Source organism: Theropithecus gelada, chromosome 18 (assembly GCF_003255815.1).
Source record: "Theropithecus gelada isolate Dixy chromosome 18, Tgel_1.0, whole genome shotgun sequence".
In the NCBI taxonomy this organism is placed as follows: domain Eukaryota; kingdom Metazoa; phylum Chordata; class Mammalia; order Primates; family Cercopithecidae; genus Theropithecus; species Theropithecus gelada.
This window is the reverse complement of record NC_037686.1, coordinates 15018888-15163066: the sequence shown is the minus strand read 5'-3', so window position 1 is coordinate 15163066 and position 144179 is coordinate 15018888. Positions and strand designations below refer to the sequence as shown.

General features: G+C 40.3%; 1 protein-coding gene across 3 annotated transcripts; it reads right to left on the bottom strand.

Moving 5' to 3' along the window:
* Positions 1–46158: 46158 nt before the first annotated feature.
* On the bottom strand, positions 46159–143573 carry RBBP8 (RB binding protein 8, endonuclease). 3 transcript variants are annotated; one of them, XM_025365483.1, is made up of 19 exons: positions 143328–143573; positions 139837–140043; positions 130653–130695; positions 122030–122125; positions 103275–103387; positions 96950–97016; positions 89856–90031; positions 87007–87111; positions 82671–82768; positions 80964–81076; positions 78378–79272; positions 78170–78296; positions 75030–75118; positions 73414–73528; positions 69404–69547; positions 64612–64681; positions 56148–56244; positions 50384–50525; positions 46159–46506 (listed from the first exon to the last, which is right to left on the bottom strand). In XM_025365483.1, the coding sequence occupies exons 2-19, from the start codon at positions 139943–139945 to the stop codon at positions 46409–46411; spliced, it is 2697 nt and encodes an 898-aa protein (XP_025221268.1). In that variant the 5' UTR covers positions 139946–140043; positions 143328–143573; the 3' UTR covers positions 46159–46408. The 3 variants fall into 3 exon arrangements, with proteins under 3 accessions (XP_025221268.1, XP_025221269.1, XP_025221270.1); XM_025365484.1 differs by lacking the exon at positions 143328–143573 and adding an exon at positions 142817–143065; XM_025365485.1 differs by lacking the exons at positions 56148–56244; positions 143328–143573 and adding an exon at positions 142724–143042.
* Positions 143574–144179: the final 606 nt, after the last annotated feature.

The window sequence follows — 144179 nt, the reverse complement described above, 5'->3', positions numbered from 1 at the left end:
TTCACCTTGGCAGCAACCAGAAACTGATTCCAGTAGCCAGAAGTTCCAGTTTCCAGTTTCTCCTACACTGGCCAACCTCAGAGACACCAGCCCCAACCCGGCACCTCCTCCAGCTCCAGGTTCTAATAACCCAGCCTCCTCTGTTCCGCCAGCCCCAGGGGTGGTAGCCGCCTCCTACAGTTACTCTCCTTTCTGCCTTACTGCATGTTCTCTCCTCACCTTTTCAGTACTCCAAAACCTCTTTACCTGATTGCTATTGTATGTGATCTCTGTTAAACTTACACAAAATAGCATGGCTTCTCTCTCTCTCTCTTTTTTTTTTTTTTTTTTTTTTTTTAGGCAGTTTCACTCTTGTTGCCCAGGCTCACGCAATGGCATGATCTTAGCTCACTGCAACCTCCACTTCCCGAGTTCAAATTATTCTCCTGCCTCAACCTCCCGAGTAGCTGGGATTACAGGTGCCCACCACCGTGCCCAGCTAATTTTTTGTATTTTTAGTAGAGATGGGGTTTCACCATGTTGACCAGGCTGGTCTTGAACTCCTGACCTCAGGTGATCCGCCCACCTCGGCCTCCCAAAGTGCTGGGATTACAGGCGTGAGCCACCTCATCCAGCCCAGCCCAGTTTTGTGTTTTGTTTTTGTTTTTTTTTTACACGGAGTCTTGCTCTGTTGCCCAGGCTGGAGTGCAGTGGTGTGATCTCGGCTGACTGCAACCTCTGCCTCCTGGGTTGAAGCGATTCTCCTGCCTCAGCCTCCTGAGTAGTTGGGACTACAGGCACGCACCACCATGCCCAGTTAATTTTTGTATTTTTAGTAGAGATGGGGTTTCACCATTTTGGCCAGGCTGGTCTCGAACTCCTGACCTCGTGATCTGCCCACCTTGGCCTCCCAAAGTGCTGGGTTTACAGGAGTGAGCCACTGTGCCCAGCCTTAGTTTGGTTTTTAATAGTGACAAATATGGGAGAATATAAGAAAGAGGAATACTTCCTTGTTTTACTCCCTAATGTTTTTGTGGTTGTGAGGAGTTGGTGGGGAGTAGGGAGAGCAGAGATGCCATGATTTGTCATCTACTTCCACCAATGAACAAGACAAGATTTATTTGTTTATTGATTAATCAGTTACTTTTTTCAACAAACCAACTATTTAATCCAACAGCAGTAATGTGTTTTTAAGAACATTATTCATCACATTAAATTAATGTTCTTCATTAAAATGTTATTGGTTTTCATGGTTTTGTTTATATTTTATAATTATGTGGAGGTTATAAACATATGGGCTTCATGCCTAGTTTATGTTTGTACTCTCTTTTGTTTTGAGACAGAGTTTCACTTTTGTTGCCCAGGCTAGAGTGCAATGGCACGATCTCGGCTCACTGCAACCTCCGTGTCCCGGGTTCAGGTGATTCTCCTGCCTCAGCCTCCTGAGTAGCTGAGATTACAGGCGCCCACCACCACGCCCAGCTAATTTTTTGTATTTTTAGTAGAGACAGGGTTTCACCACGTTGAGCAGGCTGGTCTTGAACTCCTGACCTCAGGTAATCTGCCTGCCTCGGGCTCCCAAAGTGCTGGGATTACAGGCATGAGCCACCGTGCCTGGCCCTATGTTTGTACTCTTTAAATATAATAAAAATAATTTAAGGCAACACTTAGGGTCCACAGGAAAATGTTTTCTTCTTTAAAAAGGGTCTATAGACCGGGCACGGTGGCTCACACCTGTAATCCCAGCACTTTGGGAGGCTGAGGTGGGCAGATCACCTGAGGTCAGGAGTTCGAGAACAGCCTGACTACCATGGAGAAACCTCATCTTTTTTGTAAAAATATTTTGTAAAAATACAAAATTAGTCAGGTGTGGTGGTGCATGCCTGTAATCCCAGTTACTCGTGAGACTGAGGCAGGAGAATCGCTTGACACTGGGAGGCGGAGGTTGTGGTGAACTGAGATCGTGCCATTGCACCCCAGCCTGGGTAATGAGAGGGAAACTCTGTCTCAAAAAAAAAAAAAAAAAAAAAGGCGAGGGGAATCTGTGACAATTTTTTCTCTTTTAAAGGGTCCTTGGGTTGTTAAATATTTGATGACCAAATTATTGAGGTTTTTTTAAAACATATTTTCTTAATCAGCTCCCTAGAAATTTGCATTGTTATTGCCTCATTTTATCATAAGGTTTATTAACTTTTCCCACCACTTCTATGCTGTTTTCCTCATTAATGAAAAGTCATTTATTGGGCAGCCACCCCAAAATCCAACTGAAGATAATCTTGTAGAGTTTCCTTCTTTTTTCTGATCATTCAGTTCATGAAAAGGCAACACTGAGCATCAGAAAACTAGAAAGAAAAGGCCCCAGAAGGCTGAGCCTGCTGTGGATTTCCCCTTAATCCTCTTGATAGAGGGATTCCCGTGGCCCCATTTTCCACTTAAGCCCCTGCTATGCCAGAAAAGGGAAAGAGGAGCTGGGCGCAGTGGCTCACACCTGTAATCCCAGCACCTGGGGAGGCCGACGTGGGCGGATCGACTGAGCTCAGGAGTTGGAGACCAGCCTGGGCAATACTGCAAAGTCTCTGTCTCTATAAAAATAAATTTTAAAAACTTTAAAAAAGAAGAGAGGGAGGATTGAAGAAAATCATGGAAAATGGTGACTGAAAAGTTGAGCGTCACCAGAACAAGTGGGAGGAGAGCCAAGACTGCAATGGGAGTAGAAGAAACGGGAAAAAGAAGCGTGAATGACAACAATGCCAAGGGGAGCCACGGGGCAGCACTAAGAAGAACCGGAGAATAAGATCCATGGAAGCGGGAAGATAATACAGAAGGAAGAAAAGTCTAGAGCAGTGTCGTGAGCCCAGTGTGATGGCACCCTCCCATTTTCCTTTTCCTTCTATTTTTGGATTTTTTTTTCCTTCTCATTCCATGACTTTGGTAAGGGACACCCCTCCACACCCCCCCAATGTCTGTGCTTCCTGGGATAGCTTTGGAGGTAGAGAGCTCTTCCACAGTTCTTACAAAGAGATAAGTGTTTCATGGTTTGCCAAACCTGTTGTACTGGCTTATGAGAGTCAATTGTTAATTTTTTGAGAATTTTGTGAGCCAGATGTGAAACATGATTATTTTAAAAATTAAACTGTGGCCGGGTGTGGTGGCTCACGCCTGTAACCCCAGCACTTTGGGAGGCCGAGGTGGGCGGATCATGAGGTCAGATCAAGACCATCCCGGCTGACACGGTGAAACCCCGTCTCTACTAAAAAAATACAAAAAACTAGCCGGGCGAGGTGGCGGGCGTCTGTAGTCCCAGCTACTCGGGAGGCTGAGGCAGGAGAATGGCGTGAACCCGGGAGGCGGGTGAACCCGGGAGGCTCAGCTTGCAGTGAGCTGAGATCCGGCCACTGCGCTCCAGCCTGGGAGACAGAGCGAGACTCCCTCTCAAAAAAAAAAAAAAAAAAATTAAATTGTAAGAACTTACAACAGAATAAATGGTATTAAAAAACACAAAATAAATACTAACACCTCGTCATTCCCTAATGATGTTAGCATATGTTACTCTCTGTGTATGGATGTTTGGAAGGTTACTCAGGTCTTCTGCATGCAAACGCGACATGGTCGTGCCTCACTACGCGTCTCTTCTTGACTTCATCTTGAGGTGAATTCACACTGACAGGCTGAAATCAGCCATGGTGGGAGTATTTACACCACAGAAGTCAGCAAACACTATAAATCAGGGCTTAAAATATTGTTTTATTGTCTAAATGTAACAACATGGCAGAGAGAATATTAATAATGCAGATTAAACTTGAAAATGTGTTGAGTCAGTAGCTGTTACCTTGTGAATAACACAAGAAATTGAGAACAGGGGAGTAGAAATAAAGAGAAATTAGGGAAGTATTTTTCCAGTATTCAAAAACTACGTTTAAAAACTATAATCCAACTCATCAAAAATATTGCTTATGGCATTGTAGGATGAGTGACCTTCTGACATATGCCCTTGTTTCACTTTTGTCTTACTTTTTTTTTCTTTTTTCTTTTCTTTTTTTTAAAATTGAGACGGAGTCTCACTCTGTCGCCCAGGCTGGAGTGAGTGGCGCGGTCTTGGCTCACTGCAAGCTCCACCTCCCGGGTTCGCGCCATTCTCCTGACTCAGCCTCCCGAGTAGCTGGGACTACAGGTGCCGCCACCACGCCTGGCTAATTTTTTTGTATTTTTAGTAGAGATGGGCTTTCACGGTGTTAGCCAGGATGGTCTTGATCTCCTGACCTCGTGATCTGCCCACCTCAGCCTCCCAAAGTGCTGGGTGTGAACCCCCGCACTTGGCCACTTTTGTGTTATTAGACAAAAATATCAATCAGCATTCATGTCAGAACTTTATTTGTTCATCAGTTATAACCATTGTTGCTGCAGGTACAAGAGTTTAGCAAAAGTCAATTAAATCGTTTCATGAATATCAATTGGCTGTGTGGAATTTTTAAACAGTGTCGTGTATTTTATCATTTTCTGCAAATTGTGTGACTCACATCCTTTTTATTGATAAAATGTATAATAAACTTGTGTACCAATATTTCCTTGCAGTTGTTTTTTGTTTTTGTTGGAGAGCCAGTTGTTAAGCATTTACCAGCACATCAGTGGGTAGTTTGGTTACTAAGCATTGCCTCACTCAGCCACCCCAAAGTGAGACCCAGAAGGTGACACCCAGAAGACTTCCTTTAGGAAAGGACCTGGGGCCAGTGAAAAGCACAAGCACATTTTCCCTCCCCTTAAAAAAATTGTGGCAAAATGTACTTAACATAAAACTTACCATTTTAACCTGTTTTTGCTGCTGTTGAGACAGGGTCTCACTCTTTCACCCAGGTTGGAGTTTAGTGGCACGATCTCGGCTCACTGCAACCTCTGCCTCCCAGAGGCAGTGATCCCCCAACCTCAGCCTCCTGAGTAGCTGGGACCACGGGTGCATGCCACCACACCTGGCTACTTTTTTTGTGTGTTTTTGGTAGACATAGGGTTTCATCATGTTGTCCAGGTTGTCTTGAACTTCTGAGTTTGGGCGACCCACCTGCCTTGGCCTCCCAAAGTGCTGGGATTACAGGCATGAGCCACTGCACTCAGCCCATTTTAACCATTCTTAGGTGTACAGTTTCAGCGGCATTAAGTACCTTCACATTTTTGTGCAACCATCACTACCATCCACCTCCAAAACTTTTTGATCATCTCTGACTGAAGCTCTGTACTCATGAAACAGTAACTCCCTATTACCCCCATATTAGTCAATTTTCATACTGCTATATAAGAAATTCCTGAGACTGAGTAATTTATAAAGAGGTTTAATGGACTCACAGTTCTATATGACAGGGGAGGCCTCACAATCATGGTGGAATGCAAAGGAGGAGCAAGGGCATGTCTTACATGGTGGCAGGTAAGAGTGTGTGCAGGGGAACTGCCCTTTATGAAACCATCAGATCTCATGAGACTCACTCACAATTGCGAGAACAGCATGGGAAAAAACCACCCTCCATGATTCACTTACCTCCCACTGGGTCCCTCCCATGACACGTGGGGATTATCAGACCAACAATTCAAGATGAGATTTGGGTGGGGACACAGCAAACCATATCACCCCTTTCCTTAGCCCCTGGTAATTACCTCTGTTCTACTTTTTGTATCTATGAATTTGCCTTTTCTAGGTATCTCATATAAGTGGAATCACACAACATTTGTCCTTTTGTGTCTGGCTTATTTCACTCAGCATGGTGTCCTCCTCAAGGTTTATCCATGTTGTAGCATGTGTTAGAATTTTCTTTTCTTTTTCTTTTTTTGGGACAGAGTCTTGCTTTGTAGCCCAGGCTGGAGTGCCGTAGCAGGAGGGATCTCTGCTCACTGCAAGCTCCGCCTCCTGGGTTCACGCCATTCTCCTGCCTCAGCCTCTTGAATAGTTGGGACTACAGGCACCTGCCACCACGCCTGACTAATTTTTTTTTTTTTTTTTCATAGAGACGGGGTTTCACCGTGTTAGCCAGGATGGTCTCGATCTCCTGACCTTGTGATCTAACGCTGCGGCCTCCCAAAGTGCTAGGATTACAGGCGTGAGCCACCGCACCCAGCCTGATTTTTCTTCCTTTTTAAGGCTGAATAATATTCTGTTGTGTGGAGGCACCCGCATATTGTTTACCCATTCATCTGTCAATGGACATTTAGTTGTTTCTTCCTTTTGGCTATTGTGAATAATGCTGCTATGAACATGGGCGAGCAAACATTTTTTCTCTCTTTCCCTTTCATGAAGCCCTTTAATTCAGGAGCTCCCATAGGTCAGATGAGAGCTGGATGGATCAAAATGTGGTCCCAGAACTAACCCAAACCTTGCTTTGCCTAAATACTTGATGTCTCTTTCTGCTCCTGTTTCTCAAATAAGAGGCTGTGTGCTACAGGAACAGCACCCAGAGAAGCCAACTTCAGTGACTGATCCATGACACTGCCTGATGCTTCTGCCAATGGCTGGAGTGAAGTACAGTGTGAACTAGTGCCACAACGTGACCCACAGTAGTCCCAGAAACTGGATGACAGAAACTACAGCAGGTGTCTGGTGAGCAAAAGGGCTTTGACATTTTGAGAGACCATTTGGCCTTAAGGCATAAGGGACGGGGTCGAGGGCTTAGCCCTCTTCAGGACCAGGAAATGCCACTGACCCTGAGCAGCTAGTGTGATTGAATCTAAATAAGCTTTTTAAAAAAATGCTGGAAATAATCCATCCTGATTTGTGCCTAGTTGCTGAAAATGTGATCAGCTTTTCCCAGATGAAGCAAATTATTTGCTATTAAAAATTCATTTAAAAATAACATGCCAATCATATTTTCATTGTCAGTTTATCTTCTACCCCAAAAAGCTGAGAATAAAACAAAACATGGAAACATTTTCTGTTTTTTGAAGAAAACAGACATTTTTGGCTCCTCTGAGCAAATGGTAGAGACGTGTTCAACAAGACAAGGTCAGTGTGATGAATGTTTTTGTATGAGATCAAAAGATGTGCAGATGGTGGAATCAAAGCTTGTGGTAAAGAGCACTTCCAAATGTAATTTTTAAATCTTTTGTCAGGCTTAGAAAGGCTTCCTAGGTTGTGGAGTGCTGGCCTTTGCTGATATTAAGAACCCTGGGCCGGGCGCGGTGGCTCAAGCCTGTAATCCTAGCACTTTGGGAGGCCGAGACGGGTGGATCACGAGGTCAGGAGATCGAGACCATCCTGGCTAACACAGTGAAACCCCGTCTCTACTAAAAAATACAAAAAAAAAAAACTAGCCGGGCGAGGTGGTGGGCGCCTGTAGCCCCAGCAGCTGGGGAGGCTGAGGCAGGAGAATGGCGTGAACCCGGGAGGTTGAGCTTGCAGTGAACTGAGATCTGGCCACTGGGTGACAGAGCGAGACTCCGTCTCAAAAAAAAAAAAAAAAAAAAAAAAAAAAAAAAAATCAGGGGTTCCCACAATCGCCTCCTCAGATTTGATGATTTACTATAATTTCATGGAATTCAAGGAAACACTTTACTTTCTATTGTTGACTTAAAACCATGAGAGCTATAAATTTGGAAAGGTCTTTATTTCTGGAGAAGGGTTGCTACGTGCGGGAGAGTGGAGCCTCTGGTTGACACCAGAAGCAGGCACTTCAAGGGAGGAAGGGAGGGACAGGAATTTTATGTCAAATGAGTTGGATAAACATATATATATTTAACAGGTCATAGGGGGAGGTATGAATATTCATTAAAGGGGTCACGCACATTTGCAATGAGCAAACATACATGTTAAACATGTCCCATGTTCACTTTGGAATGGAGACTTAGCATTAAAATGCAGTAGGCCGGGCGCGGTGGCTCAAGCCTGTAATCCCAGCACTTTGGGAGGCCGAGACGGGCGGATCACAAGGTCAGGAGATCGAGACCATCCTGGCTAACCCGGTGAAACCCCGTCTCTACTAAAAAATACAAAAAACTAGCCGGGCGAGGTGGCGGGCGCCTGTAGTCCTAGCTACTCTGGAGGCTGAGGCAGGAGAATGGCGTGAACCCGGGAGGCGGAGCTTGCAGTGAGCTGAGATTCGGCCACTGCACTCCAGCCTGGGCGACAGAGCGAGACTCCGTCTCAAAAAAAAAAAATAAATAAAAAAAATAAAATGCAGTAAAATTAGGCTCTGTGTGTCAAAAGATGAAACTTAGAACACAGAGGCCCCTCTGTGGGCAGCCTCTCAACTGGCCAGAGCCGGCCCATGGTCAGTGGTGTTTTTAATCAGGCAGGAGTGCTTTGTGAAAGTGGTCTGCTGCCGGCCAGGCACAGTGGCTCACGCCTGTAATCCCAGCACTTTGGGAGGCTGAGGCGGGCGGATCACGAGGTCAGGAGATCGAGACCACTCTGGCCAACATGGTGAAACCCTGTCTCTGCTAAAATACAGAAAAAGAAATTAGCTGGGCGTGGTGGTGGGCACCTGTAGTCTCAGCTACTCAGAAGGCCGAGGCAGGGGAATCACTTGAACCTAGGAGACGGAGGTTGCAGTGAGCCAAGATTGGGCCATTGCACTCCAGCCTGGCTACAGAGCGAGACTCCATTAAAAAAAAAAAAAAAGTGGTCAGCTGCCATGTTGAAGCTACAAAAAAAGAGGAGAGTCTAACCATGGCATCAGATGGTTGCTTGAAGTCAATGAAGGCATGAGTTTTCCATTCTTTGTTTCTCCAGGGCTGGTTTCTGTGTAACTCGGGAGAAAAGGCCTGGCAACAGTTAGTGAGGAGGGGGTGTACTGAGGTGTGTCCCACCTCCCATCTCATCTTGAAGGGGAAACTTAGTTTTGTTTTTGTTTTTTGTTTTTGTTTTTTGTTTGTTTTGAGACCGTGTCTTGCTCTGTCACCCAGGTTGGAGTGCAGTGGCATGATCTCAGCTCACTGTAAGCTCCACTTCCCAGGTTCACGCCATTCTCCTGCCTCAGCCTCCTGAGTAGATGGGACTACAGGCGCCCACCACCACGCCCAGCTAATTTTTTGTATTTTTAGTAGAGATGGGGTTTCACCATGTTAGTCAGGATGGTCTCCATATCCTGACCTCGTGATCCGCCCACCTCGGCCTCCCAAAGTGCTGGGATTACAGGTGTGAGCCACTGCGCCCGGCCAGGAAACTTAGTTTTCAAAGTTTTTCTGGGATCGCCTTGGTTAAGAGGAGTCCATTCAGTCAGTCTGGGGACTTAGGATTTTATTTTCATTTCACACTTAGATGTTTATTATAAGGGATACAAATGAACAGCTCATGAAGAGGTACATAGGGCAAGGTTCAGAAGGTCCCTAGCGCCTGAGCTTCTGTCCCCATGGGCTATGGTGCTTGGATGCTTCACCAGCCTGGAGGTGTTCTGAGCCCTATAGTTCAGGGTTTTTATGGAGGCTCCATTATGTAGGCATGATAGACAAAATCATTAGTCATTGATGATTAACTCAATTTCCAGCCCCTCTCCTCAGAATTGGAGGTGGCGGAGAGGGTTGGAACTTTCAGCCAGACCCTCTAATCCTGCTGTGGTCTTTCTGGTAACCTGTCTCCACCCTGAAGTGATCTAGGCTCCCCAGCCAACAGTCATCTCATTAACTAGAAAGAGACACTCATCACTTCGGAGATTCCAAGGGTCTTAGAAGTCCAGTGTCAGGAACTGGAGAGTACGACCAAATATTATGACAAAAGATGCTTCCATCATTCCTATCATTTGGGAAATTACAAGGGTTAGGAACACTGTATATCTTATATGACAGGGGGATATCCTAAAGATCTAGGGGATCAACTTGCTTTATTTCCCTTATTTTTTTCTGACCCTGTCTTAAAAACTGGCTCTCACCAGATGGCCATAAACAACCTTTAGCACCTTTGAAATTGCTGTGGGGTAAAACTAACGTTCATTTAAAATAAATTTTGGAAGAATACAGATGGGCTTTCTACTGACAAAAGTGAGCAGATTTTCTCTTGAATATAAACCGTTTTCAATAGTTAAAAAAAACTCAAGCAATCCAGTTAGAAAATGGGTAAAAGGCAAGGAGAGACATCTCACTGAAGAAAATAAAGAGATGGCAAATAAACACATGAGATGATTTTCAACATAATTACCACCAGGAAAATACAAATTAAAACCACAATGAGAAGGAGGGGTAGAGCAAGATGGCTGAATAGAAGCCTCCACTGTTCATCCCCCTGAGCAGGAACACCAAATTTAACAACTATCTACCCAGAAAAACCCACCTACATAAGAACCAAAAATCAGGTGAGCAATCACCATTCCTTGTTTTTTTTGTTTGTTTGTTTTTGTTTTTTTGTTTTTTTTTTGAGATGGAGTCTCACTCTGTCACTCAGGCTGGAGTGTAGTGGCGTCATTTCGGCTCACTGCAAGCTCTGCCTCCCCGATTCAAGTGGTTCTCCTTCTGCAGCCTCCTGAGTAGCTGAGATTACAGGCGTGCACCACTGCACCCAGTTAATTTTTGTATTTTTAGTATACATGACAGGGTTTCGTCATGTTGGCCAGGCTGGTCTTGCCCGCCTCCGCCTCCCAAAGTGCTGGAATTACAGGCGTGAGCCACCACGCTTGGCCATCAGTTCCTTGTTTTAACCTTATATTGCTGAAAGAGGCACTGAAAAGGATAGGAAAAACAGTCTTGAATTGCCAATGCCCTTCCTCCCCCATCCTCCAGCAGTGACCACATGGCACGTGGAGAGAATCTGTGTTCTTGGGCAAGGGAGAGTGCACTGATTATGGGACTTTGCATTGAACTCAGTGCTGCCCTGTCACAGTGGAAAGCAAAACCAGGCTGAATTCAGCTTATGCCCCCAACAGAGGGAGCATTCAGATGAGCCCAGCAGTTGGAACCTGAGTTCTGACAAGCCTTGCCACTGCAGGCTAAAGTGCTCTGGGGCTCCAAATAAACTTGAAAGGCAGTCCAGGCTACAAAGACTATAACTCCTAGACAAGTGCTAGTGCTGTGCTGGACTTGGAGCCAGTGGACTTGAGGGGCACACAACCTACTGAGACAATAGGTTGTTAGGGAGTGTTTGTGCTACCCCTCCCCTAACCGCAGGCAGTGCAGCTTGCAGCAATGAAGCTTGCTCCTTCCTTCTGCTTGAGGAGAGGAGAGGGAAGAGCAGAGAAGACTTTGTCTTGGATCTTGGCTACTAGCCCAGCCACAGTTGGACAGGGCATTGGGCAGACTCATGTGATCCCCATTCCAGGCCCCTAGCTCCTGGATAATATTTCTAGACATACCCTGGGCCAGAGGGGAACCTACTGCCTTGAAGAGAAGAACCCAACCCAGGCAGGATTCCTCACCTGCAGACTAAAGATCCCTTGGGCCCTGAATAACCAGAAACAATATCTAGGTAGTAAAACCGTGGGCCTTGGGTGAGACTCTGAGATGTGCTTGCTTTAAGTAAGACCCAGCACATTCTCAGCTGTGGTGGTAGAGGTGAGAGATTCCTTCTGCTTGAGAGAAGCAGAGGGAAAAGTAAAGGGGATTTTGTTTGGCACCTTAGGTACCAGCTCAGCCACAGTGGGGTAGAACACCAAGTGGGCTCTTGGAGTGCCTGATTCCAGGCCTTGGCTCTTGGATGGAATTTTTGGACCTTCCCTGGGCCAACGAGGAGTCCACTGCCCTAAAGGTTGAGTCCCAGGCCAAGCAGCATTCACCACAAGCTAACTGACCAGCCAGTGGGCCTGAATTGAACGTCAGTGGTAGTAGTCTGGCAGTACTCCCCGTGGGCCTGAGGTGGCAGTGGTCATGAGGTGAGGCTCCTTTGCCTTTGAAAAGGGGAGGGAAGAGTGGGGAAAACAGTGTCCTGTGGTTTGAGTGCCTGCTGTTCAGTATGCCAGGTAGACTCCTAAGGTTTTTGACTGTAGTCTCTGGCTCCTGGATGGTGTCTCTGGGGGTGCCCAGAGCCCAGGGGATTTGCTACCCTGAAGGGAAGGACACAGACCTGGCTGACTTTGCCATCTGCTGCTTGTACAGCCCTAGGGCCTTGAGCAAACATAGGCAGTAGCCAGGGAGTGGTTACACTGGGCCTTGGGTGAGACCCAGTGCTGTGCTGGCTTCAGGTCTGACCCAGTGCAGTCCTAGTGGTGATGGCCCCAGGGATGCTTGTGTCACCCCACCCCCAGCTCCAGGTGGCTCAGCACAGAGAGAGAGAGACTCCATTTGTTTAGAAGAAAGTAAGAAAAGAGAACAAGCATCTCTCCCTGGTATTCCAGAGGATTCTTCCAGATCTTATTCAAGACTACCAAGTCAGTACCTCTACGAGTCTGCAAGAACCACAGTATTACTGGGATTAGGGTGCCCCTGATGCAGATATAGCTTAGATCACAATATCCAAGTGCTTTTGAATACCTAGAAAGTCTTCCCAAGGATGGGTACAAACAAGCCCAGACTGTGAAGACTACAATAAATACCTAACTCTTCAATAGACTGATGAACATAAGCATCAAGACCATCCAGGGGCCAGACAGACTCATGCCTGTAATCCTAGCACTTTGGGAGGCCGAGGTGGGCAGATTGCTTGACGTCAGGAGTTCAAGGCCAGCCTGGCAAACATGGTGAAACCTTGTCTCTACTAAAAAATAAAAAAATTAGCCAGGTGTGTTGGCAGGAGCTTGTAGTCTCTGCTGTTCAGGAAGCTGAGGCAGGAGAATGACTGGAACCCGGGAGGCAGAGGTTGCAGTGAGCTGAGATCATGCCACTGCACTCCAGCCTGGGCGACAGAGTCAAACTCCATGTCAAACAAAACAAAACAAAAACAAACCATCCGGGAAAACATAACCTCACCAAACAAACTACATAGGACACCAGGGACCAATCCTGGAGAAACAGAGATATGTGAACTTTAAGACAGAGAATAGAAAATAGCTGTTTTGAGGAAACTCAAATTCAAGATAACGCAGAGAAGGAATTCAGAATTCTATCAGATGAATTTAACAAAGAGATTGAAATAACTAAAGAGACAAGCAGAAATTCTGGAGTTGAAAAATGCAGTTGAGAAACTGAAGAATGCATCAGAGTCTCTTAAGAGCAGAATTGATCAAGTAGAAGAAATAATTAGTGAGCTTGAAGACAGGCTATTTGAAAATACCCAGTAAGAGAAGACAAAAGAAAAAAGAATAAAAAAGAATAAAGCATACCTACAAGATGTAGAAATTAGCCTCAAAAGGGCAAATATAACAGTTGTTTTCCTTAAAGAGGAGGTAGAGAAAGAGGGGTAGAAAGATAGTTCAAAAGAATAGTAACATGACAAGGATGCTCACTTTTACTGCTATTATTCAACATAGTACTAGAAGTCCTGGCTAGAGCAATCAGACAAGATAAAGAAATAAAGAACATCAAAATTGGAAAGGAAGAAGTTAAATCATCTTTGTTTGCAGATAATATAATTGTATATTTGGAAAAACCTAAAGAATCCACCAAAACCATTAGTACTGATAAACAAATTCAGTAAAGTTGCCGGATACAAAATCAACACACACAGATTAGTAGCATTTCTGTACACCAATGGCCAACAATCTGAAAAGGAATCAAGAAAGTAATTCAGGGCAGGCGTGGTGGCTCACACCTGTAATCACAGAACTTTGGGAGGCCAAGGCAGGTGGATCACCTGAGGTCAGGAGTTGGAGACCAGGCTGACCAACATGGAGAAACCCTGTCTCTACTAAAAATACAAAATTAGCTGGGCGTGGTGGTGCATGTCTGTAATCCCAGCTTCTTGGGAGGCTGAGGTAGGAGAATTGCTTGAACCCGGGAGGCAGAGGTTGCGGTGAGAGAGATCACGCCATTGCACTCCAGCACTCCAGCCTGGGCAACAAGAGCAAAACTCCATCTCAAAAAAAAAAAAAAAAAGGAAAGTAATTCCAATTTATAATAGCTACAAATAAAATAAAATGCCTGGGAATTAACCAAAGAAGTGAAAGATTACTATGATGAGAACTATAACATTGAAGCCAGAAATTGAAGACATAAAAAAATGGAAAGAGGTCAGGAATGGTGGCTCATGTCTATAATCCTAACACTTTGGCCAAACCAGGCCAATCACTTGAGGCCAGGAGTTTGAGACCAGCCTGGCCAACATGGCAAAACTCCTTCTCTACTAAAATTAAAAAAATTAATTGGCAGGGTGTAGTGGCTTACGCCTGTAATCCCAGTACTTTGGGAAGCCAAGGCAGGCAGATCACAAGGTCAGGAGTTCAAGACCAACCTGACCAACATGGCGAAACTCTCTCTCTACTAAAAATACAAAAATTAGCTGGGCGTGGTGGTGCATGCCTGTAATCCCAGCTACTCAGGAGGCTGAGGCAGGAGAATCACTTGAACCCAGGAGGTAGAGGTTGCAGTGAGCCAAAGTTGCACCACTGCATGCCAGCCTGGGCAATGGAGTGAGAACTCTGTCTCAAAAAAAAAAATCACAAAAATTAGCCAGGCATGGTGGTGTGCATCTGTAATCCCAGCTACTTGGGTGGCTAAGGCACAAGAATTACTTGAATCCATGAGATGGAGGTTGCAGTGAGCCGACATCACATCACTGCACTCCAGCCTGGGCAACAGAGTGAGACTCTGTCTCAAAAAAATGAATAAATAAAAAAGGAAGGAGGATATTCCATGTTTATAGATTAGAAGAATCAATATTATTAAAATGTCTGTACTACCCAAAGTAATGTAGAGATTCAGTGCAGTGACATTCTTCACTGAAATAGAAAATACAATCTTAAAATGTATATGGAACCACAAAAGACCTAGAATAGCCAAAGGTAGCCTGAGCAAAAAGAATAAAACTAGAAAAATCACATTACCTGACTTGAAATTATACTACGGGACTATAGTAACCAAAACGGCATGGTACTGGCATAAAAACAGACGCATAAACCAATGGAACAGAACAGAGAACCAGAAACAAATCCACACACCTACAGTGAACTCATTTTTGACAAAGGTGCCAAGAATATACACCAAGGAAAAGACAGTCTCTTCAATAAATGATGCTCAGCAAACTGGATATCCATATGCAGAAGAATAAAACTAGACCCCTATCTCTCACCATATTCAAAAATCAAGTCAAAATAGATTAACGACTTAAATACAAGACTTCAAACTGTGAAATTACTAAAAGAAAACATTGGGGAAACTCTCCAGGACATTGGGGTGGGCAAAGATTTCTTGAGTAATACACCATAAGCACAGGCAACCAAAGCAAAAATGGATAAATGGGATCACATCAAGTTAAAAAGTTTCTGCACAGCAAAGGAAACAATCAACAAAGTGAAGAGACAACCCACAGAATAGGAGAAAATATTTGCAAACTACCCCATCTGACAAGGAATTAATGATCAGAATATATAAGGAGCTCAAACAATTCTATAGGAAAAAAATCTAATATTCTGTTTAAAGATGGGCAAAAGATCTGAACAGACATTTCTCAAAAGACATACAAATGGCAAACAAGTATATGAAAAGGTACTAAACATCATTGATTATCAGAGAAATGCAAATCAAAACTACAAAGAGATGTCTTTTCACCTCAGTTAAAATGGATTTTATCCAAAAGACAGGCAATAACAAATGCTGGTGAGATGTAGAAGACAGGAAACCCTCACACACTGTTGGTGGGAATGTAAATTAGTGTGACACTGTGGAGAACAGTTTGGAGGTTCCTCAAAAAGCTAAAAATATAGAGCTACCATATGACCCAGCAATCTCACTGCTAGGAATATACCTGAAAGAAAGGAAATCCATATATTGCAGAGATATCTGCACTCTCATGTTTATTGCAGTACTATTCACAATAGCCGAGATTTGGAAGCAACCTAAGCATCCAACAACAGATGAACGGATAAAGGAAATGTGGTACATGTACACAATGGGATACTATTCAGCCATGAAAAAGAATGAGATCCTGTAATTTGCAACGGCATGGTTGGAACTGGAGATCAATATGTTAAAGGAAATAAGCCAGGCACAGAAAGACAAACATCACATGTTCTCACTTATTTGTGGTATCTAAAAATCAAAACAATGGAATTCATGGAGATAGAGAGCAGAAGGATGGTTACTAGAGGCTGGGAAGGGTAGTGGAGGCGGCGGGGGTGGGAGGGGGGTTGCTGCTGGAGGGGAAGTGGGGATGGTTAATTGGTACAAAAAATAGTTAGAGAGAATGAATAAGACCTAGTATTTGATGGCACAACAGGGAGACTATAGTCCATAATAATTTAATTGCAAATTTAAAAATAACTAAAAGAGTATAATTGGATTGTTTGTAACACAAAGGATAAATGCTTGAAGAGATGGATACCCCATTTACCCTGATGTGATTGTTATGCATTGCATGCCTGTATCAAAATATCTCATGTACCCCATAAATATATACACCTCCTATGTAGCCACAAAAATTAAAAATAAATTACAAAATATGTATTTAAAAAATACCCAACCCATGATGAGATAACACTACACCCCTATCAGAATGGCTAAAATAAAAAGTAGTGATAACACAAAATGCTGGAAAGGATGTGGAGAAATTGATCACTCAAACACTGTTGGTAGGAATGTGAAATTGTCAAACCACTGTAGAAGAGTTTGGCAGTTTCTTATAAAACTAAACATGCCATTACTGTATGACCAGACAATTACATTCTTGGACAATTATCTGGGACAGATTATAATTTGTGTTCTTACAAAACTTGTACACGAATGTTCATAGCAATTTTATTTTATTTTTTGTTTGTTTTTTGTTTTTGTTTTCTTTTTTTGAGACAGGGTCTCACTCTGCTGCCCAGACTGGAGTGCAGTGGAGCAGTCATAGCTTACTGCAACCTTGACCTCCTGTGTTCAAGCAATCCTCCCACCTCAGCTTCCAGGTAGCTAGAGCTATAGGCATGAGTCACCATACCTGGCTAATTAAAAAAAAAAAATTGTATAGATGGGGTCTCAGTATGTTATCCAGGCTGATCTCCAACTCCTGGGCTCAAGGGATCCTCCCTCCTTCACCTCCCAGAGTGCTACAATTACAGGCATGAGCCACTGTGCCCAGCCTGCAACTTTATTTGTAATAACTCCCCAAACTGGAAAGAAATCAGACATCCTTCAACAGGTGAAGAGCTAAACAAAGTGTGGTACATCTGGCAAAAAAACAGACGCATTCAGATGAATCTCTAGGAATTATGCTGACTGGAAAAGGCCAACCCCAAAAGGTTATATACATCATGGAGTACTACTCAGCTATTAAAAAGATGAATTATTTGGCTGGGAGCTTTGGCTCACACCTGTAATCCCAGCACTTTGGGAGGCTGAGGTGATCAGATCACCTGAGGTCAGGAGTTTGAGACCAGCCTGGCCAACATGGCAAAACCCCATCTCTACTAAAAATACAAAAATTAGCTGGGCGCGGCAGCAGGCGCCTGTACTCCCAGCTATTCAGGAGGTGAGGCAGGAGAATGGCTTGAACCCAGGAGGCAGAAGTTGCAGTGAGCTGAGATTGTGCCACTGCACTCTAGCCTGGGCAATGGCGCAAGACTCTGTCTCAAAAAAAAAAAAAAAAAAAAAAAAGGCTGAGCGCGGTCGCTCACACCTGTAATCCTAGCACCTTGGGAGGCCGAGGCAGGCAAATCACAAGGTCAGGAGTTCGAGACTAGCCTGGCCAGCATGGTGAAACCCCGTCTCTACTAAAAATACAAAAATTAGCCGGGCATGGTGGCGCACACCTGTAGTCCCAGCTACTCAGGAGGCTGAGGCAGGAGAATCGCTTGAACCCAGGAGGCAGAGGTTGCAGTGAACCAAGATCTCACCACTGCACTCCAGCCTGGGTGACAGAGCAAGACTCCATCTCAAAAAAAAAAAAAAAAAAAAAAAAAAAGAATAAATTATTAATACATGCAATAGTTCAGATGAATCTCTAGGAACTATGCTGACTGGAAAAAGCCAACCCCAAAAGGTTATATATTGTATAATTCAATCTATGTAACTCTTCTCAAATGGCAACATTTTAGCAATGGACAACAGATTGTTGGTTGCTAGGTGACCTTGGTGAATACCTAACATATGATACAATTGTGTAGAATTAAATACATACGTTACACAAATGTGTAAAAATAAAAGGAGATTTCTGAGTAATATTGTATCAAAGTTGATATCCTGGTTGTGATTTTGTGCTATAGTTTTGGAAGATGTTACCACTGGAGGAAATGGGTAAATGTTTCATAGAATCTCTTTGCATTATTTCTTATAACTGCATGTGAATTAAAATTATCTCATTAAAATTTTCAGTTAAAAAAAAAATTAATCAGGGCCAGATGTGGTGGCTCATGCCTATAATCCCAGCACTTTGGGAGGCCAAGGCAGGTGGATCACTTGAGGTCAGGAGTTTGAGACCAGCCTGGCCAACATAGTGAAACCCCTTCTCTGCCAAAAAAATACAAAAGTTAGCTGAGTGTGGTGGCAGATGCCTGTAGTCCCAGCTACTCAAGAGGCTGAGGTGGGAGAATCACTTGAATCCAGGAGGCAGCGGTTACAGTGAGCTGAGATGGCACCACTGCACTCCAGCCTGGGGGACAGAGTGAAACCCTGTCTCAAAACAAAAACAAAACATTAACCATAAACACAACATTTTCCTTAAAAAGCATCAGGCCAAGAAAACTCCAGGCCAAACTTTCAGTTCTATTCTGGAATGCCACAGGTTTTTCTCAGAACCTCATGTGACTTCAGATCGTTGTTCTTACTATACATCTGTTCAGATACACTCACTCACATAATATATATATCTTTTTTTTTTTTTAAATTTATTTATTATTATTATACTGTAAGTTGTAGGGTACATGTGCATAATGTGCAGGTTTGTTACATATGTATACTTGTGCCATGTTGGTCTGCTGCACCCATCAACTCGTCATTTGCATCAGGTATAACTCCCAATGCAATCCCTCCCCCCTCTCCCCTCCCCATGATAGGCCCCGGTGTGTGATGTTCCCCTTCCTGAGTCCAAGTGATCTCATTGTTCAGTTCCCACCTATGAGTGAGAACATGCGGTGTTTGGTTTTCTGTTCTTGTGATAGTTTGCTAAGAATGATGGTTTCCAGCTGCATCCATGTCCCTACAAAGGACGCAAACTCATCCTTTTTTATGGCTGCATAGTATTCCATGGTGTATATGTGCCACAATATATATATCTTTTCCTTAATACGATTATTTAAAAGACAGGGTCTTACTACATTGTCCAGGCTGGACTTGAACTCCTGGGTTCAAGCAATCCTCCTGCCTCAGCCTCTTGAGTAGCTGGGATTACAGGCACATGCCATAGCTCCCAGCTTCCACATCTGTTTCTTTACAGTCTTTCCTCATCCATCATTCTATTGAATAGACATTAAGCCATGTCTATTATTTTTAATAATAGACATTAAGTACTTTGTAGGTTGATGAATTAATCTCTTGCTAATGTGGCCCTGAGACTCACAGCCCTTAATTGCTCTCTAGTGCCTGGAGTCTCATATGAGATTGATTTCCTTCCTTCCTTCCCTCCCTCCCTCCCTCCCTTCCTTCCTTCCAGATTTCCTTCTTTCTTTCCTTCCTTCATTCCTTCCCTCCCTCCCTCCCTCTTTCCCTCCCTCCCTCCCCCTCTCCCTGTCCCACCCTCCCTCCCTTTCTTTCTCTCTCTGTCTCTTTTTTTTTTCTATGAGACAAGGTTTCACTCCGTCACCTAGGCTGGAGTGCAGTGGCATGACCACTGCTCACTGCAGCCTCAACAGCCCAGGCTCTGGTGATTTTCCCACCTCAGCCTCCTGAGTAGCTGGGACTACAGGCAGGCATCCACCACAACAAGCAGCTAATTTTTTGGTATTTTTTGGTGGAGATGGGGTTTTGCCATGTTGGCCATGCTGATCTTGAACTCCTGGACTCAAGTGATCCACCTGCCTTGGGCTCCCAGAGTGCTGGGATTATAGGTGTGAGCCACCGTGGCTGGCCAAGATTTCCTTTCTATGAAACTTGACAATGTCTGATAGATGACCTTATAGCATTGAAAAGATTATGCCTTTAGATCTACTAATACTGAATTCTTTATTTTATTTATTTTTATATATATTTTTGAGACGGAGTCTCGCTCTGTCACCTAGCCTGGAGTGCAGTGGTGCATAGCGGATCTCGGCTCACTGCAAGCTCCACCTCCTGGGTTGACGCCATTCTCCTGCCTCAGCCTCCTGAGTAGCTGGGACTACAGGTGCCCACTACCACGCCCGGCTAATTTTTTGTGTTTTTTAGTAGAGACGGGGTTTCACCATGTTAGCCAGGATGGTCTCGATCTCCTGACCTCATGATCCACCCTCCTTGGCCCCCCAAAGTGCTGGGATTACCAGTGTGAGCCACCATGCCCAGCCACCAAATTCTTATATTCTGGAAACACAAATCTTTTTATAGAGAAGAGACTAAATCTCCTTTTCCTCCTCCTTCTTCCTCCTCCTCTTCTTCATTCTCTTCCTCATCTTTTTCTTCTCCATTTTCACCACATACAGACACTAGACATAGTCCTTTGCTTTGTCTCATGCTCACAACAAGCCTATGAAGGAAGTATTATTTCTGCTACCTTATACATATAAGAAAAAAACTGAGGCCCAGCCACTTACCCATGGTCACGTGGCGGATTGCTGGAGGCCGAAAGAGTGAGGGTCGTGATCAACTCGGTATACCACTGGAGGCTGTATGAGTAAGCAGCAAACTGTTTCTCATAATACAGAATGTTGGCAAACTGACAAACTGCGAATGCCACCCAGGACTGCTGAGGGCAGTCACGATCCAGGCACAAATGTTTCTTATTATTAGGCATAATTAAAGCCTATCAGTAACAATATGAACCTGTGATCAATTAAGCAGCGGACCAGTTGTTACCTCCTCCTCCTTGCCCTTGTTACCCAATAAATACAAACGGCTGTAGAAGCTCAGGGGCTGCCTTTGCTCACTAGAAGCAGGGAGCCCTTTTCATCTTGTCTTCTTCTCGTTTCTTCTTCCCCATGTTAGTCTTTCCTTAAAATAGTTATTTTTGTTTTTTGTTATCATTTCTATGTTCCTCCCTTCCTTTAGTCTCATAATGACAGTCTCAGGCAGAAACAGTAGTAACTGCTGTAATGATGGTCTCAAGTAGTAACAGTAGTAACTGTTATAGTGACTGTCTCAAGTAGTAACTGTGGCAGTCTGCCACAGCTGATAAGTAGCAGAGCCAGGAATAAAGCATGGGTCAAATGTGCATTCTCACAACACCACACCTGCGGTTCTGTTACCGTACCAGGTTCCTTGCCCAATGCATGACAAGTCAATACACTGAGACACCAAGTTGCAACAGAGAAAGAGGTTTAATCATCAGGCAGCCAAGTGAGGAGATGGGAGGAAGCCTCAAATCCCAAGGAGTTTGGGGCTAGGGATTTTAAGGGGTTTGGATGAGTAGGGGGCTGAGGTGTGGGGATTGTTGATTGGTTGAAGAGGACTGGGTGAGGTCATGGACAGGGACGTGAAGAATCTGTATTCTTCTGCTGATTCAGTTCCTCTGAGGGGGGTCTTCAAACTGGTTGGCATCAGCCATTCCAATTGAATTCAGGATCTGGAAAACATCTGACACAACCTTTTTTTTTTTTTTTTTTTCCTGAGAGTCTTGCTGTGTTGCCCAGGCTGAAGTGCAGGAGTGCAGTGGTGCAATCTCAGCTCACTGTAACCTCCACCTCCCGGGTTCAAGAGATTCTCCTATCTCAACCTTCCAAGTAGCTGGAATTGATTTTTATATTTTTAGTAAAGACCAGGTTTCACCATGTTGGTGAGGCTGGTATTGAACTTCTGACCTCAAGCAATCCACCCACCTTGGCCTCCCAAAGTGCTGAGATTACAGGCATGAGCTACCGTTCCTGGCCTTAAGCAATTCTTTTTTTTTTTTTTTTTTTTTTTTTTTTGAGACGGAGTCTCGCGCTGTCGCCCAGGCTGGAGTGCAGTGGCGCGATCTCGGCTCACTGCAAGCTCCGCCTCCCGGGTTCACGCCATTCTCCTGCCTCAGCCTCCTGAGTAGCTGGGACTACAGGCGCCCACCACCGCGCCCGGCTAATTTTTTGTATTTTTAGTAGAGACGGGGTTTCACTGTGGTCTCGATCTCCTGACCTTGTGATCCGCCCGCCTCGGCCTCCCAAAGTGCTGGGATTACAGGCGTGAGCCACCGCGCCCGGCCCTTAAGCAATTCTTAAAAGCAATTCTAATGAGTCTAACATTAGAGATCCTATCTACAGGAACAGTGGGGATGCAAATAGTATCTAGTGCTAGGAGATTTTGAGTCAGCAAGCAGCTACGGGAAGCTTACCAAAGTGTGGCTTGATTAACATTTAATTATACCTAATTTTCCATCCAGAATCTGGCATGTAATTCTTGTTAACCTTGTTGTCAGAGGTATTTGAACCAGAGCAATTCCTTTTTGAATAGGGGTTGGGTAAAATAAGGCTGAGACCTACTGGGCTGCATTCCCTGGAGGTTAGGCGTCCTTAGCCACAGGATGAGATTGGAGGTCAGCACAAGATACAGGTCACAAAGACCTTGTTGATAAAACAGCATACGCAGTAAAGAAGGCGGCCACATCCCACAAATCCAAGACTGCGATGAAAGTGACCTCTGGTTGTCCTCACTGCTCATGATACGCACATTGTAATGTATTAGCATACTAAAAGACACTCCCATCAGCACCATGACAGTTTACAAATGCCATGGCAATGTCAGGAAGTTATCCTATGGGGTCTAAAAAGAAGAGGAACCCTCAGTTCCAAGGATTGCCCACCCCTTTCCTGGAAAACACATAAATAACTCACTCCTTGTTTAGCATATAAACAGGAAGTAATTGGAAGTATCGTCAGTCCAGCACCCATGCTGCTGCTCTGCCTGTGGAGTAGCCATTCCTTTATTCCTTTCCTTTCCTTCTTTTTTTTTTTTTTTTTGAGACGGAGTCTCGCTGTGTCGCCCAGGCTGGAGTGCAGTGGCGCGATCTCGGCTCACTGCAAGCTCCGCCTCCCGGGTTCACGCCATTCTCCCGCCTCAGCCTCCGAGTAGCTGGGACTACAGGCGCCCGCCACCACGCCCGGCTAGTTTTTTTTTTTGTATTTTTAGTAGAGACGGGGTTTCACCATGTTAGCCAGGATGGTATCGATCTCCTGACCTCGTGATCCACCCGCCTCGGCCTCCCAAAGTGCTGGGATTACAGGCTTGAGCCACCGCGCCCGGCCTCCTTTCCTTCTTTTTTTGAGACAGTCTCACTCTGTCACCCAGCTGGAGTTCAGTAGTGTGATCCCGGCTCACTGCAACCTCCACCTCCCAGGTTCAAGTAATTCTCCTGCCTCAGCCTCCTGAGTGGCTGGGACTACAGGCATGTGCCACCATGCCTGGCTATTTTTTTTTTTCATATTTTTGTAGAGACGTATTTTCCCCACGTTGGCCAGGCTGGTCTCGAACTCCTGATCTCAGGTGATCCACCTGCCTTGGCCTCCCAAAGTGCTGGGATTACAGGTGTGAGCCACTGTGCCCAGCCTCCTTTACTTTCTTTTTTTTTTTTTTTTTTTTTTTTTTTTTTTTTTTTTTTTTTTTGAGACTGAGTCTGGCTCTGTCGCCCAGGCTGGAGTGCGGTGGCCGGATCTCAGCTCACTGCAAGCTCCGCCTCCCGGGTTCACGCCATTCTCCTGCCTCAGCCTCCCGAGTAGCTGGGACTACAGGCGCCCGCCACTTCGCCCGGCTAGTTTTTTGTATTTTTTAGTAGAGACGGGGTTTCACCGTGTTAGCCAGGATGGTCTCGATCTCCTGACCTCGTGATCCGCCCGTCTCGGCCTCCCAAAGTGCTGGGATTACAGGCTTGAGCCACCGCGCCCGGCCTCTCCTTTACTTTCTTAATAAACTTGCTTTTAATTTACTCAGTGGACTCACCCCCAAATTCTTTCTTGCGCAAAGTCCACGAACCCTTTCTTGGGGTCTGGGTCGGGACCCCTTTCAGGTAACACTGTGAGTATGGTTTCAGTTCTCTCCAAGTTTTTGGTGCTGTGACCTCTTGACATTTAAAGATTATTGAGGATCCTAAAGAGCTTTGGTTAACGTGAATTATATAAATTGGCATTTACCATTAGAAATTAAGGCCAAGCACAATGGCTCATGCCTATAATCCCAGTGCTTTAGGAGACTGAGGCAGGAGGATTGCCTGAGGCCAGGAGTTTGAGATCAGTCTGGGCAACATAGTGAGACCCCCATCTCTAAAAGAAAAGAAAAGAAAAAAATTGAAAAAAATAGTTGGGCATGGTGGCATGCACCTGTAGTCCTAGCTACTCAGGAGGCTGAGGCGGGAGGATCACTTAGCCCAGGAGTTTGAGGCTGCCGTGAGCTACAGCTGTGCTACTTCATCCCAGTCTGGGCAATAGAGTGAGACTCTGTCTCTAAAAAATTTAAAAAATAAAAGAAATTAAAAGTGATACATTTTAGAATACTTATTAATTCATCTAAAAATAACTCACTAGATTTGAACATAAAATATACAATTTTTATCAAAAATAAGTATATATATCCCAGAATAAAAAATATTAGTGAGAAAAGATGTTTGAATCTCTTTGAAGTTTGGCTTAACAGAAGACAGTTGGATTCTCAGGTCTGTGTCTGCGTTTAATCTGTTTTGAAATGTTGGTTTTGTTGAAGTATATGAAGAAAATCAGGCCTCTTTACAGTCTTTTAAGAAATTTTTCAGATAATTTTAAATATTAATCTTTGATGCAGTATCAATACTCAACAAGTGATATTTTCTTGAATGTTAGTCATAATGTAGAATCTGAAACAAAACCAATGCATTTTTTTGAACTCTGTTACATTAAAACGTATAGGTCTCTCTTGTGACTTGGATCTTTTTTTTTTTTTTTTTTTTTTTGAGACGGAGTCTTGCTGTATCGCCCAGGCTGGAGTGCAGTGGCCGGATCTCAGCTCATTGCAAGCTCCGCCTCCCGGGTTTTTACGCCATTCTCCTGCCTCAGCCTCCCGAGTAGCTGGGACTACAGGCGCCCACCACCTCGCCCGGCTAGTTTTTTTTGTATTTTTTAGTAGAGACGGGGTTTCACCGTGTTAGCCAGGATGGTCTCGAACTCCTGACCTCGTGATCCGCCCGTCTCGGCCTCCCAAAGTGCTGGGATTACAGGCTTGAGCCACCGCGCCCGGCCGTGACTTGGATCTTTTACTGATGCATGATTTGTAACATCTTGCATTGGTCATTTTGAGAGTATTGGTTCACTGAGGTATGCAGATCTCCTAGATATTGACACATTTCATTGTATATGAATCACATTGGCTGGGCGCGGTAGCTCAAACCTGTAATCCCAGCACTTTGGGAGGCCGAGACGGGCGGATCGAGACCATCCTGGCTAACATGGTGACTCCCCATCTCTACTAAAAAATACACACACACACACACACACACAAAGAAAACTAGCTGGGGGAGGTGGTGGGCACCTGTAGTCCCAGCTTCTCGGGAGGCTGAGGCAGGAGAATGGCATGAACCCGGGAGGCGGAGCTTGCGGTGAGCTGAGATGGCACCACTGCACTCCAGCCTGGGCGACAGAGCGAGACTCCGAATCAAAAAAAAAAAAAAAAAAAAGAGAAAAGACACGTCTATGCAAAGGCTGGCTAGTTCAGCTTGCAATTGAATTGTACAAGTGCTTTTCCTCAAGATACCACTCCTACATAGAATGTTAAAAAGATGCTGAAATTTAATCAAATCAATTTTGTGTGTGTGTGTGTGCATCACAGGGTCTCACTTTGTTGTCCAGGCTGGAGTGCAGTGGCGCGAACACGGCTCATTGCACCCTCGACCTCGTGGCCTCAAGTGATCCTCCCTCCTCAGCCCTGCAGGTAGCTAAGACAACAGGTGTGTGCCACTACACTCCGCTAATTTTTATTTTATTTTTTTGTAGAGTTGTAGAGACAGCGTTTCGTGATGTTTCCCAGGCTAGTCTGGGACTCCTGAGCTCAAGTGATCCATCAGCCTTGGCTTCCCAAAGTGCGGGGATTGTACAGGTGTGAGCCACTGTGCCCAGCCTAAAATCAATATATATGTATATTTTACTTCTTTGGCAAGGACATTCTTTTTTATAACTTTTAAATTTACAACCTTTTATATTTACAGAAAAGTTACATAAATAATACAGACAATCCCCATTTGCCTGGCTCCACTTCTTAATGACTGTAGTGCCTTTATCAAAACCAGGATCTTAGCATTGTAACATACCATTAGCAAAACTACAAATTGTATTCAAATTACACCAATTTTCCACTAAGGTCTTTTTCTTGGTCCAGGATCCATACAGGATCCCATGTTGCATTTAATTACTGTGTCTCCTTAGCGTTCTCTAATCTGTGAAAATTCTGCCAAGGCATTCTTAGGTAAAAATGGCCTTTTTTCCCTTGCCAGTGTATTGCATTCAAAGAATATAATGATCACTACCTTGAATTGTGTTAAGGCACAAAATTTACCTATAATTGCCTTTTGTTGTTGTTGCTGTTGTTGAGATGGAGTCTCACTCTGTCGTCCAGACTGGCACGGTCTCAGCTCACTGCAACCTCCACTTCCTGGATTCAACTGATTCTCCTGCCTCAGCCTCCTGAGTAAATGGGATTACAGGTGCTTGCCACAATGCCAGGCTAATTTTTGTATTTTTTTTTTTTTTTTTTTGAGACGGAGTCTCGCTCTGTTGCCCAGGCTGGCATGCAGTGGCCGGATCTCAGCTCACTGCAAGCTCCGCCTCCCGGGTTTACGCCATTCTCCTGCCTCAGCCTCCCGAGTAGCTGGGACTACAGGCGCCCGCCACCTTGCCCGGCTAGTTTTTTGTATTTTTTAGTAGAGACGGGGTTTCACCGTGTTAGCCAGGATGGTCTCGATCTGCTGACCTCGTGATCCGCCCGTCTCGGCCTCCCAAAGTGCTGGGATTACAGGCTTGAGCCACCGCGCCCGGCCTAATTTTTGTATTTTTAGTAGTGGTGGGGTTTCACTATGTTGCTCAGGCTGACCTCAGGTGATCTGCCCACCTTGGCCTCCCAAAGTGCTGGGGTTACAGGTGTGAGCTACTGTGCCCGGTCTATAATTGCTTTTATGTGATCAGTGAAAATGGACACAATGGAAAAGGCAAATAATGCTTTAGTATGATTATGAAGATGACTTCATGGACCTTCTGAAAGAGCCGAGGGACTCCCATGGGGCTATGGACCATAGCATACAAACTCCTGGTAGAGGAAGAGCTGCTCAGATTTTGCTTTTCAGCATCAAACCTGCTAGGCTTGATGCAGCAGCTGTTACCTCTGGGGCACATTCAAAACTCCTTGGGGATAAGAACCATTTCCACCCAGATGAAATGCCAGAGCCAGGAGCCCACGGAAACAGCTGTGGCACCTTCCCAGGAACCTCCACTTCAGTACCAGTATCCCAGGTGTCCCAGGCTTCCTGCTGCCCAAGGCCACACAAAAGGGACCCCGGATGTGCAGAGAACTTTACAGAATGGTAGGGAAGAGCAAGCTTGTCTCCATCGTTCCTGTGCTCATGGTACAACTACAGGAACCCAAAGATCAAACCCCAGGGTGCTCCACAGGCTGCTTTCTCTTGGACAATGACCTGCCTTCCTGCTCCCTGTGTCTTGGACTTCTCTGTCTTTTCTTCAGTATTTCACTTTCCAGAACACGGCAGCAGGTTACCCGAGAAATGAATTGTTGACACTGTGAGAATGACCATGAAAATGTTCATTGTGGTAGGCAGGGGAATTCATGGCTTAACAGGAGACTCCTGGAGGTAGAATACCTTAAAAGCAAGAAATAATTGTGTGATGGAGAGTATTTCAGGAGTGGGTCAAAGGCAAATGGGGTGATTCTGGAGCCCCGAAAATTACATGAAGGGCCTACTTGGCCTAGACAAAGTCAGAGGAATGGAATGATTAAATGATTGGAGGAGGGAGACAAAATCTGTGCTGCAGTGGGTTATCTCTTCATGAGAAGATGGCTATACTATAGGGCTTTTTTCAGTTTCCAGTGAATGAAAAATATGTAATATTTACATTGTCAGGGTCCAACAGAACATGCCATATGTCTCAGTTTACACAGCTGATTTCATGGACCATCATATTTCTAACATTTCCATGTTGTTCTTCCTTGCAGACGTTTGGACATGACTTAGGTAGGTCATGTTTTAATATTTTGGGGGACCAGTCTTCTTCCTATATCTCCCTGGTTTAGGAGGCTGTCAGCTTTTTTTTTTTTTTGAGACAAAGTCTTGTTCTGTCACCAGGCTGGAGTGCAGTGGCACGATCTTGGCTCACTGCAACCTCTGCCTCCCGGGTTCAAAACTCAGCCTCCCAAGTACCTGGGATTACAGGCGCACACTACCATACCTGGCTAATTTTTGTATTTTTAGTAGACAGCGTTTCACCATGTTGGCCAAGATGGTCTCGATCTCTTGACCTCATGATCCACCTGCCTCAGCCTCCCAAAGTGCTGGGATTACAGGCGTGAACCACCGCACCCGGCCCTCACCTCCTTTTTTTACCCCTTTTTTAAGACAGAGTCTCGCTCTGTTGCCCAGGCCGGAATGCAACAGCCCAATCTCAGCTCACTGCAACCTCTGTCTCCTGGGTTCAAGTGATTCTGCTGCCTCAGCCTCCTGAGTAGCTGGGACTACAGGTGCCTGACACCACACCTGGCTAATTTTTTGTATTTTTACTAGAGATGGGGTTTCACTACATTGGCCAGGCTATCTGGGGAACCAGCACCCAATATTTCAACATAGGTTCTTTTCTATTTTCCCTAAGTGCTGGCTGGAAAATAAAGAGAAAGAGTAAAAAGAGAGGAATTTTATAGCTGGGCCTCCGGGGGTGACATCACATATTGGTAGAACTGTAATGACGACCCTGAGCCACAAAAACAGCAAGTTTTTTTTTTTTTTTTTTTTTGAGGCGGAGTCTCGCTCTGTCGCCCAGGCTGGAGTGCAGTGGCCAGATCTCAGTTCACTGCAAGCTCCGCCTCCCGGGTTCATGCTATTCTCCTGCCTCAGCCTCCCGAGTAGCTGGGACTACAGGCCCCCGCCACCTAGCCCAGCTAGTTTTTTGTATTTTTAGTAGAGACAGGGTTTCACCGTGTTAGCCAGGATGGTCTCGATCTCCTGACCTCGTGATCCACCCGTCTCGGCCTCCCAAAGTGCTGGGATTACAGGCTTGAGCCACCGCGGCCAGCCAACAGCAAGTTTTTATTAGGGAATTTAAAAGTGGAGGGGGTGTATGAACAGGGAATAGATCACAAGGATCACATGCTTCAAAGGGCAATAAAGATCACAAAGCAAGGCAAAATTAGAATTACTGATGAGGGTCTATATCTGGCTGTGCATGTATTGTTTTGATAAATATCTTAACAGGAAACAGGGTTCAAGAGCAGAGAACCGGTCTGACTAGAATTTACCAGGCTGGAACTTCCCAATCCTAGTAAGCCTGAGGGTACTGCAGGAGACCAGGGCATATTTCAGTCCTTATCTCAACCGCATAAGACAGACACTCCCAGAGCGGCCGTCTATAGACCTCCCCCCAGGAATGCATTCCCTCCCCAGTTCCTTGCTGGGAAAAGGATTCAGTGATATCTCTCCTACTTGCACATCCATTTATAGGCTCTCTGCTAGAAGAAAAACATGACTCTATTCTGCCTGACCCCGCAGGCAGTCGGACCTTGTGGTTATCTTCCCTTTTTCCCTGAAAATCACTATTATTCTGTTCTTTTTTAAGGTGCACTGATTTCATCTTGTTCAAACACACGTTTTACAATCAATTTGTGCAATAGTGGTCCTGAGGTGATGTACATTCTCAGCTTATGAAGATAACGTGATGAAGAGATTAAAGATAGGCATAAGAAATTATAAGAGTATTATTAGGGAAGTGATAAATGTCTATGAAACCTTCACAATTTATGTTCAGAGATTGCAGTAAAGACAGGCGTTAGAAATTATAAAAGTATCAATTTTGGGAACTGATAAATGTCCATGAAATTTTCACAATTTATGTTCTTCTGCTTCGGCTTCAGCCAGTCCCTCCATTTGGGGTCCCTGACTTCCCGCAACACCAGGCTGTTTGTTACCTGTTTTCTATGCAGAAAGAGAGGCAAGGGTGTGGCAAGTAACATCGCTGGACAATTTGGCGGAGGTGTCAGGTTAACCTGACTGGAACAAATGGGGTGCACAGGAAGGTAAATTTGGGGGACAGGTTGTACTGCTGAGCAGACACCTTGTACCTGAAATGCACACCTACGAGCTGAGCTATCAGTGTTCTGTGTGCTACATCTGCAGAAGGTCAAACTGGCTTTTCTTTCAAGCCCTGAATTATGAAACAGGATTGTACACGTTTTGGAAAAATCCTTATGGGTGTTCTTCTAAAAGTACAAATTTGGCCTTTTGGTTTTCATCTGGTCCTGGGGAGACTTTTCAACATTTACCTCTGGTCTCTGCTGCCTTCATTATGAGCAAATAACAAGTGGTCAATTAATGCTTATAGAATAAAATTCACTCCTCCAACATGACAGGATTTTAAATGATTCTATGGCCTAGTAGTAACACCTTCTCTGTATTCCTCCTTCTAGGCCAATTGTCTTCTCCTTATAGTTCCCAACCACAACCTGCAACACCCTTCCTGTTCTACTGCCTCCAGGCCTTTGTTCATATGACCCCTTTCCTTCATGAAATCTCCCTCTCCCACCTTGTTCCCCAGCCCCTCTAAATCTTTTTTTTTTTTTTTTTTTTGAGATGGAGTCTCACTCTGTTGCCCAGGCTGAAGTGCTGTGATGTGGTCTCAGCTTACTGCAACATCCGCCTCCCGGGTTCAAGTGATTCTCCTGCCTCAGCCTCCCGAGTAGCTGGGATTACAGGTGCCTGCCACCATGCCTGGCTAATTTTTTGTATTTTTAGTAGAGACAGGGTTTCACCATGTTGGCCAGGCTGGTCTCGAACTCCTGACCTCATGATCTGCCCACTTCGGCCTCCCAAAGTGCTGGGATTACAGGCGTGAGCCACAGCACCCAGCCCCGCCCCTCTAAATCTTATCTAGTCTTCAAGGCCCACCTCAGGTTCTGACTTTTCAGAGATTTTCTTTGTAATTCATCATCATTATCTCTGCAATACTGATAATAATGATGACAAGTATCAATCACAGAACAATTACTATATACCAGTGGCTGTAGTAAACCCCAATACCATTTCATTTAATTATCATAAGAACCTTGTACTTGTGGGTGTGGAAAGCTAAGAGAATTTGGGTGCACTGACCATACCAGACTCTAAGTGACAGAACTGGAATTGCAGCCTTAGTTTGCCTGGCTCTGAAGACCATGCTTTTAACTGCTCTCCAGTTTGCCCTCCTGAAAAGTGCTAGCTATCTAACTGGGAGAAGCTGATGAATTAGATAGGACCTCAAAGATCATGCAGTCTGTGTTGATCCATTTGCATTGCTATAAAAAAGTACCTGAGGCTCTTGCCAGAAGTAGATATTGGTGCCATGCTTCTTGTACGGCTTGCAGGAGTATGAACCAAATAAACCTCTTCTTTTATAAATTGCTCAACCTCAGGCCTTGCTTTATAGCAACACAAACAAACTAACAGAAAATTGGTCCTGAGGAGCATTGCTATAAAGATACTTGAAAATGTGGAAGCAGCTTCGGGAATTGATAACAGGCAAAGATAGGAAGAGTCTGGAGGGCTCGGAAGAAGACAGGAAGACAAGGGAAAGTTTGGAACTTCTTTTTTTTTTTTTTTTTTTTTTTTTGAGACGGAGTCTCGCTCTGTCGCCCAGGCTGGAGTGCAGTGGCCGGATCTCAGCTCACTGCTAGCTCCGCCTCCCGGGTTCACGCCATTCTCCGGCCTCAGCCTCCCCAGTAGCTGGGACTACAGGCGCCCGCCACCTCGCCCGGCTAGTTTTTTGTATTTCTTAATAGAGACGGGGTTTCACCGTGTTAGCCAGGATGGTCTCGATCTCCTGACCTCGTGATCCGCCCGTCTCGGCCTCCCAAAGTGCTGGGATTACAGGCTTGAGCCACCGCGCCCGGCCTTGGAACTTCTTAGAGACTTGTTAAGTGGTGACCAAAATGCTGATAGAAATATAGCCAGCGAAGGCCAAGCTGGTAAGGTCTTAGATGGAAATGAGGAACCCACTGGGAACTAGAGGAAAGGTCATCCTTGTTATGCCCTAACAAAGAACTTGGCTACATTGTGTCCATGTGCTAGGGATCTGTGGAAGTTAGAAGTTAAGAGTGATGACCTAAGGTATCTGGTGGAAGAAATTTCTAAACAGCAAAGAATTCAAGATGTGGTATTGCTGCTTCTAACAGCCTACAATCAGATACAGGAAGAAAGAGATGACCTAACGTTGGAACTTGGAATTAAAAGGGAAGTAGAGCATTCAAATGTGTTTCAGAAATCTTGGAGATATCCCCTCCCATCACAGGCCCAGACGCCTAGGAGGAAAGAATGGTTTTGTGAGCCAGGCCTGTGGGGACCACTGCGCTGTGCCACCTTGGGAGGCTGCTTCCTGCGTCCTGGCTGCTCTGGCTCTGGCCATGACTCAAAGGGCCACAGGTACAGCTCAGGCTGCTGCTTCAGAGGGCACAGGCTGTAAGCCTTGCTTCCAAGTGGTATTAAGTCTCCAGGTGTGCAGAACGCAAGAATGAAGGCGGCTTGGCAGCTTCCACCTAGAATTCAGAAGGTGTATGGGAAAGCCTGGGTGCCCAGGCAGAAGCCTCCCACAAAGGCAGAGTCCTCACAGAGAGGCTCTACTAGGGCAGTGCTGAGGAGAAATGTGGGCTGGAGACCCCACTCCTTCTTACCATTTGCGGTAGTCAGTTTTGCATTGCTATAAGGGAATACCTGAGACTAAGCAATTTATAAAGAAAAGAGGTTTATTTGGCTCATGGTTCTGCAGACTATATAAGAAGAATGGTGCCAGCATTTGTTTCTAGTGAAGGCCTCAGGAAGCTTACAGTCATGGTGGAAGGTGGAGGGGGAGAATGTGTATCACAAGGTGACAGAGGGAACAAGAGAGAGGGAGCCATGTTCTTTAAAACAACCAGCTCTCATGTGAACTCATTGCCACAGGGACAGCACCAAGACATTCATGAGAGATCTGCCCCCATGACCCAAACTCTTTCCACTAGGCCTCACCTTCAACACTGGGAATCACATGTCAACATGTGATTTGGAGAGGACACATAGCTAAACCATATCACAGTCCAAGCCTCTCATTTTACAGATGAGGAACCTAAAGTCCTAAAAGGCAGAGATTTGACCTTGGTAACACAGTAAACATGTTGGCAGACCAGTTTTCCCTGTTCCCAGACTCATTCATCATATATTTATTCAAGAAACATGGATTAAAGCCTACTCTGTTTAAGGCACTGTGTTGGGCTGCTGTACCTTCCCTGGGTGCTCCTTTTGCAAGTTTAATGAATCCACACACAAAACTGCCTTATTATGCAGGATCAAGTAAACTCCTGCCTCCTCTTAGGACAGCTCTGTGCAGATGCACCACGCACCACTAATGGCACCAACATGATGCCCTTGCCATTGGTGTTCATGTACCATGGCCTGACTCACACTCAGAGCAGTTGCAGTTCCATAGGGGAGGGGGTGTGAATACAGCTATTTATTCCTTTACAGAGTAGCATGGGAAGTGGAGAAGGGCCCTGATTGTGATGATGATTCAACATGGCCCAAGTAACTCTTTCAGGAACAAGCATTAGAAAACAGGAAACATCACCCTTAGCTTCACCAACTAAGTCCAATCCCATTCCAAAAGACGTCCCTCTCTTGCTCTAGTGTGTGTATGTATGCAGAAGTCACCAAGCTTGTCTTCTTAGGTATCTACTACCCTGGCACCACTATCTGGTTTTATCGCTATTATTATTTATTGCCTGGAATATTTTGTCTGAGAATCCTTGGAGATTCCCAACAAACCCTGTGAAGTGAACTGACAGGACTTAGGGGCCACAATGAGGTCCTGTTTGAGAACTTGGAAGGAAAAGAAATGCAGTTGTTCTTTGAGAGTTCAACAGTAATATCAACATGTACTAGCTCATAGCAGATATATGTATATCTATGCAATGGAGAAAGATGGCTACTAGGTTAGAAGCACTTGACTGCCACTTATCTTGTTACATGCCACCCAAGCAGGTGACTGAGCAGACAGCACATCAACAGGGCTTTTGAAATGGTTGTTCAGTGGAGACTCACAGGCACAGAAGCAGCAGCTGGGGTGCATTTCCCCTGATGTCCATGACATTCTGGTGTAGACTGTGACAATCCACAAAGGCCAAGAAACAGCATGTAGGAAACGGGCCCCAGCCCTTGGGCTGCATGGCTTTCACGCTTCATGGTTGGGAAGTGCCAGTCCTTCCTCTGGAGTGTTAGGAGTTGAGATGCATCAGCAGATGTGACAGAACCTTGGCCACTAGTCCTACTCTGTCATTTCAGCCTTCTTCAGCTGGAAAAGCACCAGCTATTCCCATGGTGTTTTTAGAAAGATAGGCCAGGCCTTGTGGTTGCAGCTCTAGTACAGGAAGGATCAGAAAGATGAAACTGGCACTTCAGCATTCTACCAGGATTGGCTGACCTGGGTTTCTGTGGATCTTTGCAAGCGACCAACTCCTTCAAGAAACGTATCAGCCATGTCTGAGAAGTGAGGGGACAGCAATTTGTTGATGGACATTACATTTTAGAGAGTCCTTGAAGTGATCTGGACTTCGAGTATGATCAAGTCTTGGAGTTTGGAGGTTGTTGGGACCGAGGCTTTCAAGCTCCTTATGAAGACAGGTCTGGTGTCTGTCCTACAGATGTATCTTGCCAGAAACCAGACCACAGGCTGTTGTTGCATTAGTCTGCTCTGATGATACACTGGGGCCAAAACCCTCCCTACCTTGACTTCCCACAGACCCCCCTACAGGCTGCACCTCCCATGGCAATTTACCCTATGCTGCTTTCCTAGGTGCCTCTGATATGGTATTTTTGCAAGATGGTATTTTCCAGCAACCCTGCCTTCAGCCCCACAAGATGGGAAAAGTTACGTGTCTCTCTAACTACCCCATCCTCCAAGTAGGGACCGTCAAGAGAATGGCTGGTAAAATTTGGTGGTGAGCACGGGAAGGCAAAATGGGCATTGTATTCCCTGTTGGAGACAGCTGAGGTGCAGGAGCATCCAGGGGTACAGGCCTTTGGGAAGTTTGGATGGGTATGGCAAGGTGGAGGGGGCGGGAGCTGCTCCTGTAGCACTGCCTGCCCCCCAGCCTTGACCCCATCTGCAGCAGGGGCCACAGGGCTACTTGTGCTCCCGTGGAGGGTACCTCTCCCCTGGTCTCAACAGTAGCCCTGGCAGGACCGAAGGGCCCTCCAAGCTCAGTATGCCTCAGGTTGACCCCCTCCAACTCTTTATCAATACGAACTTCCTGAGAGGCAAATCCAAGGAGGAGAATATATTTACAAGTGACTAGCCCCCTGCCCTAAGGGACTGTCAGGAACTGAAGCCCTCTAACCCTACACCTCTGTTACTAGAAGCCTAAATTGCAGGTAATCCTCCTCACCTGGACTCTTCTATGTCTACAGTTACATATAGCTTTAATCTAACTCAAGCTTCCCAGATCTCTTCTCTATTTACAATCAAACCTTGGTGATCTCATGCTGGTCCATTGCTTTAAATAGCTAGAAATTGATGACTCATCCCCCTCCATTTATATCTCCCACTGTGGCCTTGCCCCTGAACTTCAAAGTCATATGTTCACACCTAACATCTCTACTTGGATGTCTGATAGGATCCCAATCTTAATCTGTCTTAAACAAATGCATTTCTGCCACTCTACTTTAAATCCACTGCTCTTCCATTCACCTAGCTGCTCAAATACAAAACTTGGGAGTTATCCTTGATTCTTTATTTTCCCTTACACCCTTTAAAATCGTCCAGCAGGCCAGGCGTGGTGGCTCACACCTGTAATCTTACACCCTTTAAAATCGTCCAGCAGGCCAGGCGTGGTGGCTCACACCTGTAATCCTAGCACTTCGGGAGGCCAAGGCAGGTGGATCACTTGAGGTCAGGAATTCCAGACTAGCTGGCCAACATAGTGAAACCGCATCTCTACTAAAAATACAAAAATTAACCGGGCGTGGTGGCACTTGCCTGTAGTCCCAGCTACTCGGGAGGCTGAGGCATGAGAATTGCTTGAACCCTGGAGGCAGAAGCTGCAGTGAGCTGAGATTGCACCACTACACTCCAGCCTGAGTGACAGAGTGAGACTCCTTAAAAAAAAAAAAAAAAAAAAAAATCACCCAGCAAATCCCACTGATGCTCTACCTTCAAATAACCACTTCAACTGCTCCCATTTTAAACCATCATCTTCCACAGGACAACCACAAGGATCTCATTCCCTGCTCCCACCTTCACACCCTGATTATCTCATTCTCCTTCACATCACCTTGAATAATCCTTTAAAAATGAGACAGGTCGGCCGGGCGCGGTGGCTCAAGCCTATAATCCCAGCACTTTGGGAGGCCGAGACAGGCGGATCATGAGGTCGGGAGATGGAGACCATCCTGGCTAACATGGTAAAACCCCGCTTCTACTAAAAATACAAAAAATTAACTGGGCATGGTGGCGGGCACCTGCAGTCCCAGCTACTTGGGAGGCTGAGGCAGGGGACTCACTTGAACGTGGTGAGGCAGAGGTTGCAGTGAGCCGAGATCACGCCAGTGCACTCCAGTCTGGGCGACAGAGTGAGACTCCGTCTCAAAACAACAACAACAACAACAACAACAACAACAACAAACACTCTATATACCACAACTATACTATATATACTGAAATTGCAAGTAAGGCTCAGTTGTATTTGCTACCATCAGTATAATCCATGTGATTTATTTATTTTTTTTTTTAGTGTGACGGAATCTCGCTCTGTCACCCAGGCAGGAGTGCAGTGGTGTGATCTCAGCTCACTGCAATCTCTGCCTCCCAGGTTCGAGTGATTCTACTGCCTCAGCCTCCTGAGTAGTTGGGATTAAAGGCACCCGCCACCATGCCTGGCTCATTTTTGTATTTTTAGTAGAGGTGGAGTTTCACCATGTTGGCCAGGCTGGTCTCGAACTTCTGACCTCAGGTGACCCACCCACCTTGGCCTCCCAAAGTGCTGGGATTATAGGCGTCAGCCACTGTGCCCAGCCAATCCATGTGAATATTAATGCACAGAGTCTCTGAAAGTTTTGGCTACTTACATGATGTTATTGTAAATGATTCAACTTTGTCTTGAAATTGATCTATTACTCTTCTTCAAGATTCTGGAATAATCTAATATAAGAATATCTTGTGGCCGGGCGCGGTGGCTCAAGCCTGTAATCCCAGCACTTTGGGAGGCCGAGACGGGCGGATCACGAGGTCAGGAGATGGAGACCATCCTGGCTAACTCGGTGAAACCCTGTCTCTACTAAAAAAAAAAATACAAAAAACTAGCCGGGCGAGGTGGTGGGCGCCTGTAGTCCCAGCTACTCGGGAGGCTGAGGCAGGAGAATGGCGGGGAGGTGGAGCTTGCAGTGAGCTGAGATCCAGCCACTGCACTCCAGCCTGGGTGACAGAGGGAGACTCCGTCTCAAAAAAAAAAAAAAAAAAAAAAAAAAAGAAATATCTTGTGATGCAAGACAGATGTTAAAGATCTTTACCACTGGCAGGCCGGGCGCAGTGGCTCACGCCTGTAATCCCAGCACTCTGGGAGGCAGAGGCGGGTGGACAATGAGATCAGGAGTTCAAGGTCAGCCCGGCTAAATGGTGAAACCCCATCTCTACTAAAAATACAAAAAAGATTAGCTGGGTGCGGTGGTGGGTGCCTGTAATCCCAGTCACTGGGGAGGCTGAGGCAGAGAACTGCTTAAACCTGGGAGGTAGAGGATGCAGTGAGCCGAGATTGTGCCGCTGCACTCCAGCCTAGGTGACAGAGTGAAACTCCATCTCAAAAAAAAAAAAAAAAAAAAAGAAGATCTTTACCACTGGCAAAACATTATTTGTGTGAGTAAAGATAATCCTGATGCTGAGCAGTCAAAATACAGAAATACCTTTACTTCTAAAGTTGGCATAACACTGCAGCTGTCATTTGTAACTCTGTTTCAAATTTAGCTGTTCATCTGTAAAACAGCAAGACAAGTAAACGTGTACCCCCAACCAATTTACTTATAATGAGAGGTTGGAATAGATTATTTCAAGCATTAACTTTTTATTCTCTGATTTTTTGAAACTGTCAAATGCATGCTCAGGCCATGTTTGCACAGCTTGTTATCCGTGATTTTCTTGAGCTTAATGCTAACTTCCTATCAAATCCACTCCAGATATTGCCTGGTTCACTGGAAATACATGTCTTTCAAATTTTGAGTCCACTTTCTACATTTTCTCCCAAATACCTTATCAAAATTGATAGATACGTTGATGGTCTAAGGTTAATCTGAGTTTCGTTCTTTATTTGTCCTGCCAAACTTTGGTGGAAATGTTAATAAACAATGAAAGGGCCCAGACTCAGTAAGCATGAATAATGGATAATTATCTTTCTGAATAAATGGTTAGAGGATAAATAGGAAAAAAAAGCAAATTTCCTGGACAAATCTCCAAGGGGATAGTGGGCAGCCTCAAATTTGAGTGCAGAATAACATGTTGGGCAAATATCCACTACATAATTGTCCCTGGATTCTTAAATATGTAAAAAGAAAGTTCACTGTAGAATTACTGATAGATTAATTTCTCTTTTTGAAAGTGTTACAATTACAAATGACATGTAGAACAAGGGTCCCTCCCCATTTCTAGTAGGAGACCTAGTTTAATGATTCTAACTTTGCAATGTTCCTTGTGACCACTGAGTTGGTTAAAGGCTCACTGAGGAGAATTGTCATATTCATCTTTGTACTCTCAGCTGCCAGTTCTGGTATGTGATAATCATTAAGTGGTTACTAAATTTCTTCTTTTCCATTGCACCTCCATGTCTTAGCCCAGGTGCTCCTCATATTTGGAATATTATAATAGGTTACTAAATGCTTTTTCTTGCACACCTGACTCTATGCCTGACCACGCCCTCACCAAATCCATTTTATATATATTGCGGGCCTGATGATGCCATCTAAATTAACGCATTACTACACAGCTCAAAATATTTTCTACTGTCTTGAAGCTTAACATTGTACTACTTTGCCTTGTTGTCCTAGCATTATTTCTTAATTTGCCTTATACTGATTTGTGAACTTGTTAGAAATACAAATGCTCAGACAAAAATCAGAAACTTTGGGGTGCAGCTTGGCAATCTGTGGTTTAACAAGCCTTCCAGGTGATTCTGTTGTACACCAAAGTTTGAATGCCACTGTACTAGCCTGTAACAGTGACTTAGGGCAGTGTTCTCAAACTTGGCTGCACACCAGAATCACACAGGGAGCTTTAAAAGAAATATTGATTGGCCAGGTGTGGTGGCTCAAAGGCAGGCAGATCGCTTGAGCCCAGGAGTTTGAGAACAGCCTGAGCAACATAGTGAGACCTCATCTCTACAAAAACAAACAAAACAAAACAGGCGTGGTGGCATGCCTGTAGTCCCAGCTACTCAGGAAGCTGAGGCTGCAGTGAGCTGTGATCATGCCACTGCTCTCTAGCCTGGGTGACAGTCTGTCTCCCCCAAAATTACTGATGCCTGGAACTTAACCTCAGACATAATTGGCCTGAGGTGCAGAAAGCATTTGACTAGGTGGACTTATAAGTAAAGGTGATAAAATTGAATGCTTGAAATAAATTCATGTTATTAAAGTATCATTGTTTACTGAAGCTCTGTATAAGATTTAATTTGAAGAAAGGGATCTTCTACTAGTGGTCTGAAAAACCACAGTACTACAGACTCAAGTCTAGAGTCTTAATTTTGCATTCAGGACCCAAGTTTACTGCCTCTCTTACTAAAACCACATGTTAGCTCTACTCCCTAGTTCTAATGCGTACACCTGCAAAGGGGAAAGAACATCAAACTGAGGTCCCAGATGCCATACATTCTGGTTCTAGCCCTTTGGGACCTTGGCAATCACTGAGTCTTTGGGCTCCTGTTTCTTCATTACAAAGTAAGGGGCTTGAATCAAATGATCTCTAAGGCCCCTTCTGACTCAGTATTTTAGCATCTCCACATTCCAATTAGTTTCCCAACTTAGATTGCATTGTCTCCTCTTTGCTTCTCTAGCTAGGTTAACTCATCCTAAGGCATAGTGTGGGTTCTAATTAGCCTTAAGATTTCTTCGGCACTCAGCCTAAGCCTCTTTGACCTCTTAGGCATCTTTTTATGGCTGGCTGTTCTCCCCCTGGGTAATAGGAGCTCATGCATTTCTTTGTATTCGTAAATGCCCAATACGTAGGTACACAATGTTGACTTTTGTTTTCCTCTCAAGACCATGAATTCTTACCTCTGCTCTTTGTTATATTTCAACAACAGCTATGTTGAAAGCTCTTTTTGGGCTGATGTGCTATCATTACTGTGACAAAGGTATGCAATTCATATGCTATATATCCTAGAAATTCTCTTTTGATTGCTCAGCCTCTAGTTTCCAACTAATTATTTCTCCAAAAAGAGCTCTCGGCTGGGCGCACTGGCTCACACCTGTAATCCCAGCACTTTGGGAGGCCAATGCGGATGGATCACCTGAGGACAGGAGTTGAAGACCAGCCTGGTCAACATGGCGAAACCCCGTCTCTACTAAAAATGCAATAAAAATTAGCCAGGCGTGTTGGTGCATGCCTGTAATCCCCGCTACTCAGGGGGCTGAGGCAGGAGAATCGCTGGAACCTGGGAGTAGGAGGTTGCAGTGAGCTGAGATCGCGCCACTGCACTCCAGCCTGGGCGACAAGAGACTCCGTTTCAAAAAAAAAAAAAAAATAAATAAAAATAATAAATAAAATAAAATAAATAAAAAATAGCTCTCTTCTGGCCTCTGCTGGTGTGATAGCAGACAACTGTTTCATTCTTTGCTTAAGTGCATGCCAAAGAATTAAAGTGTAAGGACACTTAAGTTTTCTTTTTTCTCTCTTTTCTTTTCCTCTTCTCTTCTGTGAGACAGGATCTTGCTCTGTTTCCCAGACTGGAGTGCAGTGACACAATCTCGGCTCACTGCAGCCTCGACTTCCCAGGCTCAAGTGATCCTCCCACCTTAGCCTCCTGAGTAGCTGGAACTATAGGCACACACCACCACACCTGGTTATTATTATTATTATTATTACTTTTTTGAGATGGAGTTTTGCTCTTATTGCCCACCCAGGCTGCAGTGCAATGGTGTGATCTCAGCTCACTGCAACCTCTGCCTGCCAGGTTCAAGCCATTCTCCTGACTCAGCCTCCCGAGTAGCTGGGATTACAGGCATGTGCCACCAACCACACCTGGCCAATTTTGTATTTTTAGGAGAGACAAGGTTTCTCCATGGTGGTCCGGCTGGTCTCGAACTCTTCTGACCTCAGGTAAGATTCGCCCGCCTTGGCCTCCCAAAGTGCTGGGATTACGGGTGTGAGCCACCACGCCCGGCCTATTATTATTTTTATAAGAGACAAGGTCTCGCCATGTTGCCCAGGTTAGTCTTGAACTGCTGGGCTCAAGTGATCCTCCAGCCTCAGCTTCCCAAAGTGCTGGGATTACATGCATGAGCCACTGTGCCCGGCCAACACTTCAGTTTTCTAAGGACTATTCTAACAGTTCAACTTGGCAGAGAGAAAAACTGAGGTGTCTCTTAAACTGCTAGATATGCTGAAAATACACAGTTGGATAGTAAAATTTGAGATATAGTTCAAATGCTTATTTCTGTTCAAAGATATAGTTCAAAGTGGCATTTTTCAAAATTAAACTCATGGATGTTATGAGATGACAAAGATGACAAAGTAAGATTCTTAGGTGTTTCTTTAAAAGCTTGCTCTTTTAGAGAATATCTGTCAAATTTTGCCGAATCCTGACACTGTACTTAGTATTGTGCCTGGTAAAGATAAAGCACTGAAGAAATGTTTGTCAAATGAATGAACTAGTGTTATTTGGTTTATGTAACATTAGTCTTTTTACGTAACTGAATTACAAATGAAAGACCACCTTGGAGCCAGGTGCAGTGGCTCATGCCTGTAATCCTAGCACTTTGAGAGGCCGGGGCAGGAGAATCACTTGAGCTCAGGAGTTCAAGACCAGCCTGGGCAACATAGTGAAAACTCATCTCTATAAAAAGAAAAAACAAAAAATTTAAAGAAAGACAATCTTTGGAGAAATCTTTGCCCTCTTTCAAATTTATTTCTTTCAGAGGGTCTAAGAATGCCCTATATACATTTAAAAATACAAGCTAGTTGCAGTTTATTATTTTGTTATTTATTGAGACAGGGTCTCACTCTGTCATCCAGCCTGGAGCACACTGGTGCGATCTTGGCTCACTGCTGCCTCAGCCTCCCGGGACTCAAGGGATCCTCCCACCTCAGTCTCCCAAGTAGCTCCTGTGCCACTGTGCCCAGCCTAGATGCAGTTTAAACTGTTACTAATACATTCAGCCTATTGGCAGCAGCCTTCCCAGTTGGACTTTGAGAAAACTTTTCACCGCATGAAATGTTTTAGGGAATATTCTTCGGTTTCATCTGGCTTTTCTCTCAAGGTAACATTATTATGTCTTCTACACATACTTGGGTACCCATGATTAACTCATTCACACTGTCCCATTTGACAACCTTAGGTTTCAGATGGTTTAATCAGAGTATCTCTTTACTAAAGGTAGGAAAGCTGGCAGTCAAATGTTAAGTGCTGACATATAAGTTCTGCATGTTTCCTAAGTTTAAATCAATGGTCTCTAACTTTAAAAAGCTTGCTAGTGGCCAGGTGTGGTGTCTCCTGCCTGTAATCTTAGTACTTTGGCAGGCTGAGATGGACGGATCACCTGTGGTCAAGAGTTTGAGACCAGTCTGGCCAACATGGTGAAACCCCATCTCTACTAAAAATACAAAAATTAGCCGGGCATGGTGGCGGGTGCCTGTAATTCCAGCTACCCAGGAGGCTGAGGCAGCAGAACCGCTTGAACTCAGGAGGTGGAGGTTGTAGTGAGCTGACATCGTACCACTGCATTCCAGTCTGGGTGACAGAGTGAGAGACTCCATCACCAAAAAAAAAAAAAAAAAAAAAAGCTTGCTGGCAACCTGACATTACATGTAACTATATATAACCGTGAATGACATACATTCTTATGAAAATATCGTCTAACATGTCTATTATACAAATACTTTACAAATGTATAAAGCCCTTTAATATACATTATCTTTTTAAAGAAAAGCTTGAGTGCACTGTCATAAACAGCCATTTTGCATTTATCTATCTAACTCAAATTTTTTTTTGGGTTTTTTTTTGAGACTAAGTGTTGCCCAGGCTGGAGTGCAGTGACGTGATCTCGGCTCACTGCAGCCTCCACCTCCCAGATTTAAGCGATTCTCCTGCCTCAGCCTCCTGAGTAGCTGGGATTACAGGCGTGTGCCACTACGCCCGACTAATTTTTACATTTTAGTAGAGATGGGGTTTCATCATGTTGGCCAGGCTGGTCTCAAGGTTTTGACCTCAAGTGATCCACCCACTCTGGCCTCCCAAAGTGCTAGGATTACAGGCATGAGCCACCGTGTCCCGCCACTGAAATGTTTTTAAAATGTGTCTATTTCCTTACTCCATTTAAAGGTAGAAGTTGGTCCACAGCAGATAAAAAGGGAGACAGACCTCAGTTCACTCAACTTCACAGTGTAACTGAAGAGAAAATGAAAACTGCTATAAATGGGATGGATAGCTGTGAAGCTACCATCAGGTGGACAAACCCTACCTCTCTGCTTAGGCTGCCTCTTAAAAAGCAAAATCCATTGGAAGTATACAGCTCCAACCACACATCCTGTGGTGCCTTGTTGAAATTCAGGTGTCTCTCAAAGTCCTGGCCTTTAGAAGGACTATACTATAGTGAAGATGAGTTAGTAGATTCTGGAATTAGGCAATTATGGGTTCTAATTTCATCCCTACTAGTTATTAGAGGTAGCCATGAGATGGGTAATTCTGACCTCTGAGAAGTCAGGAAAGTTATGAGGTAGGGCTTTCTGGAAACTTTTTTGTAGGGAACGAAAACAAATGGCATGTACTTTTTTTCTTCTTTTTGTGCAGAACATGGACATGATGCTAGAGGTGGCGGAGACTACTTTACAGATACCAGGATGAACACCAATATAAAGTATGGAAGAGCAGAAAACCAGGAGAAATCTGGGTCCCTAAGGCCATTATGGAGCTGCACTAGTGGCCTTGGACTGCTGACCTCTAGACTTTTTAAGGTGAGAAAAATACAGCCAGTAATTTGTTTTTTAATCTGCTGTTTTTTGGATCCTCTTTTTTTTTTGCCGCTTAACAATATTAAGTGATAAATTCACAGGGTTATTTGAGGATCGAAAGAGAAACATTTATGTGAAGAGTATAACACAGTTTTTGACATACAGTAAGTGATCAATCAATGACTACTACTATTTTTGGAAGATTAGCTGACTACCAGCAGAGAACAAAAATCAAACACAGAATAAACAATTTAGGAAGGGAAGAAAAGGGCTGAATAGAAATGATGATAGGGTGATAAAAAATTCAGAATCGCTGGGCACGGTGGCTCACGCCTGTAATCCCAGCACTTTGGGAGGCCGAGGCGGGCGGATCACAAGGTCAGGAAATCGAGACCATCCTGGCTAACATAGTGAAACCCCGTCTCTACTAAAAAATACAAAAAATAAGCTGGGCGTGGTGGCGGGCGCCTGTAGTCCCAGCTCCTCGGGAGGCTGAGGCAGGAGAATGGCATGAACCTGGGAGGCGGAGCTTGCAGTGAGCAGAGATTGTGCCACTGTACTCCAGCCTGGGCAAAAGAGTGAGATTCCGCCTCAAAAAAAAAAAATTTTCAGAATCATGGAGCCAAACAATGTACATAAGTGGTCTGACATAAAGTATATAATCAATATGTATAATTCCTTTTCCTATCCTATTTGTGAGAACACAAACTAATGCCATTTATTCACGAGAACCTTGATCAACAAGGAAGACCAGACTAAGCAAGAAGATTGGACTCTGAGAAGTAAAGATTGTATTTATAAGGTTATTTATATTTGAGTGAGACATTCCATTCAATGTCTCTTTCATTTCTGCTTATGTAATACTGTCAAGATATGGATCAAAGAAATACACAAAAGAGACACTGATAAACAAAATGTCACTAGAAAAGATGGCACAGATTGGTCAGTCATCTTAGTGACTCATATACTAGGTCCTAGAGGAATAGAAAGTTGCTAAATAGAAAAATCCATTTTGAAACCAAATTGTTCATAACATTTGTCAGTCCACAGAAATAATACAATAGAAGTTGAACAAATGGGCAGAGAACTCAACATATTTAACCTTGAAACTGCACCAGAAAAAAAAAAAAAAGTATGGCTGGGCACGGTGGCTCATGCCTTTAATCCCAGCACTTTGGGAGGCCGAGGCAGGTGGATCACGAGGTCAAGAGATCAAGACCATCCTGGCCAACACAGTGAAACCCCATCTCTACTAACAATACAAAAATTAGCTGGGCATGGTGGTGCGTGCCTGTAGTCCCAGCTACTCAGGAAGCTGAGGCAGGAGAATCACTTGAACCCGGGAGGCGGAGGTGGCAGTGGGCTGAGATTGTGCCACTGCACTCCAGCCTGGCAACAGAGCGAGACTCCTTCTCGGGGTGGGGGGAAGAAAGTATGATGAAAGAAAACATGTGAAGAGCTGGAAAATTAGGACCAGATCAGAGAATAATGTTTACAGTACATGGGAAAAGAAAAAAAGTCGATATTTGTGGTCACCTTGAAAAGAATTTATGACAGTATAGTACCTGATCCCAATTCAACAAAAGCTGGAGAGTTTTAAAAAACTATTAAAATATAGCCTTTCTTTTTTGTTTAAAAAAAAAAAAGACTTAAATGCTAGACACTGGTATGACCTAGAGAAGAGCAACTGATTAAGAAAAATCTGTAATGATTAAAATGAAGTCACTGCTCAATGTAAATACCAAGGGAAGACGAAGTAAAAAGAACAGAACTGAAAGGCAACAAATCAGACTACAACTATTGTATTTTCAAAATTGTATTAGGTATCACATCACTACATAAAGTAAATAAAAACTCTTAAGTTAGAGTGCAAAATGAAAGCGCCTTATTGTTTTAAAGGTGCAAAAGCAAAATATCGCAAACATTTTCAATAGAAAACTGATTTATAAATCCATTTATAGAAGATCAAAAAACCAATGTTTAATACCAACTTTAAGTATAAATAAGAAGGAAAAAACTGCTCCATCCTACTGTTTCTGTTTCAACGTCTATGTCTTCTGCTCTTTGCCTTTTGGAGAAAATATTGCGTTGTAAGGCTGACGTCTTTTTGGGCGAGGACAAGGATCAAGATCTTCCTTAATATAACCTTAAAAACAAATCATAAACTTAGAAGACTGTATGTGAAACATGTATTTCTTTCAGCTTATATCTAGTAAACATTTCTTATTTGATGCTTTGTAAGTTTATATAATTCTGATTATTAGCTTTGTGATGCTGATGATTGATCTCACTATTTAGCATGTTTCCTCATTTATAATAATGACAGCAGTAAACATTTACCAAATGGTTGCATACATCATCTCATATAACTCACATTCGTTTGAAGTAGTTTCTACTATACCTGTTTCACAGATGAGGTAATAGAGACCCAAGGAAGTTAAGTTACTTGTTCAAGTTCACAAAGCTAGCAAGTAGAGGAGCTGGGACCTGGCCCAAGCTCTTTCTTATTTCAGAACCAGAATTCTTAAACACTTTCCTATTCTGCCTCCTATAGGTAGTTGCAAAGGGGGACAAAGTGCTCAACATGAACTCTACTATAAATTTCAGGTACTTATCAAAAACACTTTTTACAGTAGCTATTTCAATAGATGACAATCCTTCTATACCATTCAGACTATTAGATCTCCTAAGGCGTCTCTAAGCATGTAATTTTCAGGGGAAGTATTTGCTCTGCCATACGCATAGGGGTGCAATCACAGGCTCTATCCAGATTGTTTCTATCTGGTGACCAGGCAGTGAGATATCACATCAAAGGTGACTCAATCTAGCTTAACAATGGGGAAAGCAGAAATACAGTGAAAGCTGTCAAGAGAGTTTGCATCTTTTGGAAAAACTATCCTACCGTTAAACATCTGGAGCTTCTCCAAAAGTGAAGAAGGTCTCTCTCTCCTTGTGCAGTTAAATCATCAGAACTCTTCATTGAGAACAGCTGCTTTTCAAAATTAAATTAAATTAATTGTTTTTTTGAAACAGGGTCTTGCTCTGTTGCCCAGGCTGGAGTGTAGTGGTGCAATCAAGGCTCACTGCAGCCTCCAAATCCAGGGCTCAAGCAATCCTTCCATCTCAGCCTTCCAAGTTACTGCTGGGACCACAGGCATGCGCCATCATACCTGGCTAATTTTATTATTTATTTCGTCTAGACCCAGGGTCTCACTCTGCTGCCACAGCTGGTCTTGAACTCCTGGGCTCAATGGATCCTCCCATCTTGGCCTCCCAAAGTGCTGGGATTACAGGTGTGAGACACTGTGCCCAGCTGAGAACAGTTTCCATAAGATGGCAAGGCTGAAATGAAATTCTAGGTGGTATAATTTTATCATCTGACATTTATTTAATGCTAGTTTTTCTTCTAGTGGGTAAAAATTTTAGATGTTTATCTATAACTGACAAACACAGGCCTAAAGCCTGAGGGCTACTAATTAATTAAAAAGTCAAATCATAAATATTCTAAACACTACTATACTTTTCAATCACATACCAGAAGACACATCCCGTTTTCATAAAACTATTTTTTTTTTTTAAGACAAGTCAGGTACAGTAGTGAGAATGAAGGGAAAGAGTAAAAGAAGGAGTTTGATCTGTAACTGAACGATCAACTGAGATAACTAATGGCCTCTGGAACAGCTAAAACTCAGTATTTTAAACCAAAAGGTAAGACTTAGTCTGCACCCGGGTAGTCTTTGGACCATGGAGAAAATAGCAAAAAATAATAAAGAGGTCAGATAAGTCCCTGCTTAGCTAATATTCTTCCTCTCTTGTGGCTTTTTTCTAAACAGCTTCATTCAAGTATACTTGGTATATATAAACTGTACATATGTAATGCATTTAGTTTATATATATATATAAACTGTACATATGTAATGCGAATATTTAGTTCTTATGTTTAAGGATGATTTTGAATTAAAATTCTTCATAAAACTAAGAGTATATTGTCTTATTAAAGAGAATGTCTGATTGAATGTCTGTACCAACATTCATTTAATAACAAATGAGTTTTGAACTATATGTGCCACATACAAAAAAAGTCTAAGAATACAATCATGTAGAGAATAAAATCTTTAAGAGGCCCCTTCAGGTCGGGTGTGGTGGCTTGAGCCTGTAATCCCAGCACAAGGCCAAGGCGGGTGGATCACTTGAGGTCAGGAGTTCGAGACAAGCCTGGCCAGAATGGTGAAACCCCATCTCTACTAAAAATACAAAGAAAAAAAAGCTGGGTGTGGTGGCATGTGCCTGTAGTCCCAGCTATTCAAGAGGCTGAGGCAGGAAAATCGCTTGAACCTGGGAGGTGGAGGTTGCAGTGAGCTGAGATCATGCCACTGCACTCCAGCCTGGGCCTTGCAGTGAGACTCCATCTCAAAAAAAAAAAAAAAAAAAAGCCCCTTCACAAAAACTAGCTATTAAATGCTCTATGAGCTCCTCTGGAATGATATTTTCACAACAAAGGGTCTGTGAAATGGACCCTGCTTAATTAAATAGCTCTTTTAAGGCTAAGGACTCGAGCTTTTCATTTCATTTAAACCAATGATTACAATGAAGTTTAGACCTTAGTGACTATGAATTACTATATGCCTGGAACAGTGGTAATGTCCAGATTAATAATCCTAGCTTGAGCACAGAAATGGGAGTATGCTACCCCAAAGAAAGTTATATGACATGAAGACTTCAGATCACATACCCAAATAACTCAACTTTGGTAGAAAATATAAAACCAGAAAAGTGTGGATCTATATTTTTTAGCATTATGCTGCTGGTAAGACAGAACAAAAATTACTACTCTTGACCTTTTATTAACAGCCTAAAAGCTGAATATATTCTCAAATTATATTAAATGTAAGTGCCATATCTAAACAAGCTAGTTGCATGTCAACAACCTAACAAATAAATATCTTTTTAATTCAGATACCATTTATAAACATGCAGCATTCTGGATAAGTGAGGTTTAAAAATCCAAAATTCATAGCAGGAGATTTAAAAAGATTCTCTCTTTTTAAATATAACTTTGCTGGTAGTTTTTGTTAGGTTATTTATTTTATTTAAAGTCATTTTGGCTGGGTGCAGTGGCTCATGGCTGTAATCCCAGCGTTTTGGGAGGTCAAGGCAGGAGGACCACTTGAGGCCAGGAGTTCCAGACCAGCCTGGGCAACATAGTGAGACCCTGTCTCTAGCGAAAAACAAAACAAAAAAGTGCTGGGTGTGGTGGCACATGCCTGTAGTCCTCACTACCTGGAAGGCTGAGATAGAAGGATAGTTTGAGTCCATAAGTCGGAGGCATCAGTGAGCCATGACTGTGCATGCCACTGCACTCCAGCCTGGGTGACAGAGTGAGGCCCTATATTTAAAAAAAAAAAAAAAAAAAAAAAAAAAAAAAATCATTTTGATGATAGAATAAAAGAGAAATTGTTTTTTGAAATTTGGTAAAGCAGAATAATATAAGCACAATCACATTAAAGTGATATAACCAATCTCTAATTCCAACTAAATTACTGAAGAGTTCTTTTATCTTTAGGAATGTTTTCATGTCACAAAACTAGCACCCAACCTGCAGAAAAGGTAAAGAAGCCATAGAAAAAAAGGTGCATGTTCACATTTGGGCATATACAGTATTTTATTTTATTATCTTATTTCATTTTATTTTTGAGACAGAGTCTTGCTCTGTTGCCCAGGCTGGAGTGCAATGGCACAATCTTGGCTCACTGCAACCTCCATCTCCTATGTTCAAGCGATTCACTTGCCTCAGCCTCCCAAGTAGCTGGGACTACAGGCATGTGCCACCATGCCTGGCTAATTTTTTGTATTTTAGTAGAGATGGGACTTCACCATGTTGGCCAGGCTGGTCTTTAACTCCTGACCTCAGGTGATCCACCCGCCTCGGCCTGCCAAAGTGTTGGGATTATAGGCATGAGCCACTGTGCCCGGCCAAGTATTTAAAAAAAATAATTATAAAATGTTACAATCTATACTCTCACCTCTTTCCATACAAGTCTGAGTGGAAGGAAAACCAACTTCCCAAAAATTCTCTGGTGTGTTGGGTGGAATGTAGCGGAATCGGTGTCTTGAGCAGGAAGCCAACTTCTTTTCTCTTTCTTCTGCTGGCATATCTGCATAATACTAACAATAAAAACTGGTAAGTTTTTTCACTGAAGAATAATAAATGGAGTGTTATGCTTATTGATTATAAACTAGAAGCTAAAAAAGCCATTTACTAAGATATTCAGTATTCTAAGGAAACTTAATCCTCACTGATGATACTATTAGTAATTAATTCTTACAGACAGTACTGATGTTGGTCTGTGAAGTGCCTGCTTCACTGATGAGAAAAGGAGCTTGTATCACAATGTAAACCAATAAAGTGCTTCCTTCATCAATAAAGTCTTACAATGAAAAAAAAAAAAGCCAGTTGAACTTGACAGTGTGCTTAGTGATACAGCGGATTTATACACTGGTAGAAAGTCTTTATCCTTATTAGGCCAGTAACAAAAATTCAGAGGTCTACATGTTTCTTAATTGTTATCTGAATATAATGTGTGTTTCAAGGTAATTTTCCTATCTCTACGGTTTTAAAAAACAATTTAGATCTGAATGTTGTAGGCTCCATGAGTTCTCCCTTTAAGGTTTCAGTTAGGATCAAAAGCATACTATTTTTTGGCAACTGTGAAAACAAAGAACTTGAACTTCATGCACACAAGGATAAAATTATATGTAAAAATTGTACAGGTTTTTAAGGCCTAGACCTAATGAAAACAAAGCAGTAGTATAAGGTTTAATAGAACATAGATGGACAGAATCACTTTTTTTTTTTTTTTTTGAGAGACAAAGTCTTACTCTGTCACCCAGGCTGGGGTGCAGTGACACGATCTTGGCTCACTGCAACCTCCCACTCCTGTGTTCAAGTGATTCTCTTGCCTCAGTTTCCCAAGTAGCTGGGACTACAGGCATGTGCCACCATGCACAGCTAATTTTGTATTTTTGGTAGAGACGGGGTTTTACTATATGTTAGCCAGGCTGGTCTCGAACTCCTGACCTTAAGTAATCCACCTGTCTGAGCCTCCCAAAGTGCTGGGATTACAGGCATGAGCCACCCAGAATCACATATCTAATCCAGCCAATTCCTTCACTTTACACTTGAGAAATTGAAAATGAAAGTGGTAATTTGCTAAAGATATCACCTATTGAAAGTGACAGACTTAAAACTAGAATTTAAGTTCAAAGTAAAAGCTTTTAATACATTTCTATTTTACGTAGATTAAAGGCTTTAAAGAAGTGTGAAACAACTTTATTCAGGTATCTTTTTCATCATTCTCACTGCCCTAAGTTTAAGCCTTTGTTACCTTAGTCTGGGATGAGATGACCTTAGAGAATCAGGGATTACTGGAAAAAACACTGCCACTGAATTAAAACATACTTGAGAAACAGTAGTCGGTCAGTGCAGTTGTAAGACGGCAAGCAAATGGGTGAGTGGTAGAACAGGAAATCAGAGAGGAAGTGCAGTGCCAGAGTTTGTTGTCCTTGATAAGGACTTTAGATTCCTTTTCTTAGTGGGATGGGAGGACACTGAAGGATTTTGGGAATGACATGATTTAACTTTCATTCTAAAAAAGGCCATTCATTGCTGAGCTGAAAGTACATTGTTAACAGATAAGAATGAAAAGTAAAAGAGAATGAGGACAGAAGTACATGGGAAGTACTTGTACTTTCTGTACAACTTTGCTGTGAACCTGTAACTGCTCTAAAAAAATAAATATTGATTTATTTTTTGAGATGGAGTTTCGCTCTTGTCGCCTAGGTTGGAGTGCAATGGAGTGATCTCAGCTCACTGCAACCTCTGCTTCCTGGGTTCAAGCGATTCTCCTGCCTCAGCTTCCCTAGTAGCTGGGATTACAGGCATGCACCACCACATCCAGCTAATATTTGTATTATTAGTAGAGACAGGGTTTTACAATGTTGGCCAGGCTGGTATTGAACTCCTGACCTCAGGTGATTCACCCGCCTCAGCCTCCCAAAGTGCTGGAATTAGAGGTGTGAGCCAGTGTGCCCAGTCAAAATAAAAGTTTTAGAGTAAAAAATAAATGACCAGGAGAGCACTTAGAAGCTATTACAATTATAAAATGTTGGCTGGGTGCAGTGGCTCACGCCTGTAATCCCAACACTTTGGGAGGCCGAGGTGGGCGTTTCACAAGGTCAGGAGATCGAGACCATCCTGGCTAAGATAGTGAAACCCCGTCTCTATTGAAAATACAAAAAAATTAGTCAGGCGTGGTGGCGGGTGCCTGTAGTCCCAGCTACTCAGGAAGCTGAGGTGGGAAAATGGCGTGGACCCAGGAGGCAGAGCTTGCAGTGAGCTGAGATGGTGCCACTGTGCTCCAGCCTGGGCAACAGAGCGAGACTCCATCTCAAAAAAAAGGAAAAAAAAATATTAAAAATGTTGCCTTGGTCCAGGGCATTAGTGGTGGTGATAGTAAGTGGATGGATATGGGAGATATATATATATATGTATTTTTTTTTTTTGAGACGGAGTCTCGCTCTGTTGCCCAGGCTGGAGTGCAGTGGCCGTATCTCGGCTCACTGCAAGCTCCGCCTCCCGGATTTACGCCATTCTCCTGCCTCAGCCTCCCGAATAGCTAGGACTACAGGTGCCCGCCACCTCGCCCAGCTATTTTTTTTTTTTTTTGTATTTTTTAGTAGAGACGGGGTTTCACCATGTTAGCCAGGATGGTCTCGATCTCCTGATCTTGTGATCTGCCCATCTCGGCCTCCCAAAGTGCTGGGATTACAGGCTTGAGCCACTGCGCCTGGCATGATATGGGATATATTTTGAAGGAAGAATCAACGAATCAATGGGGTTTGTTGATACGTAAGTTATTGAGATGTGAAATAAAAAAGTAGTGAATAACTACAAGATCTCAGGACATATAGGAGATTCAGCAGTGAGGTTTGGGAATTGAGGGCAGATATTGTATGTTTGTTTTTGGACATGTGAAATTTGAGATCACTATTGGAGATCCACATGAGTATTGCACACTCAACTTGTAGATTAGGCAATGGGATACATTTAAGAACTGCAAGCTTGTAGTTAGTATTTAAGTACATGGGACTGGCACTTCCACTTCTGTTTATGATTGAGTAACAGAACAGATTCACCCTCCTATATAAATTAACTAGAAAAACTAAAATGTACACAATAATTTTTTGCAGAGATTGGATAACAGAAAGCACGGGAAATGATTATTGAGAATGAATGCAACTTAACAGCTTTTCTATCAAAGTAGCTTTTTTCTAACTAGTAGGATTAGTTCTAGATCGTAGAATTATGGATATAACTAAAAATCAGAGATTTACTCAATGCGGACCATATTCTTTAAGAAATCATGATATATTGAATTTGTGTAATGAAAACTCATGAACTCACATTATAGGCTTTTGCTTGTATTGCCAAACTGCTTTTCAAAATAGTGATCCCCATTGTTAGTACATAAGAGCATATTTTTACCCAATGCTTACCTGCATTACAATCTAGTCATACTTTCACATATAATTTTAATGTGCTTGGTTATCAAATTTTCTAGCCCATAGGTTAAAAAGGAAATTTAAAAGGGGAAGTAAATTGCTGACGGCAGGCATCTGAGAGCTAATGGACAACAAGGGAAGAAATAAAAACAGCATGTTCCAGGTCAAAACAGAACCTGCCTGGGACTATTTAGTAAAAGGACAATCAGTACAGTTGGCCCTTCATATCCTTGGGTTCTACATTCATGGATTCAACCAGCCATGGATCAAAAATATTCAGGAAAAAAACCTGCATCTGTATTAAACATGTACAGACTATTTTTCTTGTCATTCCCTATGCAATACAGTATAACAACTATTTACATAGCATTTACCTTGTAATAGGGATTATAAGTAATTAGAGGTAATTTAAAGCATAATGAAAGAATATGCATGGTTATAGGCAAACACTATGTCATTTTATATCAGGGACTTGAGCATCTGTGGTTTTGGCATCCACAGCAGGTCCTGAAGCCAGTTTTCCACAGATACAAAGGGATGTCTGTACCAGCTACTTCAACATCCAAGACAGCCAGTGTATAAAAGGAAAAATGTAAGTGTTTAACTGTTTATTCATTGTATCTTGTTTAGGAAGAAAAATGTTTGGTGCGGTGACTCACACCAGTAATCCCAGTACTTTAGGAGGCTGAGGTGGGTGGATCACCTGAGGTTGGGAGTTCGAGGCCAGCCTGGCCAACATGGACCCGTCTCTACTAAAAACACAAAATTAGCCAGACATGGTGGTGCATGCCTGTAATCCCAGCTACTCGGGAGGCGGAGACAGAGGCAGGAGAATCATTTGAAGCCGGGAAGTGGAGGTTGTGGTGAGCTGAAATCAAGCCACTGCACTCTAGCCTAGGCAACAAGAACAAAACTCCGTCTCCAAAAAAAAACAGTAAAAAGGAACTTGGCCGGCCACAGTGGCTCCCATCTGTAATCCCAGAACTTTGGGAGGCCAAGGTGGCTGGATCAATTGAGGTTAGGAGTTTGAGACCAGCCTGGCCAAATAGTGTAACCCTGTATCTACTAAAAATACAAAATATCCATGCATGGTGGGGGGTACCTGTAATCCCAGCTACCTGGGAAGCTGAGGCAGGAGAATTGCTTGAACCTGGGAGATGGAGGTTGCAGTGAGCCAAGATGGTGCCACTGCACTCCAGCCTGGGCAACAGGGCAAGACTCCGTCTCAAAAAACAAAAAAAGAACTTATATTGGTGGTACCAATTATTTAAAAAAAATTAAGAGTATACCTAATTTCCTGAGAATGCTGGTGAAAATAATGCTTTTTTTTTTTTTTTTTTTTTTTTTTGAGACGAAGTTTCACTCTTGTTGCCCAGGCTGGAGCACAATGGCATGATCTCAGCTCACTGCAACCTCCGCTTCCGGGGTTCAAGCAATTCTCCTGCCTCAGCCTCCTAAGTAGTGGGATTACAGGCAACTGCCACCATGCCCAACTAATTTTTGTAATTTAGTAGAGACGGGGTTTCACCAAGTTGACTAGGCTGGTCTTGAACTTCTGACCTCAGGTGATTCACCCGCCTCGGACTACTACCAAAGGTTTCCCTAAATAGTATATGTATAGGAGCATTTGCTATAACATAACACAAGGGTCAACAACTAATGCAAATACAGAAAAATGGCATGAATGTCTTAAGCTGGCCATAAGAACTAGGGCTTATGCCCCACACTCACGTAATCTAAGAGAAACTGAGGGTTTTTCATCTGTTTATATCTCTCAGGTCACAGCCAGCATACTTTTTTTGTTTTTTTTTTTTGAGACAGTCTCGCTGTGTCACCCAGGCTGGAGTGCAGTGTTGCACTCTCCGCCTCCCAGGTTCAAGCAATTCTCATGCCTCAGCCTCCTGAGTAGCTGGAATTACAGGTGTGTACCACCACACCCAGCTAATTTTTATATTTTTTAGTACTGGCGGGGTTTCACCATGTTGGCCAGGCTGGTCTCGATCTTCTGGCCTCAAGTGATCTGCCCTCCTCGGCCTCCCAAAATGCTGAGATTAGAGGCATGAGCCACCGCACCCAACCCAGAATACTCCTTATTCCTTCTGTTATGCCTGGCTCAAATAAGAGGTTTCTATAACAAATACGGTCTGTATATGTGATTTTAAAATCATGCATTTATTATCTATAAAGTCATACTAAAAAAAAATTAGTATCTACATTAGTACTTACAATTTCACATTCCTTACATGTGTGCCCAAGCAGTTTTCTTCTCTCCTCTTTTTTCCGAACCACCTCAATATGAGGAAAATTTTGCAAGCTAGTCTCTCTGGGGGGAAAAATGAATTAAGTTAACAAAGCTTAGAGTTCAGAGGAGAAATAATCCCCAAAACATTCATTCATTTTATTTGAAATGCTTATTCAGTATGTTAGAAAAATATTGCTTCATCAAATACTTACTAAGTGCTTACCTTAAATACACCAAGTATTTTTATGGCTATTTTTTTTCTAACTAAAAAAAAATAAAACTATTTACTAACCGAAGTGATCTGGAAATTCAGTATAATCCCCATCAAAATACCAATAATGTTCTTCACAGAAATATTTATTTATTTAGACACACAGTCTCGCTCTGTTGACCAGGCTGGAGTTCAATGGCATGATCTTGGTTCACTGCAACCTCCACTTCCCGGGTTCAAGTGATTCTTGTGCCTCAGCCTTCTGAGTAGTGGGATTACAGGCTTGTGCCACCACGCCCAGCTAATTTTTTTATTTTAGTATAGACAGGGTTTCACCATGTTGGCCAGGTTTCTCTTGAACTCCTAACCTCAGTTGATCTGCCCACCTCAGCCTCCCAAAGTGCTAGGATTACAGGCGTGAGCCACCATGCCCAGGTTTTCACAGAAATATAAAAGACAATCCTAAAACTAGTATGAAACCAGTAAAAACATAGCAATAGCAAAAGCAATCCTGAGCAAAAAGAATAAAGCTGGATGGGCACAGTGGCTCACTTGAGGTCAGGAGTTCGAGACCAGTCTGGCCAATATGACGAAGCTATGTCTTTATTAAAAATACAAAAATTAGCTGGGTATCATGGCACAGGCCTGTAATTCCAGCTACTCAGGAGGCTGAGGCACAAGAACAGCTTGAACCCCAGAGGCAAAGGTTGCAGCGAGTGGAGACTGCGCCACTGCATTCTAGCCTGGGAGACAGAGTGAGACTCTGTCTCAAACAAAAACAAAAACAAAAACAAAAAAACACCCATAGCTTCCAAATTTTGGGGGAAGGTGATTTAAATAATAACAACTCTAGTCCTCCTACTTGACTAGCTCTGCAATTATTACACTCTTTCTCTACTATAATATCACTGTCTCAGTGATTCAGCTCTTTGTATGGTGGGAAAAAAAGAAAAAAAACCACCACTGGGGCCGGGCTCGGTGGCTCACACCTGTAATCCCAGCACTTTAGGAGGCTGAGGCGGGCAGATCACAAGGTCAGAAGATCAAGACCATCCTGGCTAACACGGCAAAACCCTGTCTCTACTAAAAGTACAAAAAATTAGCCGGGCGTGGTGGTAGGCACCTGTAGTCCCAGCTACTCGGGAGGCTGAGGCTGGAGAATGGTGTGAACCCGAGAGGCGGAGCTGGCAGTGAGCCGAGATCACGCCACTGCACTCCAGCCTGGGCGACAGAGCAAGACTCCGTCTCAAAAAAACAAAAACAAAAACAAAAACAACAAAAAACCGTTGGATGATTACAATATTTTGAAAGGAATCTTTTTTTTTTTGATCAGTAGGCTTAAAATATTTAGTAAACTGTGCAGTAAACAGATGCGCTGTCATTCAGGCTTTGTTGTTCTACTTCTAAAGTACAGGCACAGTAGATTTAGCATAATTCTTCAGGGTCCTAGGATTTTTGGAACGGTAAATGAGCAATGGCTTCAACTTAAAGTCACAGCTGCATTAACCCAAACAAGAGTCAACCGGTCCTTTGAAGCTCTGAAGCCAGGCACTGGTTTCTCCTCTCTAGTTATCAAAGTCATAGATGGCGTCTTCTTCCAATAGAAGGTTGTTTCATCTACACTGAAAATCTGTTGTTTAGTTCAGCCATGTTCATCATTGATCTCAGCCAGATATGCTAGATAATTTGCTGCTACCGCTTCTATATCAGTACTTTCTGTTTGCTTTGTAGTTTTATATTATGGACATGGCTTCCTTCCTTAAACCTCATGAACCAACCTGTGCTAGTTTCAAACTTTACTTCTGCAGCTTCCTCAAACTAAAGAGAGTTAGAGGCTTGCTCTGGATTAGGCATTGGCTTAAAGGAATGTGGTGGCTGGTTTGATCTTCAATCTAGACCACTGAAACTTCCTCCATATCAGCATTAAGTCTGTTTCACTTTCTTACCATTGATGTGTTCACTGGAGTAGCACTTGTGATTTTCTTCAAGAACTTTCCTTTGCATTTGCAACTTGGCAGACTGCTGTAAAAGGCCTAGCTTTTTACCTATCTTGGCTTTTGAAATGTCCTCCTCATTAAACTTAATCATTTGTAGCATTTGATTTACAGGTAAGAGATGTGCAACTCTTCCTTTCACATGTATACTTAGAGGGCATCATAGTTTTTAGTTTTTGAGACAGCATCTCGCTTTATCTCCCAGGCTGGAGCACAGTGGCGCGATCACAGCTCACTGTAGTTTCTACTTCCTGGGCTCAAGCAATCCTCCTACTTCAGCCTCTCCCAGTACAATAGTTGGAACTACAGGTGTGTGCCACCATGCTCAGTTAATTTTTTTGGCATTTTTTGTAGAGATGGGGTTTTTCCATATTGCCCAGACTGGTCTAGATCTGCTCATCATGGCCTCCCAAAGTTCTGGAATTACAGGCATGAGTCCACCATGCCTCGTTCCATTGCATGGTTCTTAACTGGCCTAATTTCAATGTTGTTGTGTCTCAGGGAATAGGGAGGCCCAAGAAGAGGAGAGATGGGAAAATGGTTGGTTGGTGGAGCAGCCAGAACACACATGGCATTCATTGATTGAGTTCGCTGTCTTGTATGGACATGGTTCATGATGCCCCCAAACAATTATAATAATAGCATCAGGCTGAGCGCGGTGGCTCATGCCTGTAATCCCAGAACTTTGGGAGGCCTAGGCAGGCAGATCATGAGGTCAGGAGATCAACACCATCCTGGCTAACGCGGTGAAACCCCGTCTCTACTAAAAAAAATACAAAAAAATTAGCTGGGCGTGGTGGCGGGCACCTGTAGTCCCAACCACTCAGGAGGCTGATGCAGGAGAATGGCATGAACCTGGGAGGCAGAGTCTGCAGTGAGCTGAGATTGCGCCACTGCACTCTAGCCTGGGTGACAGAGCAAGACTCCATCTCTAAAAAAAAAAAAAAAAAGCATTAAGGATCACTGATCACAGAACACCAACAGATATAATAATGAAAAAGTTTGAAATATTGTGAGAATTACCAAAATGTGACACAGAAACATGAAGTAAGCTCATGTTGTTGGAAAAATGCTACTGACAGATTTGTTCAAACAGGGTTGCCACATACCTTCAATTTGTAAAAAACACAGTAATTGCAAAGTGCAATAAAGAACCGTGAAATAGACAGTATACCTTAAATGGAAGTGTAATAAAAAGATCACATACATGCCCCTCTAGTTGGTAAGCACTTTCCCTCAAAAAGAAAAGTTTTAGTCACTCTACTTCTAAGTATAAATCCTTCTTCGTTTCAACTTAAGAACCCTCAACTCTGGTATGATCTGTGAATTAGAAAAGGGAAACCAAGAAAGTACACACAAAAAATATTGCCACCACTATATTTTCTTTCAAAGAGTTTATGGAATCCTAGGATTATGCAAATCACATTTTGGCCATATCCTTTCCTCTGAATATTAACTACCCTACATATATAGTGTCTTATCATGACATAGGGAATCTCCTAGTAGAATGGCATCTGTAGTAGACCTCAAAGCATCACTTAAACAAGCTTCTTGTCCCTGATGCTACACAGTCGATCTTCCCAGGTTTGCAGTGTTAGTATTCTCAGTGGGAAAAGCAACCATGTAACTCTGAGAATTTTAGCATCCCCATGCCTCCATCCCCACACTTCCATTCACCTCTTGTTCTCCAGCTATCTAACTGCTTCAGAATAAATAAAGCTACTCATACATATTTTCTAAAAAACTAGTGAACCTCTAATATGAAACACTTAAAATGACAGGTTTTTTTTTTTTTTTTTTTGAGACAGGGTCTCACTTCGTTGCCCAGGATGGAGTGCAGTGGCGTGATCATAGCTTACTGCTGCCTTGACTTCCGGGGCTCAAGCGATCTTCTCACCTAAGCTTCCTGAGTAGCTGGGACTACAGGCACACACCATCACATATAGCTAATTTTTAATTTTTTGTAGAGACGTGGTCTCACTGTGTTGCCCAGGCTGGTCTCAAACTCCTGGGCTCAAGTGATTCTTCCACCAAAGCTGCCCAAAGTGCTGGGATTATATGCATGAGCCACCTGGAAAATGACAGTTCTTACTCTGCAGTCCTACTTCTAGGAATCTATCTCAATGATCTACAGGCAAAAATATGAAGAGAATGTGCAAGGTTATTCACTGCAGCACCGTGCACACTAGGCATAACTGTCAACAGCCCAAGTGTCCATTGCTAGGGTATAAACTATGGTAGAGTCACATAATGAAGTACTATGGAGCTAAAAAGAAATGAAGAGTATGGGAGCAGTGGCTCATGCCTGTAATCCCAGCACTTCGGGAGGCTGAGGTGGGTGGATCATGAGGTCAAGAGATTGAGACCATCCTGACCAACATGGTGAAACCCCATCTCCACTAAAAATACAAAAATTAGCTGGGCGTGGTGGTGTGTGCCTGTAGTCTCAGCTACTCGGGAGGCTGAGGCAGGAGAACTGCTTGAATCGAGGAGGTGGAGGTTGCAGTGAGCCGAGATGGTGCCACTGCATTCTAGCCTGGCGACAGAGTGAGACTCCGTCTAAAAAAGCAAATTAGAGAAAAGTATATATAATATTCTATATGAGTCACGGAGAGTATGTGTATACACATGTATTTGCTTCTATTTTTCAGGATAGAAGAAAAATCATAAATTTTAAACAAATGATTACCTATAGGGATAGGGAGGTAATAAGATATAGAGGCCAAGAATAGAAGTGAGATTTATCTGAATATACTTGTATTGTAGTCTGGTACAATGTACACACTTTGTGTCCATTATACACATTTTATATACATTATATATATATAATGTATAAAGTATACATTATACTTTATATACTTTTACAATAATTAAATATGAAAAGAAAAAACCCAATTCCTAAAAAATCAAAAGTGAAATAAACTTGGGTACTGAGTTTGTGGCATAATTATGCAAAAAATAATTATCCCAAATGACTTAAAAAAAAAAAACAACACAGTGATTTGACTGTACATTTCTAATAGAATATATTTTAAGGACAAAAGAGCATACAAAAAGTTTTCAAACTATTTTCATTAATTATGTTATTGGTGGTATTATTCTGAAGCTGCTTTATGTGTATTGTGGAATAAGATAAATTAAGGAATTATGTAGGTGGCACTGAGAAGTGGGATTTTTGGTAGGTGGGAAAGTAAATACAGATGTAAGATAGAGGAATTTACATAAATATCCTGTGGTCCTGAATCTGAGTTAGAGCGATCAGTATGAAGTATAGTTTACCTTAAAAAATCAAAGTGATATGGCAGGGCGAGGTGGCTCACACGTGTAATCCCAGCACTTTGGGAGGCCAAGGCGGGCGGATCACGAAGTCAGGAGATTGAGACCATCCTGGCGAACACGGTGAAACCCTGTCTCTATCAAAAATACAAAAAACTAGCCGGGCGTGGTGGCGGGCGCCTGTAGTCCCAGCTACTCGGGAGGTGGAGGCAGGAGAATGGCGTGAACCCAGGAGGCACAGCTTGCAGTGAGCTGAGATCGTGCCACTGCACTCCAGCCTGGGTGACAGAGGGAGACTCCGTCTCAAAAAAAAAAAAAAACAAAAAACCCAAAGTGATACAAAAAACCTTCTTTCTAACTCTGTCCACCTAAAAGGCTGAGAAACAATGACTAAAGCACAACCCTAGCAGCCAGACTGTGGCCTAAACACCATTTCTCACTAAAAGGAACTAGGGCTCCAGGAAAAAGGAATTAGGGCTCCAGCAAAAATGGCACATTCCAGATAGCAGAAGCAAGAAAGCTATGAAAGAAGCTTCCTTTAGGCAAAGACTGGACAATCTGAGTATCTCTAAGGATAATGACTGCAATGGATTACAACCCATCAAATATACTTAAATTGATGAGTATATAATGACACCTGAACAAAAAACAACCTAGTCACATTTGGGATGCTAGAGTACCATTTGTTTGGAAAACTGGTAACTAAAAAAAAAGAATTAAGCATTTAACAAAATGACAGCTCTTTAAGAGTCTCACAGGAATAAAAAAAATCTTGGCCTGTTAGATTTCTAAAATTCTCAATAGAAATAAAAATAAAAGGAATAACTTTACTTACTAACTCAATTACCAACATCCTAACTTAAAGAAAAAAATAACAATTTTTTTTAATGAATTACTATGTCTTCAATTCGCTTTAAGAACAAACAGTAGCTGACAGTAAGTAACAGAATTTGCAATCTCTGTGAAAGGCAGAAAGTCACATTATGGTTAAATCAAGATGCTTAGGGTCAGGCGAGGTGGTTCACGCCTGTAATCCCAAGACTTTGGGAGGCCCATGTGGGTGGATTACCTTAAGTGACAAGTTTGAGACCAGCCTAATCAACATGGTGAAACCCCGTCTCTACTAAAAATACAAAAATTAGCCAGGCATGGTGGCGGCCACCTGTAATCCCAGCTACTTGGGAGGCTGAGGCAGGAGAATTGCTTGAACCCAGGAGGCAGAGTATGCAGTGAGCTGAGATCACGCCATTGCACTCCAGACTGGGCAACAAGAGTGAAACTCCATCTCAAAAAAAAACAAAACAAAAAGAAACAAAAACAAAAAACCCCAAAAAAGATGCTTAAAAGGTTTGTTTTGATTTTAAAGATTAAAAAATCCTCATAAAGTAATTCTGAAGCATAATAAACCTAAGTGTTACTACCTATTTTACTAAGTCTTGGCACACTGCAACCTCCACCTCCCAAGTTCATGCCATTCTCCTGCCTCCTGAGTAGTGGGGACTATAGGTGCCCACTACTATGCCCAGCTAATTTTTTGTATTTTTAGTAGAGACAGGGTTTCACCAAGTTAGCCAAGATGGTCTCCATCTCCTGACCTTGTGATCCCCCTGCCCTGGCCTCCCAGAACTGCTGGGATAACAGGCATGAGCCACCGTGCCTGGCCTACCTAAAGTCTTTTTTTTTTTTTTTTTTTGAGACGGAGTCTTGCTCTGTCCCCCTGGCTGGAGTGCAGTGGCGCGATCTCGGCTCACTGCAAGCTCCGCCTCCCGGGTTCCTGCCATTCTCCTGCCTCAGCCTCCCAAGTAGCTGGGACTACAGGCACCTGCCACCGCGCCCGGCTAATTTTTTGTATTTTTAGTAGAGATGGGGTTTCACCATGGTCTCGATCTCCTGACCTTGTGATCCGCCCGCCTCGGCCTCCCAAAGTGCTGGGATTACAGGCGTGAGCCACCGCGCCCGGCCCCTAAAGTCTTATACTACATAAAACTTGTACAATTTAATAAATGCCCCAAGTTGAAAATAAGATAGAATAAAAAGACGATTTTTAAAAAAATAATAAAACAGGCTGGGTGTGGTGGCTCATGCCTGTAATCCCATTAGTTTGGGAGGCTGAGGCAGGTGGATCACCTGAGGTCAAGAGTTTGAGACCAGCCTGGCCAACATGGTGAAACCCCATCTCTAATAAAAATACACAAATTATCCAGGCCTGGTGGCGGGCACCTGTAATCCAAGCTACTTGGGAGACCGAGGCAGGAGAATCACTTGAACCCAGGAGACAGAGGTTGCAGTGAGCAGAGATTGTGCCACTGTACTCCAGCCTGGGCGACAGAATGAAACTCCGTCTCAAAAAAATATATATATACATATAAATATATATACACACACACACACACACATACACACAAGAAAAATAAAGCAGAGAAAATCACTATTATCACTGCCAAAAAAAGGTGATGGTGGTAAAAATTTCCTTATTTGTAAAATTTGTCATTTTTATGCTTGAGTCTTTTTTTTATGACCATAAAGTAAATAATTTTAACTTAACCAAAGTAGCTATTTAACAGTTTAGAGATACTCTGACAAAGACAGCTCTATTGGCCAGGTGTGGTGGCTCAAGCCTGTAATCCCAGCACTTTGAGAGGCCGAGGCAGATGGATGGCTTGAGCCCAAGAGTTCAAGATTAGTCTTGGCAACGTGGTGAAACCCTGTCTCTACAAAAAATAATTAGCCGGGTGTGGTAGTATGTGCCTGTAGTCCTAGATACTCAGGAGGCTGAGGTGGGAGTATTGCTTGAGCCTAGGAGGTGGAGGTTGCAGTGAGCTGAGATGAAGCCATTGTACTCTAGACTGGATGACAGAGCAAAACCCTGTCTCAAAAAAAAAAAAAAAAAAAAAAAAAAGAGAGAAATAAAAGACAGCTCTATTGTACTTCTAGTCACATTGCTGGTATAAATAAAAACCAACTTACCTTTCATTATCTTTAAAATACGGCTCCACAAATGCTTTCTGCTTGACTTTGTCTTGTTTATCACCATGAGCTATAAATAAAACATGCACATTACAAACTAAATGTATAACTTAATGAGAAATAATTAAGTAGCTTGGAAGAAAATGACATGTACTCAAACTTCCATTTTCATTGGGTTTCATACTCTAGGCCTCTGAGCAACTCATTTAAATTTTCTGTAACTATGTAACTACTTTTTTTTTTTTTTGAGACGGAGTCTTGCTCTGTCACCTAGGCTGGAGTACAGTGGCAGGATCTCGGCTTACTGCAAGCTCCACCTCCCGGGTTATGCCATTCTCCTGCCTCAGCCTCCCAAGTAGCTGGGACTACAGGCGCCCACGACCACGCCCGGCTAATTTTTTGTGTTTTTAGTAGAGACAGGGTTTCACCATGTTAGCCAGGATGAACTCAATCTCCTGACCTCATGATCCGCTCGTCTTGGCCTCCCAAAGTGCTGGGATTACAAGCGTGAGCCACCGCGCCCGGCCTCTGTAACTACTTTTTTCTTTCTTTTGCATCTGCATAATGAGGTGGGCGCTGTTTCATTTACCTCAAAATTACTAGACAGCTAAAAGTCATTATCTCAGAAAGTTTTTCAGAGTTTAAAAGAAATACTCAGATGACCACTATTATCGTTTGACAAGAAACGACAACGAAAAGACACCTTTCAATATTAATTTTGGCTGGGTACAGTGGCTCATACCTGCAATCTCAGCACTTTGGGAGGCTGAGGTGGGTGGATCACCTGAGGTCAGGAGTTCGAGACCAGCCTGGCCAACATGGTGAAACACTGTCTCCACTAAAAATATAAAAATTAGCTGGGCATGGTGGCAGGCGCCTGTAATCCCAGCTACTTGGGAGGCTGAGGCAGGAGAATTGCTTGAACCAGGGAGTTGGAGGTTGCAGTGAGCTGAGATCGTGCCACTGCACTCCAGCCTGGCAACAGAGCAAGACCCCGTCTCAAAAAAATAAAAAAAAATTACACATTAATTATACATCTTTATAGAGTGTGATACTCTGATATATGTATACAATGTGTAATGACCAAATTAGGATAATTAGCATATCTGTAACCTCAAACATTTGTTTGTCATTTCTTTGTGTTGGGAACATTCAAAATCTGTGCTTTTAGCTATCTGAGAACATATAATATATTGTTGTTAATTATAGTCACCATATAGTGCTATTGAACACTACAACTTATTCTATTTAGCATTTTGTTTATTTTTCTTTGTTTTTTGGAGACAGTCTTGCTCTGTTGCCCAGGTTGGAGTGCAGTGACATGATCTAGGCTCACTGCAAGTTCCGCCTCCCAGGTTCAAGAGATTCTCCTGCCTCAGCCTCCGAGTAGCTGGGACTACATGTGCACACCACCATGCCCGGCTACTTTTTTGTATTTTTAGTAGAGACGGGGTTTCACCATGTTAGCCAGGATGGTCTTGATCTCCTGACTGTGATCCACCTGCCTCAGCCTCCCAAAATGCTGGGATTACAGGTGTGAGCCACTGTGCCAGGCTCCCTTATTTATTTTTCTTAGCGATCAGGTCTTGCTATGTTGCCCAGGGTGGAGTGTAGGGGCAATTCATAGGCACCGTACTACTACTGATCAGCATGCAAGTTTCGACCTGCTCCATTTTTGAAGTGGGACAGTTCACTGCTCCTTAAGCAACTTAGTGGTCTCCTACTTCTAAGAGGTCACCATATTGATGCTAAACTTAATATGGATCATACCTCAGAACTCCAATACAGCACTACTGCAAGAACTCCAAGGCTCAAGCTATCCTCCTGCCTCAGCCTCTTGGGTGGCTGAGACCATGGGTGCCTGCCACCTTGCTTGGCTAGCTGTATTTTTATATTAATTAACCCACCTTTGGCTACCCCAGTCTTCCCCACCTCTAGTAACCACTATTCTACTCTCTACATCTATGAGATCAACTTTTTCAGATTCCACATACAAATAACAACATGTGGTATTTATCTTTCTGTGCCTGGCTTATTTCACCTAATATGATGTTGTCCAAACTCACTGATGTTTGCACAAATGACAGAATTTTGTTCTTTTTAGTGGCTAAATAGTATTTTTTTGTGTGTATGTATATGTGTATCTATACATATATATATTTATATATATAGTTTTCTTTAACTATTTATCTGTAAATAGACACTTAGGCTGATTCCATATCTTGGCTATTCTGAACAGTGCTGCAATAAATGTGAGTGCAGATATCTCTTTAACATACTGATTTCCTTTCCTTTGAATATACACCCAGTAGTGGGACTGCTGGATTTATGATAGTTCCATTTTTAGTTTTTTTTTTTTTGAGACGGAGTCTCGCTTTGTTGCCCAGGGTGGAGCACAGTGGCGTGATCTTGGCTCACTGCAAGTTCCACCTCCTTGGTTCACGCCATTCTCCTGCCTCAGCCTCCCGAGTAGCTGGGACTACAGATGCCTGCCACCACATCTGCTTAATTTTTTTGTTTTTTTTCAGTAGAGACAGGGTTTCGCCATGTTAGCCAGGATGGTCTCAATCTCCTGACCTCGTGATCCGCCCGCCTCGGCCATTTTTAGTTTTTTGAGGAATCTTCATACTATTTTCTGAAATGGCTATACTAATTAACATTGCCACCAATCCTGTTGATTTTTATAATGCATCTTTAAGGTAAGTTATAACTAGAGAATAAACAGATTAAAGATTTTATCAGAAAATTGGTGACAAAGATTAAAAACTAGAGCTCATAACTTGGGACCTGACTCCTAAGATGTCTAGACTCAAATAGCTAAACGCCAGCATCTATTCAAAGAATCAAAATTTACTGAGCATTGTGCTAAGTTCCAGACATACAATGTATAACAAGAGAGAGCAGGTCTCCTGTTTTCATGGAGTTTACATTACAGTGAGGAAAACAGACATTAAGCAAGCAGAGAGTTAAATGTTAAGCAAGTAGATAGTTAAGGGTTATGTGAGCAAGCACATGTAAGGTAGTAACTGGGTTGAGAAAATAAAATAAATACATAACAAATCCTAAATTGTATGCCTGGGTGACTGGGAAAAATAAAAACGTCTGAAGATTTTTTGGTAGGAAGTAAATGGAAATTGGCTTAGACATGTTACGTTTAAGCTGAAGAGACAAAAGTATCTCACAGTACTCAGAAATGCAAGACTGGGATTCATCAGAGAAGTTAAACCTAGAGATGCAGATTTGGAATCATTTTCAGAGGTAGGGCTAATAAAAGCTGTGAGAGAAAACAAGTTGCGATGAAGAAAGAGTCTTGGGGATATTCTAGGAAAGAAGCTGTGATAAATAAAAAGAACGATGCAGCATCGTCAGAAAAGCTAAGTGAGAAGAAATTCTGGGATAGTCAGTGTCAAATGTAACTTAAAACAAGGAACAGAAATTAGTAAGTACGCCTTTGCAAAAAAATATTCTTTTTGTTTGAAGTGAAACCTATTTGGAAAAGGTCCTTCGTGGGGGGAACAAGGATACTGAACAGCTGTAAATTTTTATTTCAAAATTTACTTGATGGAGTTTTTGCCATGGACTAAGCAAGCAAAAGACTACTGTCCTCTATCTTTGGTTTTGGTCTCATTCATTTTTGAGTTACGGGCTGTTTTAAAAACCTCATGGAAACATGAGCATAATCAAGATTGTGCCACAGCAGAACGTATGTTCATTTAAACCAGCATAAAACAATCTTTGCACTAGATTAAAAATTCGGACCAATTTAATAACAATGAGAAAAATGGGAGATTTAACAAAAATTACAATTTTCAATCCAGATTATCTACTTAGATTTTCAATTATTCTTTTTCTGATTGCTATCCTACATAATAAAATTACTGCTTCTAATGAAAGAGATATTAAGACTAATACACATAGTTACATTAGGTATTTTGGCTGGTAAGATAAAGCATTCACAGCAGAAAACAGATCTGAATTTTCCTGTTTTGAATTTAATTATTACTATGTTTTTTTTGAGACAGGGTCTCACTCTGTTGCCCAGGCTGTAGTATAATTATTTATTTATTTTGAGACAGGGTCTCACTCTGTTGCCCAGGCTGTAGTATAATTATTTATTTGGAGACAGGGTCTCACTCTGTTGCCCAGTCTATAGTGCAGTGGGTGATTCACTGACGCAGCCACAGCCTTCTGGGTGTTCAAGCGATCCTCTCGCCCCAGCCCCCAAGTAGCTGGGACTACAGATATGTGCCACCATGCCGAGATAATTTTTGTAGAAATGAGGTTTTGTCTTATTGCCCAGGCTGGTCTTGAACTCCTGAGCTCAAGCAATCCATCTGCCTTGGCCTTCCAAAGTGCTGGGATTACAGGTGCGAACTGCTGTGCCTGGCTACATCTGAATGTTCTACAAAATTTTCTCCTTCTACTTTATTACAATTAATTTAATAATTTACAGAAGTTTCTCAAAAATTTTATCAATTTTATGCGTATTTAGAAAGAAATTTCTAATACCAAACTAATGTTAGTTTCTTAGTTCTAATAAATACTTTATAGCTATATAATACGTTAACATAAGGAGAGGTTGAGTGAAAGGTACAGGAGACTGCCGAACAATTTTCTGGAACTCTTATTAATGTGACATTATCTCAAAATTTAAAAAAGGTGAAAAAATTTATACAAGAAATATGAGACTTCAATTGTTGATATGTCATCAAGCCTTTGTTAATTAGCTTGATAACTTAACTTACTGAATTCTGCAACTGAGAAGCCATAGTTAAAGAGAAAATAATCTTACTGTGTGGTTTCTTTGTGGCAGCAGACAATTCCTCCTCTTCATCTGCTGCTTGGGAGAAACTATCTGCCAAACAGGATTCATACTCTTCATGTGTTGTCTGATCAAACATATCTTCCAAGCTATCATTCATTTTTCTTTCTTCATCTATGTAAAAGAGCATTGGCTGAGGGCAACAAGCAAGCTTTTTTGCTTTCTATGTAGACCATCATGAAACTGTAGTAACTGCCACACAATAACAGAATGCAGTCCTTAAAGACACTTTTTAAAACATGGTTGTGAAAATAAGGATTATATATTGGGTACTGAGCTTAATAACTGTGATGTAATAATATGTGCAACAAATTCCCATGACACGTGTTTATCTATATAACAAACCTTTTTAGGAACCTGCAAACCTAAAATAAAATTTAATAGTTTAAAAAATGTTTTAAGAAAAGAAAAAAAATGTGGATTACAGGCCTTATTCTGAAGAGTATTCTTTCAGTGAATAGATGTAATATAGGTAGTGAAAGGCTTGTAGATATATATGCAAAAGATAGTTCTAAGAATGTTACTTGTAAGCTGTCTTGTTAAGAGTGCTAAATTCAGTGAATATAAGTGAGTAACAAACTATAATGTATATTAATGAAGTGTTTAAAGGCATGATTATTACAATGAGGGTTGCAAGCCTAGCTGTGAAGTGTTCTTTTGGTGTATAGATGTAATGCATGTAGTGAAGTGTTTGTGGACACATGCTAAACATGATTCTGAGAATATTAGTTGCAAGCTGTAAGGCTGAGTGTTAATTCAGTTACTCTAAGTGACTAACAAACTGTAATGTATGTAATGAAGTGTTTACAAACACTTCTTAAGTCATGATTCTTATAATGAGGTTTAATTCTTGTAATTCGTGTATGAGGTAAGAATAAACTCCCAACTCTGGGTAGTTACTGTACATTTACAAAGACTTTATGTTACGGCTTTAAATGTCCTTTACTCATGCTTTTTTTTTTTTTTGAGACGGAATCTCACTCTGTCACGCAGGCTGGAGTGCAGGGATGCGATATTGGCTCACTGTAACCTCCGCCTCCCAGGTTCAAGCAATCCTTCTGCCTCAGCCTCCCAAGTAGCTGGGATTACAAGTGTGCGCCACCATACCTGGCTAATTTTTGTATTTTTAGTAGAGACGGAGTTTCGCCATGTTGGCCAGGCTGGTCTCAAACTCCTGACCTCAAGTGATCCACCCGCCTTGGCCTCCCAAAGTGCTGGGATTACAGGTGTGAGTCACTGTGCTCTACCCTCTTATGCTTACTTTTGTTATTAAGTAGCAAAAAAGTATTTTCTTTCACCATCATTAGCATTTGGTAGTTTAGTATTACTAGAAATTAGGAATTCAATGCCATATTTGACATGGAAAGTGATAAATTCATCTTCACAGATCTAACAACATTTTCCATTACATAATCACACTTAAAAAACACCAGAGTTTAAATCCAGTTGGCTAACAAATATGACAGAAAAGAGGTCTGCTGAGATTATTCTATGTAAGTACCACCTCTCCCAACCTGCAGCACTCTCTCACTCTTAACTTGCTTTACCTTTCTCCTGGACTTACCACCATCTATTATATATATAATTGCTTATTTCTCTCATTAGAATGTAAGTTCCATGAGGTAAGTACTTTTGTTCTGTTTATTCATTATCTCTAGTTCCTAAAACACTTCCTACTACAAAATTTTTGCTTGATATTTACTGATAATTAAACATTCTGCATGCTGAAGGTCAAATTTGTAAATAAAATACAACTTCTATGCACTAGGTATTGTGCTAGGCATCCTCAGAACATTCTGTGTATGCTGTTTGTAAAGCAAAATGTTAAATTGCTGATTTATTTTTGTTTATTTGATTTGTGATTGTGAAATACCTGAAGACAGAGAATAAATCCTTGCTGATCTTTCTGTCACAGCACCTAGTAAGTCTAACACAGAGTAGGTGCATGAAAATTTTCTGAATTGAAATACTGGCAGTAATATGGAATTTTTATTGGTATATTTCATTTTAAACCAATTCTGAGTGTTGGAAAAGTTTTACCTTATGGGGTAAATTTTTTTTTTTTTTTAAATATAACCTCACTAATGTCTCCCACTCCATGTGCTGTTCTTACAACATGATGTCAACGCTCCTCCCACTGAGTGTCACTGAGGGCCTGTTCATTTCACTTTATGCCTGTGCAGATCTTTGTGACACTATGTCACCTCTGAGGTCATAAAAATGCCACCTGCTTCTGCTTTGTTCTGTTGGGGTGCCAACTCTGGGAACTTATCTTCCATGTGAAGAGGAAGCTCAAACGAGCCTATGTGAATAAGCCCTGAGAGTGAATGAGGAGATGCCAAGTCACTCTCCAGCTGCCCAGCCCTCTGCTGTTTCAGTTCCAGCCACCATCTGCCTACAACTGCATGAGACCCTGAAACAGAACTGACCAGCCAAGCCTTTCCTGAATTCCTGAGCCACAGAAACTAGGAAGATAAGAAAAGCTTTTGTTTGAATCCTCTAAGTTATTCCAGTGATTCATTCATTATGTAGCAATAGTATCCACAGCACTTTATTAGCCAAAATTATCTCTTTAATTTCCCTTCATTAGTCCAAGTGCTAATTTCTCTTTCACATGATACTTGCTTCAAATAAATTTGAGAAACTATTGTCTTCTGAGTAGATTTAAAGTAGGCATACTTTAGATTTTCTCTTTTCTACAAAAATGAGAAAAACATGATCAGAGGCTAGTACCAGGAAGAAAATAATCTTAAAAGCAAAGTATCCTCTTAAGAAAAGTTATTTAGTGTCATGCAAACCATAAAATGGCAATAAACTACTGTGAAGGTTTTTTCTTTTAATAGGTATTGGCTTCTCTACCTAGGTAACCATCTGCTTCATCATACGGTTTGTTATATGTCATTGAAAAACAAATAAGGCAAAGACTACTAAAATTTTCTTTCATTTACTGCATTTAAGGCAGCAATAGATACGCCGATTCAGAAGAAGCCAGGGCAAGACTATTTTATTTTTTGCTCTGAGCAGGTAGACTACAGAAAATTTAGCAGAAGATAAGGAATGCACACCTAGCCTCAATGTATTTGGCTTCTAACAAATGATCACTGGGGAATGTCTCTGCTTTTAGCACTGCTTCCCCATGTGGCAGACCCTTGCCCTTCAATACATAAGGGTGATAAATGACAACTGTTCCTAGTCTAGCTGTTCTCATGTCATGTGCCCCTACAGTTAGGAAAGTTGCTAAGGTAGTGCTAACCAAAATCCTCCTATTGTTCTCATCTCTTCTGGAAAATCAAGACTTTGGGTGAACAACTAATAGATTCTCACTACAAAGGGCTGTAGACCACCAATTTGGCCAAATTGCCTCATCAGTAGAGGGGGAATACAGCAGATTAACTCAGCATATACACTATGATTCTGAATGTTAACCTGTAAAACTATACTAACACTTCTCAGTAGATTTCTCCTTTCTTTCCTTATCAAATTGCTTTAGCAAACGTTAATTCTAACACAGGACTCAAGACTTCCTGTTATACCATTTATAGAAAATTATCTATACCAGGGATCAGCAAACTTTTTCTTAAAGGGTCAGAAAATAACTATTTGAGGTTTGTGGGGCTATAAGGTCTCTGCACCAACTACTCAATTTTGCAGCTGTATGGAACAAACAGCGATGGGCAATACATAAAGAAATGAATAAGGCTGTGCTCTGGTAGAACTTTATTTACAAAACTGGTAGCTGGCTGAAATTTGCAAATCCCTGAAGATATGAATCTTTTCTGAAATGAAATTATTTTGGCTAAAGACTTTTTTTTCTGACGTACTGAAACTGAGCTTTCCTAAGAGGAACATAAAGTTAATAGAGCAGGAAAAAACCTGGTCTGTATGGTGAAGAGGTCACTCGAGCTAATCAGTGCAATGGTACAACTACAAACTTCACACACGTTTTTTATTAAAATAAAAAACAAAAACAAAAATCTTACTTGAACTTTTTTCTCCCTTCTGCTCTTGCTTCTTCATTTTTAAGAGAACGGTTTCACTAACCAACGTACAGTCCATGTCCACTGTTTCTCCTCCTAATTTTGACTGACTGCCATCCTGAATAAATATTTTAAAAATCAAAAGTTTTAACAATTATTCCTTTATGGTCTTATATTTAATTTTTACAAAACATTTTGGTAAAATATACATAACATACATTTTACCACTTTTAAGCATTAAGCTGTATTTACTTTTATACTTTACAAATAGGTACGGATTTAGGTTTTACTGCTTATAAAACATTTTAGCTTCAGTATAATCAAGCCTAGGAAAAGAAGGACTGCTGCCAAGAAAAGGGAGAATTATTTACCACTAAACACCCTTGAACTTTTCCTGCTTTTCTTTTCCAATTTGCCTCATAGTAATGAACATCAATGTACACTAAGAACAATTTCAAAAATTAAATTTAATTTCTTGATAGGCATATATTACTCAGTGAATGTTAAATACTTTGTTATTAATATGCTACCACGTGAAAGGGAACTTCTGAAACTACACAGAACCTAAATACAAGACAAAAAACTATTTCCGCTATGAATTTTAATTTTTAAAAAATACAGTATTTTAAAAAATAGTCGACTTGGAAAATAAATTTTATGGTACATTATTTTAAAGCTAATGAAGACATGATGAATTATTTTTTTTTTTTTTTTTTTTTTGGAGACGGAGTCTCGCTCTGTCGCCCAGGCAGGAGTGCAGTGGCCGGATCTCAGCTCACTGCAAGCTCCGCCTCCCGGGTTCACGCCATTCTCCCGCCTCAGCCTCCCGAGTAGCTGGGACCACAGGCGCCCGCCACTTCGCCCGGCTAATTTTTTGTATTTTTTAGTAGAGACGGGGTTTCACCGTGTTAGCCAGCATGGTCTCGATCTCCTGACCTCGTGATCCGCCCGTCTCAGCCTCCCAAAGTGCTGGGATTACAGGCTTGAGCCACCGCGCCCGGCCATGATGAATTATTTTAATGAAAGATAAAATTATATAAGACATGCAGCATTTTGCATTATTTTTATTTATGAGACAGGGTCTTGCTCTGGTTGCCTAGGCTGGATGTGCTGTGGTGTGATCATACCTCACTGCAGCCTTGAATTCCTGGGTTCAAGGTATCCTCCCAACCTCAGCCTCCCAAGAAGCTAGGACTACAGGTATGCAATACCATGCTCAGCTAATTTTAAAATTTCCTGTAGAGACAGGGCCTTGTTATGTTGCCCAGGCTGGTCTTGAATTCCTGGCTTCAAGTGATTCTCTCTCTTCAACCTCCCAGAGTGTTGGGATTACAGGCATGAGCCACTGTGCCTGGCCACTGCATTCTTTTAAAAACTGTATTACTATATTAATATTTTTCAGCAAAGCCCTTTAAAGTCAGAAAGCATTATTACCCTTTAAAAAAATACCATAAAGTTAGAAGAATAAGTATTTTTATTTCTTAATTTTCTGCGTAAATACATGTAGGTTTTAAGAGGTATCTGACTATCTTAAGGTGATAGTGAGTCACGAGAGAAGGTTGACTAACACCTCATTAGAACAAGAGTCAAATGAGTTTTGGTTTTACTTTTTAACTTACCTTTGTATCTATTACAGTAACATCCATTTTATACTGAGAAAGGTCTGCTCCCGGATCTATACTCCACTGGATATTTTCAAAGGATACATCTTAGGTAAAGGGAAAGAGCAAGCAATTAAAAAACTGATTTCAAAAATTCTCATCACTTTAAAATATTATGTGACCTAAAGAATATAAAATTTTTGCAAATCATATGTCTGGTAAAGGACTTATATCTAAGATATATAAAGAACTCTCGGCCAGGCGCGGTGGCTCACGCCTGTAATCCCAGCACTTTGGGAGGCCGAGACAGGCGGATCATGAGGTCAGGAGATCGAGGCCATCCTGGCTAATACGGTGAAACCCCGTCTCTATGAAAAATACAAAAAAAAAATTAGCCGGGCACGGTGGCGGGCGCCTGTAGTCCCAGCTACATGTGAGGCTGAGGCAGGAGAATGGCATGAACCCGGGAGGCAGAGCCTGCAGTGACTGGAGATCGCGCTACTGCACTCCAGCCTGGGCAACAGAGCGAGACTCCGTCTCAAAAAAAAAAAAAAAAACGAACTCTCCCAGCTCAATGAAAAGACAAATATCCCAATTAAAGATGGGCAAAGGATCTAAACAGACAGTTCTCCAAAGAAGATACACAAATTGCCAATAAACATGAAAGGATGCTCAACATCATTAGCCATCGAGGAAATGCAAACCAAAACCACGAGATGGCAAAAATCAAAAAGCTATAACAAGTGCTAGTGAGGATGTGGAGATACTGAAACCCTCACATACTGCTGGTGGAAATGTGAAACGGTGTAGCTGCTTTGGAAAATAGGCAATCCTTCAAAAGGTAAAATGTAGAATTAGTATATGGTCCAACAGTTCCATTCCTAGGTATAATCCAAGAAAAATGAAAACATACATCCACACAAAAACCTGTATGCAAATGTTCATAGCAGCATAGTTCATAACAGCAAAAAAGCGGTAACTTAAATGTCAACTAATAAATGCCTAAAATATGGTATACTTATATAATAAAAAAAAAGTTATCCAATAAAAAGAAATAAAATGTTGATATATGCTGTAACAGATAACTGAAAACATCATGCCAAGGGAAAGAAGTAACAAAAGATCATATATTAAATGATTCCATTTATATGAAAACTCCAGAATAGGCAAGTCTATAAGAGAGAAAGTAGATTCACGGTGCCTAGGACTACGGAGGGGATATGGGGAAGGAAAGTGATGAAAATGTTCTAAACCTAGACTACAGTGATGGTTGTACAACTCTGTGGGTATATCAAACCACGGAATTCAACATTTTAGTGGGTGATTTTTATGGTATGTGATTTGTATTTCAATTAAAATTTTTTTAAAATTGAAAACTATAACATTGTCTGGTGGGGTTTTCAAAGTATGTAGATATAATACACAGGAACTACATAAAGTGTAGTTACAGAACATGAAGTGGTACATTAACTCCAAGTAGACTGTAAAATGCTAAGTAATCCCTAGAACAACCATGAAAAAAATAAAAACAAAAAGCTCAAAAAAATCATGAATGATAGTGAAAAAAATGTTTTCATATAGAGACTAAAACACTTACTAGAAAAACAACTAATGATTGTGTTTCAGGAAAAAGGGAAAATAAACCCAGAATAAAGGAATAACTTGCCAATTAAGAATACAAGAAAAAATACTGCACTTGAACTATAGAAATGTTTGGTGGCTGAAAAAAAGAAAGAATTACTTTTTTAAAGATAGCAGGCTGGGCGTGGGTGGTTCACACCTGTAATCCCAGCACTTTGGGAGGCCAAGGCAGGCAGATGTCTTGAGACCAGCAGTTCGAGACCAACCTGGGCAACATGGTGAAACCCTGTCTCTTCAAAAAATAAAAAAATCAGTTGGGTGTGGTGGTGCGTGCTTGTAGTCCGAGCTATCCAGGAGGCTGAGATGGGAGGATCCACCTGAGCCTTGGAGGTCAATGCTGCAAGTGAGCCGTGATCATGCCACTGCACACCAGTCTGGGTGACAAAGTGAGACCCTGTCTCAAATAATAATAATAATATTAATAAAAGATAGCAAAATTATGAAAAGATACCTATATATCTTAGGGCAAACAATTTTTTTTTTTGAGACGGAGTCTCGCTCTGTCACCCACGCTAGAGTGCAGTGCAGTAGCACCATCTCGGCTCACTGCAAGCTCCGCCTCCTGGGTTCACGCCATTCTCCTGCCTCAGCCTGCCAAGTAGCTGGGACTACAGGTGCCTGCCACCAGGCCTGGCTTATTTTTTGTATTTTTAGGAGACGGCGTTTCACCGTGTTAGCCAGGATGGTCTCGCTCTCCTGACCTCGTGATCTGCCTGCCACGGCCTCCCAAAGTGATGGAATTACAGGTGTGAGCGACCGTGCCAGGTCAACAATGTTTTTAAAGGAGTTTAAAAACATATGTAAGTGGCTGGGCGCGGTGGCTCAGGCCTGCAATCTCAGCACTTTGGGAGGCTGCAGGCAGCAGATCACGAGGTCGGGGGAGCCAGACCATCCTGGCTAACACAGTGAAACCCCGTCTCTACTAAAAATACCAAAAAAAAAAAAAATTAGCCAGGCGTGCTGGTGGGCGCCTGTAGTCCCAGCTACTCAGGAGGCTGAGGCAGGAGAATGGTGTGAACCCGGGAGGCAGAGCTTGCAGTGAGCCAAGACTGCACCACTGCACAGAGCGAGACTCCGTCTCAAAAAAAAAAAGAAAAAAAAGTAAGTATATACATGAATATGTTTACAGATATACGTGTAAATGCAAAGAAAAATGACAAATGTCCTATGGGGTGACGAACAAAGTTTAGATAATGAACATTCTAATTTTTATTTTTAAAAATTCTATACAGTTTAAATTTGTTAAAACTTTTGTAAAGAAAATAAACTATATAAAATAAGTAAATTTACAAAATCATATATAAAAGTAGGTATCAAAAGATCTCAATTCATTTTTTTCAAAAAGCATAAGAACAGAAAAATCACCAGTAAAATGTGAGAATCGTCCTATAAATACAGACACATGAAGGAAGAAATAAGTTTTTTTCCAAAACAATTCAATCCATTTAAAAAAGTAAATAATGACATTCAGTTTAAAGTCATTAAAAAAGTGGAGATCCTGTTTACAGTGTACACACCTTGGTTGTTTTGTAGAGACTTTATTTTACCAGTTCTACATGGATTTAACTGAAGAACTGATGCAAGTTCACATCCTCCATGGACTGACCTGGTTTGTATTTTTATTGGCTCATGAGAACCAGCACCCTAAAACACAAATAACTGTTAGCTCTAAATGAAATCACAAGCTACCATTTTAATCAAAATCCTTGAACATTTAACACAAACCTTCATGTCATCTAAAACATTTTCAGTCTCCAAACTTTCACGTGGACGTAGAGGAATTTTGAAGACAGCATTTTCTTCTTTTATCTGTAATGCTGGTTTATTGTCTGGAGAGAATTTACTCAAGGGCTGAAGGATGATGCATTCCTGTAAACAGGGTTCCTCTGGGGAATCTTTGGGCAACGTGCAGTTGCCATCCGAGGCCTTACGGCTTGAGGAAAAGCCCTTTGGAATGGTCTTCAAAGCCTCATAAAGAGTCACTTGCCTAAATTTGTTTTTAGAAGTCTCACTTCCTTGGCTTTTCTCTTGACGCTGAATAGCTGAAAATCTATCAGACAGATCCAGAGGTTTATCCATCACAGAGTCTCCATTCATGGAAAACTGATTATCCATTGGAAAAGGGAAAGCATTTTCCTTATCAAAAGAAGCTTGGGGGCAGCTTACTTCATGTTCACTTTCTTCCTCAGTTTTCTTCCTTTTGGATGTTCGGCCTCCCAATGATTTCAGGGGCTCCAAATGTTTATCGGAGTTAGAATCTTTAACGTACTCAGTCCTACCCTTCTCACCTATGGATTCACTTATATTTTTATTTATAAGTATCTGTTTATTAGACGATGACTGGATAATGATCTTGTTCACTTCAGACCCAAGACTCTGATGTGTGAAAAGGGCACTATCTTCAGATTTTGATCTAGTTTTCTCTAATCTAGATACACAAGTGTTGCTAAAAGGGAGTGTTTTCAGATGTTTTTTTCCCTCAGGCTGTAAAAGAGAAGGGGACAAACTTGTATTCAAATCTAAACCACTTTTGATACTAGAGGTAGCTCCAAATACAGGAGATGACACTCGAGTAGGTAATTCTTCTTGAGGAGGAGTCTTTGAAGCAGAATCTGAAAATCTAAATAAAGAGTGATAACAACTTTTTAATACAGAATTAACAGTAAGGTCTTATCTACCTCTTAGAGGCAAATGATTAACCAAAATTTAAGACAAGGTAGAGCTTTTGGCTTCTCTTCGTTTAGATGACAAAAGAGAAGGGGAAAAGCAGAGAAAAATGACATAGGAAGTATTTCTCAATATCATAATATTCATATTTAAAAAATTTTTCCTAAGTACTTTAAATCACTTTATTATACAAAAAATCATCTTTTGCCAGGCACGGTGGCTCATGCCTGTACATCCTAGCACTTTGGGAGGCTGAGGTGGGCAGATCACTTGAGGCCAGAAGTTCGAGGCCAGCCTAGCTAACATGGTGAAACTCCGTCTCTACTGAAAATACAAAAATTAGCCAGGTGTGGTGGCACACGCCAGTAATCCCAGCTATTCAGGTGGCTAAGGCATGAGAATCACTTGAACCTGGGAGGCGGAGGTTGCAGTGAGCCAAGCCTAGATGACAGAGTGAGACTCTGTCTCAAGAAACAAACAAACAAAAATCATATTTTAATAAATTCCACTGAGAACCTAAGTTCTTTTGTTATGAAATTTTATCATGAGTAACTCCAAGAAACAAAATTCTTACACTATAGAATTCAACATAAATTAAGATTCAGCCTGTCTCTAGCAGAGGAAATATCCGTAGAAAGAGCAGTAAGTTTAAGTTTGAAGATGTGGGCTGGGTGAGATCTCTGGCTCTACCACTTAAATAGCTATATGGCCTTAAACAAGACATCTAACCTTTTTGGAGCTGCATTTTTGTAATCTGTAAAATAAACCAAAAAATGAGGGTAACAAAATCTACTTTCATCAGTTACTAAGATGACAGACTGTGATATACATATCTATATATCTAAAAACCGAAAGCTCTTTTAAAAAGCAAAATGCTACATAAATACAGGTACAGTGGCCCTCCTTATCTGTGGGTTCTGCATCTATAGATTCAACCATGTGGCTAGAAAATAATTTGGGTAAAAAATCCAAATTTCACAACATTCCAAAAGGCAAAACTTGAATTTCCCATGTGCCAAGTACTATGTTGAATCTTTGCAAATGGACTGATAGGTAGGCATTGTATTAGGTGTTATAACTAATCTGGAAATTACATAAAATATACAGGAGGATGTGCACAGGTTATACGCAATAATGATGGCCATTTTATGTAACGGTCTTGAGCATCTTTGGATTTTGGTACCCACGGGGGAGGGGGTCCTATAACTAATCCCCCACTGATAATCATGGAATGGCTGTATTATTAGTTAATAGATATTCTGAAATTGGTAAAAATGAGATGCAATACAATCTTGGAAGCTCATCCAAGCTTCTAGATGCATTTTGTAGAACATCCAGTTTTTGGAAATATAAACCCCAAAGGGATGACTGGCTCTTTAAAGGAGCAGAGTGACAAGTACTGGGAACAAGTACTGCTTGACAGAAACACAGAAAGTAGCTAAAAATGATATCCACCTTTCTACTGTAATGCAAAAAAGCTCTCAATTGGTCAGAAACTAGGGAGACAATTTTTAAAGTAAAAATGTATATAACCAGAATAACCAACTATATGTTGAAGGAGAGAAATGGTTTAATTATATGGAATTCATTGTAATGGGATCTCACCAATAGCTTGTAAGTTTTCACCAATGTGCCCATGATTACCTTAAACTATCTTCAGTATTTCTTGTAGATTCCTCAAAAGGCTGTTTCTTGTGATCTCCTTCCAGACAGTGGTAGAGCTCATCACCAAGGGGGCTCATGGGACCTTGAGTTTCCTTCAAGAGTAAAATAGGAAGCACACCCATGTAATGGGATTTGTTCATTCTTAGAAAGGGATGAAGTACTGATATATGTTACGATGCAGATGAACCTCAAAAATATACTAAGAAGCCAGACAAAGGCCATATAATGTATGATTCCATTTATATGAAATATTCAGAATAGGCAAATCTATAGGGACAGAAAGCAGATTGGTAGTTGACAGAGGATGCAAGTGGGAGGTGGAAGAATGAGGTGAGGAGAATGGGGATACACGATTAATGGGTATGAGGTTTTCTTTGAAGGTGATAAAAATGCTTTGGAACTGAATAGAAGTGATAGCTGCATAATATTGTGAATGTACTAAATATCATAGAGTTGTACACTTCAAAATGATTAATTTCACCACAATGAAAAATATGAAGCATATTCTAAGTTTAAAGAGAAAAGCATCAGTGTCTTACATAAGTATATTCTACTACTTGCATATAAAACTCCAATTCCAAAAAACAACATTAAGATGTGCAGAAGGGAATAGAGATAATTATTCATACTGATAGGAGATGAATTTAAAATAATCCTTTACAGAACAGTGCTTCTCAATCTTTAACATGCATACAAGTCAACTGGAGATCCTGTTAATGCAAGTTCAGTAGGTCTGAGATTCTGCATCTCCACCAAACTTCAAAAGTGATGCAGATGCTGTTGGCCCATGGATCACACGTTGAGCAGCAAGTCATTAGATTTCAGCTCCCTCAATCTATTTGGTGTCTAAGCTATGACTTGCCAGGTTTATGGGTAGGAGGGAATTAGAAAGTATTAAAACGCATTCAAAGTTCAAAGGTTAAAAACTACCCATTATCATTTAAGAATGAATTTAAAACTAGAAAGGACAAACAAATCCATATGTAATGAAAAACCAATTCAAGTTTTAGAAATTCAACAGCAAGACAACTTAATAAGAGTACAGCTGGATGTGGTGACTCATATCTGTAATCTCAACAACACTTTGAGCAGGAGGATCTCTTGAGGCCAGGTGTCTGAGATCTGTCTGGGCAACACAGTTGAGACCCCCATCTCTACAAAAATAATTAGCTGGGCATGGTGGTATATGTCTGTAGTCCCAGCTATTTGGGAGGCTGAGATGCGAGGATCACTTGAGGCCAGGAGTTTGAGGCTATAGTGCTCTATGATTGTGTTTGTGAATAGACACGCACTCCAGTCTGGGCAACACAGTGAGACCCTATCTCTAAAAAATAAAACAAACAAAACAACAATTCTGAAATCAACCTAAAGGTTTAGGTCTATCTCTTAGATGAGGGCAAGGAGGGGGCATGAGAGAGGGGGAAGTGAAGAAAGTTGACAAAATCTCTATGCCGTGATTACTCCCCTAAATTTTGACTCAACCCATATCCCAAGAATTCTAGATTCTAGATTTCTGAGACTGCTGGGCTGGACAACAGAAATAGGACTTTCTAACAACATAAGTTTTGTTTTAGGCCTTTACTCAAGATCTTTAGATAAAATAATTCTCTTGCTTAATTCTCTAAGAACTGACCTAAAAAGATACAAAATTAATTCATGTTATTGCCAAACTAAACAATTACTTACAGATACTTCCTGAACACCAAGTCCAAGTGTTTCAGCAACAACTGTAGCTAAATTAAAAGATGACTTATCAGGGGTACAGCTGCTTGTTCCATGTGTTTCTAAGAATAAATAATAAACCATTTTAATAAATAATAAAACCAACTTTACAAAACTGTAGAAGCTAGACATATTAAAATGACAAAAGAGAAAGGAAAAGGCTCATACTTTGTAAGATGGCACTAGACCCATTTTAAAACTCTGTGCAAGAAGTCCAATATACCTACCATAAATGGCAATAAGTTGCAGGTCCATGCATGCTAAAATTTTCCAAGTAAATTTTATGTTTTTCCTAAATGAACTGAATGTAATAGGTAATTTTTCTTATTGCCACTGGGGAAAAAAATCATAAAATGGATTTACAGTGGAATTATTGTGACTTATGTTACAGCATGAATATCAAACTGTATGTACAATATCTTTCATGAAAACATACTTTGTAGGAGAGGTTGTCAGCACTGCATGTTTCAGGTTAAGATAACACATATTCATAAATCACCTATGTTCTAGTATTTTATAAAGGTTTAACTCAAATATTTATGGAGCACTTATTATGTTCCAGGTATTGTGCTAAGCACTAGATGAAAAGAAAAGTTCTTGTTCTCAAGGAGCTTATACAGTTGCAAGGTAAAAAGAGAATTGCAACAGAATGTGATAAACATATTATAATAAAGGTACATAAAAGGGGTGATTCAAACATAGAATAAGGACTTCTAAATCTCTTGGGAAATCAAGGAAAGTTATAAGTGATGCTTAAGCTGACTCGAGAGAAGGAAGAATATGTCAAGTTAACTGGACTGGGACAGAAAGAATTCTAGGTATAATTAAGGGTCTAGATAAGTGAAATAAAATTGCTTGTTTGGGGTTTGCTATGCGTGGTTTGACTGCTAGAAGTGAAACTGCAGAAGATGGGAGTAGGACATGAACCCAGTTAGGTTGGTTAGGGGTCAGATTATGCTAAGGAGTTTCAAATTTATCCTGTAGACAATGAAGAGATGTCTAAGAGTTTTAAATAAAACAAATGCAATGTGTGGGCTGAAAAGGTATTTGTGGCTGTGACACTCACTAGGCAAGAAGCAATCACTAATAGGCAAGAGGACTAATTAGATTACTAGAACATGTTGTCTTGATGAGAGATGTTAGTAGCCTAAACTAGTATAATAGGGGCACAGAAGAATATGTAAAACAGATATGTAGGAGGTGGAATCAGTAAAACTTAGAGGCTGTTGAGAAAAAACAGATGAAGCAGAAATCTAGGATGACTCAAAGAGGCATGTATAGTGTCATTCACTGAGATTGCAAATGCAAGGATAAAGATTTAGTTTGACAGGTTAAGTGTCAACTGTAGACATGCTGAAATTGAAGGATATCCCTGTAGAGATATCCAAAAGCAGGTAGATACACGGGTTGGGAATCCAGGAAAAAAGTTGGACAGAGATACCGGTTTGGGATTTATTAGCATATGAATGAGAGAAGACTACTGACTCTAGGTGACATTCCTCCAGGAAGAGATAGAAAGTGAGGCCAGGTACAGCGGTTCACGCCTGTAATCCCAACACTTTGGCAGGCCGAAGCAGGTGGATCACTTGAGCTTATGAGAGCGAGACCAGCCTTGGCAACATGGTGAAACCCTGTTCTACAAAAATACAAATATTAGCCAGACATGGTGGTGTGTGCCTGTAGTCTCAGCTACTTGGGGGGCTGAGGTGGGAGGATCACTTGAGCCTGGGAGGTTGAGGCTGCAGTGAGCTGTGTTTGTGCCACTGCACTCCAGCCTGGGTGACAGAGAGAGACCCGGTCTCAAAAAAAAAAAAAAAAAAAAAAAAAAAAAAAAAGAGAGAGAGAGAAAGAGAGAGACAGAAATAGAACAGGCACAGTACCATATATTTTGGAGAACAGCAACACTGATGACATTTACAGTCAGAAGCAGTTCAAGTGTAAGCAGTAACAAAGGGTTTGTGAACGCATTCTCCTCTCTTCAACTCCTGTAAGTCTCCCTCCCTTCCCCTATACCCCGCTCCTCTAGCACTTTTCTCTCCCCTCCTTTCCTCCTTCCCTCCCCTTCCCTCTCTCTTCCTCTCTTGCGGGTGGGGGTGGGAGTAGAATCCATATTACAGTGAGTTGGAGTGAATGGGAATTAGGAAAGTAGAGATACTGAATATAGACTTTAATACTTTTTCACCTCTGAAGAGACGCTGTAGCTAAAGGTGGAGATTATTAAAAGTGGGGTTATTTTTTAAAGATGGAAGATAACATATACGTGTATATACTTAAAAATAAGACAGCAGAGAAGCTGCAGATACTGTGTAAGGAAGACAGGACAAATAATGGAGCAAAGACCTGGTAGCAACAGAAGAGAATTGGTTCTAGAGAGCTGAGAAGCAAGGATCTGCTGCACTCAGTGTTATATCCCTAGCACCTCAGTGTTATATCCCGAGGACCCGGAGCCTCCATGCACATGCACACATACTCATGGACAGACAAACAGACACACATGTTAATATTAAATGATTTGTAGCTTTCAGAATGTAACTTTTACACTATTATAAAATGAATAAGTGATTAACCTTGACCAACCCTTACAACTGGGCTCTGGATCTCATCTCCTCTGACCTTTTTAAGGATGTAGCAATTGTTCCCTCTTTCTCCAGAATTATTAATTTTCTCCTCTTTACTTGATCATCCTATCAACATAAATATGTGCTAATCATGCTATAATATTCCATCTTGAAAAAATCATCCCTTGACTCATGTTCTTCTTTAGCCAATGTCCTGTTCTCTCCTCCTCTTGACTGTCAAGTCTTGGAAGACTTGTTTGTATGTGCTCTTTCCACTTTCTCTGTCCTTAGTTTCCTTTGAACATGAGACAGATCTCAGATGGTCACCATTACACCTTAATAGTTTTTATCATGTCACTAGTTCAACACTCAATGATCTCCATGCAACCAAATCCCATGGTCAATTCTAAGAAGTCTTCATCTTACTTGACTTATTAGCATCGTTAAACACAATTGACCACCCCTTCGTCCTCTCTCCACTTGGCTTAAAGGACATCATTTTTAGTTTTCCTATCTCATTGGCAGCTCCTTTTCTGTTTTGTTGGTTCCTACTCATTTTCACAACCTCAACAGCTACAATCTTTTCTCTAAGGGAGTAAAACTGGTTCGGGGCAGGCGGGAGCAAAAAAAACCTTACTATGTATAAAGCACAGACATACATGCATACACGTATCACTTAAACAGATATACAGTATATCTGTAGTACTAAAACTCCAGTAGGGAAGGGATTGGGGGGAGGGAGAAATGTCTAAAAAAGCTGGGGTGGGGGTTCTTCAACAAAAGAAAACTTGAAAATCATGGCTTTACGTAATGAAGTTCCTCAAGGCTCAATATTTGGACTTCTCATTCCCTTCTATTATCACTTGCTTGGTAATCTCATCTAGTTTTATGGCTTAGATGCCATCTGCATGCTGACAACTTCCATATGTGTCTCCATCCTAAACTTCTCTAAATTCTAACTCACATCTACTCACGAATCCAAACTCTACCTGAATGTTGAGTTTGCATTTCAAATAGAATATTCCCAAAACGAAACTTCTAATTTCTACTCACCCCTGCCCCAACCTATACACCTGTGGCTCCCAGTCTCTTCCATCTCAGTAAATGCTAACTCTATTTTTCCTTTTGTCCAAACCAATCTCCCCTTCACTCACTCTGCTCCAGCCACACAGGGTTCCTTAATGTTCCTCAAACAAACCAAATGCCATCTTCACTGCAAGGCCTCTGGGCTTGCAAATCTCTCTGCCTGGGTGCCCGTCTCCCAGATAGCCACGTGACTCACTTCCCTCCCTCAGTCCTTATGCAAACGACACTTTACCAGTGAGGCTTTCTAATATCCCTTCTTACCCTGCTTTACTTTTCTTCAGAGCACTTGCTTCTATCTGACATAAATTTTATTTCTCCCTCAACTAGATCATAAGCTCCATGAGGACAAGGGCTTTGTTTTATTCAGTGCCTGGTATACAACAGATGCTTAAATATTTGTTGAACAAATAAGTAAATTACAGTAAAGCCTTCTTTACTTAAAATTATTAGTAATTTATATTAATATCATCAGGGATATTTATATGAACTAATAGGATAACATTACTTTCCAATATGAAAAAGATAGTAAACTAGTAATATAAACAAACTTATACGGAAAATACCTTTAAAATATTGTCTAAGTTAGACTGTGGGTCACTCTTACCCACCAATAACCACAATTTAAACTTGTAAAGTAATCTCAGTATCTTGCTTACTGGCCATTGGAGGTTGACTTTGGTCATAAGTGTCAGCTACTAGAATTTCATTTTCATTAGGATTATGTTGTGGATGAGTTGAAGACTTGGAAACTTTTCTCAATTCTAAGGGGAGAAAAAAATAAGAGATTACATAATAAACAATGATGAAAAGTATTATCAAATTATTTTTATTTATTCATATTTAAAATTTTAATGTATTATCTGTATTTAAATACAATATAAGTACCATTTTATTGACATAATTATTGTATTCTAAGAAGTAAGCTCCTTTAATTTCACTAAGAAACAAAGCAGTTTAAGTTAAGACATTGGGAGAGAGGGGACTAGAACAGACAGCTTCTTCTGACCCAAACTGCCCAGAGTAGTAACATTTTAGTGTTACTTTTCTTTTTTTATTTGTTACACATCAGCAGGTTAATTTAAAAAGGTATACTGGGCTGGGCACAGTGGCTCATGACTGTAATCCCAGCGCCTTGGGAGGCTGAGGCAGGAGGATCTCTTGAGCCTAAAAGTTCCAGGCTACATTAAGCTACAGATCACACCACAGTACTCCATCCTGGATGATAGAGTAAGACCCTATATCAAATAATCAATCAATAAACAAATGATTAAGCAATCTAATGTATACTATATCATTTATCTCCATGATCTTTCAGAGTTTTTATTTTCAGGAAGGAAACTCTGAAGCATGTGTTATCAGAAATCACTCCAATATTTAAAGATTTAGTTCAAAGAGAACCAAAATAAGGACAAAGTAAAGTAAAACAGTTTTACTATTTGTAACTTGAGAATAATATTAAAAAGCATTATAAACCTTACAATAAGTAAGCAAGGGAAGTTAGAGAACAGGACTAATTAGTCATTAAAGCATTTTAAATTATATTATTATTATTATTATATTTTGAGATGGAGTCTCGCTCTGTTGCACAGGCTGGAGTGCAGTGGCATGATCTCAGCTCACTGCAACCTCCGTCTCCTGGGTTCCAGCAATTCTCCTGCTTCAGCCTCCCGAGTAGCCGGGACTACATGCGTGTGCCACCACGACCAGCTAATTTTTTATATTTTTAGTAGAGACGTGGTTTCACCATGTTAGCCAGGATGGTCTCGATCTCCTGACCTCGTGATCTGCCCACCTTGGCCTCCCAAAGTGCTTGGATTACAGGTGTGAGCCACCGCGCCCGGCCTTAAAAGTTATTTTAAAATCATTTGTATGGCTCAAAGTTATCGTACATCTTAAAACTAAATTTCAGATTCCAAGTAAAAACTGATCAGAACAAGATTAAAGCAAGTGAATTAAATTTCTAAATAGTTATATGCTGCTGTCATACAAAGAAGAAATAAACCAGAAGCATTTATATTGGTTACAAAAGACTTTCCTAATACAGAATTATTTTCTAGATATCCTTATATATGAATTTAAACCTGATCTAAATTATGCAGTGATTATCTTTAATGATTCATGTCCTGTCTGATAGCAAACTAAAAGGTCAACGGATATTCATTTTAGATCTATGATTTTACATCTTAACTTAGCTCCTATTTAAGCGTAGGATTTTTAACAGTTCTTTTGTTCTCCACTAGATGGCGATACAAAGGCTTATAAAATGGGGTAAAACTGCCAATGTTCCAACATCTAAGAATAAGATCTGCTTCTTTGTTTAAAGGCATATTTACTGTCAACAATTTATTTGTATTATACAAATATAGAAATCCGTATATATCCCCCGCTCCCCATGCTTTCCTTGTTCCAAATAGTTTAGGTTAAAAATTAAAGTCTTTAATGTTTGCTCTATATTAATACTAAAAGTAATACTTGTATCACGGCACATAACAAATTTTGGGACTATGTGAAAAGGCAGTTTTAAAGCATTTAGCAGAAATGATAAACTAGGCTAGAATTAGAAACATGCTACTGAAAAGTCACAAAGTGGACACATTATAACATCATTTCTTGATTACCACTAACTCCTACAAATTACAACAAATAAAAACAGCCAGTTACAGACAGCTCCAATGGCAGGAGTACCCATGTGGCAAGACCTGGAGAGTACGAAAGTTCAGAGCTAAGAAGATCTGTATTTGAATTTTGACTCATCTACATGATAGCTGACCTTGAGTGAGTTATTCAACCTTTCTAAACATATCTTTCCTCATCTATAAAACAAAAGAGCTGACAGTTATCTCACAAGCCTGTTACAAGAATTAAAACATAGCAATAATATATGCAAATCACTCAGCATAATACCTGGTACGCAGGAGGTAGAAATTAACATTAAGTTCCTTTCCTTTTTCCTTCTATCCCCCTTGGATATATACACATAGGAATATTTTTAAAATAAAAAGAAACTATTTAACTATATTTATAAAATGTGGTATATTTACATGTCATATAGACAACATGTATCTATACATAACACGGGCAGAAAATGCCTTCTCGGTCACTTTATGAATAGAAGTTAAAGTCATAGTTGTACCATGGGATACCGGAATAGTGACTATTTTCTTTCCACTAGATCGAACAACGTAAAAACTAGTAGATGAACACTGGTTTACAAAACCAGAGAACGAAAATACAACTCCAACTCTGACGGAGTCTGGCTCTGTTGCCCAGGCTGGAGTGCAGTGGCCGGATCTCAGCTCACTACAAGCTCTGCCTCCCGGGTTTACGCCATTCTCCTGGCTCAGCCTCCCGAGTAGCTGGGACTACAGGCGCCCATCACCTCGCCCGGCTAGTTTTTTGTATTTTTAGTAGAGACGGGGTTTCACCGTGTTAGCCAGGATGGTCTCCATCTCCTGACCTCGTGATCTGCCCATCTCGGCCTCCCAAAGACAACTCCAACTCTTACCATTTGCACACACAGAGTGCTCCAATTTAGTATGTGTTTGTTCTATGTATCGGACATGGGGGTTCTCCTTTCTTCGTAGCCGGTTAACGCCAGAAAATGAGAAGGCTGTTATCGGTGAATCTGGAATAACGTCTTCCTCACATTCAAGCTCAGCTGCTTGATGCTGTTGATCATTCCTAGAGAAGAATAACAGTGGAAAGAAAATCAATTCAATGAGTATTAAAACATTTACTACATGGCATGGAGTTACAGTAGAACACAAACATGAGGCTCTAAAGGATGTAATCCCTTGTAGCTAATGTTCCAAACCTAAGCAGATAAGTACACAAATGATTACAGTACCCAGTGGGGAATACTATTGTGAGAAGTGAAGTAGAAAGTATAGTCAGTAGCACTTCAGGTGAAATTAAAAGTATTTCCCATTACAGACAAGATCAGGAGAGAATTCAGTTTGAGGACAGGCACGTAGTACTGTGTACTTATGTTGGAGAAGGGAAAGCTGGAATTACATGAAGGAGAGCCACAAGCTAAGTGTGCACATAATGTAGAAAGCAAGAGGAAAGAAATTAGGGTTTCAGAGCTTGGATATAATCTGACAATCTAACAGTATTGTGCAAGATTGGGACATAAGGACAGGAGGCAAGGAAATCAATTAGACAGTGGCTGTAATAGTCCAGGCAAGACGCTGTGTCTGTGGTCTGAACTAGAATATTTTAAGTACATATGGAAAGGAAAGAACATTAAACATCGTGGTAGTAGAATTGGCACGCTTGACAAATACAGGATGAGACCACTAACACTGATAACAACCAATATTTGTTATGTGTTTACATTGCCCGGCACTATTTAAATTATCAGTTTAATTATCACAACTCTGTGAGGTATTATTACTTTCATTTTACAAATGAGGAAATGAAGATATAGAAGTCATCTACTAAAATAGTAACAGAGTCAGGATTTAAATCTCAGCAGTCAGACCCTAAGGGCCCTACTGTTAACCAAATGTGTTATTCATAGTCTACAAGAAGGCTTCAAAATTGAGTTTCTGTTACTTTTATCTAGGCCCCCTTATAGTCTACTCTCAACAGCAGTCACAAGAGTCCTATTATGACATAAGTCGGGGCTGGGTGCAGTGGCTCACGCCTGTAATCCCAGCACTTTGGGAGGCTGAGGTGGGCAAATCACAAGGTCAGGAGATTGAGATCATCCTGGCCAACACGGAGAAACCCTGTCTCTACTAAAAATACAAAAAATTAGCCAGGCGTGGTGGCAGGCGCCTGTAGTCTCAGCTACTTGGGAGGCTGAGGCAGGAGAATGGCGCGAACCCAGGAGGCGGAGCTTGCAGTGAGCCAAGATCGTGCCACTGCACTCCAGCCTGGGCAACAGAGCGAGACTCCATCTCAAAAACAAACACAAAAACAAAAAAAAGACATAAGTCAGGCCAGGCACAGTGGCTCACACCTGCAATTCCAGTACTTTGGGAGGCCCAGGCAAAACCCTACTGCTACAAAAAAAACATTAAAAAATAAAATTTGCTGGGCGTGGTGGCACACGCCTGTAGTCTCAACTACTTAGGAGAGTGAGGTAAGAGGGCTGCTTGAGCCCAGGAAGTTGAGGCTGCAGTGAGCTAAGATCATGCGACTCCACTCCAGCCTTGGCAACACAGTGAGACTCTGTCTACAAAAAAAAAAAAAAAAAAAAAAAACCAAAAAAACCCCACAACCACCAACCAAAAAGACTTAAGTCATATGGATGAAATTTCATTAAAACCCTGTCACATCTGCTCATTTCACTGAGAACACAAGCCAAAGTCCTTTGATCCATGAAGACCCTACATGACCTGATGGTGCCCCTCCCATCTTTCCTCTCTGAGCTTTTTTTCCCTATTATGCTCTACTGCTGACACACTCTCTTCCTTGAGGTTCCTCAAACATACTGAGCATACTCCCACCTTAGGTTCTTTGCTCCAGTTGTTCCACCTGCTTGGAATGCTCATCCTCAGATATCCAGATAGCTAATTATCTCTCTAATCTCCTTCAAGTCTGCTGGAATTGTACTGTTTAAAATTGCAACCTCCCTTCATACACCCTAGTGCTCCTGTTCCCTGTTATTCTGCACTATAAACTTTATCCACAGCATTTATTACTTTCTAACATAGTATGCAATTTACTCGTTTTTATTTAGATTTTTTTTTGAGTCTGAGTCTTGCTCTATCGCCCAGGCTGGAATGCAGTGGTACAATCTCAGCTCACTACAACCTCTGCCTCCCAAGTAGCTGGGATTACAGGTGCGCAATACCATGCCTGGCTAATTTTTGTACTTTTAGTAGACACGGGGTTTCACCATGTTGGCCAGGATGGTCTCAAACTCCTGACCTCAAGTGATCCGCCTGTTTCGGCCTCCCAAAGTGCTGAGATTACAGGCATGAAACACGGTGGCCAGCTGCAATTTATTGTATCTATTGCTCACCTGTTAGAATATAAGTTCTAAGAGGATAGGATCTTTGGTTCATTGATGAATCACAAGAGCCTACACTGCAGACATATAGTAGGTATGGCACAAACATTTGTTGAGTGAATATGAGACATTCCCAGATTCCACTAGAGAATAAATGTGTGTGGATCTAGGCATACGTTCTTGCCCAACTCAATTCAGGATCAATGGTAACTGAAAGATTGGGTTTGAACTGAATTGTGAATGTTGAGTAAAAATAAAGTTAATTGATTTTCCCACGTCAAACCATTACTGACCTTATTTGCCAACCGTTACCAGTCTGTCAGACATCTAGGCTTTACATGACCAAATCAGTCTGTCCTATTACACTCATATCAACTTGCAATACTATTTCCAAATAAAAACTTACATAGTGAAAACTGTATGAAGTATGACCAACAGAGATTTTTTAAGAAACATTGATTGGAAGACAAAGACTAATTTTTCCCAACAAAGATTTACACTTTAATTTCCTGAATGATACCAATATTATTTGCAGGCTTTAATCCTATATTTTATACCAAGGAACAATCTTTAGAGCTAATATCTAATTATTTAAAATTTTATTTTTATGTTTTTGAGACAGAGTCTCTTTCTGTTGCACAGGCTGGAGTACAGTGGCGTGATCTTGGCTCACTGCAACCTCTGCTTCCCGGGTTCAAATGATTCTTGTGCCTCAGCCTCCCGAGTAGCTGGTACTACAGGTGCACGTGCAACCACACCTGGCTAGTTTTTGTATTTTTAATGGAGACGGGGTTTTACCATGTCGCCCAGGCTGGTCTCAAACTCCTGACCTCAAGTATCTGCCTACCTTAGCCTCCCAAAGTGCTGAGATTACAGGCGTGAGCCACTGTGCCCAGCCAAATTTTATTTTTAATTGACAAAATAATTGTATCTACTTACTGGGTTCAACAAAATGTTTTGATACATGTTTACACTGTAGAATGATTAAATCAAGCTAATTAACATATATCACTTCACATACTTATCTTTTTCTTTAGTAAAAACATTTAAAATCTAGTTGGCAATTTTGAAATATACAATCATTTATTAAGTCACCATTCTGTGCAACAGATCTAATATCTAATTTTTAATCTCTTCTTGTAATTCTCTTATTCTGGAAAAACAGTAAGTTAAAGTCATATGAGAAAGGCTTATAAATTAATGGAGTGTGAAATCTATCAGACCTAGCTTTAACTAATCACGTCACAGCCTGCTTGCCTATTAGTCATAAAAATTCAACCTGAAACATGAATGAGTCACGAGAAGAAATTGATTTCCTGGCAGAGTCAATGTGGAAGTAGCTGGGATCACAAAAGGAAAAAACAAAAAAACAAAACTAGCTCTAACTAGAGGTGCCCAAACTAAGTAAATGAGTGCTGGCTTTGTCTTCCTTTCTCATAAAAGGAAAAAAGAAAACTCTATACGTTAATCAAGTTCATTCTTTAAAACATTAGTCACACTGATTTTCTGAGAAAAGGAAAGAGTTCACGCCACAGTTTTTGGTTAAATTAATTATGCACACTTGTCCTCCTTTCACTTTTCCTTCTGATGGCTTGAGTTGTTTGATTTGTGGACCCCTGCTCCCTATTAAATTCCTGTCAAAACTGTTTTAGTTGGTTTCTTCCCCAAAGACCTATAATTATGGATCTGGGGTTTCCCTTCATGAGTCTGTAAAAAAGTTTTAAATATTCAGCTTTTTTCCTTTTCTACTCTGAAGAACTTACATTCCCAGTTAAAACATAATTTAACCTTAACGAAGTAATGTTATAGCCATCGTAGAGGAAGTGGCAGTACTGCTTCACTGATCAAGCTATACCTAGAATATTGATTTCTTAATTCAGATATTGACAAACTAAAACATTTAAAAAAATTCACAGTTTGAAGAGTCAAAGTAATGCCACATGAATGAGCAGAGGATATTTAATGCCACAGATAATGAACAGAGGATATTTACTCTAGAGAAAACAAGACTCAGGAGGGCCATGAGAGCTGTCTTCATGTATCAAAAGAGTCGTGAAGTAGCAAAGGAGAACAGACTTGTTTAAGATGGTCCCGGAAAGCAAAGTAATAATCAAGAAATATAACTTATAAGCAGTGTAATTTCTATAAACTTAGAAAGAATTTTCTAATAATTCTGTCTCACTAAATTTAAATAGGCTTGGGAAACAGTAAACTTCTACTAGACGTGTTCAAACAATAGCTATTTGTTAAAGAAGCTGTATAAGGAATTCAATTTAGAAGAGAGTTGAATGAAATGAATTCTACAGTCCTTTGAAGTTACATATATAGACTCCCTTGACTTTCACTGATCCATCACATCTATTTTCCAAAATGAAGAGAATGATGACCTCAATACCTAGCTTTATATACATTTTTAACTTTACAGTGGCAAAATTTTACCAAATAATTTTGGTGTCACTAATAACCACCCTACCATATAAGCCATCTGTAATATCAAAACTAGCTCAGAAGAGTCAGAGTTACTGCATTTAACAAGCAGAAATATAAGTCAAATAATATTTTCTTCTAAAGTTCAGGGGAATTTCAGGCACAAATAGCATAACATGACAGTCGTTTAGGTGATCAGAGAAAATTAGGTTGCCTTTACAAGATGATAATTGCTTAAAAAAAAAAAAAAAAGACTGCCGAGCAAAAGGTAATTTATTTGCCACCAGGCCACAAAAGATGTTGGTTCATGAGAATCACAACTATCTTAAATTTCAGATGAGAATAAAAGACAGAATCAGATCTCCTATACTCTTTTGACTAAGCATGTCCTAAATAAACATACATGCCTTAGGCTCATCTATATGATTATTCTTTCCTGTAGTTTCAAACTTTCACACCTTCACTTCTTTTCTAAAATATGGGTGAGTTTCAACGGAAAAATGTATGTGCTTGATAACACTAAAAATAAATTATAAACTAATTAGAATTCACATGTCTACCAATCAAATGACATGATATAGTTTCAACCTAACTTATACACATTGGTTTTTGAGGCAATTGTCTATCTAATTCTGTGTTAACTTCTACACACTTGGTATCTCATCCTTTTGGTACTCATAAAGATCAAGGCTGATGTGTTCAAAATACCATAAGCTACGTACATACATAATCACTTCACATAAATTAATGTAGGCCAACAAACCCTTATCTGAAATCCTTGGAAGAAGATGGGATTCTAAATTCAGATTTTTTTAAAAAATGAAAGTAATACAGTAATGCAGAACATATATACATAATTACATAACAGCTCTAGTGGAGTCTGAAGCATCATCCTGTAATCAAACACATTGATATTTTCACAGCAAAACATATGAATCCTCACATGAAGTGAGATAAAGACTATAAACAGCATTCTGTCATTGCAGTGGTTAGGTTGTGAATAATATCTCAAAAATAACCTTTTGGGTTTTGGAATTGTATGTAACAGATTGTGGATCTGTGTCCTGTGTTCTCTCTTCATTATACAGCATTATTAAAATTAGAAAGTGCTGACATTTTCTTATAAACATTTATAACATCAGTCTGATCTCATAGGTTCGTTTCCTCATCTGACTATTATCTCTCCTCAAAATTCCCTTTTGCTACCAGTATTCAGTAGACCGATCACACGGGAAGAATATCAGAATTCTACTGGATATCCATTATCCTAAAATAATTCTGGTAAGAATAATTCTACTTGTGAGATGTGTTAATACAAAAATAACTATTCTAAGCCAAAATAATATGTTACATCTACATAGTTTTGCCGAAGTTTTTGCAGATGTCTACTTAAACGCAACAGGATCTTTAGGAACTCTATGATGCCATTAGGATTATCTTGAATCTTAAGTTTTCAAAAATAGTACATAAGCTTTATATAAATGGGAACTAAAAGTTTGTCACATCTCCGCTCTGCATTAGTCAGATCATATCTAGAAAAATGTTCTTTTTTTTGAGACAGTGTTGGATAATGGAAAGAAAAGAGGTTTTTCAGAAAAAATATGGGTCTGAGTGACAGTCCTATTACCTACTAGCTGTAAAATGATAGGCAAGTTATGTGACTTTGTGACCTTTGGTTTCCACATTTGTAAAGTGGGGATAATAAAACTACTTTGCAAAATCACAGTGAGAATTAGAAATAATAAACATAAAACACAAGAGGAAGTGGCACACAAGATAAAAGTTACTGTTTTTATTCTTTAAGAGAAATGGGGAGAAGAGGGAGAAAAACAGAGGAAGGAAGAAGTTCTATAGGCCTGAGTACTATATAAGACGAAACACTTATGAAGCTCTGGGACAGGGCTGGAAGGGAGCTAACAAAACTCAAACATCTGTTTGAAATATAAGTATTTTAACAATGTATTATGTATCATACATCATTATAAAAATTAAAATGTTTTAATTACAATGTTGACACTTTATTGAAGCACTAATCTAAGAGACGCAGTCACACTATACTCTCAAAACACAAAAATGTAGTGATTTTCTTTGTATTTTTTAACTGCAGAACACTTCATAATTTTAAAAATGAAATCTGCAACTCTTACAGTATCTTCATGGTTTGTATAGCGAAGTAAAATAAAACAACAAGGATGGGGGAAAATACTTACTCAATCTTCTGCTGGAGTTGTTCAGAAAGCTTTTTATTTTCTTCCTGTAGAGTATTCCTTTCATTCACTTAAAAATAATTCGAAAAAGAAGGCACATAATATATTTATATTAACATCTATGTCAGGCTTTCAAATATGTCAGCATGTATGAAGAAATTAGTACTTCTAATCCTATATCATAATGTTTATTCAGGGTTAACACTAGTGTGCAAAACTAATTTGTTACTAGGTAGGGGGTACTACATCTCACACCGTGCCAGTTCCATGTAACTGATTAACTGATAATTTTATGTAATGCTTGCAGGCAAATGAGAGTACTTCATGTACTAGGGAGTATAATTATTCATACTGAGGACAAGAAAGCATTCCATCTGGTTACTCAGTCCCACTAATTTCAAATACCATTTTAGCAAGAGTCACTTATCTTGAAATTAATTTGATCATAAAAATAAAATAGGCTGGGCGCAGTGGCTCACAGCTGTAATCCCAGCACTCAGAGGCCAAGGTGGGTGGATCACTTGAGGTGAGGAGTTCGAGACCAGCCTGGCCACCATGGTGAAACTCCGTCTCTACTAAAAACACAAAAATCAGCTGGATGTGGTGGTGCATGCCTGTGATCCCAGCTATTCCAGGTGGAGGCAGGAGAATCTCTTCAACCTGGGAGGCTGAGGTTGTAGTGGTCCAAGATAGCGCCACTGCACTCTAGCCTGGGTGGCAGGAAGAGCCGCAAAAAAAAAAAACCACCAAAACCGCTGAATATCAGCGTAATTTTTATAACAAGCACATTTATCAAATCAAATTTTCTTCTTAGTCACACTCTACATTTCATGAATAATTATGGTATCAGTAACTTAAATATATCCATTGAAGCACTATCTGCTTGTTTGAATCTCCACCAAATTTTCCTATCTATATTTATTTAATTTATAAAGCAGAAATCCAGTTTTGGGCTGTAACTTCTACTGGAACCAGCATAAAACTCTCATCAATGTTTAGTATGATGTCACTGCTTAAGCATGTGCTTTAGTAAAAGAAGTAGATCCCAGAAATCAAGTCGCAGTAAATACAATGAACTTTTACCAAAGAAGGTTAATCATATTCTAAAATTTGTTAATAATTTAGTGGTTTATAAATCTAAACATATTTTCTTACACTGAGTAAATTTTCTGGACTATCTACAACATGTGAGGTTATTAAACTACTTTTGTGGAGGATCCAAAAAAATTAAGATATAGACAGTGACCTAAAGCAATGTGCAGTCTATCAAAGGAGACAAGATATTACATAAACATGTTTTATAGGTTTAAAAGTGACAAGGGCATTCGAGAAGTACAAATAAAGTACCAAGGAAATTTCTAAGGAGAAAGAGGTTACTTTGAGCCCTTGAGAAGATCAGGAATGCATTCATCAAAAAAAGGGCAACTGAGCTGGACAGGAGACTATTCTACAGAGAAAATCAGTGGAACAAAGAAAGACTGGGTATAATAAATGGTAGAAAGCCTTCAATAGCAGGTTAAGAAATTAAAACTTTATCTTACAGATTACCAGGAATCATTTTTCATAGATGAATGATGGGAAGACTGATTTGTTAGTACATATAGTATATACCAATGTGAAAAGAAAATATGGACAAGACAAAAAGTCAGGTGGTCTTTAAAAGAAATGAGTATCTGGACCTATGTAGAAGTGGATAAATAGGAAGTAAAGACCAGTACAAGAACGTAACAGAGGCAGAATCAGTAGTATTTGGCAACTCATCCTTTGTAGGGTTGACAGAAGTCAAAGATGACCTTAGATTTCTGATTAAGATGGTTTACTTGATTTTCCCTCTCCAAATCCAAATAAAATGACAACACTCTAAAATAAGTCTACTGGAATATTAAAAAGCCAAAAAGGGTGTCACTAACAGATCAGAACTATAAAAAATTTCTGAATTATTTAAAAATAGGCTCAGGTTGATGGTAAAATCCAACGAAAAAGGGTCTTTAAAAAAGGGAGTTTTCCCAGCAGAATCTCTTATCAATTCTAGTACCAGGGCAGCATGGCCCACAAACTGCTAAATGGGTGAACAAAGGGTGCCTAATAGTTGCCCTTAGGCTAAAGTCATGAGGATAGATCTCTAAAAGTTTTGACACAGGAGTCATTAATAAATATCAAGACAAGAAAATCAGAGCAGTGCTTCCAAGTAACTTATGGTAGACACGAGAGAACGTACTTTCACACTCAGAAGGCGAACTATCCATACAGAAAAGGTCTCTAGCAAGGCGTATTTCCCTCCCATTTTCAGTCATTAGAGTAGGGTCCCTGTAAGATTTACTATCAGCAAAGCAAGGATTCTCCCTTGAGCTAATTACAAGATAATTTTACTTAAAGGTAATTTTTTTTAACAAGTGTCTAGCTAAAAAAAGAGAAAACTACACAGAAATGAAATACTGGGCAAAAGCAGCATGTAAGTGGAGAAGATCAAAGTTAAGTGCTTTAAAATTCTTGTATTATTGAGAAGAGAATTAAGATATTAACTTTAAAAATGCATATAAGGCGGATCAACTGAAGTCAGGAGTTCGAGGCCAGCCTGGTCAACATGGCGAAACCCCATCTCTACTAAAAATACAAAAATTAGTTGGGTGTGGTCACACGTGCCTATAATCCCAGCTACTGGGGAGGCTGAGGCAGAAGAATTGCCTGAACCCAGGAGATAGAGGTTGCAGTGAGCCAAGATAGCATCACTGCACTCCAGCCTAGCGGACAGAGTGAGAATCCATCTCTCAAAAAAAAAAAAAAAAAAAAAAGAATGTAAAAATGAATTCAAAGCATCCTAGTTAATTTAATTCTTTGATCTTTTTTTTTTGAAAGAGAGTCTCACTCTGTCACCGAGGCTGAAGTGCAGAGGCGCGATCTCGGCTCACTGCAATCTCTGCCTCCCAGGTTCAAGCAATTCTCTGTTTCAGCCTCCTGAGAAGCTGGGATTACAGGCGCCTGCCACCATGCCCGGCTAATTTTTGTGTGTGTATGTGTGTGTGTGTTTTTTTTTTTTAGTAGAGATGGGGGTTTCACCATCTTGGCCAGGCCGGTCTTGAACTCCTGACTTCGTGGTCCACCCGCCTCGGCTTCCCAAAGTGTTGGGATTACAGACGAGAGCCACAGCGCCTGGCCTAATTCTTTGATCGTAATAGAACCTCGATAGCACAAAAACTGAATGGACAAAATGATATTTAAATGTACACTCACCAATTAAAACATTAACATATCAAGTCTGTCTGTTTTAGAAATTAAACATTGGGGCTGGGTGTGATGGCTCACAACTGTAATCCCAGCACTTTGGGAGGCCGAGGTAAGCGGATCATGAGGTCAGGAGTTCAAGACCAGCCTGGCCAATATAGTGAAACCCCGTCTCTACCAAAAATATAAAAAATGATCTGGGCGTGGTGGTGGGTGCCTATAATCCCAGCTACTTGGGAGGTTGAGGCAAGAGAGCTGCTTGATAGAACCCAGGAGGCGGAGGTTGCAGTGAGCAGAGATGATGCCACTGCACTCCAGCCAGGGTGACAATGTGAGATTCCGTCTCAAAAAAAAAAAAAAAAGAAATTAAACACTGGTTCACCCTAGAAAAGCTATCAGTAAAACTCACTACCTGAACAGATGCTAAGAATTTTATAAATTCACAATTAAGCAAAACTTAGCAAAAGAGGCACAGAAGGAAATATCCATAACTTAACTTCACGTATCTACTAGAAGGCCATAGCACACTTAAATGTAATATAGTCTAGTCTTTCATTATGTATCAACTGCTATTCTGGGCAGTAGCCTAAAGTCCCTTAGGCCAATAAAGTATGTAAAGAAAAACAATCACCAAAAGAAACTAAAAATAATTGAAAGAAAAGATGAAATTGTCACTATTTGCAAATGATATTTTTACCTAGACAATCTGCAGCAAAATAAAGCTAATGAAAGAAATCCTTAGTCATCTTCCAACAATGGGGGTGAGTTGGAGGGTCAGGGTGGTTCCTGACTAGCGAGACTGAAGCAAAAGTTATTGGGTGGATGTTCGAAGAAGCTTTTTTTTTTTTTTAAAAGACTCTCCTGGCATGCTCATTTCAGCCTTTTGCTGCTGCTTCTTCCTTCTTGTATGAACGCAGTCACGAAGCCTGAAAAAGTACCTGCCATCTTTTGACCATGAGACAATAAGCTTGAGGATGAATGCCTGCAAACTCTAAAGATGGTAAATTTCTACTTCACATTCCATGTTAAAAATTCCAGATGGATTAAATATGCAAATTTATATGTGTGTGTATACATACATCGTATGTACAAAAATTGGAGGTAGAGAAAATTGGAGGTATTCTTGGGGGTAGAGAAAGCCTTCCTAAACAAGGTAAGAAAATATACAAAACTTCCACATGTCAAGTAGTTAAAAATGAAGTCAACAGGAAGCAAGGTAGAAAATATATGCACAATATATCCACCAAAGTGTAATAATCCTTCCATAATATATAAATAACTCTTAATTAAAAAATACAAACAGCAAATAGGGCAATTTAAGACTGGGCAAAGAATAAATAAGCCATTCACTCAAGAAGACGATCATATAAAATAATACTTGATTGGAACAGTCACAGGGAATGCCAATTTTAAAAAGGTATAATTCTTCACCCACTAGATTGATTATTATTAATACATTTTTGCCCAAATCTGAAGAGGATGTAAGAAAACAAAAATTCTCAAACATTCAAACAAAAAGTTGAGTAGTCCATTAATGTGACAATAGCTAAAAAATTGACACCTATACTACGGCATACAATGCAGCCATTTAAAAAAATGTTGTCTTATACTTTAACACCTAGACAAGCTTTTTTGCTTGCTTGGAGTTTTTGGCTCTATTTTAGATAATGTTGCTGGAAATCTATCAGATATGTAGACATTACTGGAGATTATTTCCAGTAGTACTAACAATAATATCACTGTGGATCTCAACTACAGTTGGCCTTTTGTATCTGTGAGTTCTGAATCTGTGGATGGAAAACATTTGGGAAAAAACAATTCTACAAAGTTCCAAAAAGCAAAACTTGAATTTGCCACACACTGAATACATTTAATTCACACAAATGAAGTGATGTGTAGAGACTGCACTTGGTATTATAAGGAATCTAGAGATGATTTAAAGTAGGCAGGAGAACGTGGGTAGGTTATATGCAAATACTATGTGACTTTATATAAGGTACTTGAGCATTCAAGGATTTTTGTATGTGTCACGGTCCTGGAACCAATACCCTACAGATGACAAGGAACAACTATATATTTATTGAGATGTAACAGTTTTCTACTCATTGATAATATTCTTACATTCCTAAATAAATATATGCACATGTTCACCCATATACACCATAGAATCTATAGACATATTAACATGTAAAGACTTCCAAGACATAGTCTAAAGTGAAATAACACATTAGAACACAAAGTATGGTATGATCCCATTAAAATTAAAAGGAGAAGGGAGGGAAGTGGGGTCTAACAAGGGACAGAGACAGAAAAACCTGGACCTGGATAGATATGTATCAGACTATTAACAGTAGTTACCTCTGGGAGCAGAATAAAGTTATATTCTTTCTTATCTCTTTTTAAAACAATGAACATATATTCAATATTCTTACTTGAATAACCAGAGGATAGCAATATAATTAACAGAAAAAAATAGAAGACAGAATTAGTTTGGAAAAGAAGATAATTAATTAGATTTTGAATATATTGATTGTGAGCTGCTTATGGGAAATCCAGGTGATGGTCACCCAAAGAAATAAATAGTTATAAGAGAGTAAGATTAACAGAAGTATTAAAAGAATAAAAGAAGGCAGCTAAGAATGTAGAAAAACTCTACACTCAATAGGTAAGGAGAATAAACTGAAAATAGTATACTTATGAAAACAGTATGTCATAGATACCAAGAGAGAAAACTGTAGAACACTAAATTGTCTGCTTTGTATTTAACTTTACTAAGTATTAAGGTTACATGAAATAAAGATAAAACCAAAGAAGCAAATATGGACATGTCCAAAAAAAAAAAAAAAAAACCTGCTTCTTGTCTTAGAACTGATGACTTTAAGACCAATGTGGACAGTATTTGCACAACCTTTCTGTATCCTATTTCTTACTACATTAAGTAAGAGATTAAATCTACAAAAAGTACAAAAAAGGACATTTGAACTTTTACTAAATAAGAAAAAATACATGTAAACAATCCATTTAATTACAATCAATTTACTAATAAGTCTTAACAACAATACATTATATACTTTAAATAATTAATACATGAAGAAAGGAAACTCACTAAGTTCTGTAATAAGTTTAAGATTCTGCTGCCGGATATTTTCAAACTCTTGCTGTTTTTTCCGCATATGTTCTTCAGTTACTGCACAGCGATCACATAATCCTGCTCTTAACCTATGAAACAAAACAAAGTATTTTTCATCCACTAAAAGAGATTTCCTTCTATTTGAATTCCAAGACTTTTATGAAGATTTAAGGAACTGACTTGGCAAATACTGGGAAAATCAACTAGATTAATGATGTTGTTACACCTTCAACATATTCTTACATAGGAAATCATGTTATACCACCATTTTCTTCAGATTGCAATTCTATAAAAATCTGCCACTTTTAAACTCAATCTAAGGGAACTTATTTATTGAAGAAGCTGACTTTGTTTTAATTTATTACGGTCAAAATATGAATCCTGGTCCAATACCAGGGGGCAGAATTATACCTGAAGCAACTTTGCAGCTGCTTTGCTCAGCACAGCATATCACCCATAGTGAGTGTTCAATAATATTTTTGATGAAAAATTAAATTCATCAAAATTTATTTGTTAATATTGGCAGGGCGCAGTGGCTCATGCCTGTAATCCCAGCACTCTGGAAGACTGAGGCGACAGGATCACGAGATCAGGAGTTCGAGACCAGTCTGGCCAATATGGTGAAACTCCATCTCTAATAAAAAATACAAAAATTAGCTGGGCATAGTGGTGCTCGCTTGTAGTCCCAGCTACTCGAGAGGCTGAAGCAGAAGTATCGCTTGAACCCGGGAGGTGGAAGTTGTAGTGAGCTGAGATTATGCCACTGCACTCCAGCCTGGGGCACAGAGCAAGATTCTGACTCAAAAAAAAAAAAAAAAATTTTTTTGGGGGGTCAATATTGTTGAATAAAAGTCAAGAAATACAAGGGAGGAAAAGTCACCTCATATTTTCCTTTTGGTATAAAAAAATTATTAGTAAAAATTCACAATGTATTATATAAAAAAAATTACGGGCCAGGAGCAGTGGCTCACACCTATAATCCCAGCACTTTGGGAGGCCAAGGCGGGTGGATCACAAGGTCAGGAGATCGAGACCATCCTGGCTATCATGGTGAAATCCCGTCTCTACTAAAAATACAAAAAATTAACCGGGCGTGGTGGCAGGCGCCTGTAGTCCCAGCTATTCAGGAGGCTGAGGCAGGAAAATGGTGTGAACTTGGGAAGCGGAGCTTGCAGTGAGCTGAGATGGCGCCACTGCACTCGGGCCTGGGCAAAGAGCAAAACTTCATCTCAAAAAAAAAAAAAAAATTACGAAATAGCTTTTACTAATTATTTGTGACTGTTGAAGAGAGAAACGCATATATCACACAAGCAGGTGAGGGACAGGTATATCCCAAAATGTTAGTAATAGTTATCTTGTAGGTAACAGTATTATGGGAGATTTTTCTCTTCTTCATTTTCCATATTTTTCAAACATTTTCCAAAATCATTATTTACATAATCAGAAAAAAAGACAGTTAAAAAGGAGACACATACTCCATGTTAAGAATTCAGGAAATATATTCGAATTTTTTTTTTTTTTTGAGATGGAGTCTCACTCCGTCACCCAGGTTGGAGTGCAGTGGTGCAATCTCAGCTCACTGTAAGCTCCGCCTCCCGGGTTCACGCCATTCTCCTGCCTCAGCCTCCCGAGTAGCTGGGACTACAGGTGCCCGCCACCATGCCTGGCTAAATTTTTGCGTTTTTCATTGAGATGGGGTTTCATGTTAGCCAGGATGGTCTCGATCTCCTGACCTCGTGATTTCGCTTGCCTCGGCCTCCCAAAGTGCTGGGATTACAGGTGTGAGCCACTGCATCTGGCCCGAAGATAATAATTTCAAGTCAATAATTAAGCCAATAAGATAGTAAGTATTTAAGTGTTGGCAGAGCACGGTGGCTCACGCCTGTAATCCCAGCACTTTGGGAGGCCGAGGTGGGCAGATCATCTGAGGTCAGGTGTTAGAGACCAGCCTGGCCAATGTGGCAAAACCTCATCTCTACCAAAAACAAAAATTAGCTGGGTGCGGTGGTTCATGCTTATAATCCCAGCTACTTGGGAGACTGAGGCAGGAGAAATGCTTGGAACCCAAGAGGCAGGGATTGCAGTAAGCTGAGATAGTGCCATCGCACTCTAGCCTGGGTGACAGAGTAAGACTCTGTCTCAAAAAAAAAAAAAAAAGAAAAAAAAGATAGTAAGTATTTAAGTGTCTGTGGAAGTCACAGCATGGTAGTATATGCCAAGAATTTTAAAATAAATTAGACATAAAACATGAAAAGTATACAACTAAAGCAAAGCAAAATAAAAGAACACAGACTTTTTTTTTCCTTCTTTTTTTTTTTAAATGAGATGGGGTCTCACTATGTTGCCCAGGCTGGTCTCAAACTCCTGAGCTCAAGGAATCCTCCCACCCTGGCCTCCCAAAGTACTGGGATTACAGGCATGAGTTACCGTGCCTGGCCAGAACCCAGATGTGTTTATACAAAAGTAAAACTCATATGAAACAATGTTGATATAGATGTAAAAATAAAAGGAAGTCATATATAGCATTAATAGGATCACAATTTCTAGAATGAATGAACAAACAAACAGCTAGGCATTATCATTTACACGGAATACAGTCTGAAGACAGGAATTAGATCAGAAGCCTTAAAATCACACTGTATAAAGAACACCACTTAAGTAAAGATGGGAAAGTCAACACTTGCATCTATTTCTGCTCCTTTCTAGAATCTCATAAAATTACAGTAAAGATGTATCTATATTTTAAAGATACAAACACATGAGGACAAGAAGAATGGAAGAGAAAACAAAACAAAGAAACGAAAGCAAGGCAGCTGGTGGGCAAATAGAAAGTGACCTGAGAATGCTAAATCCTAAAAGCCAATGATGCGAAAAGTTGAGAACTGCATTGTCCAGTATGGTAGACACAGCCACATGTGGCTATTTCAATCTAAATAAATAAAATAAAAATAAAAATTGAGCTTCTCAGTTGCAGACAAGTGCTCAGCAGCCACATGTCTACTTGCTACCATATTGAACAGTGCAGATTTAGAACATTTCCACAATCGCAGAAAATTCTATTAGATAGTACCGACCTAGAACCAACCTGATTCACACTGTAAAATTCCCAAAAGGCTCAACAATTTGTTCTGGGAGTGACTGATTAAAAGCATGTTTTAAGAAATTATTATACGAACATTCTCTCCTATATTCTGAGCAGTCAAGTGATTACCCCTTTGACTCCCAGCAGCAGACTGGAGGTTTAATCTTTAGTCAGTCTAAGACAGTGTCTGGTTTGGGAACCATGAGGCTCAAGAGTAGGAGCACAATAATGAAATGAATATATATACACACCAAATTCTCAGATTCCAGCGTAGGCCCTCATCGTCTACTTGGCTCCAAGAACATTGGGAGTCAGCCCTATTACACACTCTAGAAAATACGACTAAGTAGTCTTCTCTAGGAAATCTGAACAACCTGACAGGAAAGACCTAAAAATACTGACATTAGGGCATCTTCAATGAAACAGACCAGCGAGAGCATTCTAACATAGAAGCTCACAGTCTACACAGCTCTACCCATGAACTCAGAGCTTCCAATTACTTTGTTCTCATCTCTTAAATATAACAAATAACCAAGTATCAAAAGGCATCGGAGAAACGCTTGTAAATTATAAGAAACCAAAGCAAACAAAACATTAATAAAAAGAAAAAAATCTGGAAGAAATAATAAGCTATACAGAAAGAAAAAGAAAAAATGCCAACGCTATCACAATCACAATCATCAAATTATAAAGAATACGGTAAGCCCTCACTTAACTAACTGATAGGTTCTCGGAAACCGTGACTTTAAGTTAAATGATGTATAAGCAAGCTAATTTTTCCCCCTCACTGTTAAAATGAAACAATGTCAAAGGAAAGGATGTTATTCGAAGGTTGCTGTAGGTCATTTCTTTTAAAGTTACAGTTTCTAAGAATCTATCTACAATGTTAAGTGAGGAGGTACTATATTCTAGAGGTAAGAAATGATGTGAAAACTATGAGATGAGAATGGGACTGCCATAAAAGGAAATATTCTGAGAACAAAAAAGAGACTTTAGAAACTAAAAATAGTATCCAGGTGTGGCAGCCCATGCCTGTAATCCCAGCATTGTGGGGGGCTGAAGCAAGAGAATTAATCGTTCGAGGCCAGGAGTTCAAGACCAGCATGGGCAACACAGTGAGATCCTGTCACTATTTAAACAAAAACCAAATAAATAAATAAATTAATTAATTAAAAATATTAAGAAAGACAAAACTATAAATAGAAGGTAAGAAAGTAAAGCTAAGAAAATCTACCCAAAAAGTAGTGTAAAAATGCAGAGAAAACAGAAAAGATAAAACTGGGCAATTATTCTAGAAGGTCTATCATAAAGAATAGGAGTTCCAGAAAAAGCAAGGAAGCATAGGAGGGGATTTGAGGCGGGGGTGGGGAGGGCGGGAGGGGAACAGTGAAGAAAATCAAGAACTCGGCCCACTACTTAAAGGACTGAAAAGAAATAAAAAAACAAAACCCAAGTCTCCAGCACAGTGGGTGTTAACAGATCTATATAAAATAACTCATCATTATGGAATTTCTGAATGTTGCAAACAAAGATAAGAGCCCATAAGCTTTCAGAAGAATTTTTTTTATTTTTTAAGAGTACACAGAAAAGATAAAAAATCACAATAATGATGGGAGGATTGCTTGAGGCCAAGACTTCTAGACAAGCCTGGTCAACATGAGGCCCCATCTCGAAAACAAACAAAGACTCACAGCACTGTTTTGGTGGGGGTTGTGGGGAAAAAAGAAAACTCAGAATAGTGTGGGATTTCAACAGCAACATTAGAAGCTAAAAGAAGTGACTTGGAATTCTGAAGAGAATTATTTCCAACCTAAACCTACATTCTCCAACTATTACTTCAACAACAATTTTCAGACATATAAAAATCTCAAAAATTTTGCCTCCTATCATTAACTTTTTTAAGCGTGACAATGTTACTTTTTTTTTTTTTGAGACAAGGTCTCAAAATGGTAGTGAGGGGGACTAATCGGAACAAAGATGAAACAAGAATGGCCACAGTTAATAACTGTTGAAACCAAGTGATGGGTACACTGGAGTTGGTTATACTATTATGTCTACTTTTATATATGTGATTTTCTAAAATGAACTTTTTTTAGGTCTCATCCACTCCGTCTCAGAAACCTACTGGAGGAGGCACTCTACCAAAATAAGAAAAAATAGAAAAGAAGTCCTAGATATATGAAAAACGAAAGCAGTAAAAGGAACCTCTGATGACCACTATGTAGCAGGTCAAGAGGACAGAGTCCAAATTGAAGCGGATCAGAGCCTCCAAGACAGATGTGTTCAAAAAGGTGAAATGTCAGAAGATCCGACCTATCTAAACATCTTGATACATTTAGATAAATGATGGAACGTTGTGGTTGAACTAGTGGTTGGTAAGAACACTAAGCATATGAAAAAAAGGTCCATCATAAACACTATGGACAACAGAAATTTGCATAGGAAGAAAAATCGCAGTTACAATATGTTTCAGCTTTCAACTGTATTTACATAATCATAAAATAAAAACTCAATAGTAATCTAACCAAAATTAGAAGGAAGAGGGAAATGGGAATGGCGTCTATGTAGAAAGCAGAAAAAAGAAAAAAAAAAAAAAAACCTAAGAAAAATTTGTAAATAGCTCATAAACATTTTTAAAAAGAGATTTTTGAAGTAAACAGCAAAACAATATGAAGAATTGAAAATGCTTCTGAAGAAGGGGAAATTGGAAAGAAGGAGAACTTCATTATGCTTGTTGATTTCCTACTCTGAATGAATGTCTGTTCTTTTGGCTGAAATTATAAAGATGAGAAAGATCAGTACAATTATTTGACTCGGAATCTGGTAGAAGAGACACAATAAAAAAAAAGACAAAAAAAAAAAAAGAAAGTAAAGTAAGTTGTATAGAGTATTACAAGGTGGTATGTACTTTGGGGCTGGGTGCGGTGGCTCATGCCTGTAATTCCAGCACTTTGGGATCCCAAGGCATGTGGATCACTTGAGGCCAGGAGTTCGAGACCAGCCTGGCCAACATGGTGAAACCCTGTCTCTAGGAAAAATATAAGAAAAATTAGCTGGACATGGTGGCACACACCTGTAGTCCCAGCTACTAGGGAGGTTGAGGTAGGGGGTGGGGAGGAGGGGGTGTGTATGTGTGTGAGCTGGAGGGGATCACTTGAACCCAAGAGGCGGAGGTTGCAGTGAGCTGAGATTGCATCACTGCACTCTAGCTTGGGTGACAGAGTGAGACAACTGTCTCAAAAAAGAAAAAGAAAAAAAAAAGTAATACATGCTTTGGGAGGAAACAAATCACAGAGGGAGACAGAAGATCAGTTAGGTTGGGGAACTTGGTGCAACTGTAAATAGGCTATTGAAGAAAAACTTCACTGTGAAGTTAACATTTGAGAGGAGATGTAAATGATGAGAGGGAGTGAGTTTTAAGAATACCTGCAAGAGACTTACAGGTGAATGAGGATAGAGTACAAAATTCCTACAGCTGAAGAGTGCCTGGACTATTAAAGAAATGTCAAGGAGGCTAGTATAACTTTAGTAGAGTAAAGCAAAGAGGAAAATAAGCAGGAGAAAAAAAAGTCAGAAAGGTACTGAGGGCTGACAGCTGTCTAAATATCTGAAAAGTTAATTATGTGAAAGAGATTTATGATCTAAAGGACTAAAACTAGGACCAATGGGTAGCAATTCTACAGATATCCACCTAGTATAAAGAAAACTTTCCAATTACAGTATTTAAGGATGGAATGTGTTACCTAAGAAGGGAGCGATTTCATTTGTCACTGGACATGGTTAAGCACAGAAAAGATGATCACCCAGAAATTGGGAAGATAATTTTAAACATATGTTGAATAGATCGTTAGATCAGTGGTCCCTAAACCTGGCTATTTCTCAAAACCACCTAAGCAGCTTTAAAAGGGAGGGAGGGAGAAAGAGAGGTAAAAGATTTGTAAGTCAACCCATGACCAATTGAATTAGAATCTGCAGGGATGTGGCTCAGGAATCTGCTCAGAAGCTTCTCTTCACAGATCGATCCGTAAAGCTTTACAACAGGGGTGTCCAATCTTTTGGCTTCCTTGGAAGAACTGTCTTGGGCCACACATAAAATACACTAACACTAAAGATAGCTGATGAACTTAAAAAAATAAATGGCAAATTTCATAATGTTTTAAGAAAGTTTACAAATTTGTGTTGGGCTGCATTCAAAGCTGTCCTGGGCTGCATGCAGCCTGCAGGCTGTGGGTTAGACAAGCTTGCTTTAGAACAAGGCACTCTCATTTTATCCTTCCTATGTTATTTTCATGTCTTGTCCTTACATTGAGCCATTTTGTTAACAGTGAAAATCTAATGCCTGAGTACTTAAAATATATACACTTGCCCTACCACTCACTCTGGAGTATAAGAACTATGGTATGCCTTGAACCTATGGAGCCATCCATGGCTTGCAATAAGTTTCATCATCAGCACTCATTACATGCTTAGCTCTCCTACCTACCCTTAGCTGGGCCCCCAGCTCTTCCACTCATGCTTGGTTTTTAAGTCTGGCTTAAACTCACCGCTAAGAGAAGAGTTAAGTAAGGCTAACAGGCATCTGATATTCATGCTGACCTCCTAGCTACACATGCAAGTTTTTCTTTTCTGTCATTCACTTCTCCTTATTTCTTGCTGATTACTGGTCACATACATAAAATGCTTTTTACAAGTTACACTAGGAGCGAGTACAACTGTAATTAAACAAACAAAAATGATTAGGTCTGTTGGAACTGTTCCTATTTACCAATAATCTTTACAATTTTGAAAAATCATGTCACTGATGAAAAATACAGTTAGTGTTATTTGAATCAATAAACATACTTAGTCACATTAATGATCATTTTATGCAAAGGAACAAGTATCTCAACAATTCATCTTTTGGAACAGACATACCCATAATATTTATATTCTGATATACTACACATCAATTTTCTCTATATAGTTGTGATATTTAAAAATAATTATCATGTAGGTAGGTTATATTATTTAAATTTCATTTCAGGATAGTAAAAATTACATTCTAAAAAACTTTTATAGGCCAGGCACAGTGACTCACTCCTATATCTTAGCACTTTGGGAGGCTGAGGCAGGAGAATCTGCAGTGAGCTATTATTGTACTACTGTGCTCCAGCTTGGACTTCTGAACGAGACTGTCAAGAGAAAAAAAAATTTTTTTTATAAAGGGAAACGGCAATATAAGCACTGATAATCATTTGTCTTTTCTGTTGAGACAGGGGCTGGCTCTTTCGCTGGAGTGCAGTGGCCTAATCACCGCTCACGGCTGCCTTGACTTCCTGGGCTCAAGTGATCCTCCCACCTCAGCAGCCTGAGTAACTGGGACTACAGGCACTCACCACCATGCTGGCTAACTTTGTACTTTTAGAGACAGGGTTTTGCCATGTTGCCCCAGCTGGTCTCAAACTTTCGGGCTCAAGCAATCTGCCTACTTGGTTTCCCATGCTGGGAATACAGCTGTGAGTCAGTGCACCGGCCTCTGTACACTTTAAGTGGGTAAACTGTATGTTATGTGAATTTTATCTCAATAAAGTTGTTTTTTTAAAAATAGTAAAGCTCGCCTGGGCGTGGTGGCTCACACCTGTAATCCCAGCACTTTGGGAGGCTGAGGTGGGTGGATCACAAGGTCAGGAGATTGACACCATCCTGGCTAACATGGTGAAATCTCGTCTCTATTAAAAAATATTAAAAAATTAGTTGGGCGTGGTGGTGGGCGCCTGTAGTCCCAGCTACTCAGGAGGCTGAGGCAGGAGAATGGCGTGAACCTGGGAGGCAGAGCTTGCAGTGAGCCGAGACTGCACCACTGCATTCCAGCCTGGGCAACAGAGCGAGACTCCATCTCAAACAAAAACAAAAAAAAAAAAAAAAAAAAAAGGAAAGTTCATGTTATATAGATTTTTACCACATAAAAAGACCTTGAGGGGGAAAAGCAAAAGCTATCTAGCATTCCTGGAAAAATCTGGGAAATGATACAGCTATAAAACAAGAGTATACACACACATACACACACAGAGCAACAATCAACAAATAATCAAAAGTTATTGAATATTACATATGTGATTGTCAAAATAACTTCAATAGCAGGGTTGGAGAATAAAAGAAATCTCACAGAACATGGAAGAAAAACAAGTAATAGAAAATAAAAGATAATAAAAAATTAGTCTCTGACTAAGAAGTGCTCCAGAAAGAGAGACCATTTAAAAATAGCGAAAGTGGTAGAAAAAAATTACCAGACTTTGAGATGCTAGTTTTTAGGTTAACAGGTTGAGTGTCCAGTGCAATGAAGGAAACACACACATACACACATCACGAAGGTTCAGAATAAGGAAAAATTTCAGAAAGGAAAAGAAAATCTGTTACCTACAAAAGAACACTAGAATGGCAGACTGTATCAGCACTGGAATGCTAACAATGAGAAAATGCCTTCAAAGTTTTCAGGGAAAATTATTTTAAACCTAGAAATTTATATCCAGTCAAAATATCAACTATATTTAACAGTAGAATAAAAATATTTTCAAGCATGCAAGGACTGTTTGAAAATTTACTTCCTGTGCCTTCTTTTTCAGCAGTTACTTGAGGGTAAGCTGTAACAAAATCAGCTTAAAAAACCAATAGAAAGGAAAAACAGGCCCACATTTATCAATCACATTCACTGGTGTATCCCCAAGGTCTAAAACAGTGCCTGGAGCAAAACAGGTGGTTCATAAGTATTTGTTGACAGTTTAACACGAGAGAAATGAAATAACTGAATTAATGCAGGGATCTAATGAAGAGAAATCCAGAATGACAGCTTTCCAGAATAGTCTAGAAAGTAAATGACCTAAATTAGTACAGAAAGTTTTCTAGCCCAAGAAATATTTCTTCAAGAAAAAGAACTGGCTGAACATAGTGGCTGATGCCTATAATCTCAGGGCTCTGGGAGGCTGAGGTGGGAGGACCGCCTGAGCCTAGGAGTTCAAGACAAGCCTGGGCAACATAGGAAGACCTCATCTCTACAAAAAAATCAGAAAATTAGTCAGGTGTGGTGGTATGTGTAACCCCAGCTACTCTGAGCCTGAGGCGTGAGGATCACTTGGGGCCTGGGAGGTAGATGCTGAAGTGAGCCAAGGTCGCACCACCGCACTCCAGCAGAGCGAGACCCTGCCTCAAAACAAACAAAACCTACAACAAAAAAAATTAATGAATGAGTAGAATAATTGAGGCATTAAATAATATTAACAATGTAAGGAAACATGGTTCTTGTCTCAACATGAAAAAGGGTAGTGAGAAATTCTAGAAAAAAACATTTAAATAAGTCATTATCATAACATAATTATGAGCTGATCTGAACAACTGATTGGGGACAAAGTAAAAAAACAATGTATTTGATCTGGACATTAGAAACAATTAGAAACTATTTCCTTGAGTGGCAAAAAGACCATGACATCAGATATGTAAGGAAATGTAAACCTAGCTCTGCAGTGAATATTTACACAGTCAATAAATAAACTCAGTTTACTATTTTCCAACTTTCTCTAGAATCAGCTTATAAACAAAATACAAAAAAAGACTGAAATCTGGTAATAGAAAAGAATATAACTATTGTCAGCCTTAACCATATTTATATTGTAAAGGTTCAGCTGATCAAAGGCAGAGGGTATAAAGAGCCAAAGAGTGATAAAGGGTAAGAAACACTAGTATCTTCCTGCATAATGATGAGAACAGGGAAACTGTTTACAAGCGAAACAATATAAAACGAAGACCTAAATACATATATAAATGGTCGAAAGGTAAAACAGAAGAGCTAAAACAGTAACTTTTCAAATACAGGAGAGGGAGTTTTAAAATATCACTGGCTAGATGGTTACAAAATGAAGCAATATTCCCTAGCTTTTTACTTTCAGTTTTTCTTATCACCTACCATTCTTGATAATAGTATCTGTGAAAAACGGTCAATTTTTGATTGCTGATCCTAGTTTAAACTTAAATAGATGTAAGAAAACGTGCTAGCTCCTGTTTCCATCAGCATGGTTCCATTGCTTTCCTCTTGCCTATCTTCCACTGCTGCTGCTAAAGAAAAAACACTCCCAATTTCACAAGAGAATGCAGTTTCAGTAGCTATATAACAGGTAAAGGGAAAAAAAGAACAATTCCACAAAAGGCAGAAAGCAATATGCATTCTGAGTTTATTCCAGTTCACAGAGATGAAGAAATAAAAGCTTCCATTTGCTACTAAAACTTACCAGAGTAACAATTATGCTCAACTGTCTGCTATATCCCAAAAAGATTTATTCACATTTATTCATTTTCATTCAATATGGTTTCACTGTTTACTTACAATGTACTCAGTGCTGTAAATACAACAGTGATGAAGGTAATGCCATTTCTTTAAAAAGCTTATAGTCTACCAGAGAAAGACAGGCAAAAAAAAAAAAAAAAAAGTAATTACAACAAAGTATAATTCATACTGTTACAGCAGAAATACAGCATACTATGAACACACACAGCAACTAAACCTAGTCTAGGAAGTTAGAGAAAGTCTCCTGAAGAATCTAATGTTTAAATTCAAATCTATGAATAACAGCAACACAAAAGCGGATACTTGCTTCAGTGTTTGAAAAACAGTTGCAGAACCGTAAATCTCCTGATTATAAGTATCAATTTTCCTTTTAACAACAGCTGAAAATGAGCTCTCTGACTGCCAAAATGCTTTAAAAAATATTAAACTCTATTAGACAACTGTGTTTTAACTTCTTTGTTCAGATATTTTTAAAAAATGCATTCTATCTACTTCTCCAGCACAGTGACTGTTTCTTAGATTTAGTGAAATACTTTAGTTCCTTGAAGGAAGGTCTATAAATACACTCATTAAACATAATAATAATTATTAAATATAATATAAAACATAATCATTAAACATAAATGAGCCATATAAAATTAGAACTTAGAACTTTTTATTATCTAATTTACTTTTAGTAGGTAATTCCCTTCATTGAAATATCTCACAGTGTTTTTCCATTAACATAATAAGAATTGCTTTGTTTTATGAAGAATAGGCTGAATTGCTGTTTAGAAATTTTAATAAAATAGGCTGAACACGGTGGCTGATGCCTGTAATCCTAACACTGTGGAAGGCCAAGGCAGGAGGATCACTTGAGACCAGGAGTTCGAGACCAGCCTATGATCAATGCAGCAAGATAGTCTCTATAAGAACAAAAAAATTAGCCATGCATGGTGTGGTGCTTGCCTATAGTCCTAGCTACTTGGGGCGCTGATGTGAGACCATCGCTTGAGCCCAGGAATTTGAGGCTGCAGTGAGTTATGATGGTGCCATTATACTCTAGCCTGGGCAACAGAGTGAGACCCTCTCTCTAAACAAAACAAAACAAAAAGAACAAACAAAAGAAAAAAAAATTAACAAAATACATGTTGCTTTTTAAAGGCCTCAGCAAAACGTGAATTTTCACAGATTTTTAAAGCTTACTCTAGATAATCATTCTTACATATAACATATAACTAAAACAAAATGTTAATTATTCACCAAAAGTTACCTACTTACTCCTTTAAAGGTAGTATTTAGTTAGCAACAATTAAAAAAACAAAAACAAAAACAAAAAACCTTCCAAGAAAACAGACTATGTAATAGGCAGTGTTGAAGACCTGATATTTCAGAGTGTCTGCTTTGGTAAATTTTAGGTCAGGCACTAAATACTTTGAGATGATCATTTAAGATGTAATTAATTTACATAACGCTAATAAAGTTAAGACAATATAAAGGGGAGGCATCATGAAATAGTAAAAATGGGAGCGGGGTTCAGATTTAAGATATAAACTTTATGTATTAACTATGTGATCCTGGGAAAGTTTCTTTGCTCTTTGCCAGCTAGTTTCCTCACATGCAAAATGGATCTATCATCTATCCTGTAGCATTAATAGAAAGATTTAGGACTGGATGCCTAAGTACACAAAGTGAACCCTCAATAGAAATTAACTCCTGTATTTAAAAAAACAGATCTTCAGCTTAATTAAATGGAGCTTCATGAAACAAGAGATAAATCTTAAAGCGTGCCCAGAGAAAATTTTGGATTTTTATTTGAAGAAAGGTGAGCAAAAGCAAGTCTACAAAACAATGAGCTACATACCCCTCATCCCACACCGACTCCCTGCCACCAAATTAATACCACCTAATGAATTACAGGCCCAAATACCTAAGGATGTAAAGGTGAACGGAATGAAAGGCAACGGAATATTTAGAATGAGAAATGGCAAAGCAGCATGGCATCCACCAGAGGTAGAATAGATCTTAAAGAGAAAATAATCTATTTTTAAGAAATGCGAATAAAAGACATAATTTTAACAATTAAATATATCAACTGGCTGGGCACAGTGGCTTATACCTACAATCCCAGCACTTTGGGAGGATGAGGTGGGAGAACTTGAAGTCAGGAGGGAGGGTTCTGTTAGGAGGTAACTGAATCATAGGGGCAGTTAATGCTATGCTGCTGTTCTCTTGATAGTGAGTTCTAATGAGATCTGATGGTTTCATAAGGGGCTTTTCCCCCTTTTGCTTGGCACTTCTACCTGCCGTCATGTGAAAAAGGACATGTTTACTCCCCCTTTCGCCATAATTTTAAGTTTCCTGAGGCCTCCTCAACCATGTGGAACTGTGCAGGAAGGGAAATGTTGGGTTGGAGCCTTCACATAGTCCCCACTGGGACACTGTCTAGTGGAGCTGTGATAAGACGGCCATCATCCTCCAGACTTCAGAAAGGTAGATCCACCAAAAGCTTGCACTGTGCACCTGGAAAAGCCACAGACACTCAATGCCAGCCCATGAAGAAAGCTGGGAAGGGGGCTGTACCCTGCAAAATCACAGAGGCACAGCTGCCCAAGACGGTGGGGGCCCACCTCTTGTATCAGTGTGACCTGGATGTGAGACACGGAGTCAAAGGGGATCATTTTGGAGTTTTAAAATTTTACTCTCCTGTTGGATTTTGGACTTGCATGGGGCCTGCATCCCCTTCGTTTAGGCTAATTTCTCTCCTTTGGAATGGGTGTATTTACCCAATACCTGTATCCCCACTGTATCTAGCAGGTAACTAACTTGCTTTTGATTTTACAGGCTCACAGGTGGAAGGAACTTGCCTTGTCTCAGTTGAGACTTTGGACTTGGACTTTTGGGTTAATGCTGTAATGAGTTAAGATTTTAGGGGACTGTGGGGAAGGCATGATTGTGTTTTGAAATGCGAGAACATGAGATGTGGAAGGGGCAAGGAGTGGAATGACATGATTTGGCTGTGTCCCTAACCAAAGCTCATCTTGAATTGTAGTTCCCATAAGCCTGACCCGTGGGAGGTAACTGAATCATGGGGGTGGTTAATTTGCATGCTCCTGTTCTTGTGGATAGTGAGTTCTCATGAGATCTGATGGTTTTATAAGGGGCTTATCCCCCTTTTGCTTGGCACTTCTTCCTGCCATCATGTGAAGAAGGATGTGTTTGCTTCCCTTTCTGTCATGATTGTAAGTTTCCTGAGGCCTCCCCAGTTCTGCAGAACTGTGAGTCAATTAAACCTCATTTCTTTATAAATTACCCAATCTCAGGCAATCCTTTATATTAGCATGAAAACGGACTAATACAGGGGGAAAAACATACATACATATATATATACACATACACACACACACACATATATATATAGACTGCATAAAAGAAAGTAATTTAATGGGAAGGAGATGAGGCACTCATCCACTGATTTCTTCTCTGAAACGGCCTGGAGAAGAAAACCTACTTATAAAGGAAGTACAAGACTGCAAAGGTTAAAGAGTGTTTTGAAGACACTGGAAAGCAACGTCTTCAAGGGGCAGGATGAAGAATACTATCTTGGGGATGAAATGGAGAGCCAAATTGTATTAAGCCAATGTTTCAAGCAAAACATAATGAAAATGTTATCCGGTAAATTTGAGTGTAGTAATTTTGGGCCCTAAACAACTTGCTAAGGAACAACTAAACAGGAAGGGTACTGGAGGTCAATATAATCAAGTCCTTGAGTTGGCCTGGTCATCTTATTGTCTACTACTGTGAAGAACAAAATCCCTGGCTCCACCTTCTGTGCTGTGAAATCCTTTACCTGTCCACATAGTTGAATACACCAGGGATCTCATAGTCAGATCCTGCTATAAATGAGGAAAGCAGGGCAACTATGGCTCCAGGACTCCCTGTTAGCCTTGTCAAAGCTCTCTTAAAAGTACAGTACCCTCTTCCCTCTCTTCAGAGTTAGAGGCACGAAGGTCTGACAGCTCTCCCAGATGCCTCACTTCTTACAGATATTTTTCCCAATAAATCTCTTCAGTGTCCAAGGTCTTGCTGACGTTAGCTTCTCAGAGAACTCAGGCTAACGTATTTGGTTATTACTGCCAATCTTAACATTTTCTTTACATGGAACAAAAAGCATTCCTAATCTCTCGGCGTTAATGCCATTACACTGCAACCTCACTGCTTGTAGAAAGTAGTGTAATGGAAAAAACGTGGTGAAATAAGAGAAGGAAGCTCTTCAATGGCTGGAGTTAAAGGTTGAGAGAGGCATGTTCCCTGAAATCCTCCACTACATATCCAGAGAAAATAGAAGGAAGCGTCTTAACACACGACAGACAAGTAACTGATGATTTCCTTTCCAGTGCTGACCTGGAAAGAGTGAGTGGGAGAGATGGCTTTCTAGGTCCCTGGCTTCTCAGCTAGATAGCCCAGACATGGCTGTGTTATATAACACAGACTAGAGTGCAAAAAGTTGGAATCATCTTCCAATTAGAAGATAAAGTCTTATTAAATATCTATTATGTACTGCTACTTCCATTATCTCATTTAAATTTCAAAATAGCCCTGCAAAGAAGGTATTGTTAGTGGTCAAGCCCTATGTTCCTGGCTTTTCTTCTATTTTAATAGTTTCTCTTTCTCAATCTTTGGCTGGCTGGGTCCTTATTCTTCATTAAACCTTAATCAGGAATGCCAAAGGATTCAGCCCTAAGACCTCTTCGTTCTTCCTCTACTATTCAAACATGTCCTTAAGAAATCCACCGAATTCTAGACTCACATATACATCTATCTACTTGACACTTCCATTTGGATAGAGGCTGTTGCTACCTACTTATATCCCTTTGTTATTCCCCTGCTTAAACCCTTCAATGGTTTCTATCACAATTAAAATCCAAACTTTTGCCTATGTCCCTACGAAATCTAGTTGTTGCCCCACTAGATTTCCCATCTTACTCCTATCACTCATCCCCTTTACTCATTAAGCTAGAACCACAGTAGACTTTCTGTTCCTCAAATACTTCAAACTTTTAGATTTTCACATTTGTCTGTTCTATTTCCTTTTGTCTCTAGTTCTTCAAGTGGACAGTTCCTTTTTGCCAATCAAGTCTCAGTTAAGATAGCACCCCAACTCCACGGGGACAGAAGCTCCTGTGTTTAGGATCCTTCCAGACTTCACCCCATGTATCTCTTCATTTGGTTGTTGACTTGTATCCTTTAACAAATTTTTTGTAATAAACTGATAAATATAAATGTTTTCCTGAGTTTGGTGAGCCACTCTAGTAATTATAACCCGAGGAGGGGGTTGTAGGAACCCCAATTTAGAGTCTGTCCAAAGCATGGGTAAACAACCTGGGGCTTGCAATTGACATCAGAATTGAGGGGAGGGCACAGTCATGGGGACAAAGCCCTCAACCTGTGGGACCTGATGCCATATCCAGTGTAGGAACTGAATTAAGAGGACACCCAGCTAGTGTCTGCTGTAGAATTAATTGTTTGCTTGTTGGTAGGGGAAACTCCTCACACCTGGTGTCTGAAGCATGTTGTATGAGTAGTGGGAAAAGCTGAGTGTGGTTCTTTTTCTACACAGGTCCTGTGGTTACTCAATTACATAATTCAATTTTATTTTCTTCATAGCATTTATAATCTGAAATTGTCTCATCTGTTTGTCATATGGCTTACTCCCAACCTTTGAAAATTAAATATATGCACAGACAGGAGTACTAAATTATATTCACCAACTAAGATATGTAAGTCTTATTTAACTTGTTATGTATTGTTACTTGCACTATCTTGTTTAATCCATGACATCCTAGGAAAAGTATCATCCCCAGCCCCCTAGAGCAATACCTAAGACAGCAAGGACTCAAATATTTGTTGTGGAATCTGAATTAAGAACACAGGGTGAAGCTCAAATTCAAAAACATACGTAATTCTAAAGCACATAGGTCTTTATTCCACAATACACTGCCTATTCCAACAAATGTGCATCCATTGAGTTCGTAGTTGCAGAAAGTACTCTACTCAATTTCAGTTTGCATATATGAAGAATATTAAATTATTTCACCACTAAAAGGGTAGAGACAAACTCAAATCACCCAGCCCTTCTGTAACATAAGCAAAAATATCCAGAAAAAAATGTTTTTAAGAGACAGGGTCTCGTTCTGCTACACAGGCTGCAGTGGATGCACAATCATAGCTTGCTCAAACTCCTGGACTCAAGCAATGCTCCCATCTCAGTGTCCTGAGTAGCTAGGACTGCAGTCACATGCCTGGTTAATTTTTAATGTTTTGTAGAGATGAGTTTTTGCTATACCGCCACACTGGTTTTGAACTCCTGAACTCAAGCAATCATCCTCTTGCCTTGGCCTCCCAAAGAACTGAGGTTATAGGCATGAGCCACTATGCCTGCCCTGGAAAAACAGAAACGATAAAGAAAGTATGGAATATTGTGGGGTTTTTTTTTTTTTTTTTGAGACATGGTCTTGCTGTCACCAGGCTGCAGGGCAGCAGTGCAATCATAGCTCACTGCAGCCTCAAAAACCTTGGACTCAAGTGATCCTCCAGAGTAGCTGAAACTACAGGTTCAGGCCACAACGCCCAGCTTTTAAAATTTTTTGTAGAGACAGGGTCTTGCTTTGTTTGTCCAGGCTGGTCTTGAACGTCTGGCCTCAAGCGATCCTCCCGCCTTAGCCTCCCAAAGTGTTGAGATTACAGGTGTGAGTCACCATGTTTGGCTGGAATATTGTTTACTATAGTAGGTAGGTAGTTTATGGGTCCTAAATAGCACTTACAATTCAGAAAAGGGAATACAGCAAATGCTGGAAGCCTTTTGTAATCCTCAGTGTTAACCTCATAGGAGTGGGAAAGAAAGAAGTCAGTGTATGGAAGTAAATGATATTATCTCAGGAATACTCAGAAAGAAGAATCCCTAGACTCCCTCAAAGTGAGGAAATTTGCAAGGAAGAAAAGAGAACAGCAAGAGTAAGAAAAGACGACAGAAACAGAATTGTGAAACAGTTTCCACCCACCTAGAAGTAAAACTGGAATTAAAGCATTAAATGAATTAGAACATTGCTACCCTTGAGCTTCCGCTACAGCAAACACCAGATAAAGATATCGTTTAAAGGGTAAACTGATGTGATCTCACAATTAATGAAAATCTTTAAGACTAGATCCTTATTTTCATAAAGCATTCATTCAAAGGTGAGAGAAGGCTGTGGGAAAGATCACTTTCAATCCCAAAACTAATTACAAATGAGAGTCAATGTACTCCTTATTATGGAGGAAATCACGTATTACTCAAGACCTAAGTGCCAGACTCACCGATCTTCTAAAACTTTAATGGTTTCATGAAGGACTTTCTGCTGTTCCCTCAGCTGTTGATTTTTGGTGAAGAATTCTTCTAGTCTTTGTGCATCTCTAAAGGTCAAAAAATAAATAAGTTTTTCAGATAAAAATACTCTTAACAGGATAATTCTAAGAGCTCCACTGTGTTTATATAACGAACTTCTTGTACCAAAACCAAACAACTGAAAAGGTCAAGTTGGAAAATCTTGTAAATCACAGTTTCACATCACCTCTTTCAATTATGGGGAACTCCTACTTCCTATTTTACTAATTTCTGTGTTGTTTAAAATTTTTACCTGGTCTTGCTTTTAAGTCAGAGCTTACAGTGAAGTGGAAGAACATGAACCCTACGCCCAGATGCAACATGGGTTTGAGTCCAGCTCATTTGCCAGCTGTGTGACCTGATACAATTAACCTAAACTCTCTGGGCCTCACAAAGTATGGATACATTAATATCTACTGCAAAAGGTCTGAAGAATAAGTATTAATGTATGTACTGATATGAACAGTGTGGTGCACAGTAGGCTCTATGTTAAGTGTTTACCATTATGACTTTATAGTGAGAAAAAAACTAACAAAGACAACTAAAATTTTCTTCTACTTAAACCTGATTACCTTCCAAAGTCGTCATATTTTACCCATCTATCATTATTTTTAAAAATCACATTATTATATAAAGCATGCACATATTTTAATTGTAAGAAAACCCATTAGAAATTTGATTGGGATTTTCTGTATAGTTGTGAAGCTGAAAATATGAGATAATACTGTGATTCAAATGCCTTTCCCCAGTCCCTTGAAGGGCCTAAAATATCAAATCAGAGTGGCAAGTCAGTCTGTCATAAAAAGTAGATGTCAAAACAATTGTGCCAAGTGGCTAGAATATAGTGTCACTGGCACCAAAATAGATGGGTAAAACAATTAAGTCAAAATGTCAGGTATCAAATATAGAGGGTATTTCTTAAAAATTTGTTGAACAGTTTATATTAATTGAAAAACATGTAAGAGCAATACTATCTTGCTATACAACAAATATGGTTATGGTAGCATGTAGAGACATCTGAGAACTTGAAGGTAACAGACAACGATATATCATTGAAGCTTGTTAACATGGCCATTTCTCATTTAACAAAAATTAAAAAATAAGTAAATATTTCCTAATACTTCTAGAAAATGTATTTAATTCAGAAGGAACACCAGGTTTTTACTGACCCTATTCGGCAAATATAACCAGATAACTTGTCTAAGCCTGGGGGTGTGATTAAAGTCATGGTCTAAAACAGACTGCCAACATGTATTCAAATTTAATAGTTAACTTAAATAATCTGTACCATAAAATACAGTAAATATTAAATTGAAGATTTACATGCACAGGCACACATATACATTTTCACTCTTAAGGAGTGAAAATAGCAAAGGGTTTTTTCTTAAATGATGAACAGAACTCTGTAATAGTAGTGAGTTATCTGATTTTCCCATATTCATATATTCCATTACTGTTCTATTTAGAATGACTCAGAGCATGACAGTATTTGTCTTAAAGCTAAACTATTATGTAGATGAATAACCTAAGTTAAAGTTAAAACTCACTTCAATTACTTAAAATATTCAGGTCAAGAAAGTGGTAACATAAAGAGCTTTTACTAATTGCAGAAATAATTTAACAAGGTCTTTACGAAAGCAAATTGATGAATTCCAGACAGTGCAAAAAGAGTCATGCAATTTCGAAAAGTGTCTAATATATTAAAGGCAGGTCTACCCTGGACCTCATCCAAAGGAAGAGTTATTACTACACCAATCACTAACTTCATTTCTAAGGCAAGCTCAATGTCATTAGCAGCATTTTACTAAAAACTCAGTATCATTTTCCTAACTGGTGGCCTTCTGTTTTTCTTAGGTAACTGAATATTTTAAATATAACTGGCATAGGAAGCTGGGTAAATCTTGTATTTGAGAATGTAACTGTAATAAGATAGATAACAAACGTTCCTGTCTCTTTTACATACCTATGCAGCACATACAACAATTTTTTCATTACTTTGAAATCAAATGTCACATATGGGGGCTGAGGCGGGGGGATCTATAGGGAGAGATAGGAACTACCATGAATAAAATGGACAAAACATTATGTTCGAGTTATACTCTCTATAAAGAAACTTTGTGATAAGGAATAGAAAGTATGAAAACAGTGCTGCACAACTGGAAAATGTTTTTCTGTCTTTATAATTCTTTAAATTTCTTAATTAAATAATTTTTTAAAGAAAACAAGGGTTTATCTGAAGGTGAGTAGTCTACATTCTAAGAATTTCTAAATTTCTCAGCGGCTAAAGAGAATTTTCTTAGTAAGTGTTATAAAGCTGGCTGAATACGGCAGATGTCATCTTTATTATTTCCTCAGCAGAAAGTAGTTATTGTTTTTAAGTAATGGCTGGTAATTAGGATGATCAGATTTGTTAGCTAATAAGAGAGTTAATCAGTTAGTAAATAATGGATATATAATAGAGAAAACAGATGTAGTCCATGTACACAACCAGTCTAAAATAATCAGGCTGGGCCGGGCGTGGTGGCTTATGCTTGTAATCCAAGTACTTTGGGAGGCCGAGGCAGGTGGATCACCTGAGGTCAGGAGTTTGAGACCAACCTTGCGTGGTGAAACCCAGTCTCTACTAAAAATACAAAAATAAGCCAGGCGTGGTGGCAGGCGCCTGTAGTACCAGCTACTCGGGAGGCTGAGGCAGGAGAATCATTTGAACCCCAGAGGCAAAGGCTGCAGTGAGCTGAGATTGCACCATTGCACTTCAGCCTCGGCAACAAGAGCGAAACTCCATCTCAAGGGGGAAAAAAAAATCAGGCTGATCAAGCTCAAGGGTAACTTTTCAAATAACCTCACAACATCCAACAGTCAATAGTACCATGTTTCATTTTGTGAATGAATTTCTGTAAAAGCATTAGCTGCGTGCAGAGTTTTTCATCAAAACATACGTCTGAAACAATTAACTGAAGAACAAATATTAGTAGTATTCATTCTCTAACTGCTTCTTTCAGGAATCCTTAAGGGCTGAGATAGCTTCCAAATCCAGCTATTCTAACAATATGGAGGTAAGACTGTATATTGTATACTGGGGAACAGGGGATTATAGTAACATAGATAAACCCAAATTCCTGGTACCACAATATAAAGACCTAATTTATTCTAGGGGTGGTAAATAAAGGATCCCTTTAATTATCTGATTACTCAGGGAATTTAGCTACTTACCTATGCTTCCAAAATGTATAATCTTAGGCTACCTGAGGTATACAGGTACAGAGTAATTACAATATATTTTAAAAGGTTGCCAAGAGGATCAAATAAAGTAAGGCATTATTATCAGCTACTGAATAACGTTATATTTTCATTCTTTAAAAAAAATTCATACATTATATTTGTACATATTTATGTGGTACATGTGAAGTTTTTGCTACATACATAGAATGTATAATGATTAAGTCAGAGTATTTGGGGTAGTCATCACCCAAGTATTTATCATTTCTATGTGTTACACGTATTTCAGGTTTCCTATTTTCAAAATACAATACACTGTTGTTAACTATAGTCATGCTATTCTTCTACCAAACATTATTTCTTCTATCTCCGTGTAAGTTTGCACCCATTAACTGACTCTACCTCCCTCCCACCCACACACCATTCCCAGTTTCTGGTATCTATTATTCCATTCTCTACCTCCATATGATCTACTTTCTTACCTCCCACATATGAGTTACAATATGTCTTTCTGTGCATGACTTATTTAACATGACGACCTCCAGTTTCATCCAAAATGCTGCAAATGACAGGGTTTCATTCATTTTTATGGTTGAGTAGTATTCCACTGTGTATAACACATTTGCTTTATCCAGTTCACCTGTTGATGGACACTTAAGTTGATTCTGTATCTTTGCTATTGTGAATAGCACTGCAATAAACATGTAAGTGCACGTATCCATTTGACATATTTCTTTTCCTTTGAGTAAATGCCCAGTAGTAGAATTGGTGGATCATATGTAGTTCTCTTTTTAGTTTTACTGAAAAACTTCCATATTGTTTTCCATAGTAGCTTTACTAATTTACATTCCCACCAACAATGTACAAAGGTTCCCTTTATTCCATATCCTTGCTAGCATTTGTTATTGTATGTCTTTTTGGTAACAGCCATTCTGACTGGGGCAAGATGGTATCTCATTGTGGTTTGGATTTGCATTTCTCTGATTACTAATGATGTTGGGCATTTTTCATACACCTACTGGCCATTAATATGTTATTTTCTGAGATATGTGTGTCTCTCCTTTGCCCAGCTTTTAATGGGATTATTTGTTGTTATTGTTGTCACCCCGTTATTTGTATAGTCTGCATATGAGTCCCCAGTCAGATGAGTAGTTTGTGAATATTTGCTTCCATTCAAAGGGTTGTCACCTGACACAATTGTCTCTTTTGCTGTGCAGAAGTTTTTTACTTTTATACAGTACAATTTGTCTATTTTTGCTTTTGCTGCCTGTGTTTTTGAAGTCTTAGCCATAGAACCTTGGCTTAAACCAATGTTCTGAAAAGTTTTCCCTATTTTTTCTTCTAGTAGTTTTACAGTTTTGGGTTCTCACATTTAAGTCTTTAATCTATCAAGTTGATTTTTGTGTATTGTGAGTAGCAGTTCAGTTTCATTCTTGTGCGTGTGGTTATCTAGTTTTCCCAGCAGCATTTGCTGAGGGGGTGTCTTTTCCCCGCGTATGCTCTTGCCAGCTTTGTCTAAGATTAGTTGGCTGTGACATATAATGTGGATTTATTTCTGGGTTCTCTACTCTGTTTCATTCATCTATATATCTTTATATCAATATAATGCTGGTCTGGTTACTATAGCCTTGTAATATATTTTGAAGTCAGGCAATGTGATGTTACTGGTTTCCAGTTTTTTTTTTTTTTTTTTCTCCTCAGGATTGCTTTGACTGTTCGAGTTCTTTTTTTGGTTCCATACAAATTTTAGGAATTTTACTATTTTTGTGAAAAATGACGTTGGTATTTTGACAGGGAATGTACTGCATCTATAGATTGCTTTGGGAAGTATGTTCATTTTAACATTAATTCTTGCAATCCATGAGCATGGGAAGTCCATTTGTTTGGGTCCTCTTCAATTTCTTTCATCTATGTTTTGTAGTTTTCCTTGTAGAGACCTTTTACCTCCTTAAATTGATTCCTAAGTATTTTGTTTCTTCTAACTATTATAAATGGATTGCCTTGATTGTTTTCCAGCTATTTCATTATTTATGTATAAAAACACCAGTGACTTTTGTACGTTGACTTTGTATCCTGCAACTTTACTGAATGTGTTTATTAGTTTTAAGAGGTTTTTTTGGCTGGGTGCTGTGGCACATGCCTGTAATCCCACCAGTTTAGGAGGTCAAGGGTGGAGGATCACTTGAGCCCAGGGGTTCAAAACCAGCCTAGTCAATATAGAGACCCCATCTCTACAAAAGAATAGTTTAAAAACTAGTCAGGCGTGGTGGCACACAGCTGTAGGTCCCAGCTACTAGGGAGGCTGAGGCAGGAGCATTGCCTAAGCCCAGGAGTTTGAGGCTGCAGTGAGCCATGATTATACCATTGCATTCCAGCCTGGGCAAGAAGTGAGATTCTGTCTCAAAAACTTTTTTTTTCCCCCTAATATAAGATCTTCTTGTCTACAAAGAGGTACAATTTGACTTCCTTGTTTTCAATTAGGATGCCTTTTCTTTCTTTCTCTTGCCTGACTGCTCTAACACTTCCAGTACCATGCTGAATAATGGTGGTGAAAGTGGGCATCTTTGACTTGTTCCAGTTCTTAGAAAAAAGGCTTTCAACTTTTCCCCATTTGGTATAATGTTAGCTATGGGTTTGGGCACATTTGACCTTTATTATTTTGAGGTTTGTTCATTATATGCCCTAGTTTGTTGACAGTTTTTTTAAACCACGAAGGGATGTTTAATTTTATCAAATGCTTTTTCTGCATCTATTGAGACGACCATAAGATTTTTGTCCTTCATACTATTGAGGTGACGTATCATGCTTATTGATTTGCATATGTTAAGCCATTCTTGCATCACTGAGATAAATCCCACTTAATAATGATGTATTATCTTCTTAATGTGCTGTTGGATTTGGTTTCCTAGTATTTTGTTGAATGTTTTTGCATCTATGTTCATCAGGGAGACTGGACTGTAGTTTTTTAGTTGCATCCTTGTCTGCTTTTGGTATCAGGGTGATGCCGGTCTTGCAGACTGAGATAGGAAGAATTCCTTCCTTTTCACTTTTTTAGAACAGTTTAAGGAAAATTGGTATTAGTTCTTTGTAAATTTGATAGAATTCAGCAGTGAATTTATCTGGTCCTGGACTTGGTGATTACTGATTAATTTTGCTATTCATTACTGGTTTGTTCGTGTTTTCTATTTCTTCCTGATTCAATCTTGGTAAGTCATATGTATCCAGAAATGCATTGATTTCCTCTAGTTTTCCAGTTTATTAGCATACAGTTATTCATAATGGTCCTTAATGATCTTTTGTGTTTCTGTGGTACCAGTTGTAATATCATCTTTTTCATTCTTTTTTTTTTTTTGAGACAGAGTCTTGCTGTGTTGCCCAGGCTGGAGTGCAGTGGTGCAACCTTGGCTCACTGCAAGCTCTGCCTCCCGGGTTCATATCATTCTCCTGCCTCAGCCTCCCGAGAAGATGGGATTACAGGCGCCCGCCACCACGCCCGGCTAATTTTTTTTGTATTTTTAGTAGAGACGGGGTTTCACCGTGTTAGCCAGGATGGTCTTGATCTCCTGACCTCGTGATCCGCCTGCCTTGGCCTCCCAAAGTGCTGGGATTGCAGGCGTGAGCCACTGCGCCTGGCCTTTTCATTCTTGATTTTACGTGGGTCTTCTCTCGTCTTTTCTCGGTTAGTCTGCTGGGGTCTGTTTCTGGCAAACTTTTGTAATTAGTGAAAGAGGACCCAGGGATGTTCTGCAGAAGATGACTAGAATGGTGACAGCCAACGTTTTGCAGTGAGTTCAAGAATAAGACAGCAAGTCAAAATACTAAGGATGGGAGAGAAGAAATAACCTGAGTCTTTGAGTCCCCTATTAACCAGTCCTAGAATGTCCCTTCTTTGGGCTTTCCATATAAAAGAAGAAATTTTCCTTACTGTAAAAGTCACTTCTGATTGTTTTTATTTTTCACAGTAGGAAAATATCCTACCCAATAAAATGTACATCTTACATTCATTACTCAAAAAAGGATTATTTGGTTTTCTGTTTAAGTTAAAAAACAGCTCAGTTAGGGGTACTAAACACAGCTCTGCCACAGAAACACAGAAAAGGGGTATTCTATGGTTAAGGAGGTTTTCAGTAACATCTTTAGGGTAGGAACATGTACAGTTACAACAAGGCACTTTAAAATGCTATGAAGAACCAGAAATTTTCACTTTAAACAAAACTTTAAAAAAATGCATGATTTTATATTCCTGAATCAACTAAGTTCACTTCCAAACGTGACTTTTTGGTGTAACAGAAAATTTACCAATTTTCATTTGCAGATTATAATGGAAAAAAAAAGCTTTTTTAATTTGTTTTTTTGGGACAGGGTCTCACTCTGTCACCCAGGCTGGAATGCAGTAGCACAATGTCGGGTCACTGCAACCTATGCCTCCTGGGCTCAAGCAATCCTCCCACCTCAGCCTCTGGAGTAGTTGGGACCACAGGTGCGTGCCACCGCACGTGCCTAATTTTTTGCATTAATAGAAATGGGGTTTCACCATATTGTCTAGGCTAGTCTCAAACACCTGGGCTCAATCAAGTTGCCTGCTTTGGCTTCCCAAAGTGTTGGGATTACAGGTGTGAGCCACCGTGCCTGGCCACAGATGGCATGTTACAGCCTTGGAAACTTTCAGAAAGTGAAGTAACTAAAGCCCATAGACACAGACTGTAAACCAAACGTATTATTATTAGTTACATGATACTGACTTTCGTTATGGGTGCTGATATTCTACTCTGCCATCTGTTTCAGATTCCTGAATGTGGAAGCTCTAGAGAATCATGAGTAAAATCTGTTCCTGCACTTAAAAAATCAGATCTCATTTAGAACTTTATAAGCAAAACAATTCAGGGAATCTTCGAGTAATTTCAAACTACCTAAAAGGAGTCTTAAAATGCCCATTTAGTTTTCATTCATATGAGTTTCGAAATTCCAGAATTATTCTGCTCCCCGTCTTGTAGCATGTTGAATTCCAGGTGTTAATTATGGCTGAAAAAAGAACTCCGCTGACAAATCAAAATGAGACTACAGATCAATTGTCATTTTAATATTTTATGGGAAAAGATTACATATGTAAGTTGTATTATAATGTAAACATACATAATTAACTAAGGCTATACTTAAAATTATCAAATTATTCTTTTTAATTTAGAATTTGAAAAAAAAAATTGCTGCTGATTATCCAAGGCCCATATTAAGTAGGGCTAATTTTTTTTTTTTTATAAATAAGACATTAAGGTCAAATTGGACATTAGTATCAACTGCTCTATAAATAACACCTGAGTATTACATACTGATACTTACAAGATTCGTTCCTGTTTTAGCTTGGTTACTTTTACTTGTAAACCTGAAAAGTAAAAAGAAAAAGTGTTACTTCTACAAAAGTTCCTTTATGAGTCAAATGCTACACTATTAAGTCACAACAGTCTGGCCTCTAAATAATAAACCAGGTCTCATTAGTTTACAGTATATTCCCCTTACTTGTATCCTGCAGTCACAAAAGCATATCTGCAACATATTGCTTTTAGTCTATCATGTGACAGTCAAATGGAATAACGTTTTCCCCATCTAAAGTAAATTATTTCTTTTCTAGTAGCAGGGCAAGCATATAATTAGAAGTTCACTATAAATGAAGGTCTATGTTCTGACATAGCCTGTGTATTTACTAACAGCAATGGTATTTATGTAGGCACAAATCTTCTGGGATTAAACTAGATTGTGGTAGGAAGTCCTGGACTAGGAGCAAAATTCCTTATAGAAAAGTACCTAACAAAAGGCATGAATGTTTTATATCTCAAGATATCTATTACATGAATTTTTAATTTTAATTGAGTCTGACACAAAACATAAGAGAAGACCACTGCCTATGGACTCAGATAGTTATTGAGAAGAAAGCAGACTGACAGGCATTGAAACTGCAAGGAAGGATATGGATAAAACAGGGTGACATTTCTAATTTTCATGAGCGGTAATTAACAAAAGAAAAAAGTCACTGAACAAATACGAAAATACATACATCATTAGCAACTATATATAAGTCAAACAAAAACAATTACTTAGCAAAATTGAAAAATTATAATACCCAACATTGATTTAGAAATGTCATTTAATTGGCTAGGCGCGGTGGCTCACGCCTGTAATTCCAGCACTTTGGGAGGCCCAGGCAGGTGGATCACCTGAGGTCAAGAGTTCGAGATCAGCCCAATTAACATGGAGAAACCCCGTCTCTACTAAAAATACAAAATTAGCTGGGCATGGTGGCACATGCCCGTAATCCTAGCTACTTGGGAGGCTGAGGCAGGAGAAACACTTGAACCCAGGAGGCAGAGGTTGTGGTGAGCTGAGATCCCGCCATTGCACTCCAACCTGGGCAACAAGAGTGAAACTCCGTATCAAAAAAAAAAAAAAAAGTGATTTAATCAAAGATTGTTAAAACAGTAAAAACTAGAAAATTTTTTTCTCCTTGAATATTGCTTTGCCCTCTATTTTCTCTATGCTCCCTACTTCCTGCAATGTGATTAACATAAAGGGGGAAAAAAGCCCTCAATATTTACTCTTTAATTTCTCAATCAGTGCTTTTAATATTCTACAATTTACCCAACTATAGATCTACTCAAGAATTTTTATTTGGTGGCAGTTAGTTACCAATAAATAGTTATTAGTTGACGGATTCCTGAAGAATCCAAGAATATTTACTATGTGCCTTTGGCAGTTCACAGATTCTATCAAGTTATAAATCAGAAAAGTTTTTCATATATGTATGTAGAAACAAACATATTTATCATTTCTAAGAACGTATTTTTTCTTTATCTGCTTAACTTGGTACAATCTTTTGGACAACATAATTTAGACAAATACCAATTTTAAAAACAAACCTATAAATTTCCCAACCATGGTCACATAGACACTAATGAAGAAGACATCTCTTCTTATTGCCCTCCATGGTAATGATTTAATGCCAGGAAATCTAGATATTGTGGAAAAATAAAGGCCCTGGAGAATTTTTTGGATGTTACATTTTCTCCTTATGTCTCAAATTTCACCTTTAGAAAATGTCCAACTGATATGACACATTTTACCTTTGATTCTATGCTCTATAATTTGAACAAAAAATGTTATAAATAAGATGGTGAAAAAAGTGTTACGGATAAACCTGTACTTGAATGTTCAAGCAGTCTTAGCCAAACATTAGAAACAACCCAAACATCCTTCAATAAAAGAGTTGTAACCTGTGGTGCATCCAGACACATTTTTTCCCTTCTCAAAAATGTGTGAAATTTTACTTGACAGGTTTTTTTTTTGTTTGTTTTTAATTGTGGCTGACTTCTAACAATCAGTTCTGCCTTTAGAAGTGAAAAGTGCAGCCAAAGATGAAATGGATTCTTGCCATAAACCATTTTAAGAAAAGAAATAATGAGATAGAAAATCCATACAAACTTCAAAAGAAAATCCTTGGGAAACAGGGGAAGAACTACTCTTTTATCTTGTAAGCATTCAACACCTGTGAGGTATTTGTTCTGTCATGTAGATCACCCTGAAACAGGTTTATATATGTGTGTGTGTGTGTGTGTTTAAATTTTAGCATTTGCTATTCACCAAGTCAATTAGGAATCTACAATTAGAACCCCTATAAAGTGTGCTTTAATCCTGCTCCACACCCATCGGAAGGAATGAGGCTATACAACAATGCAGCTCCTGTATGAACAGGTAATCTGTTGAACAAAGTATCTGGGATTGTAACACTGGCAACGTAAGATACCTATTGAGGAAACAGTGTTCACAAGACTAAGCACTGTGCTACAATTAACCCTACACTCACTCATACATAAATTTTGGAGGAAATGAAACAATCAAGCGCCTGTATAATACAGAAAACAAATGTAAGAGTTCAGAAATGAGGCAAGAATTCAATGCCTTTGCATTAACAAAAATCACTGCTATGTTAATTCTTACTTATTTTAGTTCTCTACCCAGAACAAACCATATATATATAATGTATGTACTGTCATTTTAAACAAGTTGTTTATGGTTCTGAATTACAAATGATACACTTAACATCACTTTCTTGACAAACAGTGGGGGCTTTATATACAAATGAAGTAATTAAACTTCAACCAAAACTACCACTGCTAGCATTTCTATAATTGCCTAACAAATTATTTAAATTCCAAAGCCATTTAAGGTGTGCTCACTTTGCTTAAGATTTAATGATCTCAAAATGGGTAAATTAATTTTTGTGGATTTTATTATTTACAGATGTGAATGTAAATAAAAGGTGTGAGAGTTACTGATAATAATAATAATATTATCATTTTTGAGACAGGATCTGTGACTCAGGCTGGAGTGCAGTGAGTGCAAACAGGCTCACTGTAGCCTTGACTTCCCAGGCCCAAGCGATCCTCCTGCCTCAACCTCTGAATTAGGTGGGACCACGGGCACGCACCACCATGTCTGACTAATTAAAAATTTTTTTTTGCAGAGACAGGGTCTCGCTTTGTTGCCCAGGCTGGTCTCAGACTCCTGGACTCAAGTAATCCTCCTGCCTTGGCCTCCCAAAGTATTGGGATTACAAGTGTGCGCCACTGCGCCCAGCCTGACAGCATTCTTAGTAATGAGTGGGACAATTCCTTTCACTGTTAATTTGTATAATCTTAAGGTAATGTTTTCTTTTTAGAATTTTTGATTCTATGTATACAAAATAAATGGAGCAATTAAAAAATGCATCAAGGAATATTTATCCTGTCCTATTAGAGCCCCCAAACTGTCCTATTCCTTCAAGGTGTTCCAAGTTTGCCTCACAAAACCTGCCTAGTTTTCTCTGAAACTGATTACTATATTTACTAGACACAGAAAATATATTAGCTAGATGTTAATAGCAGAAGCTGGCATAGGCAAAAGATTGTTTATTAAAATAGTGATATTCTGAAAATAAATCTTCTAAATTCTATTTTATTACTTGTGCTTTTAATAATAAACTTGATACTGAAAAAGATTTTTAAAGGCAATAAAATTTTGTACCCAAATATACTTTAAGACTTTTGAAATTTAAAGAATTCTGAAGTTCCCATTAAATTCTGTGAATTCTGAATTTAAAGCACAAAGACTGTATATATTATCAGTAACAATCTGTGTTTAACCCTGATACTAGCAGCATCTGTCACAAGAGGAACACATCATGAAATGATACAATCATGAAAGGATACAATTATCTTAAAGGATATAAAAACTCAGTCATAAATGTCTCCAGAACTTTTCAACAAAAATGGTCTGGTTTGCATATTGCTCGTCTCCAGCAGAAATTAGAACATTTTGTCTATTTTTTCCTAGTCTTAAAAGACATGGATGCAGTTTATCATATTGTTGTGATCAGTGCACACACTGTCATATTTTGCTATCATTTTATTATGTTTTGGCAAAAGAGGCAAAAAAATTTCTAAACACATGTAGCAGAGCATTCGGATGCATGCAAGGTCCTATGGGTAGATTTCTGCAGCTAAGTAAAAACTATGTATCTCAAATATTGCCATTTCCAACATAAGTAAAAACTACGTATCTCAAATATTACCATTTCCAGCCATTCTCTTTTATTTTTTGCTGACATGAAGCTTTAAAAGTAATGAGTCAATTTTGATTTCTATATATACCTTAAAACCTGCAAAGTCCAGACAAGTCCATGTTTGATGTCTTTCAAACAGCTTCTTATACTGGTTTCTACAAATGGATTCCCCACCTCCTTAAAAAAATTAAGTTCCCTTCAGGCATGTCTTTGATGTTATCACACACAGACTCTAATTTTATATGGAACTATATGGAACATATTGACAAAGGCATGGCCCAAACCAAAATGTTTTTAAATGACATAGCAACTTAAAAAATAGTACTTATTCATTTAGTACCTTTAAGAATCCATAAGGTATTTGAAATTGCCATGATCAACATAATGTACCAAAGATTATCTTCTCTTATGAGCTCATATATCCAATACCTAACATTCATAAAACACATGGACTTTACCATATACACCAATAATTACTGTATTCCTCTCTTAAAGTTCTTCAGAGTATAGACATTTTTGTGGGAATATGAATAGAGCATAACCATGAGGGGTACACTTTAAGAGAATTATCTACTACAAAATATTTGCAAGCTTTATATATTCTATAATTTGATAAATATGGCATATTGTTTCTATTAAAGAGTATATCATTTGTTTTCTTGATGCTTCCTCATCGTAAAATAGGGATTTCATGAAGATCCTGTAACGCCAAAGAACAGAAGAAGAAATTTGTCAAATATTTTATTTCTATTAAATTAATAGCCTATAAATAGCCAGGCACAGTGGCTCCTGCCTGTAATCTCAGCACTTTGGGAGGCTGAGATGGGCGGCTCGCTTGAGGTCAGGAGTTTAAGACCAGCCTGGCCAACATGGTGACACCCCATCTCTACTAAAAATACAAAAATTAGCCAGGAGTGGTGGTGCATGCCTGTAGTCCCAGCTACTTGGGAGGCTGAGCCAGGAGAACTGCTTCAACCTGGGAGGCAGAGGTTGTAGTGAGCTGAGATCACGCCACTGCACTCCAGCCTGGGTGACAGAGTGAAATTCTGTTTCAAAACATAAAAAACAAAAATAGAAATCAAGAGTTTCAAGAAAGTTGCAGAATATAAAATCGACTCACAAAAACCAGTTATATTTCTATACACTAACAATGAACAATCTGAAAAGCAAATTAAGAAAACAATTCTATTTACAGTAGCATCAAAAGAATAAAATACTTAAGAATACATTTCACCAAGGAGACAAAAAACTTGTACCCTGACAATCAGAAAATGGTGCTGAAGTAAATTACAGAACGACCAGGTGTGGTGGTTCATACCTGTAATCCTAGCACTTTCGGAGGCCAAGGTGGTCAGAGGACTGCTTGATCCCAGGAGTTGAGGCTAGCCTAGGCAACAAAGTGAGATCCCTGTCTCTATAAAAAAATTAATTAGCCAGATGTGGTGGTGCATGCCTGTCGTCCTAGCTACTCTGAAGGTGGAAGTGGAAGGATCGCCTGCACCCTGGAATTTGAGGCTACGGCGAACCATGATTGTGCCACTGCACTCAAGCCTGGGCAATGAGACAAGACCTCATCTCTAAAAATTAATAATGAAAAAATAAAAACCTTAAAAAGAAATACAGAAGACACTAATAAATAGAAAGATATCCCGTGTTCATGGACTACAAGACAATATTGTTAAGATGTCAATACTATACAAAGCAATCTACAGATTCAACGCACTACCTATCAAAATCCCAAATCCCCAAATCCCAACATTTTTTGCAGAAATAGAGAAATCTGCCCTAAAGTCAAGGCATGATGACAATCTCTTCAGCACAGCACATACCATTTTACGTAATTTGGATCTATGTACATTTCTAGCATCATACCCTATCCACCTCCCCCAAAAACTCCCATCTCCCATTCCATTTCCTCTTAGAACTAAACCTAACCATCCATAGTTCCTTGAATAGAATCAAGCTCTTATGTGCAAACTTTTGCATGTGCTATTCTCTCTACTCAGAAAATTCCCTCCCCTTCCACCATCTTCTTTGCCTGGCTAATTAGACTTAATCAGTTATCAAGCCTAGTCTGACATAAACCATGCACAAACCCACTTCCCCATGCAACCACACACACCCTCAGTTCTTCCTTCATGTTTTCAGATAATAACATAGTACACTGCATTAAAATTCTAGACTAGAAATTTCCTTAAAGCTAGCACTATATAGGATTCATTCTTATTCACAAGGTCTGGCAAATGGTAATTGCCCAAAAAACATTTCTTGAACATTTCTTTGTGTCTCCATGAACACTGGGGCTTGAAAGAATACTTTTGGGGTTTTTCATATTTCAAAACTCATTAATTAGTAAGAGTATTATCAGAAGTTTTGCTGGAAACTAAATTTACCATGGGAAATTTTTTGTTTTTTTTTTTTTTTGAGATGGAGTTTTGCTCTTGTTGCCCAGGCTGGAGTGCAATGGCACGATCTCAGGTCACCGCAACCTCCGCCTCCTGGGTTCAAGCGATTCTCCTGCTTCAGCCTTCCTGAGTAGCTGGGATACAGGTGCGCACCACCACGCCTGGCTAATTTTGTATTTTCAGTAGAGAAGGGGTTTCTCCATGTCAGTCAGGCTGGTCTCAAACTCCTGACCTCAGGTGATCCGCCCACCTTGGCCTCCCAAAGTTCTGGGACTACAGGCATGAGCCACCACCCCCGGCCTACCATAAGAAAGTCCTAACAGACCCACATACTACAGTTTAGATTCAGGTGGATTATGTTTTAATAGTACTCCAGTGTAATGATACAGCTATAAAGCACTGCAGTATTAAACTTATAATAGGTAATCAAGAAACAAATGTCATATGAAGCATTTCTCACACATAGGGAAAGTTACAGAAATAAAGTATATTAAAATTTAATATCAAAACCTTGAGCTTAGCTTCTTTTAATACAAATAATATCTACTCATCTCAATCACAATTGCTTAATCCTCTATATACTCTTTGCACTTCATAAAAACCTTTTAACTGTTATTTCACTGTATTGTAATTATCTGTTTACACGACTCTATCTCCATTAAACAGGCTCTCTGAAAGTAAGCTGCCATTCACTTTTGTATTTCAGAGCTACAGGTTTGTCAAATGACTTATGTAGTAATTTTATGTCAATATCCTGCAAAAATTTTGTAGAAGAAAATTAAATTTAGAGGTTAGGTAATTAGGCTTAAGATCACAGAGCAAGTGGGTAAATGAAATCAGAATTCAAATCCAGGTCTTCAGTCAACAAATTCTTTACCTTTTCCACTATCTCATACATATTACCACAAGTAAATAACAGCAAGTTGTATACAAATTATGTTCTGTGGTTAAAAAGCACCAATTTGACCATAAAAATGAATCACAAAAACTACAAGTGTAAATGTCCTCTAAAAATGAGATCTGGGCTGTGTGCAGCTCACGCCTGTAATCCCAGCACTTTGGGAGGCCAAGGCGGGAGGATCACCTCAGCTCAGGAGTTTGAGACCAGCCTGCACAACATAGCGAAACCCTGTCTCCACAAAAAATACAAAAACTAGCTAGGTGTTCTAAGGTGAACGTTAAGTTAAAAAAAAAAACTAGCTGGGCATGGTGTGTGCGCCTGTAGTCCCAATTACTTGGGAAGATGAGGTGGGAGAAACACTTGGGCCCGAGAGGTTGACGCTAATATTGAGCCATGTTTGCACCACTGCACTCCAGCATGGGTGACAAAGCGAGACCCTGTCTCAAAAAGAAAAAGAAAAAAAGATCAGCTGGGCACGGTGGCTGACACCTGTAATCCTAGAACTTCAGGAGGCTGAGGCCAGTGGACTGTTTGAGCCAGAAGTTCAAGACCAGCCTGGGCAACATGGCAAAACTCTGTTTCTACAAAAAACACATAAAATTAGCTGGACATGGTGGTGCACACCTGTAGTCTCAGGTACTCAGGAGGCTAAGGTGGGAGGAACACCTGAGCCTGGGAGGTCAAGGCTGTAATGAGCTGTGATCATACCACTGCACTCCAGCCTGGGCGATGCAGTGAGACCCTCTCTGAAAATAGATAAGTAAATAAATAAATACATGAATATATAAATAAATACACAAATAAATAAATAATGAGATCTTTGGGCCAGGCACAGTGGCTCACGTCTGTACTCCCAGCACTTTGGGAGGCAAAGACAGAAGGATCACATGAGGTCAGGAGTTCAAGACCAGCCTGGGCAACATAGTGAGACCCTGACTCTACAAATAATAAAAAATTAGCCAGGCATGGCAGCGTGTGCCTATGGTCCCAACTACAGGAGGGAGGCTCACTTGAAAATGGGAGGTGGAAGCTGCGGTGAGCCGTAATCACACCACTACACCCTAGCCTGATGACACAGTGAGACCTTGTGTCAAAAAAAAAAAAAGATATCTTTGAACTTAAAGATGGTCATTAAATGCACAAAACTCAACAGTGGACTGAATAAAAAAAATGTACATATACATCATGGAATACTATGTAGCCATAAAAAAAGAACAAAATGATTTTCTTCGCAGCAGCTTGGATACAGCTGAAGCCATTACTCTAAGCAGGGAACAGAAATACTGCATGTTCTCATTTATAAGTGGGAGCTAAACATTTAGTACACATGGACACAATGAGGGGAACAACAGGTACCGGGACCTACATGACAGTGGAGGGTTGTGGGGTGGGAGGAGGGTGGGGATCAAAAAACTACTTATGGGGTACCATGTTCACTACCTGGGTGATGAAATCATTTGTACACCAAACTCCAGCAACATGCAATCTACCCATGTACTAAACTTGCACATGTACCCCCCCGAACCTCAAAGCTGAAATAGAAAAAATAAAGAGAACTGTCATACAAAGGTATACAAAGCCACTACAGTCGCAATAAAATACTGCTTTAAGTATTTAAGATTTTACCTTGTACTTCTTTATCATGACACTCTTTTAGTTTTGTCCAAAGGTCCTTAAAGTCACTAGATATATCTGCAGAGTTAGGGCTTCCACAACTGCTTCCCGAGATGTTCATCTTGCTTAATACGCTCCACACTTCTATTTGCTTAATATTTTCTGACCTTTTCTGTTACATTATAGAGGTATCAAGTCGTCTTTGGACAGGTCAAATACCTGAAATGACAGATTGCAACATAAATGAACGTTGCATTTATCTTTATGTACTTTGAAGTCAGGATGAAACACAAGCCCAGATATCCTCATTTACTATTTCTTTATTTACTTGTAATTAATCATTTTTAGAATTTGGGAGGGGAAGGAAAGAATAAGGAAAGATGATAATGGTGAGAAAAGCCCTGATTTCAGTTATTTGGCTATATAAGGTAAATTTTCAGGCAAATTTTCTTATTTCTCTTAGAGGAAAAATTATCTAAATTATGTTAAACAGAAAGGATTTGGATATTGAGGGCTTTTTATCATTCATGGTCAGTATTAATTTACCACTATAAAATAATTTATTGTTTTGGCTGGGGGAGATGGTTCTGGCCTGCAATCCCAGCACTTTTGGAGGTTGAGGTGGGTGGATCACTTGAGGCCAGGAGTTTGAGACCAGTCTGGCCACATGGTGAAACCCAGTCTTTACTAAAAACACAAAAGTTAGCCAGGTGTGGTGGTGCGTGCCTGTGGTCCCAGCTACTTGGGAGGTTGAGGCAGGAGAACTGCCTGAAACTGGGAGGCGGAATTTGCAGTGAGCGGGGATTGTGTCACTGCACTCCAGCCTGGGCAACAGAAACCCTGTCTCAATTAAAAAAAAAAAATAAATAAAATTTAACTTTTGAATTGGTGCAACAGCATACTGAGCCCAAAACTGAAAAACATTCTAAGATAGTCTTGACTTAACAAGCAACCATATATATACACACATCTATATATATTTTATAAAAGAGATAGTCGACTGATGTATTAACACAAATGAGGATCTGTATAACTTTCCAAAAACAAGAGAAGTCAGTAAGATATAAACACAGCAAAGATCTATGAATATAGAAACATCTTAGAGTTATAACACAATTAGGGTAACGTTACTTCATGCCTCTCTTAGAATAAAGGTGAATGATTAAGTTTATTACATAGTCCTTGAAGAAACCAACAGGTTAAGAAGTTTGAACAGATTAGTAAATATTTTAATATGTGTTCTTAAAATGAAACCATTAACTAGCTACAACTTAAAAAGTATAGCGATTAGCAAGTCTACTAAACCTCACATCTGGCTCCTTAGCCAATATAGTACCATTTCTAACAAGTGCGCGAACTGATTGTTTCTTGCTAACCATTTCTTGAGGTTTCTGATGAAGGAGTTGAAACAGTAATTCTGAAGGGAGCAAGAGTATATGTGAAGCCACTTGGTGAACTGTAAAGAGCTAGAAAAATAAACTATCAAGCTTTGCAAAAATTGTGATTAGACTTTTAAAAAATAATCAGCAGAGGCCGGGCGCGGTGGCTCAAGCCTGTAATCCCAGCACTTTGGGAGGCCGAGACGGGCGGATCACGAGGTCAGGAGATCGAGACCATCCTGGCTAACACGGTGAAACCCCGTCTCTACTAAAAAATACAAAAAAAAAAAAACTAGCCGGGCGAGGTGGCGGGCGCCTGTAGTCCCAGCTACTCGGGAGGCTGAGGCAGGAGAATGGCGTGAACCCGAGAGGAGGACCTTGCAGTCAGCTGAGATCCAGCCACTGCACTCCAGCCTGGGTGACAGAGCAAGACTTCGTCTAAAAAAAAAAAAAAAAAAAGAAAAAAAAAAAATCAGCAGAAACTAAATATGAACTGGATTTTAGATATTAGGGAATTATTAATTTTCTTGGGTATGATAATGATGCTTTTTTTTTTTTGAAAGGCCTTATCTGTTAAAGGGGTATTTACTGAGATATTTACAGGTAAAGGGATATATTCTCTGGGATTTGCTTGAAAAAGAAAATCCAGCTAAAACAAACAAAAATGGATGTTGGGTGAAGAGATGAAACAAGGGCTGAACTTCAACAATTTCTGAAGATGGGTGGATGGGTATGCAATAGGGTTCATAATTCTAATATTTCTCTCGTATACGTTTACTTCTGCAAAAAAGTTTTTAAGAATTAGGTGCACTGCATTAGTCTTGTTTCCAAAGAGGTTTTCATTCTATTTTTAACTCTAACGGACAAACAAATGGGCCTATATATAATTGCGAATAAAAGTCACCATTTATTGTTTTCCACATACCAGAAACTGTGCTGTAGAAAATTTATATTTATATATTATTTAATATATAATTATGTATTATTATAGAATATTTGTATTCTACCTAACCTTCAGAAAAACTCTATAAGACAGACACTATAATTTCATTGTAGAGTTGGGGGAAGAGGCGTAAGGCAGTAAATTACTTGCTCAAGGTCACACAGCTGGGACATGGCTATGTCAGGGATGGAAATCAAGTCATGAGACCAATAACTGTAAAATACCTCTCTGCAGCAAAAACAAAACAAAAAAAGGGACATAAACTATTTCTATGAAGTCAACAGTTTAAAATAAAGGTTTAATTACTTTAATGATCAAAAAAGTATTAATATATTCGTTTAAAGCCAAGAGTGTAAAATAAGCATCCTTTACGTATCTATCTACAAGTAAGTGATGTACTGTGCTTTAAAAACAAAACATAAAAACAAAACATTCAACTTGCAAATTCTAGCTCGCAAAACCCTTTCCACCTACCCCGCATGCCCAGCACTTGTTGTTAGCATCTCTCTCGGCACTGAACCGTTATTCGAGGTGCAACAGTGTGCATTTCTCAATCTCTCAGCACGGTGCGTCTTGCGTCCCAAGCTGCATTCTGGGCTCAAAGGCCTGTAACTGTTTAATACATTTCTGTGTATTCCTTAGTATAAACCACCACACTGCAGGGGTTCACCAAAATACTCGCTGCCATACCACAGGTATTCCCACACGGGTAAGGCGAGAGGCACATCTCGAGTCACACACGGGACTTGAACAAACTGCACGGGGCATCTGAGCGGTCCTCACATGGGCGGAGCAGAGTAGAGCTGCAAAAAGCCAGGCTCCTCCATCTGCCTCTCCCCAGGGGCCCGCGCGGGTTCCGCGTGCGGGTCTGGCCAAAAAAGCTCCGAGGCGCGCGCTGGCGCGCGCCGCAGCCGGCGCATGCGCGGGACGCGCTTGGCGGTGAAAGACGCTGCCTCAGCCCGCGCGGGAGACCGAGAAATAGCAGTAAGTGAGAGCTAGTCCTCTCGCCGGTCCACAGCCACCGAGTGTAGCCCGGACCCGGCCTATTTCCTCAGACACAGCCCCAGAGCCGGGCGGCCACCCCTACCCCGGGAGCCCTTCGCCAAGCGCGCAGCTCCAGACCAGAAGTAGCCGCTCCGACCCAGAGCTCCGGGTGGGGTAAAGAGATTCCTTTTACTCACCGCCTCCAAGATTGCCTCGGGATTGGCGAAAGCCCCCGAAGGGAAGCGAGCACTTTCTGACGCTGTGAAGGGACGGCTGGTCGCTTTTCTCTTTCGCCCTTTCCCCTCACCAGAATGCCAAGTCCTCGGTGGGAAGGCCGACCCCTCCGGACAGCCCGCGCTTTAAGGCCGGGGGCTGCCGGCCGGGCTCGGAGGCGGCCGGACCCGCCCCGCCCGGGAGCCCGCGCGACGTCACGCGGGAGTTCCAGCTGCGTCACGCCCCTTCCTCCCGCTGCCCGGCGCGGCGGCGCACTTTGTGCCCCAGCTGAGGAGCGGGCTCCGCTGTGCGGCCCATTCCCGAGTGCAATGGCTGGGGAGGGGAGCGACCCGAAGAGTCTGGCGACCGCCACAGCGCCTCTGAGATGCGCTGGGGAAAGCTCAAGCCGTTCTGTCGGGGGAGCATCAAGCCCTTGGGGTTCTTCTGTGAAAGTTATCTGTACAGTGTGTCTAACTTAAACATTTTGGAGGGAAGCATGTATGAGTGACCTGTACCGAACGGAGAGTTAAAATTAACTGATGGTGGGGTATGGACGCGGATTCGTCTAACATAGTTTTCGGCCTTGTTGCTGTATTCTGCAATTTAGTGATGTGACCTGACAGGATTGGGCGGTAACGCCATAGATCAAAACGATCTGTATTTTGCTGAGGTTAAACAGGAAGTTTCTGGCAGATCTGAAAAGAGAAGGAATCTGAAGCGATCAGCGTTATTTATTGGGACAACATGCTGTTAGATAATTTTTTTTAAGTCCAGTTTTCTTGTGACTGTTCGTTTGAGATTCAGACCGATAGTAGGTATTCCTATTTCTCCTGATT

Coding starts and splice junctions, on each gene's coding strand:
- RBBP8 (XM_025365483.1), bottom strand. CDS start 139,945: ATGAACATCTCGGGAAGCAGTTGTGGAAGCCCTAACTCTGCAGATATA. Junction 79,273..80,963: donor AATACTGAAGATAGTTTAAG/GTAATCATGGGC, acceptor CTCTTTATTTAG/ATTTTCAGATTCTGCTTCAA. Junction 64,682..69,403: donor TGCCACAAAGAAACCACACA/GTAAGATTATTT, acceptor TTTTATTTATAG/CTCATGGTGATAAACAAGAC.